Genomic DNA, 110,000 nt, shown 5'->3' with positions numbered 1-110,000 from the left:
AGTTCCCCCAGCCTGCCTATGGTCCCCCAGTGGCTAGAAATGGTGATAGGTGTAAACCGAGCCCTGGGTATCCTGCTCTGCCTTTGAGAAAATGAAAGCTCAGATGGACCAATCAGGAATCTTCTCCTTATGAGGTCATAAGGAGCAAGGTTACCTCCCCTTTCTCTGCTTTGCCCACCCAGAGAATTTGGCCCACCCATGAGAGAGAGAGAGAGAGAGAGAGAGAGAGAGAGAGAGAGAGAGAGAGAGAGAGAGAGAGAGAGAGAGAGAGAGAGAGAGAGAGAGAGAGAGAGAGAGAGAGAGAGAGAGAGAGGGGAGGGGCAGAGCCTGACATCTGGCGCGTGATGTCAGGCTTTATCGTGTAGATGTAGTTCTTTTGATCGAGACTAGCTGGGTCAAATGACTAAGTAGTAGAGAGAGAGAGAGAGAGACATCATGGCTTTCAAATGAGCAAAGTGGCAGTTGGTCAAGACCACACCCCCACCCTCTACCTTGCCCCCCCCCCCCTCTCCTCCTCAATAGCTACAGACACAGAAATGGCACATCCTAAGGAAAGCTCATTGTGGGACTGGCTCTAGTGGCTGTAATTCTGCACCAAGGCTGAATTTCGGGAAAAGAGACTTCAGATACAGTATTAGGGGACCACTAAGGTCTATATAAAAGAGACTTCAGATACAGTATTAGGGGACCACTAAGGTCTATATAAAAGAGACTTCAGATACAGTATTAGGGGACCACTAAGGTCTATATAAAAGAGACTTCAGATACAGTATTAGGGGACCACTAAGGCCTATATAAAAGAGACTTCAGATACAGTATTAGGGGACCACTAAGGTCTATATAAAAGAGACTTCAGATACAGTATTAGGGGACCACTAAGGCCTATATAAAAGAGACTTCAGATACAGTATTAGGGGACCACTAAGGTCTATATAAAAGAGACTTCAGATACAGTATTAGGGGACCACTAAGGTCTATATAAAAGAGACTTCAGATACAGTATTAGGGGACCACTAAGGTCTATATAAAAGAGACTTCAGATACAGTATTAGGGGACCACTAAGGCCTATATAAAAGAGACTTCAGATACAGTATTAGGGGACCACTAAGGCCTATGTAAAAGAGACTTCAGATACAGTATTAGGGGACCACTAAGGCCTATATAAAACAGACTTCAGATACAGTATTAGGGGACCACTAAGGCCTATGTAAAAGAGACTTCAGATACAGTATTAGGGGACCACTAAGGCCTATATAAAACAGACTTCAGATACAGTATTAGGGGACCACTAAGGTCTATATAAAAGAGACTTCAGATACAGTATTAGGGGACCACTAAGGCCTATATAAAAGAGACTTCAGATACAGTATTAGGGGACCACTAAGGTCTATATAAAAGAGACTTCAGATACAGTATCAGGGGACCACTAAGGGCTATATAAAAGAGACTTCAGATACAGTATTAGGGGACCACTAAGGTCTATATAAAAGAGACTTCAGATACAGTATTAGGGGACCACTAAGGTCTATATAAAAGAGACTTCAGATACAGTATCAGGGGACCACTAAGGCCTATATGAAAGCATCCAAAGACCATCATGTCATGGGACCTTTTAAAGCGTTAAAAATGCTTTAAACCTTTAGGCTTAAGTTTTGCCCAAAACGAGCCCACTCCATTTTTTTTTTTCAGTTTCGGGGGGGGGGGGGTCCTTCTGCTTCTTCTTCTCCCTCGGGGAAAACACGACTGCGTTGCATTGTGGGATACGGGAATAAAATGTAGGGTACATGGTATGTACACTCAAATTAGCTGTGCATTGTGGGTATTTCATAGAGGACTATATAGTGAATGAAATTAACAGCGGAGAACTCAAACACCACTACAAAATGAGTAGAAAACACACAATATATATGGAACTATTCCCGTGATAGGGAGCGGTTTCAAACACAGTTACTGCTCCTGCTTTGTGGTTTGATTTAAAGCCCGTCTCAGAGCGCTTTACTGGCTCTGCAGCTCGTAAACTGCTCGTAATTTTGCCCTCAGATTTGTTCATTTAGCCGGGTGTGACCGCTCCAACTCCAATTACACAACAAGACACAAACGCACATTTAATCTATTTTAAAATGTACTTTTGTTGTTGCGAGTGTGAGTGAAAATACACCTCCCTTCTTTACTGTCGAACAGAAACACGAAAGACGGAGAGATGATCATGTTTATGATATTTTTCCTTTGGCTTTACGTCCTCCCCCCGTCCAGAGCCGGCCCTAACCATTTAGGAGCCCTTGCTGTTTCTTCATGCGTTTGTCACTTTTTCCGACGTTTTTGTCGTCTTTTTTTAACCTTATCTTTAACTTTTCTTTACTCATTTGTCATTTTTATCAACATTTTGTCTTTCTTTTTTACGTTTTGTCTTTTTTTGCCACTTTTTTGGCATCTTTTCTTAATTTTTATGCCGCTTTTTTCTACCTTTTTGTTCCTTTTTTCTTCATTTGTTGTCTCTCTTCTTTTTTTTTTTACATTTACTTTTTTTGACATTTTGTCATTTTTTTTAACCTTATCTTTAACTTTTCTTTACTCATTTGTTGTTTTTAATCAACATTTTGTCTTTCTTTTTTTACATTTGTCTTTTTTTTGCCACTTTTTTGCCATCTTTTCTTAATTTTTATGCTGCTGTTTTCTACCTTTTTATTCCTTTTTTTCTTCATTTGTTGTCTTTTGTTTTTTTAACATCTTTTCCCCCTTATCTCTCTTTACTCATTTGGACTGCCGGCGCCCCCAGCATTCACCTTTTACTGCCTCTGCCACGGGCCGGCCCTGCCCCCATCCTCTCTCTCTCCCTCCTTGAACGGGAAATTAAACATCATAAAGGTTTCCTGTTCGGGGATCTTCTTTATCTTGAGTTAATTGCCCCCAATCCTCGGCGTCTCTCTTTGGACCCAAACATTAGGACGGTCGGAGGATGCCCCCAAAATTGCCGTTGAGCTGCACGTGAAATACACACAAAGCTGAAAGCTCGTTCACACTGATTGACTGCAACACAATCAGTGACATGAAGGAATGCGGGACAGCAAAGTGTGTGTTTCGCTGAGACCACACGCACGCACACAAACATACGTCTCGTCACGAATCTTTGGTCTGAACCATTAAATTAACCATTAATATGATATAAACATTAAACACAGATAAACTAATATATACATACAGTTTTTTCCCTAGCTTTGTGGATGACACGTATTTGGTGGGTAGTTTAGATGTCCTCAAAAAAATGTCTTATTTCAATAATACACACACACACACACACACATGCGCACACACGCACACACACACAGACATACATGCATGCACACAAACACATACACATGAATTAACAACCTTTTCCCCCCCACAAAAACATAAAAGAGAAACTGAATAAAAAGTCATCTCTGAAAACTAAACGTATGATGTATGAAGTTCTTCGTCAGTAAACAGAAATAAAACAATAAGGAGAAACACGGACAAATGGACGAATAAACTAGTTCTTATTTTGATTAAAAGTCTTAAAAAGTTAAAATCCTTTTGTCCACCACTCAAACTTAATTGTTCTTCAGAAGTTGGTTTAACTGTTTAAAACGGTTGCGATAATACGCAGCATCTTGCACGTCAGTAATGTGTCTCTGATAACAATCTTTGAAAGAAGAATAAAACAGATTATTGACTAAATTAATGGGATATTAAACAAGAAATGGCCCCAAAAACTAGATTTGCAAGACAGTTACTAAACTAGCTGATTTTGGCTTTGCTGGTTTGAAGGCAGTTTCATAAACATAACTTTAAAACTGTATTATTACCTTGGCCTAGGAGGGGTTATGTCGGTCTGTCTGTCGGCCTGATTTTCATGAAACTTGGTGGAATTGTGTAGAACCAACACATTTTGGAGCGTATCTAAACCACCGTGCAGATGCATGAATTATTTCCCACTTTCGGTAACATTGCGAGATATGGCGTTTTGTTTTGCATTCATGTGGTGTCGGAATAAGCAGAAAAAATAGTTCATGACTGGGAAAATTCACACTGCATTAACAGTGTTGGGGGCTTAAAACACCTGACTGAGGTCTGCGCTCTCCAAGCGCCCTTGTAGCATGTATTATATATTTCTATTAACAATATAATTAAGAATAATTAGGGATAGACAGACAGATTATCGGCCTTTATAATTTGCAGATTATCTGTAACGTGTTTTATTAGCCTGATAACCGATAAAAGTGAATGAATTAGAAAGTGTTCTACTTTTGCTTCGGTTTCGCTCACCACTGAGTCTGACTTAATGTCCCGCCCAAAACACTATCTGGCTCTCTCTTACTGGGGATTATGTTGAAAGTTTCTCATTTATTAAATAATTGCTTAAAGAATATAAACAAAGCTTTGTGTTGAAGTTTGTAACAAATCCAAAATCTTTTTATTATTATATTTTCATTTTCACTGTAAATGCAGATAGATAGATAGATAGATAGATAGATAGATAGATAGATAGATAGATAGATAGATAGATACTTTATTTATCCCGAGGGAAATTTTAGGCATCCAGTAGCTTAGACAACCATAACACAAAATTAACAGAAATTTAAAGACTCAACAATTTGTGAAGTGATTACAAAGGTGTCTGTTCCAAACATCGATTTTTGGTTTCATTAACTACTAATAATTGGTATCGGTCTTGAAAAACCAGTATCGGTCGATCCCTAGTAATAATGTTTTACTATTTAAATTATGGAAAAACATATAATCACGATTATTTCGGGCAATATTGAAATCACCATCATTTAACATGATTTGTTGACTTCTGGAAAGATGTTGCAATTATTTAACTTAAAAAATAGTGGAAAAAGTTACATAAATCACCAGAAAAAAAACAACAACATACAACTGTGAAATTTGCCGTAATACTTTTCCTATTTAAACTTTATTTTTTTTATTCAGAACACAAGAGAAAATAATAGTTTACTTGCAAAACGTAATGAGCTAAATTATTGTTTTTCTCGATTATTCTGTTTTTGTGATCATTGGGAGCCGAAATCATAATCACGATTCAATTTCGATTAATTGCACAGCCCTATTTTAAATTTTATATTTCTGTTTGTCTGTGATTTAACTGTCAAATTGAGAGCTGCTAAACTGTGTTTTTGTTGTTGAAAACAACGACAATAAAGATCTATTCTATTCTAATGTCATGGAAAACTGGACTGACGTTAAGATCTGAAGCTGGCAGTTTAAAAAAAAAGACGCCAAGTATGTGAACATGTAAAATGGAGAAGACCAGCAGTGTGACTTTGTTCCAGTGTCCGAGCTGGTTTGTCCGTAGAAAACTCCCAGCTGTTCACCTTTAGGGCGTTATCACATTTACAACATTCCTCCTGAGAGGGGAAAATCAAATTCAGCTCTCGGGAGTATTTATTGGTGCTAAAAGAGCAGCGTTGTCCTGCAGGTTTATGATTTCTGCTGCTGGTCTTCTCTAACGGTTTTATCTCTTTAAGCACACAAACACATGCGGCCTTGGCTTTAGGCGGAGCAGCTGGGGGCGAGCACGCTGGTGGAGCTTTTCCACTCGGGACTTTATGTGGAGACAAAGCCCCCGCTAATGAGTGTGTGGAAAACATCAGGAGGCTGCATCATGTTGTCATATGTCCATGTCATCATCTTTGCATTTGTATCAACCATAGGCCTATTACTCAGAAGAATGTTAAAGATTTGGTTCATCAAAATTCTCCCCAGTGTTATACCAATTTTCAAGGTTCTTTATCTGTTTTCATGACCCATTCGTACATATGGCTACCCTGGAAATCCAGAGTTCTCGTGAGAGCACAATTTGAATTTGCTCCGCGAGTCACTCTGGCATTCAGTAATGATGCTCATTAACTATGCCCTGGTAGCCGAGCTGCACCAATCACATCGGGGTATCTGATATAGGCGGGCCAGAGGCAAACTAAACAGATGACGACAGCGCTGCGACGTCGAAGTTAGTTTAGTATTTTGTATTGGTAAACATTGCAAGATGGCTACGGATGAACATCAGTTGTTTGAAACGGCTTTGACTGCTACAGTGAACGAGTTAGACTTGGCTTTTTATCTAAAAGAGGAACAGAAGACGGCGCTCCAATCGTTCCTTTGCAAGAAGGATGTTTTTGCTGTTTTGCCAGATATGGCAAGAGTTTAATCTACCAGTTAGCTCCTCTGGTAGCTAAGAGTTTAATCTACCAGTTAGCTCCTCTTGTAGCTAAGAGTTTAATCTACCAGTTAGCTCCGCTGGTAGTTAAGAGTTTAATCTACCAGTTAGCTCCTCTGGTAGCTAAGAGTTTAATCTACCAGTTAGCTCCTCTGGTAGCTAAGAGTTTAATCTACCAGTGAGCTCCGCTGGTAGCTAAGAGTTTAATCTACCAGTTAGTTCATCTGGTAGCTAAGAGTTTAATCTACCAGTTAAATCCGCTGGTAGCTGAGAGTTTAATCTACCAGTTAACTCCTCTGGTAGCTGAGAGTTTAATCTACCAGTTAACTCTGCTGGTAGCTAAGAGTTTAATCTACCAGTTAGCTCCTCTGGTAGCTAAGAGTTTAATCTACCAGTTAAATCCGCTGGTAGCTAAGAGTTTAATCTACCAGTTGAATCTGCTGGTAGCTAAGAGTTTAATCTACCAGTTAGCTCCTCTGGTAGCTAAGAGTTTAATCTACCAGTTAAATCCGCTGGTAGCTAAGAGTTTAATCTACCAGTTAACTCCTCTGGTAGCTAAGAGTTTAATCTACCAGTTAACTCCTCTGGTAGCTAAGAGTTTAATCTACCAGTTGAATCCGCTGGTAGCTAAGCGTATGGGGCTCTGGATACGTCACCCTGTATATTGTTGTGATTGGCCGTAGTGTTATCCAATTGCGTGCAGTGAGATTTTCAAATGCATGCTTGGTGCCGCCCCCTCGAGTTGGGCCATATTCAATTGTCATTGCCAGACCCTTAATCTTTCGGATTTGGGTCTGGATTTCCAGGCTAACGTATAGCTACGAAAAGTAAAGAAAACTCCTCTGGAGTGTTTTAACCCAGTCCACACTCTTTTTATTTATTTTTATTTTTTTTATTAACTTGTCGTTTTGGTGTCTAAACTTAACTGTCGTCGCCGCATGATGCTCAATTTTTGTTGGCTAAACTCGACTGTAATGTAATTTCGTTGTACCTTCACAGTGCAATGACAATAAAGGCTATTCTCTATTCTAGGCTGAAAGGGCCGTCATTTGACGGTCCCTGTAGCCGGCTCGCAGTCACCTATTGGCACCTAATCCCATCTACCAACTGCTGCTGATACGACGGAGCTCTGTGGCCACTCGGATTCAAACGTTCTATCGCACTATAGACTGTTCACGTTACAGCGCTTTACTTAGTTTAAAATACTTATATTTTAGGAATATAATGGTGAAGTATCTTTGATAATTTTTTATTTTAATATTATAAATAGAGTGATCCAAAAACAGAGCATTTACTAGCCTGCAGCTTCAACCTTGCACACAATTTACGTACTTGTATATGATTTTAAGAGATGTTAACTTTCAAATCCATAAGCTTTTCTGAGCACACATTGCTGGTCGTCTGTGTGACATCTCTTTTACTCGTTGTCTGTCAGCTGCTCAACATTTTCTCCTTGTCCTTAAATATTAGAAACGCTAATGCAACAAACAGAAAACGACAAGATGTTTAAAAATGTGGCGTTGCTCCGTTATTTCTGAGACCAGAAGTGTCGGCGAGTTTCACTCCGATATTCTGTCCAACAGACCAGCGACTGTTTCCACCGTGTGACATTTGTTTACAATGTTTGGTCTTTGACAAAGTGCAGTGCCAACGCAAGGCAAACCAAAATGAAAAATGCTGCAACTTCACCCCAAATCGCAGTTAACAGTCTACCGAACTATAGGTGTGAAAGCGCCCTTAGATTGCCTTGTAGGAAAATAATGTCCCCATTCTTAATCCTGCCTAAAGCTCCGCCTAAATAAAATTAAAGGTGTTGCTGGTGTATCCAGGCTGAAGACATCTCCCAGATAGATATCTTAAAAACCTAGATACCAGCAGAGTAAAGTGAGAAAATGAACCAACCCTTTGATTATCTTGGATATTGGTGAAAGCCATTATTCTCAGGTCTGAACACGATGCAGCAGGGGGGTTTCTATGGGAGGTCTGAGGACACGAACTGGACAGCCAAGTCAGTCAACTTGTCTCAAAGAAACAACGCTCTTCTTTTCTCTCTCTGTTGGGTCTTTAGTCTCTGTATCTACTCTTAAAGTCAGACCGTCACTCGGCTCTGAAGCGCTGTTGCTGCACACCCAAAAGAAACTCACAATGCCGGCGCTTTTACTCCACTATCTCCCATTTGCCAGTTTTCTTTTTGGATGTGGCCAGTTAGAAAACATTCCAAAGACTTGTCTCAATCTGACGTTGTTTGTAATAGAGGGCGGATAAACCGTGTCCAAGCTCCTCCGAGAGCCAGCGACTGTAAACTGTGCCACATGCAGATGGCCGTAAGTGGTGCCATCCATCCCCAGCTGCTGGCAGGAGTCGGTATTGGTGCCCATTACCTCTTAGCTCTGACTGCTCCAACAAGAAGCAGCAGTGAGCTGTTGAGCAGCTGTGGTTGGCTGCAGAAGCTGCCTCCCTCTGAGCTGGCAGCCAGCGGGCGCAGAAGAGAGGCCTTTGTCTGCAGAGGTAGCTGTTAACGTGGGGGGGGGGGGGGGTTCAGGGCTGCTGGCAGTCCGACACCCACCCTGTTGTTTTTTTTATTCCATTTCCATCACTACTCAACTGCTCTCCAAGTCCAAGTCTTTCTGCCAGGCTGAACCATTCGTACATAAAGCTATGAAAAGTAAAGCACTGTAATCTGTATGTATTCCACATATTTATTACTGTCAGCAGCACGTTGACTGCTGCTGTAAAAGAGCGTGAATATCCTCTAGGGAGGAGATCTTGTGTCCGTTAAAGAAAAGTGAGTTAAAGGAATAATTCCAGTTAACTCCCCCTAAAACCACGAACTGTAGTTTTTACATTTCTTTGTGTACAGATTAAACAAACAAGTGTTAATCAGTAATCTTTAGAGTTGCTGGTAGGGGTCTACTAAGCTTTGGACAGAATCAGGCTAGCTGTATCCTTCTGCTTTCATTCTATATGCTAAGCTATGCTAACCACGTCTTGACTCCAGCTCCCTACTTAACGCACAGACACGACTAAAATCCCTCTTCTCATCTCACTCTTGGAAAGAAATGTAATAGGTTAAACTGTTCCTTTAACAAAACCAGTCTCTTTAAGTTCCTCTTGGACACTTTGTTAGAAAATGAGTTTTGATTTCTTAAATATCCGGTTGTTGATGCTCAAAAGTCTAATGTTTGACTCATTGTAGTTCCAGTTAACATGTCCTTGAGATGTAATGGTTTGTGTACTCAAAGAACAGTTTTCCCATGAAAAGAAACTTGCATTGAAACTCTCTCTCTCTCTCTCTCTCTCTCTCTCTCTCTCTCTCTCTCTCTCTCTCTCTCTCTCTCTCTCTCTCTCTCTCTCTCTCTCTCTCTCTCTCTCTCTCTCTCTCTCTCCACACACACACACACACACACACACACACACACACACACACACACACACACACACACACACACACACACACACACACACACACACACACACACACACACACACACACACACACACACACACACACACACAGACCAGTTCTGTAAACTATCATACATCGCTCCTAGCCATCACAGATAATCACAACAAGACCTGAGACTGCTCGAGCCTCTAATGTGTTTAAAACGGAGAGCTGTGTCCCTCCCAACATGATCCAACTCGGCTGTAAAATCTGTAACATTTGTAGAACATGTGACTGGAGTTTGTGTATGTTTCTGCTTATGGGTTGCTGTCAGAGGAAAGAACCCATTAAAGCTGCTGTTCCCAACGCTACAGGGTTACAAGATACATCTAAAGCCCAGTTCAGACCAAAGATTGGTGACATGACAAAACCGTTTTAGAACATTGCAGGAAGAGTTGCAGCGGTCTGAACCGGCCCGTCTCAGCTCGACTCAAACCAGCTGATTGTGTCGCTATTTCTATGTTACAAACTGTCAGCTGGCGGAAGTGGCAGAGTTTAAGACGGAGGCTCAACGAGCGCCCGCGAACATGGTGTGTGGTGGAGCAAGCTAGAGACTAGTGACTAGTGAAGAGGAGCGTTTGAACAAAGCCGTGAATCGGAGAAATGAAAAATTTTCTCTGATTTATAACTTGCAATGCAGCTGTAGCAAGTTTCTTACTATCACTGACATTATCCACATTTATATTTAAATGCAACAAAAAACCGGGGTTATCACTTCATTGAAATTCGTCTGGAAATATCTCATTCATTTAGGCCGGATATCAGTTACCTTGGGCTTCCTTTGTGTTGGCAGTGGATTTGTGAGGACTGTGGTTAACTGCTCCTCAGATCTCTGCAGGGTAAATCCAGACAGCTAGCTAGACTATCTGTCCAATCTGAGTTTTCTGTTGCACGACTAAAACTACTTTTGAACGTACACATGTTCCACCAAAACAAGTTCCTTCCCGAGACTATTTAGCAGAGGCTCCGTCCGGCGCTTAGCAACACCCAAGACGACTGTGATTGGTTTAAAGAAATGCCAATAAACCAGAGCACGTTTTTCTCCCATCCAGGAATGCTGTGTGGAATAGCCAGACCTGCCTCCGCAGCGCTGTGGAGGAAGGTCTGGCAAAGCGAGACTATGTATTTTATATTTCTCGATATACTAATGAAACAATCAGAAGACGTAAGAGTCGCTGTTGATATTCAATTAAACTAAATTCTATTAATCTCCATTGTTCTGTGGAAGAGTAGAAATCTCAGAGACAGATATCTACAAACTAATGCCAACACAGTATGCATGGACATACCACTAAAAGGAAAACAGGTTTTTGTAATCTGGTGCTCCATCCATTTTAAGTGACAACTTTGGGGTTTATTTGGATAAAACAAACCCTTCTGCTGCAGCTTGTTCCAAGCCAAACCTCTGTTTAGTTTCTTAAAAAATGGCACATCATTTGTTGTACATGCTGCAGCGTTGGTATTTCATCAGACCAGCTCTGTGTGGGGGCTCCTGAGTGCCCAACGCATGAGCTTAACCTCACCTCTCGGGGTCGAAACCGCTCTCGTCACCCCCTCCCCCTCCCCCTCTGCGCCATGTGTTCAAGGCTCCGGTGGTCCTCCGTGGCAGCGCAGAACAGTTCCTCCTCTCCACTGAACATGTCTCTTGTTTCCTCTTAACTGGTTCCAGCAGCAGAGCAGTGTTTGTCGTACAGTTGGTAATGATTTAAACAAGCTCAGGGCCTCTCTCCCCTCTCTTCTGCTTTCTCACACCGGCCTTTTCTTCTCGTTCCAGTTCAACTAATCATCATTACGGAGCGAGTCGGCAATCTTGTGTTCTCGTTTCCTGAACGTTCTTCCTAAAGCAACTTGTGACGTAAAGCTCGAGATGCTTCTCTGGGGTGTTGATTGTCCTTAGGTCACCTGGGATTTAGCTTCGTCAGTCAGTGAGAGGTGCTCCATGTCGGATGGTTTAAAACAGGGCAGAGGCACTTAGCTGTCTCCAGACACGTTATGTTTTATTGACCTTATGCAATCTTAATTTTTTTGGTCATTCCATATCCGCTTCTTTCTCTGCACTTCCTGACCCAAGTGTCTACAACGTCGGCGCACCTCCCCTCATGGAGGCCGGCTGGTTTAAGCAAGCTGATTGGTTTATTGAGACTGTCCTTTCCCAAAAAACGCTCCCAATGGTTTTTCAAGCAGCAATTAGGACCTTCACCCGGGTTCATGTCCCGTTTTTAAATAAAAGGAAACTGTTTTTTTAGGGAACTTTAGGGAACAAACGGAGCTACGTCACATTCTGCGTCACGTAGTAACCTTCAGGAAGTGAAGTAACGTCTGATTTGAACCCAAACTTCCATCTTTTATCAACTTAACTCAGTAGTTTTGGTGCCTAAATCTAACCAAACTGGGACCGTTTCACAACATTTAACAACGTGTTTAAAACTGTGACTGTTACCTTCTCTGGTTTAGATATGAGGACTGAAAACTCTCCTGTGTGTCGTATTAGAGGGGGGGAACAAATCACCGATATGGTTTGGAGGGCTTGTCAGGTTTTTCATACTCCTGTTTGGAGAGGGAAGTTTTATAATAAGTGATGATTTTAGTACTTATAACTGAACGGGCACTCGGAGAGCACAGACCTCCGCCAAGGCCAAATGCCATATTGCGCTATGTTAACAAAATTTAAAAATAATCCGCCCCGTTATTCGGATCTGCTCCAAAATTTGAAGCTTTCTTCCGCGGCCTATGATACACCCTTCCACCAAGTTTCATGAAAATCGGGCCAGTTGTTTTACCGTAAACCTGCTGACAGGCAAAACAACAACCGAAAAAAACCTACCAACCCGGAAAAAAACACACACACATCATTCCTCGTGCATGTTCACATACATGCATCCTGCAGTTTGACCTTTGATATTGTGAATTGCTAAGAATCAATCATCTCGTCAAACTCTGGACAAGAAAGCGAATAAGCGTAATTGCCAAAATGTCAAACTATTTCTTTTCAATTCTCTTTCAATTCAAAGCCTTCAAAGCAGCAGCAGCAGCAGCAGCCCCCTGTTGACCCATCCTTGATCCTTCCTTTAATGTACGTCTGACATTTTGTTTCCTGACTTCTAAACATCAAGTGAAGGCAGAAAGAATATATGAGCTTCTATCGAGCTGAAGACTGGAGGAGAGCATAAGCCCCTACGTGGTAAAACACGCACAGGTAGTCGTCAAGTCCAGCATTTGATGTAGACCACTTAAGGTGGGGGAGCTGCTGGGCACACACACACACACACACACACACACACACACACACACGGGTATAAAAATTGCCCATGTGTTTCTTGTCTTGTTATGGGCCACATGATACACTTCCCGTCTCAACAGGAAAACTTTTCAAACTCTCCTGTAAACCAGCCTCATTAGCCCACTGACCCTGTGTGTGTGTGTGTGTGTGTGTGTGTGTGTGTGTGTGTGTGTGTGTGTGTGTGTGTGTGTGTGTGTGTGTGTGTGTGTGTGTGTGTGTGTGTGTGTGTGTGTGTGTGTGTGTGTGTGTGTCAGTCACAGGACCAACCCCCAAGGAGGATCCAGTAAGCAGCAGATTCCCCCGCAGCGCTCTACAGATGCTGTGGCACAAAATGCCAACGTTGAGGATCTGTTTGACGACTTTTGACTGGACTGTACAGAGAGAGAGAGAGAGTGTGTTTATTGGTTGGTAAATGTTTCATATTTTTATACAGATTATATATAATGGTCATGGATTGCAGTGGAATTGTTAATTTAATTGTTACTGTAACAACGTACAGATGGGTGACAAATGGAGGGGAAAAAAACACAGTGTCTCAATGGGATGTTGCTCCAGCCTCCACAACAGTTTCACTTTCTTTTTGTAGAAAGTGAAACTTTACTGAAGGAAAATCATTCTTCCAAAAATATTCCCTCATTTTGTGTTTTGATGGGTGTTCAACCACTTCAAGAATACCTAAACTCGAGAACAACCTAAGGATCCTAAAGTATCTAAATAACTTTAAAACACACTAGAGGATAGCTAGAACCAACTAAATTAACTTTAAAACACCCTCAACTATTGGTAGCTCCACCTAAATGAAGTTTAAAACACCCTGAACGATAGGTAGAACCACCTAAATGAACTTTAAAACACCCTGAACGATAGGTAGAACCACCTAAATGAACTTTAAAACACACTAAAGGATGACTAGGTCCACCTAAATTAACTTTTAAACATCCTACAGGATAGCTAGAACCACCTAAATGAATTTTAATACACCCTAGAGGATCGCTAAAACCACCTAAATGAACTTTAAAACACCCTAAAGGATAGCAGGATCCACCCAAATGAACTTTAAAACAATTAATGATAGCTAGAACCACCTAGAGATCCATTGACACCATTCAAAATGATCTCTGGAACCATTTAAAGATCCTAAAAGATCACTAGAATGAACCAAATAAACCTTTTTAACATTTTAATGGTTGCTCAAAACTACATAAATGAGCCCTTGTACCTCCTAAGGGACTATTGAACAATCTAATGCAGGGGTCTTCAACGTTTTAGGCCAAGGACCCCTCAGCTGAAAAAGAGACGGAGCAGGGACCCTTTACTAAATATAATGTATAACATTGAGTTGCATATTAAACTGGACCTACAATAACGTGTAGGGTGGCCTAGAGTTTATATGCCTTTTTATGGTGCATACAATACTAAGCAATTAACATAATTGCCGAAATAGTCATATATTCATACATCATGTTTTAATGTTAAAAGGTTGAACAGTGAATCATTGAGCTTAACTATCTGAGGATGGCTACCTTTATCTACAGGCCAGTAAGCCTATCATGAATGTTGTGTAAATTAATAAAAAGATTTAGCTTTGCAAATATGTTGGATTCATGTTAATGTATATTTTCATATAACAATGATTTGGTGGCCCCCCTGCAGCAACTCTGAGGACCCCCTGTTGAAGATCTCTGATCTAATGGATTGCTAGAACCAACCTAAGAGCCTAAAGGAATACTAGGACCATCTAAAGAACCCCTACAAGAACATACAGTATTTTATTGCTATAACCATCTAAATTAATCCTAGAATCTCGTAAAGGATTGCAGCAACCACCTAAAGATCCTAAAGCCCAGTTCAGACTGAAGATTTGCAATGAGACAAAACCTTTGTAGAACAGGTGAATGAAGTTCATGAGCGGTTCTGCTTATGGGTTGCTGTCAGAGGAAAGCAGTTCCCAACTCTACAGGGTAACAAGATAAATCTAAAGCCCAGTTCGGACCTGAGATACGAGATACGAGACAATACCGCTTTAGAGCGTCCCAGGGAAAAGTTTCAGCTGCGACTCATCTGTTCGACTCTCCAGAGGCTGGTTTTACAACGTAAGAGACGTCACCTGTATCAACAGCCGATAGACAAGTCAGCAGGTAAAGTCAGCTGCAAACTAAATGAAATGGCTGCCGAAATAGCAGAATTTTCAACATGACATCATGACTTCCATCATGACTTCCTAAAGCCAAGTGCCGTGTTATCTGTACGCATTTTGAGCGCCCTATACAGCGGCCGGGTTGGGTTTAGGAAAAGAAGAAAGGGACACTTGGTGTGTTTCTCCACACATTTAATCAGGTTTTCTTTTTCTTAAACTTGTCACCTGTCTGTAGTTCTGCAGCATCATGTTGTATTTTAAAAACTGGGAAGGACTTTTACCTTTTTTTTTTTTTTAAATGTGCTTCATGAACTGGTAATTAATTGTGATTACTATGATTTTACAAACTTGTCATTTTAACATTTGTACCAATAAACAGTGTGAACGTGTTATTTTTTTTGTCATGAAATTCAAAGGTTGTTTGTGGGTTTTTTAGAATCATCTCTGAAGGGGAACACCAATAATTGTACATATCAAAATCTATTTACTAGTTAAGGCGAGTTTAGTCTGGATCAGCGGAAGTACATTTCCAGGATAACGCCTGACATGCGGTGCGTGAGGCTTTGTCCCTCACTTTTGGGTCAGAGGGCATCACAATTCCACTGTTTGGCCGCTACGTTCAACTGAAGGGATACCACTATGGCCAGGAGTTACGCAAAGTCTCGCAAATTATAATATGTTAATGGTGCGTTCTTTTTGTCTTGTAATCGTGACTAGTAGCTCGAGCGTGACGTCACATCCGTGTCGAAAAACGAATAACCTGCGGGGTTGTTGCATTCTTTTTGTCACACGAATACTACGAGTCGGGAGAAAAGATGGATTTTTGTAAAATTTTTAGGAACATTTAGGATTCTATTCACCCAGTTATTGACATATTACACACATATATTTCACAGTTTGATACATGAAAATTACGTTTTGATTAACGTTAACGTTAGGCTACTGCTCTGCTTTCTGCTCAAGACTCGGCTTAAAGCCATTACTGTCATATAGCAACCGAGCGTCTCTAGCCAATTTCAGCTGCACAAGCTACAAAATAACTAATCAGGCGGTATTTAACTCCTAATAAGACTGTAGAGACATGCCTATAGGTAGCAGTATACAGCGCTATGTTTAACTCCTAATAAGACTGTAGAGACATGCCTATAGGTAGCAGTATACAGCGCTATGTTTAACTCCTAATAAGACTGTAGAGACATGCCTATAGGTAGCAGTATACAGCTCTGTTTAACTCCTAATAAGACTGTAGAGACATGCCTATAGGTAGCAGTATACAGCGCTATGTTTAACTCCTAATAAGACTGTAGAGACATGCCTATAGGTAGCAGTATACAGCGCTATGTTTAACTCCTAATAAGACTGTAGTGACATGCCTATAGGTAGCAGTAAAGCCAGCTATGTTTAACTCCTAATAAGACTGTAGTGACATGCCTATAGGTAGCAGTATACAGCGCTATGTTTAACTCCTAATAAGACTGTAGTGACATGCCTATAGGTAGCAGTATACAGCGCTATGTTTAACTCCTAATAAGACTGTAGAGACATGCCTATAGGTAGCAGTATACAGCACTATGTTTAACTCCTAATAAGACTGTAGAGACATGCCTATAGGTAGTAGGGGTGGGGGAAAAAATCGATACAGCATAGTATCGCGATATTTCCCGTGGCAATACTGTATCGATACACAGACGCCAAGTATCGATCTTTTATTATTTAAATTGCACATGAGAATTTAACTTTTTGGTAGTAGAATAATAAAATCAATTGCTTATTCAGTCCACCAGATGGCGCTGTTTGTTTTCTGGTGAGGTCAGCGGGGTGACTGTCAGCGTGCAGGAGGATGTAGATAAAATAAACATGGCAGCGTCAGAGAAAGAAATTAGAAATGCACCATCGGCGTTTAAATCAAGTGTTTGGACTTTTTTCGGGTTTTTTAACAAGGAGGGGACAACTGAGATGGATATGAGACATGGGATTTGCAAGGATTGTCGTATGCAAATAAAATACTCAGGGAATACCACGAACATGAGGGCTCATCTCACCCGCCGCACCATCCAGAGTTAGCGTTAGCCGAGGGCCGGTAAAGCTAATGCTAAACCAACTCCCGCCGAAAAACCAACCAACACTGGACACACTAGCTTGACAAAGCTACCTCCCAATTCAGAGCGAGCTAAGAAAATAACTCAAGCCATCGCCTACTTCGGTGCAAAGACCTGCGTCCATACAACGTTGTGGAAAATGAGGGATTTTGTCACTTGCTAAAAACACTGGAACCAAGGTGCGTGGACTGCCGCGGCGCCGTTTTTCACGGATACAGCCGTACCCAAGCTCTACAGAGAAGTTAAGCTTAAAGTTCAGGAAAGTTTGAAACCAGCAGAACGCGTGTTGCATTAACTTGTGATGGACGCTACGGGCAGTGGATTCCTATGTGACTATTACAGCTCATTATCTCACAGAAGACTGGCAACTGCTGTCTCACGTTCTCCAAACTAGAGCAGTACACGAAAGTCACACCGGGGCAAACACTTAGTTAGTTAGCTTGACAGTCACATTTTACAGCAATAAATTTCATGTGAGATGAACAAACAGATGTTGACAAAGTTTTCCTTTGGGGACATAATAATGAAGTTGGAAAAAAGGTAATAAATTGCAATATATTGCAGAATATCGCAATATGTTTAAAATCGCAATAATATCGTATCGTGGTACCTCTGGTGATTCCCACCCCTAATAGGTAGCAGTATACAGCGCTATGTGTACGACTTCATTTGGTTACAACAAAGACAAAAGTGCTTAAAATTGTAGAAAACCACAATGTTTACTACGTGTGATGCACGACGTAGCCATCTTTGAAAGTGAGCTCGGGGTCCTCTGAGTTCAGACGACTTGACGAGTCGTAAATATACGACCTCTGGGGGAGTTCTTTTTGCAACTTCCGGGTCGTAACTCCGGAAAACAACTCGTAAAACGACTTCGGTGGACAAAAAGAACGCACCATAACACTTTCACCCAGGGAGCAAGTGTTCCTTCCTCTAGGGGGGGGGGGTTTAAATCCAAACCACCATCTTTTTCCTAAACTTAACTGTCGTCGCCGTAGCGTTATCCCTTCTTGCCCCAACCCAAATTTGCTGTAAAGCTTCGGGGGTTGAACAGCCCTGAGGTCCTAGCAAGGGGCTAAGCGAGCGTCCACAACGCGTAGCTCCTATGGCGCCATTTTGTTGCTACCGAGCCATCACCTCCCGTTAGCATCCCATTGACTCCCATTCATTTTGACGTCACTTTGAGAGCAAATAACTTTACATCTGAAGCGTTTAAAGACTCTATTTGTCCGTTGTTTATTTCTAAAGAAACACGACAATGTATAAAAGGCTCCATTACCTTGTACCTCACGTTAAGGCTCCGTAGCAGACGCTTTTATAAAAATAGGCTAACGATTGGGTCATAACCACGAGACTTACTGTCGCACAGTAGAGGAATTACCGTATAGTACAGGAGAAGCTCTCAGGCAGTTTGGACTTCCATTAGCTGTTTAGGTTTAATGACTAATGTTAACTAGCATGTTAGTGATCAGTAATTAGCCTGTGCCTATGTTATCTCCTTACATATACCTACGCTCTCCGTCTCTGTAAGATTGGGAATGATTGAGATTTCTCTCGGCACAGCTACCAGAAGACTTCACACTTTCAGACAGGTTGCTCACGTCACATCTACGTCTTCAAGCTCAGTTGGAGGCTGCTCAGTAACGCTCAGCCAGCACCGGGAAAGAGACTTCTGATAGACTGCACTGGTGTCCCTGGAAAGCAACAGCGTCACTTTGTCCACTTCGTTAACTGTCTATGTGTCCTAGCTGGACCTGCCTAGTTGCATTGTGGGTAATGTAGGAGGCTGTGTTTTTTGGAGCTTGAAAAATCAGGATATCTCTGCTTCTGCTGCACAGATGTTGTTCTTCGTTGTTTTTAAATCGGTCTCTCGCAAGTCGTCCCAACTTAATGAACGGGCAATAGCCTTCTAAATAGTGAAGTGCCCCTTTAATCTCTCCTTTTCTTCATCCCCATCTCTCTCTCTCTCTCGCTCTCATTATTTTACTTTTCCTATAATAATCTCTCTCTTCCTCCTCTCCTCCTTTTTACAATCTCTCCTATTCTTCCACCTCTCCTCTCATAATCTCTCTCTCACTCTCAGGCTTTCCCCATTCTCACTTCCTCCATCTACACCTCCCATTTCTCTTTTTGCCTCACCCCCCTCTCCCTCTCTCTCCCTCCCTCTCTCTCTCTGTCTCTCCCTCTCTCTCTCATTCATTCTTTTACCTTTGAACATGCAGTAGCCTATTAAATAGTGAAGTGCCCCTTTAATCTCTCCTTTTCTTCCTCCCCATCTCTCTCTCTCTCTCTTTCTTTTACTTTTCCTATAATAATCTCTCTCTTCCTCTCCTCTTACAATCTCTCTCCCATTCTTCCACTCTTCCTCCCTCTTATAATTGCTCTCTTCTTCTTCCTCTTACAATCTTTCTCTCCTTTTCTGCCTCTCTCTCATTCTTCCACTCTTCCTCTCGTAATCTCTCTCTCTCTCCCTCTCAGGCTTTCCCTATTCTCACTTCCTCCATCTACACCTCCCATTTCTCTCTTTGTGTCACCGCCCCCCACCCCCCCTCTCTCTCTCTCCGGCACTGGGCGTCGTATTATCAGGGGAGGTATACGGCCATGTGTGCCCCTCCCTCCTTGTCTGGATAATAGCGGGTGTGAAGTGGATTTGAACTTGCAGCCGCTGCTGAGAGGTGGAAGAGGTCCGAGCTGCACACATCTGTTAGAGAGGAGCTGCTGGAACAAGCCTGTCGCACTCGGTTGGCTTTGGGAAATTTCTTTTGGAAGAGTTTGAAGTGATAAAACTAACCACAGCAACTGGATCTTTGGGGTCTGTTTTTTCTTCTTAGGATTAAAGGTAAGATGTTTCATGTTTTCTTAGGATTAAAAGTAACAAGTTTCATGTTTTTACCCATTTTTTGCTGATGTTCCTGCACAGAAAGTTCCTAAAATATGTCTTAAATCTTTTTTAAGATCATTTTCAGAGATGTAAACCACCTATTTGGTTACTTGCATTTTAGAGCTTTAAATCCGCAGGTGATGCTGTGATGTGCAGGTTTTTTTGTATTTTTTTTACCACCGGAGGAGAAGATCTTTTGGGTGGGCAGGAATGTTCCCACACTGATAAAACTCAAAGATAAGAAACCCATTGATAAAAGTAGCACTTGGGACCAATTAGGTCCATTTACATCCACAGTGACAGACAGTTTAACTACTTGGTCTTTTGATAAGCTTTATCACCACAGCTGTGCTCACACATCTCTCTCTAAATCCTTTTGGTTTTTAACTTTTTGCCTCATTGGCATCTTAAAACGTTGGAAATAAGCTATCATTCTTAATGCATGAAGCTGTCACTGTTGGGACAACCCAAAGTAGAAAGTAGACTCCAGTTTCCAGCAGGACAATGTCCAGGAAGATGAAGATACACACACAGAGACTACGGTGTTAACTGTAGTAACACTAATAATAATAATAATAATAATAATAATAATGAGTAGGTCATTTCAAAAGAATAATCTAAAATACAAGCCACAAAGGTAGTTCACTGTATGGAAGTCCTACCCATTTTGAAATGCCAATACCTTTACATCTTTACTTACAAAAAACCCTGACAGTGTTTTCAATCTATCCTTTCTTTAATGTGCAACCATACAATCCTATAACAGAAAACATCGTCAAAATCCAAAAACATTTGCAGATCAAGTTATTATTCCATATTTCCTTATTTAAATAGTTTTTTTTATGTAAGATGTTTTCAGGGGTAAAAAAAACAACCTGAGTGCAGACAAACTTAACTGAATATGATGGGGAAGGGGCAAGGGTGTAACTTTGGTATTGGGGGGACACAAAAGAGGGTTTGGGGGTCCTCTGCCAGAAAAATCTTGTTGATTTGAATCCCATTTCCTGCATTTCTACATACATTTAGGGACTAGGGGGATACAAAATCCAGGAAATAATGAAGTTATATACTATTATAATTTCCTTTTATATAAGTAAGGACATTTGCACCATAAATTGATGCAGAAAAGACACAAATTGTTCCAGAAAAATTCACCAGAATGCAGAAAATTAAGTTTTTCATGTGAAAACAACAATGTTGAACCCAAAGTTATGTACTTGCCGGAAACATTAGTACTAAACTATGTGTCTTATTGTCTTTATTGTTTAATATAGGGGGCCGATCACAGAGACTTATAAATGAAATAATATCAAACTAATTTAGAAGTGGAGGATTTTTGAAAAGTCCCCATTGGAAATGACGCCCTAAACCAGTGAAGTGCCTCCTTTAATCTCTCTCTTCTACCTTTCTGTCTCCCATTCTTCTACTCTTCCTCTTTTAATCTCTCTCTCCTCTTCTTCCTCTCCTCCTCTTACAATCTCTCTCCTATTCACCCACTCTTCCTCTTTTATTCACTCTCTTCTTCCTCTCTCCCCATTCTTTCAGTCTTCGTCTCATAATCTCTCGCTCAACAAAAACAGGATTTTTGTCCCTGTCCCCATTGGAAATAACACCCTAGGTAATGGGTAAAAAGTTATAAAAATTTGAAGATTTGACGATCAATCGATCAAGTCACTATTCCATCATTTCCTTAATTTAATGTTTTTTAAAAAAAATTGTTTTTATAAACTGTTTTCAGAGGGTACAAACACTGTCAGAGTGCAGATAAACTTACCCAAATATGATGGGGAAGGGGTAATAACTTATAAGATGTACATACAGAGGGTAAATATTTCTGCATGCAGTGGTGGGAGAAGTACTCTGATCCAAAACTGTAACAATCAGTCAATTTAATTTTTTGTAAGATTATTTTTGGGGCTTTTTCCCTTTTTATTAAGTAATGACAGTGGATAGACATGAAAGGGGGAGAGAGATGGGGGATGACACGCAGCAAAGGGCAGCAGGTCGGATTCCAACCTGATGCAGAAAAGACACAAATTGTTCCAGAAAAATTCACCAGAATGCAGAAAATTAAGTGTTTCATGTGAAAACAACAATGTTTTATCCTGCCGGTCCCAAACTCTGTTCCTTAACCCCTAGGCCACCACTGCCCCCATTGTTTTTATTTATTTTATAAATCATTCTTCAATCCAGCTTTTCAAAAATTTTATTTAACCTTTTTTTATAAAGGTACTATCATTGAGACACAGGGTCTCATTCTCAAGAGAGACTTGTTTGGGACAATACAACAACAATCAGTTACAAACAGACAGATTTATTAAGATTTGCTGATTTTCTTGCTTATTTTTTGGGCCAATTGAATATTTTGGGGTTTTGGATAGTTGGTCGCACAAAATAAGATGTTTTTAGACATTAATGTCACTTTGAACTTCATTAAGGAGTCATTTCATGTCACATATTGCCATATTTTTTGTAAACAATCAATGGTAATGAAAAGAATCTTTAAGTAGAAACACAAAAGTCTAAAACTGAATTGTGTACAAGTAAAAGTCCTGCATCCACGACCAACAGTCCAGAAGTCGAATATATTCACTTCATCATCATATACGACAAAGAAAAACATCAAATCATATCTCAGAATCTGGAAATATTTGGCTTGAAAACAAACAATTAGTTGCAGATTCATTTCAATCAATCGACTAATTGTTGCAGCTTTATGTCAGATAAATGTAGTGAAGTTCAAAAGTACAATATTTCCCTCTGAAATGTTAGTATAAAGTAGCAGAACATAGAAATACTCAGGTAAAGTATCCTTGAAACTGTATTTCAAGTAACTAGCAGACTTGGGTAAAAGTACTTCTCCACCGCTGATATTTGTATATTTGTATTATTGACTCTGCCATATTTTTTTGCCTCCAGATTGTGTTGAGATGATTCCACACGTCCTCACACACCTGCTCTGCTTCGTGTGTCTGAGCGCTGCTCGTCCTCAACCAGGTGAGTCCAGTCAACACTATCTATCTATCTATCTATCTATCTATCTATCTATCTATCTCTGTCTCTCTCTGACGTAGGCGTTATATGAGACCGATTGCACAAAGTGGAAAGTGATTGTTACTCCAACACAAGAGAAGTCAGCTCTGAACACATTTCTGTAATCCCTGGTCACACAGGACTCTCCTCCCCCCGAAAAACGCCCACATAGGTCGTTTCTCCCAGCATCGTTCTGACCTATATTTAGGTTTCTAGTGGCGGCGCCCTCTAGTGGCCGCAGTAGTTCTGACGGGAGCAAAACAGGAAGTAAGGTGAGTAAGTATAAGAGCGCCAAATATCCTGGTAGTGATATTTTTTTTCCCACTATGGCCACGCCAAGACCCGCCCTTCAATTGAATTCACACACTACTATTGGCCAGGCGTCCATGCGTACAAATCCCCTAACCCTAACCTTAACCACTCGAGGTCAATCCCTAACCCCAACCAATCGAGCTGCTTCGTAGGGCGGGTCTTGGCGTGGCCGCAGTGGGATTTGTAATTTTGCGTCCTGGTTAGGAGGCAGGCTGGGGGGGTGTGGATGGGTCAAACAAACAGGACTTTCACCCAGGAGACCCGGGGGTTCTTGTCCCGTTTGAAAAGAAAAAGAAACAGAGTTTTTTAACTTTACGGAACAAACGGAGCTACGTCACGTTCTGCGTCACGTGGTCACCTTCAGGAAGTGAAGTCACGTCTGATTTGAACCCAAACCTCCATCTTTTTTTATCAACTTAACTCAGTAGTTTTGGTGTCTAAACCTAACCAAACTGGGACCGTTTCACAACATTTAACAACGTGTTTAAAACTGCGACTGTTACCTTCTCTGGTTTAGATATGAGGACTAACTTATGAAACGCTACTGTGGATCATATTAGAGGGGGGGGAACAAACAACTCATATCGTTGTATGGTTTGGAGGACTTGTTAGAGAGTTATACACACACACACACACACACACACACACACACACACACACACACACACACACAGGGAGAACCTCCTGCCACTCTGTTGGAGGAATCGGTGTGTTGGAGCCAGAGTTTGATTGCTGCTGACTTTGCTGCCAGCTGTAAAAAAGCTGCAGCTCCACCACTCCTCCAAGGCCCGAAAAAAATCTTTTTTTTGTTTCTGCGTCATGCATTACTTCATGTGTTCATGTGAGTCACACCACTTGGGGAAACTGCACATTTCCTCCAGATAGAAGACACGCTGGGTTTAAAAGATTCTGTGATGCATGGGTTTGTCTGATATTGTACGAAATCTTATGCACAGCAACTCGTATGATATTTCTACAATATTACGGCAACCGCTGGCCAGTCACAGTTTTAAGCAGTTATTTTTAGCGGTCTTTACAGTAGAGTTTAGCAGACAAAAGGTGAGCATCATGTGACGACACAAAACGACTAGTTAAGAGTAGAAAAAGGATTGTGGTCTGGGTGAAAGCCTTGTGTTTTCTCCTTAACTTCTTCCAGGACATGAACACCTGTTTCCTGGGTGAAAGTCTTGTGTTTTCTCCTTAACTTCTTCAGGACATGAACACCTGTTTCCTGGGTGAAAGTCTTGTGTTTTCTCCTTAACTTCTTCCAGGACATGAACACCTGTTTCCTGGGTGAAAGTCTTGTGTTTTCTCCTTAACTTCTTCCAGGACATGAACACCTGTTTCCTGGGTGAAAGTCTTGTGTTTTCTCCTTAACTTCTTCAGGACATGAACACCTGTTTCCTGGGTGAAAGTCTTGTGTTTTCTCCTTAACTTCTTCAGGACATGAACACCTGTTTCCTGGGTGAAAGTTTTGTGTTTTCTCCTCAACTTCTTCCAGGACATGAACACCTGTTTCCTGGGTGAAAGTCTTGTGTTTTTTCCTTAACTTCTTCCAGGACATGAACACCTGTTTCCTGGTTGAAAGTCTTGTGTTTTCTCCTTAACTTCTTCAGGACATGAACACCTGTTTCCTGGGTGAAAGTCTTGTGTTTTCTTCTTAACTTCTTCAGGACATGAACACCTGTTTCAATCACTAATTGATTAATCGAGACAATAATCCACGGATTAATCAACAGTGGATATAATCGCAGCCCTAAACCACAATTCAGTAACTCCTGATATGCAGCTTTTAATTTTGCCTGTCTTAGTTTTGTTTCTGTATGTGTGCATTGTGGGAAAAATTAGAGAAAAAACAATCGCCTGAAACTGCTGCTTCATGTGTGACACACACTCATGCAGGATCCTGTTTTCCAGCGCCGCCACCCTCGATGACCATGCAGAAGAACCCGCCTGCTTCGACCGGCTCTCTGGCCGGCCGGGTGGTGCTGCCGTGCCACTTCTCCATCGCGCTGCCGCTTCCCCCCAGCAGTTCGCCACACGCTCCGTCATACCCCGCACGACCCCCAGCTCCTCACACCACCCCGAGTCCCGCAGAGGAGCTGAGGATCAAGTGGTCGAAGCTGGAGGAAGCGGAGGAGAAGGTGGTACTGGTGGCGCAGGGGGGCGTGGTAAAGGTGGGGCAGGACTACATGCACAGGGTGACGGTGCCCGGCCAGCCGCTGTTGCTAGGCGACGCCTCCCTGGTGATGGAGCGGCTCCGGGCGAGCGACGCGGGGCTTTACCGCTGTGAGGTGATGCACGGGATGGAGGACACCCAGGACACCGTCACACTCAACGTCACCGGTGAGTAAAACAAACACATGCTGCCAACTCTACGCTTTTATTGGTCGAATTAACAGTCAATATGAAGAGTCAAACGTGTTCAGTGACTAAATCCAGATGTGTGACGCTGGCGGTGACTTGGCTGCTGTTTTCTGAGCAGGAGGGAAGTGTTCTTAAAGGAATACCGTTTGTTGAAATAGTTCTTATCACGGTCTCCCCTGGCTGTAGATAGGTGGGCCAGCACATTTTTTGTCTCAGTGCAAGTAATTAGGTTGTTTTTTTGTCTTTTGTTGGCTCACTTTTACTCACAACATGCTAACCTGCAACATAGGATTGCATTCACTACGCTAAGCTAACTAGCTTACCGGACTAAAACGATGCATGCACAAAAAATGCGTTGGCCCACCTATCTACAGCTAGAGGAGACCGTCATAAGCCCTATTTCAACAAATGGTGGCGTATCCCTTTAAAAGCTGCAGAGATCAGTATCTTAATATTAAAGGGTAGCTTCGGGGTTTTTTTCAACCTGGACCTAATTTTCCCATTCCCATTTCCCATTGTTGTTGTGTCTAAGTGACTGATGGGAACAACCATCTTTGAAATGAGTCGGCTGTAAAGCGAGACTGTCACGTCGAAAAGCAACGTATGAAAGAAACATTGAAAGAAGTGTCAAAAACTTTGAAAGAAAGCTACCAAAAAACGTTGAAAAAAAGCAACAAAAACCTAAAAAATAGCGACAGAAACTTGTTTTTTTTTAAACAAAACAAGTTGCAATGTAACGTAATGGGCAATTGTGCACCATCATTTTACTTTGAGTCGTTAAATGTAATTGGCTCTTACCAGTGTATCTCCGTGTGTACTTCGTCTACAGCAATCCCACCAATCAGTCCCAAAACGTCCCAGTTAGAGAGGAAATGCCCTAAACATATTCTTTATAAATCTTGACAATCATTCCCTGAAATAACCGAGCAGACCTGCCTTGTTGCACTGTCCAAATGTTCTTTAAAACTTGACATTTTCAGCGTGTAGCTCGCTAGCTCAGAGTTTGTTGTTGTTTCCCGAAGAGAACGGAGTTTGAGAAGTGATCCAGACGACTGGTTGTGTTTTATAAAAAGAAATTATAGTACAAAGTAGGGCAGTAGTATACAGTTAAGTTGCATATTAAGTGCTTTGGAGTCCACAATGGGGTTACAATGGTTCTGGAGAAAGCTGCAAGCAGAATGAAAGGAGGCCAAGCAATGGCCCGTTCCAAACTGCACTTGTATATTAAATTGTATTAAATATAGTTCGTTCATCCAGTGTGTAAACCCCACAGCGCCGTGAGGAAGCCACCCTCGCTCCCACACATTTCCACAGATTCCCCATTAATACTGAACAGGACTCTTTGTTGAGCAGCTCCGCACAAAGACGCTCCCTCTGAGCGACACACAACGGCTCAGTTCATCTATTCACATCGTCCTGCAGCTCTGCCAGGATAATAATAATCCTCCCATCCAGCTGGAAATAAAGGAGCTAATGACACAAGACAACAGCTACGTATAGTCTGAGGATGACAGCTGAAATAGCTGTTTCTCTATACTGTCACATAACGATCGCTGGAGTTCTCCGGTTTCGGTCCGGAGTGGATCGTTAGTGTCATAATGTCAGCAGACGGTCTCTGTCTCATCAGGTAGAACAGGTTGAAGAAATGGACACTTACCTCCTGTCTCCATCCGGTCACAGCAGCCAAAATGGAGCTAGCTTCCACTTTGATACAACTTTAACACCATAGGTCCTCTGTTGTCACCATGAACTGTAAACGAACAACTTTTCCTGGTTCTAAAGGCTGCATTAAAGTAAAGTGATGTAATTTTCTGAATTTCAATTTATTTATAGTATCAAATCATAACAAGAGTTATCTCAAGACACTTTACAGATAGAGTAGGTCTAGACCACACTCTATAATTTACAAAGACCCAACAACAACAACAACAGGAACAACAGGAACAATTCCAGTAATTCCCCCAAGAGCAAGCATTTAGTGCAACAGTGGTGAGGAAAAACTCCCTTTTAGGAAGAAACCTCAGACAGACCCAGGCTCTTGGTGGGCGGTGTCTGACGGTGCTGGTTGGGGGTGTGATGAACAGTGGCAAAAATAGTCACAATAAAGATAGTGGAACTATGACTAGAAATAGTAGTTGTAGTAGTTCATGACAAAGGACATAGTAGGGCACTGCAGGATGTAGCAGGGCGTAGCAGAACATAGCAGGGCAGGCAGAACATAGCAGGGCACTGAAGGACATAGCAGGACGTAGCAGGGCACTGCAGGACGTAGCAGGACATAGTAGGGCACTGCAGGATGTAGCAGGGCGTAGCAGAACATAGCAGGGCATAGCAGAACATAGCAGGGCACTGAAGGACATAGCAGGACGTAGCAGGGCACTGCAGGACGTAGTAGGGCACTGCAGGACGTAGCAGGGCTTAGTAGAGCATAGCAGGGCGTAAGTAAGTAATATTACTTGGTCTGGCATGACCAGAAAATGTTAGCAAACTTGAGTCAGTTTTCTAACTTTACAGAAATGCTACAACTGTAGGAATCCCATCTTAGCATACATGATCATGAACTAGACAAAATAAAACTATGTAACAAAGGGAACATTATCTCTCTTTAAATCAATTCCCTTCAAATGTCTGGGTACCTTTTGGATGAATTTAGTCGCACTGCAACAACGAAGCCTTTTAGATCGGTTGTTGTCAACTATTAAATTAAATTAATCACCAACTACCGGCTTGAGTCATTTTTTATGAAAAAAAGTAAAACTTCTCTGATGTCAGCGTGTTAAATGTGAATATGTTCTAGTTTCTTCTCTCCTCTGGGACAGGAAACTGAATATCTTTGAGTTGTGGACAAAACAAGACATTTGAGGACATCATCTTGGGCTTTTTGGGGAAACACTGATCCACATTTTTCACCGTTTTCTGACATTTTAGAGACCAAACAACTAATCCATTCATCCAGAAAATAATCGACACATTAACCAACAGTGGAAATAATCGTTAGTGGCAGCCTTACTCTGATTCACGCCTCTGAACAGCTGCCGAGGCTCATGGGTGTTGTAGTATTTACAGCTCTGCCAGGACTTAGAAACAAAGATGAAAATCATCAAAACTTGACATTAAGAATATCGTAAAAAAAGAAAAGAAAATTTGAAACCAGATAAACACTCACAACTCTTCACAACTTTTCACAGCTCTTCACAACTCTTCACAACTCTTCACAGCACTTCACAACTTTTCACAACTCTTCATAGCTCTTCACAGCTCTTCACAACTCTTTACAACTTTTCACAGCACTTCACAACTTTTCACAACTCTTCACAGCTCTTCACAGCTCTTCACAGCTCTTCACAACTCTTCACAGCTCTTCACAGCTCTTCACAGCTCTTCACAGCTCTTCACAGCTCTTCACAACTCTTCACAGCTTTCACAGCTCTTCACAGCTCTTCACAGCTCTTCACAACTCTTCACAGCTCTTCACAGCTCTTCACAGCTCTTCACAACTCTTCACAACTCTTCACAGCTCTTCACAGCTCTTCACAGCTCTTGACAACTCTTCACAGCTCTTCATTAGGGCTGGGTATCATTAAAAAATCTTCGATAGCGGTACGGATACCAATAACGTGACTTCGATCCTGGTTCCTAAACGATAGTTTTTACGATAACAATTTTATAAAACAGAAAGAAATTACAACATTACACATTACGGCACAAATCTTGTATTTTTAATTTAATTTTTCAACTCCTACTTCGTGAGCCCCGTCTCTGCGTAACGTAGAGTTTTTCTTGCGTGTCTTTACGACGTGTAACGTTAGATAGCCAATCGAAGACATTATTAGATCTTGGTAGAAATATGCTGCATGCTGATTGGCTCACTGATGAGATCCGTACCCAGCCCTACCTTTCGCAACTTTTCACATCTGTATCTGATAGTTTCTGCTCTCTCTCCAGGTGTGGTGTTTCACTACAGAGCCAACAGCAGCCGCTACACTCTGGATTTTCCTGTCGCTGTGGAGGCGTGCAGAAACGCAGGAGCATCCATCGCTACGCCCGAACAACTCACTGCTGCTTTTGAGGACGGCTTGGACCGCTGTGATGCAGGCTGGCTCGCCGACCAGTCAGTAAGGTGTGTGAAAAAATGTAGACTTTAGACTTAGGCTTTATTGTCCCCAAGGGGAAATTCTTTGTCACAAACCGTACGTTATGGACACAGCACGCTTACAGAAAAACTAAAAGATCAAACCTAACAGAATGACATGCAGGGGAATAATACAGACAAGTACAGACACATGTACATTTAAAGAATGTGTTTGCTTTGTCTTTATCTGCATTTGAGTTCTTACAGTCTTATTTTCTTATTATTGCCACTGTTCATCACATCCCCAACCGGCACCGTCAGACACCGCCTACCAAGAACCTGGGTCTGTCCCAGGTTTCTTCCTAATAGGGAGTATTTCCTCAACACTGTCACACTGCTTGCTCTTGGGGGAATTATTAGAATTGTTGGGGCTTTGTAAATTATAGAGTGTGGTCTAGACCTACTCTATCTGTAAAGTGTCTCGAGATAACTCTTGTTATGATTTGATACTATAAATAAAATTGAATTGAATTAAAACCTGTGGAAAAAAATGTTAAAAAGAATATCTCAACCTTGTTTCAAGTGTTTTGCAAGAAGAAGGTTAAAATATTCTAAATGCACTGGCAGAAGATCAGGTTTTTAGGACTCAAATATTGACTTAAAGATTGTTTTGCAGTTAAATCCACAATCAGAGTAAAAAAACGGAGTCATATCTTCCAAATGTAATGCCAGATAAAGTTTTAATTACCTTCCAGAATGAATCATGTTGCCATTTTCTGATCTGACACTTCCATCGGCAAACAACATAATTTGTTGTTGTCTCCCTAGACTTGCATTGCTAGACCTTCCTCCACAGCGCTGCGGAGGAGGGTCTGGCTAGTCCACACAGCTTTCCGGGATGGGAGACAAACGTGCAATGGTTTATTGGCATTTTTTTAAACCAATCACAATCGTCTTGGGCGGTGCTAAGCCCCGGACGTAGCAACGGTACCTCTGCAAAATAGCCTCGGGAAGGAACTTATTTTGGTGGAACAGTTTTAGTCGTGCAACAGAAAACTCAGATTGGACAGATAGTCTAGCTAGCTGTCTGGATTTACCCTGCAGAGATCTGAGGAGCAGCTAACCATAGTCCTCACTAATCCACTGGAGGTTAGAACGCCAACACACACACAGAGGAAGGGGACGCACATCTGGCAAAAATGAGTGAAATCTGGCGGAATTTCCATCGGCAACGGAGCAATCCTGGAAGTGGAACGTCGTGGATGTATACTAGTGTCTCCCCAAACAATTTTCTGATTTGACGCATCAAATGAAAGCGACTTGGTTACCGCTATAGAACAATCATGTTCATAGCGATAGAAACCAACGTTGATTGTCGGTAGAAAACGGAAATATCCTCCTCTGAATCATATTTCGTAGACCAATTCATCCACCCCGACCTCCGTCTTCTGCAGTCTTTGTACATTAACATCATGTGTTTGCTTTGTCTGTATCTGCATTTTATTTCTTAAAGTTGGATTTTCTCAAAAAAAAGTGAATGAAAAAAAATATACAAAAGAAGAATATCGCAACCTTGTTTCAAGTATTTAGCAAGAAGAAGGTTGAATTATTCACATTCTATTGGCATAAAAATCTGGTTTTTAAGACTCAAATGTTGACTTAGGGATATTTTGACAGTTAAATTCTGTGTGCTACCTTTATTTGTTTCCTCAGATACCCAATCACATTGCCCCGTCCCGGCTGTGAAGGTAATCTGATGAGCAGACCCGGGGTGAGAACGTACGGCGTCCGCGACCCTGCGGAGAAATACGACGTGTACTGCTACGTCGATAAAATACAAGGTAAACGCACAAGTAGAAGCGAAAACAATTCAGCAATAGACCTTTTTAACGGCAGACATGTAACCAAAAAAAAAAAAAAAAAAAAAAAAAAAAAAAAAAAAAAAAAAAAAAAAAAGAAAATGACATGTAATACTAGAAAAAGAAAAGGGGGTTTAAAAAAAAAAAAAAGGGGGGGTTTCCATACAGGGGGGGCCCCTGGTATTAAATCATTAATGATGGCTGCATTCCACTTAGGAGAGGCCCTGGTATTAAATCATTACTGATGGCTGCATTCCACTTAGGAGAGGTCCTGGTATTAAACCATTAATGATGGCTGCATTCCACTTAGGAGAGGTCCTGGTATTAAACCATTACTGATGGCTGCATTCCACTTAGGAGAGGTCCTGGTATTAAACCATTAATGATGGCTGCATTCCACTTAGGAGAGGTCCTGGTATTAAACCATTACTGATGGCTGCATTCCACTTAGGAGAGACCCTGGTATTAAACCATTAATGATGGCTGCATTCCACGTAGGAGAGGTCCTGGTATTAAACCATTACTGATGGCTGCATTCCACGTAGGAGAGGTCCTGGTATTAAACCATTAATGATGGCTGCATTCCACTTAGGAGAGGCCCTGGTATTAAACCATTAATGATGGCTGCATTCCACGTAGGAGAGGTCCTGGTATTAAACCATTACTGATGGCTGCATTCCACTTAGGAGAGACCCTGGTATTAAACCATTACTGATGGCTACATTCCACTTAGGAGAGACCCTGGTATTAAACCATTACTGATGGCTGCATTCCACTTAGGAGAGGTCCTGGTATTAAACCATTAATGATGGCTGCATTCCACTTAGGAGAGGTCCTGGTATTAAACCATTACTGATGGCTGCATTCCACTTAGGAGAGGTCCTGGTATTAAACCATTACTGATGGCTGCATTCCACTTAGGAGAGGTCCTGGTATTAAACCATTACTGATGGCTGCATTCCACTTAGGAGAGGTCCTGGTATTAAACCATTACTGATGGCTGCATTCCACGTAGGAGAGGTCCTGGTATTAAACCATTACTGATGGCTGCATTCCACTTAGGAGAGACCCTGGTATTAAACCATTACTGATGGCTGCATTCCACTTAGGAGAGGCCCTGGTATTAAACCATTAATGATGGCTGCATTCCACGTAGGAGAGGTCCTGGTATTAAACCATTACTGATGGCTGCATTCCACTTAGGAGAGGCCCTGGTATTAAACCATTAATGATGGCTGCATTCCACTTAGGAGAGGTCCTGGTATTAAACCATTACTGATGGCTGCATTCCACTTAGGAGAGGTCCTGGTATTAAACCATTACTGATGGCTGCATTCCACTTAGGAGAGGCCCTGGTATTAAACCATTACTGATGGCTGCATTCCACTTAGGAGAGGTCCTGGTATTAAACCATTACTGATGGCTGCATTCCACTTAGGAGAGGTCCTGGTATTAAACCATTACTGATGGCTACATTCCACGTAGGAGAGGTCCTGGTATTAAACCATTACTGATGGCTGCATTCCACTTAGGAGAGGTCCTGGTATTAAACCATTACTGATGGCTACATTCCACTTAGGAGAGGTCCTGGTATTGTGCATGCTGACTCACTGAAATATCTTACTGGGACACTTGATGGAACTGAGCCATTGTTAAGGTTATCAATCTCAGCTGTGCTTTTCCTACTATGACAAGTCAACATGTCTGCTGTGAAAAAGTAGTTCGACATCAACATACTTAGTTTACTTACTTACTTGTATTTACTTTTATTGTCTTTGTGTCTGTCTGAAGGCGACGTCTTCTACCCCCCCTCCGTCAGAGATAAGCTCACCCTGCAGCAGGCCCGAGACGAGTGCGTGAAGCACGACGCCGTGTTGGCGTCTCCCGGTCACCTGTACGCAGCCTGGAGGTCCGGGCTGAACCGCTGCGACTACGGCTGGCTGTCGGACGGCAGCGTGCGCTACCCGGTCACCGTCCCCAGGCCTCAGTGCGGAGGAAACCAGCTCGGGGTTCGCACGCTCTACAAGTATGAAAACCAAACCGGCTACCCAAACCCCAACGACAGGCACGGACTTTTCTGCTTCAAGGGTAAGACCCAAACTCACACCGATACATACACATAACTCCAGTGGCGGAATTTAACTAAGTACATTTACTCCAGTACTTTACTTAAGTCCACATGTTGAGGTACTTGTACTTAACTTGAGTCTTTTCTTTTCATGCCACTTTCTACTTCTACTCCGCTACATTTCAGAGAGAAATATTGGACTTCTTACTAGGGCTGTGCTCGATTGAAGAAATTCTTAGTCGACTAACATTCATTCAATTGTACCAACTAATCGATTAGTTGATTTAATTGATCTGAGTTTCTCCGCAAAGAGTCACGCTAAAAGCACCACTTTAATTCTTGTGTTTACCAGAGATGTGCTCGTACGTTTCTTGGAAATAAGTCATTCAGCATGAAAAAAGCATCAAACATGACTAATGGACTAAAGTTAAGTTGACTAAGACCAAAACGACCGATTAGTCGATTAGTCGACTAATCGACTAAGAGGGAGCAGCCCTACTTTTTACTCCACTACACTCATCTGACAGCTTTAGTTACTAGTTACTTTACACACTAAGATTGTTAAGAAACGCAGAGCACGCTGTGGTCAGTCATTGATTGCATCAGAGAGTAATGATAGTAGTCGTCATTACTCGCTGAACGGAAGAAAATACGATGGCTAGTAATAAGAAGATACTGGCGTTGTCAGCTCCGGTTTTCTCGTCCACTCGCTAGTCAAGGGCTAGCACTCTACCAATCCGATTGGTCACTGAGTCTGACTGCCCACTGGGCGATTCAACAAGTCAAATCGGCCAAAATGAACGCCGACGGCTCCTCCAACTGACGACAGCACCGAACAGACTCGAGTCACCAACCTCGCCAGACTGTCAAACGGACTATAATCGGGTTGGTGTGTCGGCGCCTTTACACTTTCTACAATGGGAGGATTATTCTTTACTTTTAATACTTTAACTACATTTTCCTGATGATACTTACAGACTTTTACTGAAGTAACATTTTCAATGCAGGACTTTTAAATTGTAACAGAGTATTTTACAGTGTGGTATTAGTACTTTTACTGCAGTAAAGGATCTCAATACTTCTTCCACCGCTGCATATCTCCCATCATCATCATCATCATCATCATCAGGCGTATTTGTAATGTAGAAGGGGACACATGGCTGCAAGATTTCATGCTCCTTCCCTCCATATACGAGAAAGATACATAAGCCCATTTAACATAATCACACAAAAAGACTCAAATTTGATTTGACAATATCCTTAATTAGCTCTTCCCGACCTTAAAATAAAAAACAAACTACTCTATTTAACGCAAAAGAATCCATATAGAGTGTGGATTTCGTATACCTGCGTATCACGTAGACTACACCACTGAATCAAACCAATCCCCAAGTGGGCGTGATTGTTGGATTGTCTTTATTTTTTGGAGAGTTGTTGGAAAATCCAATCCAACTGTAACAAATGTGGTAAGTCATAACAGACTCCTCTCGGCACATTTTTTACTCTGTTCATTAGTGAAAAAATGGAAAAATGTCGAGATAATTCGCCACTGAAAGCTGCTTAATGCACAGATTACAGTATGTATTACACACTGGGACTTTCCCCTGGCCCTCAGATTGTATTTGAATCATTGCGAGAAGCCTGAAATGAAATGTAACTGGTATGTACAGACTGATGAAGCAAGGGCATCATTTACAGCGGGACAGGAACGTTTAAATAAATGAATAAAAACAGCTGTGTGTGTGTGTGTGTGTGTGTGTGTGTGTGTGTGTGTGTGTGTGTGTGTGTGTGTGTGTGTGTGTGTGTGTGTGTGTGTGTGTGTGTGTGTGTGTGTGTGTGTCTGTGTGTCTGTGTGCGTGTGTGCGTGCGTGCGTGTGTGTCTGTGTGCATGTATGTGTCTGTGTGCGAGTGTGTGTGTGCTTGTTTGTGCCTGTGTCTGTCTGTGTGCGTGCGTGTGTGTCTGTGGGTCTGTGTGCATGTGTTTGTCTGTGTGCGTGCGTGTGTGTCTGTGGGTCTGTGTGCATGTGTGTGTCTGTGTCTGTGTGCTTGTCTGTGCCTGTGTCTGTCTGTGCGTGCGTGTGTGTCTGTAGGTCTGTGTGTGCGTGTGTGTGTCTGTGTGCGTGCGTGTGTGTCTGTGGGTCTGTGTGCATGTGTGTGTCTGTGTCTGTGTGCTTGTCTGTGCCTGTGTCTGTCTGTGTGCGTGCGTGTGTGTCTGTGGGTCTGTGTGTGCGTGTGTGTGTCTGTGTGCGAGTGTGTGTGTGTGCTTGTCTGTGCCTGTGTCTGTGTGCGTGCGTGTGTGTCTGTGTGCATGTGTGTGTGTCTGTGTGTGTGCTTGTGCGTGTCTGTGTCTCTGTCGTGCGTGTGTGTGGGTCTGTGTGTGTGTGTGTGTGTGTGTGTGTGTGTGTGTGTGTGTGTGTGTGTGTGTGTGTGTGTGTGTAATTCTGAAGGTATGGAAGTCAGAATGGTGTTTGTATCTTTAAAAGTTGTTGCAGATGACTGATTCTCCAGAATAAATGGACAGTATGGCAACGAGAATTCCTTAAAGCTAAAACCAATATAAGTGGTAGATATCATGCACTATTAGTCCAAATTGAAACTAAATCCAACCTATGGCTGCACGATATGAGGAAAGTATGCATAAAGGATATTGCTTGCGTTAATTAAACAGAGTATTACTGTAAAGTGGTCTCAGTGCTGCTGCTTTCAGTATTCTGCTGATATAACAAACTGCGTGTTGGATTTAAAACTAATGAAAGGAAATCATTTCCAACTCTCTTTTTATTGAACAAATTCAACATTGTATTGAATATAAAAGGCAGCACTTAAAAAAGAACAACAGTTACATTATAAAGTGCAGTTTTCAACATATATTCTCTTTCAACGGACACAAAAAAATGAGTGTCTTTTGAGATGTGTCGCAGCCTTTCCGATGTGTTTATTGCGCCATTTGATATCACGATGACAATAAAAAACATTTTTTAAAAAACGATACGTTGTGCAGCCCTAATCCAAGCAAGATGTGACAAATTAAGAGTTAAGAGTGGATTTATTCGGCATGTTTTTGTCTGTGGTGTTTGCAAATATATTGATAATTTACGCACTTTTTGCTGTATAAAATATTAAGTTATCATCCATTTGATGGAGGGGACATCTGGGGACAATTATGAAAAAACATTGTTTTGTCTGTTTTAAAAACTAAAGCCCTTTTTTGAAGATATGAGCCTTTACTACACCCTCTCTCCAAAATCTAAATGCTGCCCCTGAGAAAAGAAGAAAAGTGCACTTCGCCATGTAAACGCTGAGGTGAGTTGCTGCACAAAGAAGCCCCAACGTGCTGCAGAGAGCAGCAAGAAACCCAAACAAGAGAAGGATCAACTGCCACTGGCCTGTTTATGGGAGGGCACGGTCTTTATGAGGGGAAAACCCAACTCCTGCACTCTAACACAGATCCAGCAGAGAGGGGACAGGTCCCTAATGGTTCACAGCTGGACCCTGCCCAAACACACACACACAAAAAAAAAAAAAAAAAAAAAAAAAAAAAAAAAAAAAAAAAAAAAAAAAAAAAAAAAAAACACACAAAAAAACACACACACACACACACAAAAAAAAAAAAAAAAAAAAAAAAAAAAAAAAAAAAAAAAAAAAAAAAAAAAAAAAAAAAAAAAAAAAAAAAAAAAAAAAAAAAAAAAAAAAAAAAAAAAAAAAAAAAAAAAAAAAAAAAAAAAAAAAAAAAAAAAAAAAAAAACAGACACACACAAACAGATACACACACACACACACACACACACACACACACACACACACACAGACACCACACACACACACACATGGACACACAGACAGACAGACCCACACACGCAGACACACACACACACACACACATGGACACGGACAGAGACACACAGGCACACACACACAAACAGATACACACACACACAGACACGCACACAGACACGCACACACACATACGGACACACACAGACACACAGACACACACACACAAACAGATACACACACACACAGACACGCACACAGACACGCACACACACATACGGACACACACAGACACACAGACAGACACAGACACAAACCCAGACACACACACACACAAACGCACACACATGGACACAGACACAGACACACACACACACATGGACACAGACACGGACACACACACACACACACACATGGACACAGACACACACACGGACACGCACACACACATACGGACACACACAGACACAGACACAGAAACATACACAGACAGACATGCAATCACACACACAGATACACACACACACACACACAGACACATAAACACACAGACACACACACACACACATACACACACACACACACACAGAGACACAGAGGTAGGAGAGAGGGGGAGTGCAGAGCTCCCATTAGTAACATCATCATTAAACCACTCAAAACACAAACCTGTAAAAACCAGCAGTGGAAGAAGTATTCAGATCCTTTACTTCAGCTAAAGTACTAATACCACACTGTAAACAAATACTGTTTAAAGTAAAAGTCCTGCATTGATAATGTAACCTCAGTAAAAGTGTGTCAGCATCATCAGGAACATGGAGTTATTAAGTATTAAAAGTGAAGAAGAATCCTCCCGTTGTAGAAGGAGTAAAGGATCCAACCAGCTGTGTGTTTAATGGTCTCATCATCTCAGCTGTAGACTTGTAGTCCGTTATATTGTCGGCTAGTTTACTTTAGAATCAGACATCAGATGTTATAAACTACATGTGTTTGGTGTGCAGACATCTTAATTAAAACTAAATATATAAAAACTAAACCTTTCTGAAGAACTGAAACTAAATGAAAACATAGCAAACACTGAAAACTAACTCAAACTAAACTCAAATGAAATTAGAAAGCCAAATTAAAAAAATTCAAAGCTATTGTAACCTTGGCAGGTGTGCAGGAAAAGGAACCAATTACACACTTCAGCTACAGATGATATAATTGCAACCAGCCGCATGTTTGGCACGGCGTAGCGGTACTTTCTGAACGCGCGGTGTCCTGCCAGGCGTTGAGTGAGGTGGCAGCGAGGCCTAACGCACGGTGAAGTGACAGGATGAGGACAGACCCCAGCCCCCGCCAGATGACGCCAGCTCGCCAAACACATGACATCATATCTGGGCAGGGCCCGAGCATGCACTCGGGGTCTCCTTAACGCTCAAAAAAAGCAGAACAGACTGCAGCTACAACCCCCGAGACTGCAGGCCAGTTAACACCTTCAGTATGTGCACACACAATATTACATGAAGTTAACTGTTGACACGACACAGTACCGTGAGCTATTTAAATCAGCTGATAATGGTTAAACCTCATTGGCTCTTACCAGTGTATCTCTGTGTGTACTTCCTCCACAGCAATCTCCACCAATCGGTCCCAAAACCTCCCAGTTAGAGAGGAAATGACCTAAACACATTCTTTGTAAATCTTTACAATCATTCCCCCAAAGAACCGAGCAGGCCTGCCTTGTTACACCGTCCAAATATTCTTCAAAACTCAACATTTTCAGCAAGAGAGAGGAATGGGAGGGAGTCAGGTTTGATCCTTGAAATGTACTTCGGTTGATCCGTTGTCTGTCTTTCTGTCTGTCTGTCTGTGTCTGTCTGTCTGTGTCTGTCTGTGTGTGTGTTTTTAATACTGAAGCATGAATGTTAGAGCAGCATGTTGGAGCTGCTCCAGGCGGACCTAGCCTTAACTACTTTATATACAGTTACAGTTTTGTCCAGTGGTTCCCAACCTAGGGGTCGGGCCCCTCCAAAGGGTCACCCCGGGTGTAGTGCTGCCGGAACGCAGCTCCGCCACTTTATCTCTCGAAGTAGGAAAAATTGAATATTCTCAGTTAGAAGAATCAGTTGAAATCCACATTTTTTTAAGCGCTTGAGGGTTTAGTAATCACTAAAGCGTGCGTTATATAAAAGAAAGACAATAGGGGTGACCTCTAGCTCAGCTGGTAGAGCGTGCGCCCCATGTTGGCTCAGTCCTTGCCAGCAGCCCGGGGGTTCGAATCCGACCTGCAACCCTTTGCCCCCTCTCTCTCCTGCATTTCCTGTCTCTTTTCAGCTTTGGTTCTAAAGGAATAAGCCCTACAAATAATATATATATATATATCTTACAGGGAGGTGTGTTCAGGTGCATTCTGGGCGTATTGCTATCTTGAGGCAGTGGGAAGTGATGGCACCATTGACCAAGAAAAACCTGGTCTAAAGTCAATAACGCAGCATTTCATTGTTATTTTAACAGAGCATTAGTAAAATGCTCCTAGGCTCGTTTACAGCGCGCACACACTATGCTTGTTACACACACAGGGACGCACAGCAGCACACACACACACACATACACACACACACACACACACACACACACACACACACACACACACACACACACACACACGCACACACACACACACAGCAGCACACACACACACACAGCAGCACACACACACATGCAGAAGATTACAAATAAAAATATTACGATGCATATCCTCCATCATAACAGCAATGCTCCAAGGTCCAAACGCGCCTGGCTTTTAAAGGGAATGGGAGATGATCTCTGATTGGTTGATTGCATGTTGCGCCCAAAACACACCTCTGATTAATGAAGACACTAAGGACAACCCTTTAGAACCAGACGCCCGGCACACAGACCCTTTTTTCCTCCGTCAAACTAGCAAAAGTGGATTTGGACACGCCCTAAACACACCTGCGCCAGGCGCTTCACACCGTGCTCTTAGATCGTTAAAATAGAGCCCCATAAGTTAAGGTTTGTTTTCAAAAGAGATTTGAGGAATTTTAAATAGCCGATATCAACGTTTCAGCTTTAGCGCCAAATTATCTCTTCACACATCGCTCTAGAAAGCTGAGTTTGGTCTGAACATTTCAATATGAAACACACAGGGATCAGTTATATGCAAATACCTTAAATAAAGGGTGAATTTAAGAAGATGTGTGAAAATGCCCTTATAGACCTCAGAGGGTTAAAATGGGAGACAGGGAACCCCACCCGACCCTACGTGCCCCCCGACAGCCGGCACGGTGCGATGGAGGGGAGTCATTATGTAACTTTTATTAAAGCATTATGTCAGTGACGTTTCAAGCCGGCTGCTTACTCCCAAGACACCAACTATGTGAACTGAGCACTCAGACCTACACAAAGGAGAGCATTGTGTGTGTGTGTGTTTAGGACTCCTGTTTCCTGTCTCTTCTCATATGGTATGTGTTCCATTATAATGAGATATAAATCTTTTGTGAGCATCTCAGAAGAGGTCTTTCACAACAAAAGCCTCCTGGTCTGTTCAGAATTGTAAATAATGTGTGTTTGGAAAGGAAAAATGGATCCAGTCTTTGAGAAGAGAAAGTCGTTTATTGTGACTGTCCTCCCCCGCGAAAAACGCCCCCCACAAGCAGCAATTACGTCCTATATTTAGGTCTCTAGCGGCGGCGCCCTCTAGTGGCCGTAGTAGTTGTGCCGGGAGGAAAGCAGGGAGTAAGGTGAGGAAGTATAATGGCGTGTTCACACCAAGGCGTTTTACACAAATTCGGCGAAGCGATTCCATAAAAAGTCAGTGCAGAGACGTAAGTAGATGCAAAGTTGTGGTACGAAGACACTAAATACTGGACCAATTTCAAAGCAGGAAGTGAGGTCCACAATGGAAATAAGTTTGTAACTTTCTTGTTTTATCCTCGACAGTTCTGATAAATGTACAATGTCACTGTGTTGGCATTGTATTGTTCAGACATAAAAATGAGACTTTTCATGCCACATCCAGGCCTTCATTAGTGACTGTTTTTGTTCTGAGACCACTGGTACAGCAGTCTCCTGCTTATGTCTGACAGGTGACTTCATGTTTGAAGAATCAAAGCTGCTGCATTTCCTTTTAAAGCCATCCGTAAGCGAACGGCAGTCTGACATCTGCAGGGTCAGCATTTTCCAGATAGTACAGTTTTCTTTTTCTAATGAGTCACGACGATGTTGAATCATTCTGTAAACATTTTGTCTCAGATAGAACTGATGTTGGCTCGACTGGATCCAGACTCAGACTGATGAGAAATTAAGTACACTTTATATCACTGTGGAGCATTTTCCAAAGCATGCCACACGTTTTGAAGCTGATTTTCTACCTCTTTAGGCAGCCGTTATTATTTTTAACATTATTTATAAACATCACGTAATGTAGTTTTTGGCAAAAAAAAACTTGAGCTCTTTGGTGTGGCATTCACCGATATTTAAGACGGATGATGAAAAAAACTGAAATAAACTGACCACATGGAAAGAAACCTCAGCGACATATGTGTTGGATGAAGTGATGTTCAACAGGTGTAAAGGACGAAAATAACATGATTTGCTTCAACAGGGAGGAGGTGACGTCCATTAAAGTCACTAGAATTGAGTAATGTAGTCTTTTATTTTGATTATATCCTAAATTGATATAAATATAAGAATATCCTTGATACTTTAATGACACTATAAAGCTAATGTTAGGATCAGTGCAAATCTTAACATACAGTATATTCTGAGAAGTCCTGAGTTGTCTGAGGGTTGGTCTAAATACTACAATTCCCATGAACCAATGAGCACATTTCTGAATTAAGAGGTAGGTTTGGGGGATTGGATGGGTCTAACCAACACAGGACTTTCACCCAGGAAAATAAAAGTAAACGGTGAGGAAATTCAACTTTACGGAACAAACAGAGCTACTTCACGTTCTGTGCCACATTCAGCGTCACCGAAAGTGAATTAATGTCTGATTTTAACCCAAACCACCATCTTTTTCTCAACTTAACAAAGTATACTGAACAAAATTATAAATGCAACACTTTGTTTTTGCCCCCATTTTTCATGAGCTGAACTCAAAGATCTAAGACTAAAAGGCCTATTTCTCTCACATATTGTTCACAAATGTGAAAAAGCACTTCTCCTTTGCCGAGATAATCCATCCACGTCACAGGTGTGGCACATCAAGATGCTGATTGGACAGCAGGATTATTGCACAGGTGTGACTTAGGCTGGCCACAATGAAAGGCCGCTCTAAAATGTGCAGTTTTACTGTATTGGGGAGGGAAGGGGGTCAGTATCTGATGTTAGGGTTAGGGTTCATCCGTGAAGCGAACACCTCTCCAAAGTGCCAGACGCCAAGAGACCAAGGAACACAGGGGTGTAGAAATACACAGACCAATGAACAGAAAGACGGGACTGCACAAGACAGTAACGAGCAACAGGTGAGAGCAGAACTGGAGGGAAACTAACAAGACAGGAAGTGCAGACCATATAAGGGGATGACACGTGACAGACAGGTAACCACAGAACACATGGAACACAGCAACAAGCACAAATCACAACACAATACACAAAATGGCCACAAGAGTGGCACAAAGGCAGTCAGTCACAGCTGGATCCTGACAGTTACGTTCTCTGCTTTAGATATGAGTCCTATGAGCTACGAACCCCTCCTGTAGTTCGTATTGAGGGTAGGAATAAAGGACCGATGTTATCGTATGATTTGGAAGACATGTTGTTTTAACCCCCCCTCTCTTCTTTTCTGTTTCCCTCTCTTGCAGCTAAACTTCCAGAGCCAACTACCACAAGTCCACCGACGACCCGGGTTGAAATTCAAACGAGAACCCCAGATCCTGTCCCATATTCACCAACAGAGGGCCCGCACTTAGACCCCCACACTTCCCCTTACACCACAGCCTCCGGGACCCCCACCTCCACCCCCACCTCCACATCAGACGACTACGATGTTCGGGATTTTGACTCAGCCAATGTAGAGTCGGTGCCAGGTAGAGGAGACAATTTGCTCCCCATGGAGCTCCCTCCCTTGCCCACCGCCCACTCTCAGCCACCGCGCCTCGACATCTCCCAGGGGGGAGACGAGGGAGGCCAGGGGGGGGCGGGCCGCAGCAGCAGCGATGACGTCTCGAGTGGGACCCCGACACAGACACAGGTAGAGGAGTGAATCTTCACTGATCTCCCAATTCGATTACGATTATCACGTCAGCGATTCGATATCTCGATGCATCACAATACGTCAAATACATTTTTCTATTAAAGCCATGTAGGAGATCAAAAACTAAACATTCTGCAGTGCTCTAATACTAAATAAATTGGATACATAAAACTATACAGCACTGAGCACATGGCACTTCCTGAAAATGCAAAACATACCAGAATATGTAAACAGAAATGTTGTTAGACCGACATTAAATTATAAACAGAAATAATCGATTATGAGCCGGCCGATTATCGATGCAGCATCGTCCATGTCCACGATTCGATGCACCGATTATTTGATTAATTTCAACACCTCTAGACACAGGTGTGCAGGCCCTGGACCGAGGCACAGGCATTTTAGGCATAATGCGCCTAGGGCAGAGCTATTGAACCCTAGGGAGTCGTCAGAGTTAGTGCAGGGGGGGCCACCAAATTATATTTACAAAATTCGAAACTTTTATGTATATATGTCTGAAAATATACATTACCATGAACATAACGTTTTGGAAGCAAATAAATTGGCCTATTTGTGACAAATGTTTTTATTTACACATTGAAAATAAGCTTACTATGCCTATTATGGTAGCCATACAGTTGAGCTTAAGGGTTCACTGCCATTCATTTTCATCCATGCAGCTCAGTTTAATGCAACTTCATTTTATACAGTATATGTAGCAGGGGGTGCCTACTTCGTCTCTCTTTTAGCTAAGGGGTCCTTGGCCTAAAAACGCTGAAGACCCCTGACCTAGGGGCATATTTGTAACTAGGGGGCCCAGGAAAAGAGAAAAGAAAAAGTGTATTTGTTTATAGTTTTACAAATAATTTAAAAATGGAAATTTACCAATCTAACACTTCATCTAAACTTGTATATATATATATATATATATATATATATATATATATTATGATATTGTTTTAATAAGAACAGTTAAGTTCAAAAAGAAACTCACTCCATTTGCAGGAAAATGTGTTAAAATGGCTTTACACAAGTTTCTCTCAGGCCCTTCAAATAAGCCTAAATTAGACGCATTAACATACCTCATTAATACATTACCATAATAATCATGTGGCAATTAAAAGTAATCTTGTTTATTCACCAAAATAACAAAGTATCCATTTGGAAGGGGGGCCCTGAAAAATGGAGTATGCCCAGTCTATGAGTATGCCCGGTGTAATCTCTCCATTTAATCCGGCTCTGCAGGTTTGGGCGGAAACCACATCAAGACCAAGTTGGTTTCTTGGAGCTACCGCTGAGTCGGAGCTGGGGGTGGAAACTTCGAAGCCGTCACAGGTGCTAGAGATCACCACAGAACGGGCCACCCCTGCACCGGGTTGGGAAACCACATCGGGACCGTCGCAGCTTCAAGGGATCACTCCGGAGGTCAACAGCCCAGAGCCAGGCCTGCCGGCCGGGAGCAGAGACATGGGCGAACAAACAGCGGTTGTTTTCAAAGAGGATGTCACCCCTGGAACCACATCTGCGTTTGACCTCGACCAATCACCGGCCGTTCTTGTAGATGGGCAGTCTTCAGCCAAACTCCATCTCATCATCGTTAATGTGCACGAAAAAAACCAATCAGGTGAGTTTTGGGCGTGACGACTGATGGAACCGAGTCGGACCGGGTCTTTTTGTTGTGAACTTTGACAAAAGTCAGCAAAAAAAGTTCCATAGCCATCATAGAAATTAAGCAAATTAAGCAAAACAATGATTCACTTTTTTTTTAACTACCTGTTTCACAGGCCTGAATATGAAAATTCTGCTTTTGTGGGAATTTCAGAGTCTCCGAGTCGGCAAATCTGCCAAAATTCAGCTCTGCGTGTCGCTTAATTGCAGTTTGGAGAAACATTTTCTCGTCTTCTTTGGTTTGGCGCACAACTAGGATTACCAAAATGTATTGTGAACCTAAGTCGATATGCCTTCTTCTTAAATATTACAAACATGGAAGCAGAACCAGAAAACGTGTGTTGACAGGGTTTGGTGCATTTGACAAAGTGCAGTTTGAAAGCAAACCGAACGAAATGAAAAATATTGCAACTTAAACCCCCGAATCCCACAGAGTCCACCCAACTATAGCTGTGAAAGCGCATTAGAAGTACATTAGATATTTCAATTTTCATCACACTGATCATAACGGCAGGAGAGAAACCCTTCTGGCAGGTTGAACATCATTATGGCTGCTCGATGGTGTTTTAAGCCCCCAACATCGACTTCAAGGCAGCGCTGCGACGGTCGTCTTCAAGACACCTAAAGGCGCGGACACACTAACCCGATAATCGGCCGTTGGACAGTCTGGCGAGTTCGGTGACTCAGGTCTGTTCGGTGTGTCTCGTGCCGTCGTAAGTCCGTGGGTCTGTTGGCGTTCATTTTGGCTGACCTGACATGTTCAGTCGGAGGCAGGGCAGTCGGGACTCACCCGGAAATGGCGAGCGGGATGAGGTGACTAGAGTCTCTCAAAATCTGACGAAAATCTTCTAAACTGACCTTTGTTGATCTGAAATGAAGACAGATTCAGCAACTGCACGGCCTATTTCTCGCTTAAAATGTTCTCAGAAACATGTTTCGGTGAACTATTTTAGTATCGTATTCTGAACGGCCGCCATGACAGTCTGGCTTTGAATTTCCGGAGAAACCAGACCCCACGTGACACGTTCGTCCAATCAGCTGCCGGTTTTCATTTTTGGGCGACAATACAGATTAGCTGCTATGGAGACGTACTACGTCTCGTCTCTTCGGTGTGTTCTGAGGGACTTTTTGGACCAGCTCGGGGAGACTGATCAGACCGACTGGCTTTTCTGCCGAGGGTCGGCCGTCTTGTTGGTGCGTAACCGCTTTAACCCTAACCGTTGCCTAATCCTAGGGCCTTCCAGGCAGCGCTGCCTGGGAGACGACGTTGGGGGCTTAAAACGCCAAACACCATTTACAGACTGAAATCTCCAGAGCGCAATAACTGTAGAAAGACTGCAGACAGTGTTCCACACCGGACTCCTGTTTGACGTCTTTTACCTCCACTGGACTATAACTCCTATTCATAGTTCCGCCTCTGCACCTTTCGCAAGCCTTTTGTGATTTGGGACCCGACTTCCTCACAGTTCATGTGAAACTGTTCGATCTTTCAGCGGGAAGATTGATCTTTCAGAGTAACCTCTCGTGTTTGTCACGTTGTGTTGTCAGGGACTTTACAGTAATCTGCCGCGGCTGATTTAGTGCTGTTTGTTGTCTACGTAGGAAACAAGGGTTTGTTAACTTCTTGTATTTGTATGCAGACAAATTGTCTCTCACACACACACACACACACACACACACACACACACACACAGTTTGCAGAGAGATTGCCAGATTGTTTGCCAGATGTGGAAAGTTATGAAGTCAGCCATTTCTGCCCGGCCAATTTTTGTAGCTTAGCATATTGTAAACACATCACAGCGTCTCCAGTGGGAAAAGCTGCCTCATGAATAGTCAAATATATTAGAACATTACTTATTTCACTTGACCTTTCTCTCTTTTTCTCACAGACACACTGATGGAGTGATTAGCCTCCTCTAAAGAGCTTTGTGTTCAACTCTCAGATATAGATAAATATCTGCAGAAAGAGCCGACAACAGCCACAAATGTTTGACTTTAATTGTCTTTTCTCTCGGGAACTGCCCAAATAGTTGAACAAACAACTTCTTCAAGAATCTCGTCTCTGTCTTTCTTCCCCCACATTCGTCTGTTTTAGCTCCTAATCTTTTGATAGAAATCTGCTGCTAGCACGGAGTCTGATCTATTATTTGTTTTTAAATTATATTTTTGTTAATATTCCCCGACATCCTCAGCGCTGTCACTGGTATTTCTGGAATTGTTTTTGTGATTTAAGAAAACGTTGGCTCAGCAGTTAGTCTCCCATTGCCGGCTCCATCTCCACAGCGCTGTGGAGGAAGGTCTGGCTACACCACAGATGCATTCTGGGATAGGAGAAACAAATGCTCTGGGTTGTTTGCATTTCTTTAAACCAATCACGGTGGGGTCAGCCCTATGGTCCCACATTTCTAGGACATTTTCAAAATTAGGTCTTCTATCTTGTGTAAATTTCCCTTCAATTTAAGCCCTATCCTCCCACAACATTTTTTAGGGTTATGGGGATAAAATCTGATACAAATTTATGAAAAAGGAAATGTGAGAACACAGGCACGCTCCAATCCCAGTCATTTTGGGCGCCGCTAAGCTTCGGACGCAGCGACGGTGGCTCTGCTAAGTAGTAGAACTTTATTTTGGTGGAACATTTGCACCCAGCTGAAAAAAAGTTAACTGTTGACACAATCCAGTACCGTTAGCTATTTAAATCAGCTGATACATGGTTAAACCTCATTGGCTCTTACCAGCAATCTCCACCAATCGGTCCCAAAACCTCCCAGTTAGAGAGGAAACGCCCTAAACATATTCTTTGTAAATCTTTACAATCATTCCCTTAAAGAACCGAGCAGACCTGCCTTGATGAACCGTCCAAATATTCTTCAAAACTTGACATTTTCAGCGTATAGCTCGCTAGCTCGAAGTTTGTTGTTGTTCCTAAAACTAACAGAGCTTTGCAAGGCGAGAGACATCCAGTTGATAGTAGTTATAGAGTAAATGCCGTAAACATATTTGTGTATTCGTGTGTAACACAGAGAGAGCGGAAGTGGAGTGGCAAACATGCGCCTGATGACTTTATCCTGGAAATGTACTTCCATTGCACCAGACTACTCTAGTTTGAAACATTTTGTTCTGATAAAAAATGTGAAAAAAAACGAGTTAACATATTCTTTAAAGGAATACGCCACCGTTTGTTGAAATAGTTCTTATCACGGTCTACCCTGGCTGTAGATAGGTGGGCCAACGCATTTTTTGTCTCAGTGCGAGTAATTAGGTTGTTTTTTTGTCTTTTTTTTGGCTCACTTTTACTCACAACATGCTAACCGGCCACATAGGATTCCATTCACTACGCTAAGCTAACTAGCGGCGGCGCTGCCGGACCAAAACGATGCATGCTCAAAAAATGCGTTGGCCCACCTATCTACAGCTAGAGGAGACCCCACCTATCTACAGCTAGACCCCACCTATCTACAGCTAGACCCCACCTATCTACAGCTAGACCCCACCTATCTACAGCTAGACCCCACCTATCTACAGCTAGAGGAGACCCCACCTATCTACAGCTAGAGGAGACCCCACCTATCTACAGCTAGAGGAGACCTCACCTATCTACAGCTAGAGGAGACCCCACCTATCTACAGCTAGGGGAGACCTCACCTATCTACAGCTAGAGGAGACCCCACTTATCTACAGCTAGAGGAGACCTCACCTATCTACAGCTACGGGAGACCCCACCTATCTACAGCTAGAGGAGACCTCACCTATCTACAGCTAGAGGAGACCCCACCTATCTACAGCTAGGGGAGACCCCACCTATCTACAGCTAGAGGAGACCTCACCTATCTACAGCTAGGGGAGACCCCACCTATCTACAGCTAGGGGAGACCTCACCTATCTACAGCTAGAGGAGACCTCACCTATCTACAGCTAGAGGAGACCTCACCTATCTACAGCTAGGGGAGACCCCACCTATCTACAGCTAGGGGAGACCTCACCTATCTACAGCTAGAGGAGACCCCACCTATCTACAGCTAGGGGAGACCTCACCTATCTACAGCTAGGGGAGACCTCACCTATCTACAGCTAGAGGAGACCCCACCTATCTACAGCTAGAGGAGACCTCACCTATCTACAGCTAGGGGAGACCCCACCTATCTACAGCTAGGGGAGACCCCACCTATCTACAGCTAGAGGAGACCCCACCTATCTACAGCTAGAGGAGACCCCACCTATCTACAGCTAGAGGAGACCTCACCTATCTACAGCTAGGGGAGACCTCACCTATCTACAGCTAGAGGAGACCCCACCTATCTACAGCTAGAGGAGACCTCCACCTATCTACAGCTAGAGGAGAGACCCTATCTACAGCTAGGAGAGACCCCACCTATCTACAGCTAGAGGGAGACCTCACCTATCTACAGCTAGGGGAGACCCCACCTATCTACAGCTAGGAGAGACCCCACCTATCTACAGCTAGAGGAGACCTCACCTATCTACAGCTAGGGAGACCCCACCTATCTACAGCTAGAGAAGACCCCACCTATCTACAGCTAGGGGAGACCTCACCTATCTACAGCTAGGGAGACCCCACCTATCTACAGCTAGAGGAGACCCCACCTATCTACAGCTAGAGGAGACCCCACCTATCTACAGCTAGGGGAGACCTAGCTGTAGATAGGTGGGGTTGTGAGTAAAAGTGAGCCAAAAAAAGACAAAAAAACAACCTAATTACTTGCACTAAGACAAGAAAATGTGTTGGCCCACCTATCTACAGCCAGGGGAGACCGTGATAAGAACTATTTCAACAAATGGTGGAGTATTCCTATAACATTTTCAGCGTGTAGCTCGCTAGCTCGAAGGTTGTTGTTTTTCCGAAACGAACGACAACACACAGATGGCGGGAGGAGAGGAATAAAGCCTGTTTTTTTTGTTTGTTTTTTTCTCCTGGAAATACTTCCGTTGATCCAGACTACATCCATGGTAATCACCAACCTACCAATAACATTCTCAATGAAGGAAAGAGTAATAATAAAGCATGAGGGAGGCCTCGTAACTGGGGTCGCCTAAATGTGAGCGGGGGGCCACTCAATCAAATTTCAGCGCTCATGTGTTTGTTACCCCCTCAGCCAAGCGGTGCCATCTTCCAGGAGCTGTGTTTATTATTGCAACGTTGAAGGCGTATTCTGTTGCAAAGGTAATCTATCATCACACAAAGCCGCCGCCGGTTTGTGTGAGGCCCAGCGACTCACTGTTTCCACTGTGTCTCGGGGAAATTCGGACAATTGAAGCACTGAGTGTAGTAATGAAATCTCTTTTCATGCTGTATCGGGTTCCGAGTCACAGCGAGGCTTTTTTTGGACTTGTTGCGGCATACGCAGGTTAACTAGTTAGATTTGTTTAGGTCGCAAAGGGGCACACGATCCGCTCACAGCGTGCGCTTCTGTTTCCTCCTCACACACGAGAGCTGGACTCAGGTCTGTGTTTTGCACATTTTGACTCACTCCCACTTCCCACGATATATAGCTTCCATGTGTACCACAAAGTCTCAATAAAGAGACACAAGCATGCATTGTTTGACAGAAGCCTCTAGCACCGACCGACTTTCATTATAAGTCTGTTTGATGTAACTAAGTACATTTACTCCAGTACTGTACTTCAGTCCAAATGTTGAGGTACTTGTACTTTACTTGAGTCTTTTTCTTTTCATGCCACTTTCTACTTCTACTCCGCTACATTTCAGAGAGAAATACTGGACTCTTTACTCCACTACATTCATCTGTTACAGCTTTAGTTACTAGTTACTTTAGTTACTCCGCTACATTCATCTGTTCCAGCTTTAGTTACTAGTTACTTTAGTTACTCCACTACATTCATCTGTTCCAGCTTTAGTTACTAGTTACTTTAGTTACTCCGCTACATTCATCTGTTCCAGCTTTAGTTACTAGTTACTTTAGTTACTCCGCTACATTCATCTGTTCCAGCTTTAGTTACTAGTTACTTTAGTTACTCCGCTACATTCATCTGTTCCAGCTTTAGTTACTAGTTACTTTAGTTACTCCGCTACATTCATCTGTTCCAGCTTTAGTTACTAGTTACTTTAGTTACTCCGCTACATTCATCTGTTACAGCTTTGGTTCTAGTTACTTTAGTTACTCCGCTACATTCATCTGTTCCAGCTTTAGTTACTAGTTACTTTAGTTACTCCACTACATTCATCTGTTACAGCTTTAGTTACTAGTTACTTTAGTTACTAGTTACATGTAGTTTCTAAAATCTGATGTCTGATTCTAAAGTAAACTAGCCGACAATGTAACGGCTACAAGTCCAGCTGAGATGATGAGACCATTAAACACACAGCTGTTTGGATCCTTTACACTTTGTGAAATAGGAGGATTCTTCTTCAATAACTACATTTTCCTGACTATACTTACAGACTTTTACTTAAAGGTGCCGTAGGTAGGATTGTGAAGATCCAGGACTTACAACACCTTTTAATGGAGAAATAAACTAAAGAAATGAATCTCTTTTGCTTTATTGTCTGCATCTGTTTTTACTTTAACTTGGCATCTCTTTGATCTGTGTCCTGTTCGTCTCTAGTTGAAAACATCCTGGACATCTTGAACCGGCCGCAGATGGTCGGCTTCCCTCAGATCACTGACCTGTCACAGCTGAGAAGCGAGGCGGTCCAGGGCAGCGAGGCGGTCCAGGGCAGCGAGGCGGTCCAGGGCAGCGAGGCGGTCCAGGGCAGCGAGGCGGTCCAGGGCAGCGAGGCGGTCCAGGGCAGCGGAGATGTGGATTCTCTCGAGGTTTCTCCCATCAACCTGCCTCCAACTGTCAGCTTCGTCAATGGGAAACACGAGGTACCGTCCAAACAATCAAGTATTTAAATAACAGATAACCACGGTTTAAAATAGTCTTCTTATTTTGGTCCGTCGTGGTTTTTGCAAATACTTTTTAATTTAGTTTTAGGTTAGATTGAAAAGTTGTCATATCATATTTTTTGTCTTAGTTTTCTTGTTTAAATTATAAGTTATAAATAAGTGCCCGTATTATGAAAAAAATCACTTTTTCTGGTGATTTGGGGTGTTATTTTGTGTCTCTGGTGCTTCCACATGCATACAAACTTAGAAAAAAATCCATCCATGGTGTTCTGAGTGAGATCCGGTTTCTGAATGTGTCCTGCCTTCAGTCTCCTGGTGAGCTGGTCAAAATCGGCACGGCTTTCTACGTCACTAGCCGGGACGAGCTGGCGCTAGCATGCTAGCTTGTTCGTTCTCAATAGCAAAGCACCGCTACAAACACGAGTTCACCATAATCTCCAAAAGAACTACTTCCATGTGCGCCTCATTTAGAAGAAGTCTCCCAGCTGATCCTGCCTTGTTACTGACCCAAGTTGGAGAAACAGCCTTTCTTTTAATGTCTATGGAGCTAGCTGACATGATCTACGATCTGAGCTACTGAGCATGTGCGAGTGCAATCAAAGATAGTACAGAAGAAAAGATGTCTCACTCTGTAGATAAAACAGAGACTTGAACACAGGGTGAAAAGAGGAGCTGCAGCAATGTGCAGTACAACAAAAATGCTGTTTTTTGAGAACACCATATTCTGGTGCAACCCTAAAATACAATTATGAACCTGAAAATGAGCATAATATGGGAGCTTTAACAGATAAGAATGATGTCCAAGCCTACAAAAGTAGGACCCAAGGTATACAGTAATAAACCTACTTTTCTGATCCATTCAGGTGACGTTAGAGTCGGGGCTGCCGGAGGAAGCCCGAGGAGATCAGTTTGAGACGGCCACACCTGTTCGGGTAGATGAGTTGGAAGAAAAGGAAGAAGACACGGAGAAGGAGAGCGCGACTCCCTTTGACTACAGTGTCATAGAAACCCACACAGAGGAGACACCAGAAAAAGAGACACCCACAGAAGAGACAAGTGACAAAGTCCCTCATCCTACAGACATGAACCCGGACGTAGTAACAGACCTGGGCGTCGATGTCTTTACTACCTCAGAGGCAGTCAAATCTCAAGACCCAGGTGATCAGACGGCAACAACGACCCCTTATGTAGCCCCCGTCTCGTCCCCATTGGACTCGGCTACCCCCGGCGTCTCCACCTACGAGGACACGGAAGGCTCTGCGAGCCGCGGCGCTGACGACAAGGTCGCCGGCGTGCAGCAGGAGGGCTCTGCGGACGACGCTTCGCCCACGCCGGCTGCAGGCGCCGTAGTCATGACCGACGAGACCGAAATCGGCGGGACGGAGCTTCCAACTGTCATCCCCGACATGCAGTCCCAGGAAACCACCGCGCAAACGCAAACGGAAGACTTTGAGGCGTCTGGCTCTGGGGAAGACGAAGCTTCGGGATCAGGACAAGGCCCGGCAGAGACGCCCCGGTTAACCACTACGCCACCGCCGGTTTATTCCACCCGTCACACCCAGCGGCCTCAAACTTCGGCGAGTTCAACAGACACAGAAGTGCCTCTAGTTTTACCGGTGGTCGACACGGTCACCGATGCAGACTCAGGTGCGGAGCAGCTGTCCGGACAGGGGGAGGTTTCTGGGGATCAGGGCGCTCCGGTTGGCCATCCCAGAGAGGTCACTGTTACTGTTTCACCAGATGTGGCAGCTGTGGCTTTTGGACACCAAACCACGCTCACCACAGACACAACCTCACAACCAAGCTCACCAAAATATCCCTTTGCTGCCACAGATACGAAAGATCCCGCTTTTATCGCAGAGCTTCACGGAGAACAGACTGAGCAGTCCACCTCAAGCTCCCCGCGGTACGTAAGCCAGCCGACGCTCTCCACTACTTTGCCCTTGTACACTTTCGACCACGACACCCACTCCGTCCCGCAGTGGGCTCTGATCCCTGACCCCGCTGCCACGCCCCTACCCGAGGAAGAGTTTGTGGACTACGACAAAGAGTTGGCGCCTATTCTGCCGGAGTCGCCACCTCAGAAGCCAGACGAAACCCTCTCCACAGAGCAACCGGAGAACGACACGTTCTCGGCTTATTCTGTGGAGGCGAGCACTGTGAACGTCGGAGGTACGTGAACGTCATCGTTGTTGGTTTGTTCTTGAGCTTTAGCGCTGTAAACATGACAGTTACTAGTTTACTTCCCGCCTGCCTGGCTGAAATATCTGTCCCGTAGTGAACGGGTAGAGACAGCTAGTAGGACTAACTAAAGGATTTCCACTTGCTTTGGTCTATTTGTGTAGATTTCCTGCCATGCTCGAGCAGTGTGTGTCAGAACGGAGGTTCCTGCTTCAAAAGAAAAGCCCAAAATATCTGCTTCTGTGCACCTGGATACACCGGGCAGCACTGTGAAACTGGTACACACACACACACACACACACACACACACACACACACACACACACACTCACACACTCACATAGCTATGTTGTCTTCATCAAACAAAACCACATTGACCCCGTACTGACAGGTGTGTGTGTGTGTGTGTGTGTGTGTGTGTGTGTGTGTGTGTGTGTGTGTGTGTGTGTGTGTGTGTGTGTGTGTGTGTGTGTGTCCAGATGTGGATGAGTGCCACTCTAACCCCTGTCTGAACGGAGCCACCTGTCTGGACGGAGTCGGCTCCTTCACCTGTCTCTGCCTGCCCAGCTACTCCGGAGAGCTCTGTGAACAAGGTCAGCTGCACCGAGTAATCACACACAGTTGCCTACTGCTATATTCATGATAGGGATGCACCGAATCCAGATTTTTGGGGTTGGGCTGAATCCTGAACCCCATGGTTGAGATTGTGCTGACTCCTCCTCCCATCCTCAGTCCATGAACACAGTAAACACATGAATGAAGTAAACAGGGACTGTCCTTCCTTTGCCGTACCTCAAGTTGCTGCATTCTGGCTGCTGTCTGGAGATTCCTTCGTGCACAACTCGTATTCTTTCAGATGTTTTCATACCAGATGTTGTAACAGCGGCCATGTTGTGTATAGTTTAGGGGTCCTCGCCACCACCAGACAAATCGGCGTTGAACAGATTGAACATGTAGCTGGACTTGAATGGCCTTCTTTTGACTGAAAGTACTGCCAAACAACAACTTTTTATGCTCACCAGTTCCATGTCCACTTCCTCACAGCCTGCTGCATTGAACGCTCCACCTACGTAAACACCTTCCGGTAATCAACGGCGCCGTCGTAACCAATATTTGGCCAAATCCTGGATTCAGTGCATCCCTGATTCCTGATTACCATATTTAACTTAACTAGCATATTTTTCTCTTTCAAATGCATAAGCTTGTGGCCTTTTTGATGTAGTAGTTGTCTTTGAAGGTGGGTACTCTGTTGAAGTTTAAAACTTATGGATCTGCCCAGTCACTCTGGATCTGCCATAACCAATCGCTAACGTTTGGTCGTGACTTCGGCTTAGCATCGCTAGCCGCACTCAGAGAAGTGAGAAGAGAATTTGGCCCACCCATGAGAGAGAGAGAGACATCATGGCTTTCAAACGAGCAAAGTGGCAGTTGGTCAAGGCCACACCCCCACCCTCCACCTTGCCCCCACACACACACACACAGAAGTGGCACATCCTAAGGAAAGCTCATTGTGGGACTGGCTCTGGTAGCTGTAATTCTGCACCAAGGCTGAATTTTGGGAAAGAGACTTCAGATACAGTATTAGGGGACCACTAAGGCCTATATAAAAGAGACTTCAGATACAGTATTAAGGGGACCACTAAGGCCTATATAAAAGAGACTTCAGATACAGTATTAAGGGGACCACTAAGGTCTATATAAAAGAGACTTCAGATACAGTATTAGGGGACCACTAAGGTCTATATAAAAGATACTTCAGATACAGTATTAGGGGACCACTAAGGTCTATATAAAAGAGACTTCAGATACAGTATTAGGGACCACTAAGGTCTATATAAAAGAGACTTCAGATACAGTATTAGGGGACCACTAAGGTCTATATAAAAGAGACTTCAGATACAGTATTAGGGGGACCACTAAGGTCTATATAAAAGAGACTTCAGATACAGTATTAGGGGACCACTAAGGCCTGCATAAAAGAGACTTCAGATACAGTATTAGGGGGACCACTAAGGTCTATATAAAAGAGACTTCAGATACAGTATTATTAGGGGACCACTAAGGTCTATATAAAAGAGACTTCAGATACAGTATTAAGGGACCACTAAGGCCTATATATAAAAGAGACTTCAGATACAGTATTAGGGGACCAGTAAGGCCTATATAAAAGAGACTTCAGATACAGTATTAGGGGACCACTAAGGGCTATATAAAAGAGACTTCAGATACAGTATTAGGGGACCACTTAGGTCTATAAAAGAGACTTCAGATACAGTATTAGGGGACCACTAAGGTCTATATAAAAGAGACTTCAGATACAGTATTAGGGGACCACTAAGGTCTATAAAAGAGACTTCAGATACAGTATTAGGGGGCCACTAAGGTCTATATAAAAGAGAACTTCACATACAGTATTAGGGGACCACTAAGGTCTATATAAAAGAGACTTCAGATACAGTATTAGGGGACCACTAAGGTCTATATAAAAGAGACTTCAGATACAGTATTAGGGTACCACTAAGGTCTATATAAAAGAGACTTCAGATACAGTATTAGGGGACCACTAAGGTCTATATAAAAGAATCCAAAGAGTACCATGTCATGGGACCTTTAATAAATGTATAAAATAAATGTGTGAACACGTGCAGGGGAATCCAGCGTGTAGCCGTGAGTCATGACCATCTTTTAGTGCTCAGCAGCCTTCCAGCGCTGGGCGTCGGCTCCTCTGCAGATCAACTCCAGCTTCTCCTCCAATATTCCTGCCATTACTCAGCAACTAATCGAGGTTCAGCCGTACAAGCTGCAGACTGCCAAGGATTAGCGTTTCCAATGAAGTTTTTAGGGAGTTAAAGATGTCTCCCCGAATATTCTTTGAGCAGCAGTAAGATGTTATAAGAAGTGAAATGATAAGGTCACGTTATTTATTTTTTTACGGTGAGGTTTGGTCGTTATTTTTAACAAGTCGTAACACTGAACTAATGGCTGATTTAGCGTCCGTTCTGTTGCTTTTACTAACAGATTTAATAGTCAGGCTATTATTTCTAAAGTAGTAAAAAATTAATTGTTAAAGCTTTGTTGGAAGTGTTTTCTCAGTGAACTTTTATTTAGCTATTTCTTAAACTTTTGGGGGAGACCGTAAAGGGGTAAACACTAGTGCTGTCAAACGATTAAAATATTTAATCGCGATTAATCGCATTAATGTCATAGTTAACTCGCAATTAATCTCACATTTTTATCTATTATCTAAACGTGTATTGTTTTTACAGGTAAACATATTTTATTTCTCCGGTGGAAGAAGTACTCGCATCTACGATGTAAAAATACTCCGGTTTGCCAAACATTTTTTTCCTACATCAAACCGTCATATTTGCTGACTAATCTTTTTGAAAGATGACTCGACGTACACGTCAACAAATGGGAAAAGCTTTAGGGTAAAATCTGAATGACAAACGTCTCAAAATGTCTTTGTTGTGCTGTGTTTTACTTATGGTTCGTTGTCAACTCTTCAGGGTTCATACGTTTTGAAAAAAACTGGAAAAGTTCCAGGCCTGGAAATTTTTGGAAACATAAAAAGACCCAGAAAGTTTTGGAAAAATCATGGAGTTTTTTTTACCACAGCATAATAATATGTGATTAATAAATGTATTTTCACGATCGTGTCTTAACCTCAGCGTTGTATTCGGGAGGCGATATTACGACTCCCACTATGAACCACAGACATTATCATTCATGTTATAGTTAAACCTCTGAGGGTAAACTTTAACACAGATTTGTATTCTTATTGTATAATGTCGACTGACATTTTCAGGAACACATAGTCATGGAAATTTGCCGAAAAAGTCATGAAAAAGTACTGGTTAAAATGCATATGAACCCTGACTCTTGGCTGAAGGTGGAGTGAAAAGAAAGAGGAAATCCCCCAGACTCCCCGAGTGGAGGGTGTTTCCATGTGCATCATAGTCTGCAGGATGTATTACTGTCTTCAACATAATGAAGATGTCAGTTTTTAACTAAAGGTCTGTGTGTTTTGTCCTTCCTGATCAGGGCTGTCAATCGGTTCAAACATTTAGTTGTATTCAGGCTGCGTTCACATCTGCAAACAGCAGACCAGTGATTCTCCGCAGCGTTGTGCGGGGGAGGGTGTAGCCTCGTGAGAGCGTCCTGATCTGGCGAGCTCAAGTTTTCCACTCGCAGATCAGTCTGGCATCTTGAGATAGAGAAAATTTGGAGCCGTTCGCCAAACGACCGACCAATCAGGTCGGTTTGGTTTTGAGGCGGTTTTAGGTGTGACGCAATGAGAAGCGTCTATCACCAACATAGGTGGTGACAGACAGATGGTTTATCCAATCAGCTAACCAGTATTTTCAGACAGCGGTAGCCCTAATTCTGTTAGCCGCTCGCTAAAGTTTTTTTCTCTTGGATCCTTCTTTTGGAAGATGGAGCGGGAACCTGAAATGGGGCCTTTTATTCCTAAATTCTCGTTACACAAACGGCAAATCTCCTTTACCGACATGTTGCTAGCTTGCTGAGCTAACGAGCTATGCTTTGCCTGCAGCAGCAGCAGGGGTAGCCTGGCTTGTGGTTGTATTTTCTATCACCAACTATAGGTGGTGATAGACAGATGGTTTATCCAATCAGCTAACTAGGATTTTCTGGAAAAAGGAGAGAAAGAAAAGAGGCGGGAGGGACTGAGGAAACATTCGGCTATTACACAAACGCCCGCTGCTTGTGTTTGGTGTTTTAACCCTTGTGTTGTCTTGCCGTCGAAATTGCAGGAAAATTACCACCTTTTGATGCCTTTTTTCTATGTTTTTGACACTTTTTCTGACATTTATTTCTTTGACACTTTTGACACTTTTTTCTACGTTTTCGATGCTTTTGTTACCCAACCACCATACCCCACTAACACCAACTCATTACCACTAGCACTTATTTTTGGAATTTATGGACAATAATCTTCATTTGTAGGAAATTATACCTAATTTTTTATTTTAAAAAAGCAGAAATTATGAAATAATTAGACTAACAGAGGAAATGTGTGTTGATGGATAATCAGAGACTTCAAAGAGCCAAAGTTTAGTCAGAATACAGTTTTAAAACCATTTCAATTCTTTTGAAAAGCTAATACTTGAATAAAACATACAAAAAATTCAATAAAATTGTACGTGCGAAGATCATTGCATGGAATCCATCAAATATTTGAAAAAAAAACATGTTTCTGATTTTGAAATTTTGAAAAACGGGTCAAATTGGACCCGAGAATAACATGAGGGTTAAAACGTTCTTGTGGCAGCAGTAGAGGCAGTTATGTTTCCTGTTTCCTCTACGGGCAGTGTTGGGAAAGTTCACTTTCTTTACATGAACTAGTTCAAAGTTCAGTTCACAAATTTTAAAGTTCAGTTCATAGTTCATACTTCAACATTTTGAACTAAGTTCATACAGTTCCAAAAATGAACTTAGTTCATAGTTCTTTTTTTCCATATGTTGCTTCAGTCCAACGTGCCGTTCCAGGTCTGCTGTGGATGGGACTGAGGTGCGGATTTTCTTTCTGAAAGCCGGCGGGCAAAGTTTGCCGAGAAATGTCAGATTTCTCCATCCTCACCGACCTCGTCATAAAACTGGTTTAAATGATCATACGAAGCCTCCACGCTGCTTTCTGTTTTGATGACCCATGCAGCGGTGAGATGCTGGTGGCTGGTGTTGCCAGATTGGGTGTTTTTTCCGCTACATATGAAGGCCTGTTTACGGTGTGTTTTAGCCCTGGTTTTGACCTGGAAGGCTCTATAGAAATCTGGCGCCCTATTGGACGAAAGTTAAACGGAGAGAGAGCGTGGCATTCACAGACACCAGAATGAAGGAGTTCACAGTAATGTTCATCAGGCAGTAATACGGTACATTCAGTTCACGTTCGCCCAAAATATGAATTTCGTTCAATGAACGCGTTCAGGCACAGCACTGTCTACGGGACTCTCAAACCGCCTCAAAACACACCCCCAAGTCTGATGTTTCTGCTAGCTATATACGACGTCACTGCTGCATCGCTTCCTGGTTTCCCCAAAACTACGGAGCAACCCGAGGCATAAATCACAGAACGTATGACGTATTAATGAGTGGCGTTAAACAGAATTTGCGTTAACTCGTTATTAGCGCGTTTATTTTGCCAGTCCTACATGCAGCCCGGGGACGGACACAGCTGTCCTCTCGTAGCTTTCTGCCAGTGGAAAGATGGAGAGAGAGAAAAAAACTGATAATTGCTCTATTATTTTTGCCAGAAAGCTTTTGCAGCTGTGTGGCATTGAATCAGGAATAAATACTGCCTCGGACTTAGTCAACTTCTCCTTCATGTTCTGTGATTAGGCCAGTGGGGAAGGAAGTATTCATAGTGAAAGTCCTGCATTGATAATGTTACTTAAGTTAAAGTCTGTAAGTATCATCAGGAACATGTAGTGAAAGGTAAAAGTGAAGACGAATCCTCCCATTGTAGAAAGTGTAAAGGATCCAACCAGTTGTGTGTTTAATGGTCTCATCATCTCAGCTGGACTTGTAGTCCGTTATATTGTCGGCTAGTTTAAAGAGTAAAAAGTCCAATATTTCTCTCTGAAATGTAGCAGAGTAGAAGTAGAAAGTGGCATGAAAAGAAAAGACTCAAGTAAAGTACAAGTACTTTTAACATTTTGACTTACAAGTACAGTTCTTGAGTACATGTACTTAGTTACATTGCAACCGCTGGTTTAGGCTGGCTCTCCGTCCTCGGCTGACTCTGAGTCAGTACCGAGTTCTGCCAGAAGCAGAGTCGTGAACGAAAGCTCTGGAGGCCTCACCTGACCCTCCAGGTGGCTGCACAGCCCAGTTATTAAAGATGAGGCGCGTCGACGATGGTTAATAGCCCGAAGCCTCGACAGCAGCTTTCCATCACGTCTTCATTGGCACGCTTCATATTCTGAAGCCACTGACACAAACCAGCCATTGTTTACTGAGGCTAACAAAGCACAGAGCTGATTATGTCATGGCTTCAAGTCATAACGAAATCAGTGAGAGGCCTTTATCCCACAGCTGGACCTCAACTCTCTGTCTCTGTCTCTCTCTCTCTGTCTCTCTCTCTCTCTGTCTCTCTCTCTCTCTCTCTCTCTCTGTCTGTCTCTCTCTCTCTGTCTGTCTCTCTCTCTCTCTCTCTCTCTCTCTCTCGGTCTGTCTCTTTATAATCAACAATATTTGTATAAGTTCTTTGACGCTGAACGTTTTCTGCCTCCTTGCAGACACTGAGGTCTGTGGATTCGGTTGGCAGAAGTTCCAGTCCCACTGCTACAAGTACTTCTCCCACCGCCGGACGTGGGACGCTGCCGAGAGGGAGTGCCGGATGCACGGCGCCCACCTGGCCAGCATCCTGTCGCAGGAGGAGCAACTCTTCGTCAATCGTAAGTCCATGATGTGGCATTTTAACCACGCGTGTTACCGTCATGGCGGTTTACATGCACACAAATATTCAGAATACGACAATATTCTGAATTTGATACGGGTCATGTAAACAGCTTTTTCCATTTGGATATTTCTAATAAGACATGTCGGTATTGTTCAGGTTTTAGAAGCATTCTTTGGTTATGTTTAGCGCGTTCAGACCCTGCGTCTCAATCGGGGGTTTTACTGCAGTTTGTGGCAGTTTACGGCCTCTTGCCTTTTTACGGATTACAGTCAAGCTCTGTGCGTTGTTATTTTTTGCAGGGTTTCGGTAGAGATGCACGGCCATGCATCTCTACCGAAACCCTGCAAACTGTTGGAGAAAAGATTATCAAAGACTTGGATATCAACAGGCCTTTGGATATGAGCCGACCTTTTCAAAAAGCTGGTTGAAGGAATGAAAGAGGGAGGCTGTGTTCGCCACCGCTGGAAAACTTCCTGAAAAAATCCTATTTTGCACGGCTGCACGTAAACAGGAAGATTAGTGGAATATTCACTTTCATTAGCCATGTAAACAACTTAGTCGGAATATCGTCTTTTTCGGAATAAGGGCCAAAAACAGAATATTATGTGCATGTAAACTTAGCCACTGGTGTCAGCGGCTCTGCTAGGAATTGTGGGTCCTCTGACATCAGCGTTAACTTAACTGTTTAACTCGTCCAATGCATCAGCAGATGATGCAAAAGAACAGCCGCATTTGAAACGACAATTCCTGTTTGTAGCTGTGCTTGCAACGTGGCTCAATGCCGGTCTGTTAGCCGGTCCACCACTTTGTTGACCTTTCATTGATAAGCTAAACTCTTTGAAGCGTTGGCCTGTAAAAACATTGCTGCTGTTTTATAGGCCGGTCGTGCACTTTTTAAGAAAACTCCCTGTTTGGAAAGAAGCCACGCATATCTGTGCTGTAATCCAATAATGAGTGTTAGTAAGATAAAATAAAGTCCTTTAATAATCAGAAAGTTTCCATAAACAAGCAAAGCTGAGTTGAGCAAAATGTAAACTGTCTCTCAGTTTATTGGGGAGATGAAATAGACTCGTGCCATTCAGCCGGAACGTTTTCCTCTGATTTCTGCTCTCTCGTTTGTTCACACTCGATTATGTTGACTTGGTTATTCACCTCTCCTACTCTCTCTCTCTTTCTATCACTCTCTGTCTCTCCACAGTCCTCTCCAGACCTTAGCATAGGGATAATCCAAGTGTTAGCTCTGTTTGCTGGCTGCATTCTGAGTTAACCTAACAGACTCAAAGTGAGAGCGTGATGTGTTTCCCTCTGCAGGTCTGGGCAGCGACTACCAGTGGCTCGGCCTCAACGACAAGATGTTCGAGAGAGACTTCAGGTGGACGGATGGCAAGCCGATGGTGAGACAATTTACCAAACATCAGGCTTCATCAGGTTACAACGATTAGGTCTGAACATGGATGGATGGATAGTTAGATAGATATATGGATGGATGGTTAGATGGTTAGGGGTGGCTGTGGCTCAGTGGTAGAGTGGTCGCCTGCCAATCAGAAGGTTGGTGGTGGTTCAATGTGTAGTCCCATGTCGAAGTGTCCTTGGGCAAGACACTGAACCCCGAGTTGCCTCCGATGCTGCGCATTGGAGTGTAAATGTGTGTGAGTGTTTATCTGATGAGCAGGTGGCACCTTGTACGGCCACAGTGTACGAATGTGTACGAATGTGTGTGAATGGTTCCTGTACTATGTTAAAGCGCTTTGAGTAGTCGATAAGACTAGAAAAGTGCTATATAAAAACAGTCCGATTACATTTAGATGGATGGATGGATAGTTAGATGGATATATCGACATCGATATATGAGGCTAGATATTGTCTTACATTTTGGATATCGTGACATAAGTGTTGTCTTTTCCTGGTTTTAAAGGCTGCATTACAGTAAAGTGATGTCATTTTCTAAACTTACCAGACTGTTCTAGCTGTTCTATTATTTTAACCCACTCAGTCATTGTATCCACATTATTGCTGATTATTTATCAAAACTTTCATTGTGTTCATATTTTGTGAAAGCACCAATAGTCAACCCAACAATATCGACATCCATGTACTGTACATATTTGGTCAAAATATATTGTGCTATTTGATTTTCTCCATATCGCCCAGCTCTACTATATATATATATATATATATATATATATATATATATATATATATATATATATATATTACTTTGACAATTGAGGAGTTTGACATCTTTTAAAATAAATGAAAAGAGGGAGTTTATTCCATTTAATGGGACCTTCACTCTTGTTATGCTGTTTAGTTGAAATAAAGCAGAAACTGGTCGTGATGCAGCACCTTATCTCCTGACCCAGCGCTGCACTCATCTGAGTTATTAAGTCCTGACGACATATTCTCACACACATTGTTTGTGCGTCTGCGGGGAACGCTCAGCTGGAGCAGCATGTGAGCTGCATTATTGCAAAGCCCAGGCCTGAAACGCGATCCTGGAGAGACTCTGCTGCTGTAATGTGTTATCATTCAGAAGAGAGGCACACCCTAAGTTTTAGACGTTCAGTAGAGCGCAGGTTTTGTGCAGCCTCATATGTTAATCTTCTTCTGGACTTGTTTTACAACAACGTGAAGCGGCTCATGTGTGGATTTCCTGCAGCGTGTAAACTGCAGGAAGGTTTGTTCAGGTCTGTGGAGCTGGGTTGTCCCAGCAGCACCACTGTCTGCTCTTTCTGGGAATTACATCCAGCCAACTTGTTGGGTGAGCACCGTTCCATCAGGAGGAGATGTGGGGGTTTCATCGTGGCAGGATATTTGTAGAATTCATCATGAAGTTCTCAATATGACAGCCCTGTTTTCAGCTTTGTGGCGGTGATGCAAGAGGCTTTTTAAAGACTTTATTTAGCTTAAGAAGAAGGAAAATTTCTCAACACATAAAGGAGCACTTCCTTCAGTTTATCACAAACATTCAACATCAACACATCTGGAGATACGTGGTTTTCACTGGACATGAAGGTGGAGGAAACACTGTCATCTGCAAAGAAAAGTAGCTTGAGATTCAGCTGATAGCTTCATCATTACCAGAGACACCTTTCACATTGTCCTTTGATACACTAAATCATGATTTAGGACAGCAAGAGTCATCTGAAAAGTAACTAAAGCTGTCAGATAAATGCAGTGCCGTAAAAACTACAATATTTACCTCTGAGATGTAGTGGACTAGACCTATAAAGTAGCAGAACATGGAAATACTCAAGTACAATACCTGAAATATCTACTTACAGGTGTCAAGATACATGTAGAAATCATCTTACATTTCTCAATATGATGTATAGCTGCCTAGTCTGGAGTTACAGTACAATCGCGACTGTCCTTGTAGTGATTAGGCACTGCCTAAACTCTGTGTTTATAGCAGTTTATTGGGTGTTTGACGATGACGTACAACAGTGAAAGTGTGTGTTCTGACAGCAATACGACCACTGGAGGCCGAACCAGCCCGACAGCTTCTTCCAGTCGGGAGAGGACTGCGTGGTGATGATCTGGCACGAGGGCGGCCAGTGGAACGACGTGCCCTGCAACTACCACCTGACTTTCACCTGCAAGAAGGGGACAGGTATGCTACGCACACATGGACAAAAACATGGATATACACACACACATGGACACACACATGGATACACACACATAGACACACACAAGGACACACACACACATGGCTACACACATGGATACACACACAAGGATACACACATGAAAACACACATGAAAACACGCATGGACACACACATGGACACAGATGGAAACACACACATGGAAACACAAGGATACACACATGTATGAAGGTAAATATGGTGCAAAACGTGAGAGCTTGTAGAATACAATGTGAGAACTTGCAGAACAAAAAAATTTAACTTGTATGTTAAAATTTGCACTTGTAAAATAAAAATGTGCACTTGTAAAATAAAAATGTGCACTTGTAAAATAAAAATTTGCACTTGTAAAATAAAAATTTGCACTTTGTAAAATAAAAATGTGCACTTGTAAAATAAATTTGAACTTAAAAAAAAATGTGTAAATTTGTACTAAAATTATTCACATTTGAAGTTCGCAAAAAAAAAAACATGAGAGCTTGTAAAAATCTGAACTTGTAAATTGAAAAATTTGCACTTGTAGAAAAAATATTCACAAATGTGTAGATTGATATTTGCATGAACACAATGACAGCTGCAAACTTGTAATGCAACATTTACTTATGTACTTTTTTTTTACTCAGGTTGATTTTCCATCACAACCACAACTCAGTGATTACAACCTCTCGACCTATCACCGTATGCGCTCTCGCATCACAAAGAGGCGCATCTGCCGCCCCTGCAACACTTGTTGCGATACATTTGGTGCAAAACTAATTTGTACCTGTGGACTTAGGCGGGGAGCTTTGACCAACAGAACGGGGAAAGCAGGGTTTCCTATCGCCAGATGAGGGACAACTCTGTCCCGGCTTATTTAGCTATGCACGCTGGAAGCCTGGTTGAATAGCCGCTAGCGTTAGCTAACTAACCAACCAGCCTGAATTCTAAAATAAATAACTTTTAATTATCTTAACACTTTTAACAGTCAAACTGAAACACTGGCGGTGAGCTCCAGGTCCTGCAGACGGACCGTCACCAGCGCGGTATCGCAGCGGAGCAACATCGCTATTATTGCAGAGCAGAACGCGACGCCGCACTCGACCTGCAGTCGGAGCTCCAGCGGGACACAGAGAGCCCGCGCACCGGTAGCATCGGCACATCCCCGGCCATGACCACAGCTTGCTTTGCTGATGTTGTGCCTCACTGCCAATCATTGCACCCGCGGGCAGCAACAATAGCTTCTGCAGAATTACATCCACCTCGCGGGCAGCAGCAATTATTTTTGCGAATAATGCGTCATCTCTTAACCCTCGTTGCTGCCGGAATTGCACCCAGGTAGCAAGGAAATGATAGTCTGATAAAACATTGATGTCTCTAAACGTTGTAAAATTATAATCATCATTGATGAACATGACAAAGGAATGTATATAGCCTACATTTTAATTAAACAGTAGCTACTTTGCCTTATAAAATCATTATTTCCCCTTATGGATGGAAGTCTTGGCAGGGATGCAGAACTTGGCACGCGGTTACCCGCTGATGACGGTCCGTTGCGCGCTGCAGGACCTGGAGCTCACCGCCAGTGTTTCAGTTTGACTGTTAAAGTGTTTAGATAACTAAAAGGTATTTATTTAGAAGCTGGTTAGTTAGCTAACGCTAGCTTGCTATTCCACCAACACTAGCGTTGAGCGTACTGGGGGCGGGGCTCTCTGTGTCCCGCTGGAGCTCCGACTGCAGGTCGAGGTCGGGCGTTGCCTGGCAATAATAGCGCTGTTGCTCCGCTGGCCGATACCCGCTGGTGACGGTCCGTCTGCAGGACCTGGAGCTCACCGCCAGTGTTTCAGTTTGACTGTTAAAAAGGTGAAGATAATTAAAAGGTATTTATTTAGAATCAGGCTGGTTGGTTAGTTAGCTAACGCTATTTTGCTATTCAACCAGGCTTCCATGCGACATAGCTAAATAAGCCGGACAGAGTTGTCCCTCATCTGGCGATAGAAACCCTGCTTTCCCGTTCTGTTGGATCAGAGCTCCACAGCCTAAGTCCACAGGTACAAATTAGTTTTGCACATAAATGTATCGCAACAAGTGTTGCAAAAGTCGAGGCGTAGATTCGCCTCTTGGTGATGCGAGAGCGCATACAGTGACAGATTCGGAGGTTGTAATCACTGAGTTGTGGTTGTGATGGAAAATCAACCTGAGTAAAAAAAAAAAAGTACATGAGTAAATGTTGCATTACAAGTTTGCAGCTGTCATTGTGTTCATGCAAATATCAATCTACACATTTGTGAATATTTTTTCTACAAGTGCAAATTTCAATTTACAAGTTCAGATTTTTTTTACAAGCTCTCATGTTTTTTTTCTTTTTGTGACTTCAAATGTGAATAATTTTTACAAGTGCAAATTTTTATTTTACAAGTGCAAATTTTTATTTTACAAGTGCACATTTTTATTTTACAAGTGCAAATTTTTATTTTACAAGTGCAAATTTTTATTTTACAAGTGCACATTTTTATTTTACAAGTGCAAATTTTAACATACAAGTTAAATGTTTTTGTTCTGCAAGTTCTCACATTGTATTCTACAAGCTCTCACGTTTTGCACCATATTTACCTTCATACACATGGGCACACACATGGACACATTGACACACACACACACACACACATAGAGACACACACATGGACACACATGAACATACATTAACACACACATGGACACACACGGACACACACATGGACACAAACATAGACACATACGAACAAACACATAGACACACACGGACACACACATGGACAAACATAGACACACATGGAAACACACACATGGACACACACATAGACACACACTTGGAAACACATTGACACACACATGGAAACACTCATGAACACACACACATGGACACACACATGGACACAGATGGAAACACACACATGGAAACACAAGGATACACACATGGGCACACACATGGACACATTGACACACACACACACACACACACACTCAGAGACACACACATGGACACACATGAACACACATTGACACACACATGGACACACACACTTGGAAACACCCATTAACACACACATGGACACACACGGACACACACATGGACACAAACATAGACACATACGAACAAACACATAGACACACACGGACACACACATGGACAAACATAGACACACATGGAAACACGCATGAACACACACACACATGGACATCCACACATGGAAACACACATGGACACACGCATGGACACACGCATAGACACACACTTGGAAACACATTGACACACACACACACACACACACACACACACATGGACACCCACACATGGAAACACACATGGACACACGCATGGACACACACATAGACACACACTTGGAAACACATTGACACACACACACACACACACACACACACAAACAAACACACACATGGACAAACACATGGAAACACACATTGGCACACACATGAACAAACACACGGACACACACATGGAAACACACTTGGAAACATTGACACACACATGGATACACACACATGGACACACACACATGGCTACACACATGGATACACTCACATGAAAACAAGCATGGACACACACATGGAAACACACTTGGAAACACACATGGCCACACACATGATACACACACATAGACACACACACATGGCTACCCACATGGACACACACTTAGCGCCGCCCAACACGATTGTGATTGGCTTAAAGAAATGCCAATAAACCAGAGCACGTTCTTCTCCCATCCAGGAATGCTGTGTGGACTCGCCAGACCTTTCTCCGCAGCGCTGTGGAGGAAGGTCTGGCTATGTGAGACTAATGTTGTGTTTACAGCTTGTTTCGCTGCCTCCAGGTGGCCTTAAATCAATGAATATACATGTAAGCATCACCCAGTGAACCCTTTCTGTTCTCTACCATCAGTCTCATGTGGGCAGCCCCCTGTGGTGAAGGATGCTCGCATGTTTGGGACCGTGAAGCCTCGCTACGAGATCAATACCCTGCTCCGCTATCACTGCAAACAGGGCTTCATCCAGAGACACGCCCCCACGATACGCTGCCGGGCCAACAGCCAATGGGACACGCCCAAAGTCACCTGCACAAGCCGTGAGTGTTTGAGGAACTTTGATTCACAATCACAACGCTGTACAACAGTTAAGCTCCTTGCACACCGAGTCTGTACAAATGTACACATTAGGGGGCTTCTCCATTCTGGGAAACATCGTAATCACAATTATTTTTGGTCAATATTGAAATCACCACTATTAAACACGATTATCATTGACTTAGAATATTAATCTGAGTCTGTCGGCAGCAAAACGAGCCCTTTTGTGAAGGTAAATACAAGCTGGACAGTTGTCCCATTAACTTAGATTGTAGCTTGTTTCTCCGCTGCTAACTGCAGCGATCTCTCTTAATACTGGACCGATGTCAAAGATTGTTGTTCTCATCAGTCACGTAGACACAAAATCATAGGAACATAGGGTCCAAGTTGGAAAAAACGGTAGTTACCCTTTAATTTACTTCAGAGAGGTCAGAACAGATCCTTTGCGTCGCTCTTTGACGCGATGGGAGTGAGACTGTTTTGCAACCGATAATACCGCAGCTCCTTGATAAGGAGATGGAAATCTCCTTGTTCTCTGAACAATCTCAGGAGTGGATGGACCCAATATTTCCTGTTTCCTTTTCTCTTTTTTAAGAAGAGAGAGGAGAACAAAATCATCTTCACTGCCTCCGTTTTGTATTCTTTTGCGAAATATTTTAAAAGGTCCCATGACATGGTGCTCTTTGGATGCTTTTATATAGACCTTAGTGGTCCCCTAATACTGTATCTGAAGTCTCTTTTATATAGGCCTTAGTGGTCCCCTAATACTGTATCTGAAGTCTCTTTTATATAGACCTTAGTGGTCCCCTAATACTGTATCTGAAGTCTCTTTTATATAGACCTTAGTGGTCCCCTAATACTGTATCTGAAGTCTCTTTTATATAGACCTTAGTGGGCCCCTAATACTGTATCTGAAGTCTCTCATAAAGTGAAATGTTCATGCCATGGGACCTTTTAAAAAAGACTCCGTGTGCAAGGACCTTTTTAGAAATGTTTTCAATTTTAACGCTATTTTTTTCCCATCTGTATTCTCAGCCGCGACCTACCACAAGTCGCTCACTCTCCGGCGCCGCAACAAGCAGAACAACGAGCAACCAAACCGGCACCATAGCAATCACATCCATCACGCCGCGACTCACCAGAAACCCAATCAAAACCAAGAGCAGCAGCAGAGTTACAACTTCTTTCAACGCTTCTGGAACCCTTTCCAGAGGGAGAAGAGGCAACAGCCGCAAACACACAGCGGGGATCAGAAGAGACACTGATTTAGAGGGTTCAAGGGGGGGCGGGGGGGTCTGTGGGATTAGCTTAGCAGTGGCAGACATACACAGCGGGCTGGCGACGCCGGTCCAGAGGCATCGGTAGACAGGGAGAAGGACCAAACTGTCTATCAATGGCTCTCTAAAGGACGAGGGGCGTGTTTCACCAGTACATTGTCCCCCCCCCACCCAAAAAAAAAAAACACTCCAGGATCCGAACGGTAACACTAGTGAGAAGTTTGATTCATTTGTAAAGTTCGCAGCCTGGTTTATATCAAGTTTACGAAAGACTGTCCCCAAAAACACTACACTCTAAGAAATATCCGTGTATTAACAGATGTATGTCTGTGCATTTTAACAGAAGTTGTGAGTAGAACTTGATAACGTAGCTATACGCAACACAACGCCATTATCGTAAATTATTAACCAGTACTTGGATGAGCGAGAGTCGAAAGCGCCCCAAAAAGTGTTCAAAGTGTTTAAAAAAGCTTTAAATTAATTAAAGAACAGATTGAAAGTGCCCATATTATGAAACAAATCCCTTTTTCTGGGATTTGGGGTGTTATTTTGTGTCTCTGGTGCTTCCACACGCATACAAATTCACCCTAATCTACAAAATAAATTGTATAGAACTACTTCCATGTCCCTGTTCTGCAGGTATTCCACGCAAAGTTGGAAGTGCGCCCTCGTTTAGAAGAAGTCTCCCGGCTAATCCTGCCTTGTACAGGCTGCAGTTGGAGAAACAGCTAGCTAGCGCATGTAGTCCTTACCTAGCTACTGAACATGTAGTCCTTACCTAGCTACTGAACATGTAGTCCTTACCTAGCTACTGAGCATGTAGTCCTTACCTAGCTACTGAGCATGTGCGACTGACAACAAAGATGTTACAGAAGTGAGATGTCTCACTCTGTAGCTAAAACAGAGAGCTCAACACACAGGGTGAAAAGAGGAGCTGCAGCAATGTGCAGTACAAAAGTATGGTGTTTTTTGAAAATTAAACCATGTAAGCCTATTCTGGTACAACCTTAAAATACAATTATGAACCTGAAAATGAGCATAATATGGGCACTTTAATTTCAGAAGCTTACTAACTGAGCAGCTTTGTATGAGAGAATTTGGTTACACTTTACTTGAAGGTATCCACATAAGAGTGACATGACACTGTCATGAACGTGTCATAAACTGTATAAAGAAGTCACAAAAGTTCATGACATAACGTTTCTTTTAGTAAGTGCTATTCGGTTTTTGTCATGACAAGTCATGGTTAGGGTTAGAGTTCATGTGTCATGACAGTGTCATGACAATCTTATGTAGATACCTCCAAGTAAAGTGTTACCGAGAATTTTAAATAACAGAAAACGTTCTATATTTTTAACGCAGCTACACACAACATTCCTGTTTTTAATGACGGGACAACGTCCGGGAAATTAGCTGCCACAACTTGTTCTGTTATTTCACGTATTTATTTCTTAGAGTGTATCATCAGGTGGTTTGAGTCCAGCTGAGACGGGCCGGTTCAGACCGGGCTTAAAGTTAGCAGCCTGATTTATATATTAAGTCACGACGCTCCAAACAGAACGACTGGCGCCCTAACGGCTTCACTGTTTGGTACTCATTCTCTACACCGAATCACTGCGTTCACTGAAATATTTGTGGTTTATTTTTATAAGAGCTAGCCCAGTAGTTTTCAGGATTTAGATTGTGATATTGTTAGACTTTAAAGAGCATGAAATCATCACTTTAAATTATTATTATTGAACATTTTCCAGTTTTTCCTGTTTCGGTTTGTTGCTGCTTATTATTAAGCATTTTTAACTGGCTCATTTCCCGTGTAGATTTTGTACAAACTATATTTTAGCTGGGAAATGATTTCTTTATTTTTTTTTTATAAAAGTGAGAAGGGAGATTTAAAGAGTGGCACGCGGAGATGAAGAGGAGATTCGTACTTAAAGAAGTATATAACTGGGCTGTTTCTACAGTAGGATGGCGCAAACATTTATAAAATTGGTGCTACAAGTTCAGAGAAAACAGAGAAAATAAGCTGTGATGTTCTCTCTTGCTCAAACAGTAGAAAACGTACAAACTACCAGAATGCACTGCGCCGCACCGGACCAATAAACGCTCCCGCACATCAAAGAATCAATATGGTGGCCAGCTGGTTACAAACAATTTTTTTGATTTCATGTTTATTTGGATTGGGACAGATGCTACGACATAGGCATCCATCCATCCATTCATCCACCCATCTTCCAGCTCCAGCAGGGGACCCCAAAATTCCCTTTCCCTAGGTCTGTCTCCAATGGACAGCATCACAGCATTTATAGCTATTGCTAATTTCCAATGCATGCTATGTTCACACTTGGCGTCGTTTTTGACAAAGAAAAGTTGACAAGGGCGCTTTCGTAGTAAAAGCGTTTTAATTCCAAAAAGCAGCCCGAGAGCGTCTTTTGTTGCTATAACAGCTACTGCTACAGTATCCTAGAGCGCTGTGTGCCTCCGTTTTGACATGTTTCTCGAAACATTTCAGCGAAACTGCTGTAAAATATGTTCTATGTTTCTACTTGATCAACATTGTCTAGTTTAACCTTTCATCTGAGTTTTTTCAGCCTACGTTTTTGCCATGTTTCTCAAAGAATTTCAGCAAAATTCAACAGATTTCAGTGGATTTCAGCGAACCAGTGCAGTAAAATATGTTTCTGAAAACATTTTAGGCGTTAAGTTGCCAATAAATTAACATGTTCAACACGGTCTAGTTTTACAGTCTAAAGGGGAACTATGCAGTTTTTTAAAGCTTAATTTACCTTAACTGAACAGCTTCGGAGTCATTGGAACGGTTATATGACTTGTTTAGAGTTGAATGGTGGTTGTTTCGCTTCCCAAGCGCCTGTGAGCGGAAAAACCACCCTTGCGCTGGAAGTATGGCGTGATATCAGGTCTCGCGATGTAATGAATTGCTTCACGCCACTGCACAGATACAGGAACCGGCTAGCTATAAGAACAAGGTAGCGGTGGAGTTTTAGGGTTAGGGTTAGAGCTCTATAGAGAAACCTGTAGGGGGGAGCTCTATAGAGAAACCTGTAGGGGGGAGCTCTATAGAGAAACCTGTAGGAGGAGCTCTATAGAGAAACCTGTAGGGGAGGATCTATAGAGAAACCTGTAGGGGGGGCTCTATAGAGAAACCTGTAGGGGGAGCTCTATAGAGAAACCTGTAGGGGGGAGCTCTATAGAGAAACCTGTAGGGGGAGCTCTATAGAGAAACCTGTAGGGGAGGCTCTATAGAGAAACCTGTAGGGGGGCTCTATAGAGAAACCTGTAGGGGGAGCTCTATAGAGAAACCTGTAGGGGGAGCTCTATAGAGAAACCTGTGGGGGGGCTCTATAGAGAAACCTGTAGGGGGGCCTTCTATAAGAAACCTGTAGGGGGGAGCTCTATAGAGAAACCTGTAGGGGGAGGCTCTATAGAAAACCTGTAGGAGGGGCTCTATAGAGAAACCTGTAGGAGGAGCTCTATAGAGAAACCGGGAGGGGCTCTATGGAGAAACCTGTGGGGGAGCTCTATAGAGAAACCTGTGGGGGGAGCTCTATAGAGAAACCTGTAGGGGGCTCTATAGAGAAACCTGTAGGGGGGGCTCTATAGAGAAACCTGTAGGGGGGGCTCTATAGAGAAACCTGTAGGGGGGGCTCTATAGAGAAACCTGTAGGGGAGGATCTATAGAGAAACCGGTAGGGGAGGATCTATAGAGAAACCTGCGAGCAAAAAGCGCAGACAGTGAAGAAATGGCCAAAACTGCATAGCGCCTCTTTAATCTAGGTTCGGTCTGAGTATCTCTCTCGATCCGCTTTTAAACTCTTTGTGTCCATATGCGGAAGTACAATCTGTAGTTTGAGCAACAGTCCTAGGAGCCAACATTTCACCAACATTTTTAAAGTCGGAAATGCATCCGTTTAGCGTAACTTACGAACGTGAGGTCAATTAAGTAACAAACTTTGTTGTTTTAACCCAAACCATCATCTTTTTCTAAACCTAACCAAGTAGTTTGGTGTCATTTCGCCATGTTAACCCGTGTTTAAAACAGTGACCGTTTCCGTGCGCCAGGTGCTGGAAAATATGTTTCCTTCAAAACGTAATTGAGAACGCAGTTTCGTTGTATGGGAGCGTCATTTTGTAGGAGACAGGGTTGGGTTATTATGAATGTGTGTGTGCTATTAATCATAGGATATATAATATAGATACTACATGAAGCCATATGAATTTAACTTATTGTATACTTTAAAACTATGAATGGACTGTGATGTTTAATAAAGGTCATTGGAACTGAAGCGATGATGCTGTTTACAGATCTGATCACGTAGTACACGCTGCACGTACAGAAGCATTTGTCAGGCTGTTCTCATGCAACCATTCGTATATATAGGCATGAAAAGCACTGTAATTGGTATGTATTCCACACAATTATTACTGTCAGACACAAGACTTTCACCCAGCAAACGGTTGTTCGTTCCTCGGAAGTGTTTTAATCCAAACCACGATCTTTTTTACTAATCTTAACTAGTCGTTTTGGTGCCTAAACTTAACTGTCGTCGCCGATTGACGCTCACTTTTTGTTGGCTAAACTTAACCGTAATGTCCGCTGAAACGACCGTCACTTCACGGTGCTCTATACCCGGCTTACAGTCGCCTTTTTTCGGCTAAATTTAGCTGTAAAGACCGCTAAACTTTACTGTCTCGTGACTGGCCGGCAGTCGCCTAATTTCGTAGGATATCGTACGAATTGCTGTGCATAAGTTTTCGTACGAAATCATACGAACCGTTCATGAGAATGCGTTGAACAATCATCACTTGTCGCCGCATCACGCTCACATTTTGTCGGGTAAACTTTGCTGTAACTTAACTGACGCAACCAGCAGCTCGCAGTGCTCTGTAGTTGGCTCAAAGTCACCTTTTTCCCCCTAAACTCAACTAGCAACTGTTGCTTTAGCTGGCCCAACGTGATCAGCCGGCGGTCACCTAATTTCGTAGGATATAATACGAATTTGTGTGCTTACGTTTTCGTGCAATATGATACGAACCTGTTCATGAGAGTATGATGCATTTGTAGAGATGCTGTTTGTTGTGCTGTGACTCAAATTCCACCCAACGAATTAATCACCAAAACACTCTGGATTGTTTTAAACATTTTCTGCAACATTGAGTCAGGTAATGAGCTAAAGGTACTATAGATGTTGCTTTTTGCTACAGATCTGGAATCTGTGTTTTTAATCCAACGAATAAAGGAATGTGAAAAATGTGCATACAAAACAAGATTTTTTTTACGAGATACTTGTGCATTTTACTTTCTCCTTTTCATGTTCTTCATACATTTTCCTTTTTTACATATTGTTTGTCAGTGTGTTTATGCATTTTTTAAATGGTCGTCTACTCCATGGGGTTCACTGTATCTGTGGCACAAGTTCTTGTTTTTATGTAATCATCGTTTCTTTCTCTGTTTAAGTTCCTGTAAAAAGAAAAATGTCCATCATCCTGGTTTCAATGTCATTTGTCAGCTCTGTGTGCAATAATAGGAACTATCATAACGCAACCTGTTTGTGTAGTTTTATTTTATACCACTGAAATAAGTCCATATTTTTGAAAAGACCCAACCAACAACATCTTATGCCGACTTTACACCAAATTACTTTTCAAAGGATTCCACTGTCGCAGACTATTTTCTAATATCAGAATTAAGTCCTAAGAGTCTCGCTAGAGTCGGGGCGCTCCCGTCATCTCCATCGTTTGTTGTAAGGTCATAAAACTCAGTCCCAGTCTTGACGTTCTGACAAAATCAAACGTGTTTGATATTATCCTAAGTTTTAAAGCTTCAGTGCGTAACTTTTTGATATTAAGGAACATCTGTTACATTAAAGCCGTTGCTACAAAGCTAATTAAGACTTTCATCTCCACACAACTCTCTCTGGATTTCCCTTTCTCTTATATGTTCAGAAGATTGTGGTGACTTTCGCAGAAACTCGAATGAAAATAATGACCGCGCCGACAGCGTTGTTGTCATTACTTAAAATTCCTCATGGGGGCGACAGAAACTACGCACTATAGCTTTAAGTCTTGGTAGTGAAGCTAAATCATGTGAACATTGTCAACAACCAATGGGTGCTCTCCCTCAAGCAGCAAATGGCTAGAACTAGTGTTGTTTTACCAGCAGATAAACACAAACCTCTGGATACTGGAGACCTTTATCTGCATGTAATCTGCAAACTTTGCCTTAAATTACCAGCTAACACAAGCGGTAGCTAGCTAGCATGGTTACATTTTTTAAAACAAATCCAGTTGTGGTCTTGCAATGTGTGACCCTGCAAAATCCCCAGCCTTTACATATTATGACAGTCTTTAACGTTTAGATGTGAGAGGATTGTCTTTAGATGTGAGACGGTGTCAGACTTTAGTCTTTTCAAAGTCTGTTTAAAGTCTTCTAGTGTACAGGAGGCATTAGGGGGATTTCACACCTGCCTCTTAGTTCGGTTGAATCGCACTGAAGTTGTTTTTCCACCTTGGTGCGTTTCGTTTAGGCAATGCAATTGCTCTCGGATGCGCACCAAAAGCGGACCAAGCAAGCGTACCGAGACCACCAAACGAACTCTTGAGCGGTTTGATGCAGGATCACGTTCTCACCACAAACAAACCGCTCCAGAGTGTGTTTGAAAGCGTACAGAGGACACCTCTTCAAGGAGGTCTCGGTACAATTGTTTGGTCGGCTTTTGGTGCGCATCCGGTGCCCCAACTACCAGGTAAACGGCTCCTGCGGTCAAGCCTGTGGTGTTTCCATATCCCATTTAGCTGAAATGGCTGATCAGCTGTTTACTGTCAGTGTCTTCCCGGATATTCCCATAATGTGTCTTTGTCTTTGGACAGCATGAAACATGATGGACACTAGCTGACATGAAAGAACTATTAAAACTAATTCCTGAAGACGTCTCTCCATGTTTCTCTCGTTGATGGTTAGATGGCCCAAGCCAGCTTGTTTTGTTTTGGGACATTTCAAAAGTTCGCTTAAAATTTGCCAGACAATTGAATGGAAGCACAGCTCTTGTCTCGAGATTTATCGCCAACTCTGCAGTTCCCCTCAGCTAAGTTTCGCATTGCCAGACCTTACTCCAAAGCACTGTGGAGGAAGTTAGAGAGGAAATGCCCTAAACATATTCTTTGTAAATCTTTACAATCATTCCCTGAAAGAACCAAACAGGCCTGCCTTGTTGCACCATCCAAGAAACCACACCCAGAAGCACTGCTGTCACAGAGTCCTGGAGTACATCTGTAAATCACTGCAGCAAAGTGACTTTAACAACTGGAGGTCAGTAAAAACAATATTTTAAAGGACAATGCGGGCGCAAAATGAACCTAGGGGTTAATAACATATGTGTACCGAGTCGACCGTTCTCTGGGATCTGTTTTCATGCTAATCGAATGTGACCAGTTTTAGCACAAACCGCTAATTAGCTTATAAAGCTAGTTGTTGGGGCAGAGGGTAAAGTAAAAATAAATCTCTATTTGTACACCACTAGCAAGGCTCAAAATAGCACCACACTTCCACAGTAGCATAATGATGGTCCCTACATGTAAACCGAAGCATTGACAACTTTTAAGTCTACAGACAGTTTATTAAAAAGATAGTTTATAAAGACATATACAGGCGGGCGCCATCTTGGGCAAACAGTCATGACCAGTGGCACAACGAGCGCCGTGCTTGAGCTATGTTACTGGTTACTGGTTACACAGCGTTCCTTGTTCGACGAGTGCGGTGCGAAGAAATCGTGTCAGTTGGTCATCCGGATGCGTTCAAAAAACTTGAACTCTTGCGACAGGCTACAGACGGTTCCTATCCGACGATTCCAGCGGAAGTTAGCCTTGCTATGGTACTGATAAACAAACCTGCTAATGCTAATTGGTTAGCATTTTCACTGAGGGCCACACTGGAAAAAGAGAATCACACCAAGTGCCAGACATGTAAAGTTTATTTGTTTTTGTTCAGACTTTTTTGTGGCCTTCTCAGACATTTCTCCCCTTTTTGTAAATCTGTTGCTTTTTCCAACATTTTTGTTGACACAAAGCCCTACAAAAATCATCATAAGAGTTCCTTCGCCATCATAGAAGTTAGCAAATTAAGCGTTCAGAGTCGGCAAATCTGCCAAATTCTGCTTTGAATGTCAGGTAACTGCAGTTTAAAAAACACTTTCCTGTGTTTTTGGTTTGGCGCACAACTAGGAGGGCCAACATTTATTGTGAACCCAAATTGATATACGGGGCAGATCTAAATCTGCAAGGGGCCGGCTTTGGCCCGCGGGCCTTGAGTTTGACACGTGTCATAGGGAATCGTACATTCAGACACTTATCACTCGTTCTAGTCTCTCCGCCATTTTTGTGAGTCGCTTCCAACGCTTTTCAACGGTGTAGTACGACGTCCGCTGGGGGCCTATTGCGTACTACGCAGCTGATTTCAAGAGCCAGCGGGAAGGCGCCGTTAGGAACCAGCCTGTGAATATGAATAAACATAAAAACCACATGCCGTCACTCTGGTCCTAAAACAGTCCTGTGCTTTTTGCAAAACACGCTGTATTTCCATTAGGAACCCAACTTAAAGCAGCACCATGAATGGCCTCGGTGTTTCTGTGAGGGAAACATGTTGTGAGTGCAAGCAGCGCCCCTCCCTTTGGAAACATTACTGCATTACCCAGGAACTACACCTGGCACTCTCCAAAGTCAATTACACCCCGGCTCCAGCCGACGTGGACCCTGCTGACTTTTTATTTTCACTAAACTGCAGTGTGATTGCTCATACGTTGTCATGATGTATTTGGGATAATAGGCAAACTCAACGAGCCCTGTGGAAAGAGAAGGGAGGCAGGAGGAGTCATGGTTTATGTACTGTTTTATTGTCATTTTGTCTTTGGGTCCCTAAGGTTTCCTAGTAATGCTGCAGCTCCTAAAAGTTGGTCAGATTATACACAAAAGAAAAGGCAACAACATTTGGGGCTTCCTTTAAATCCTTTTAAGGAATAGTTTGACATTTTAGTAAAATACGCTCTCATATCCGTGTGCTAAAAGTGAACTTGAGCCAGCAGGAGCTTAGCTTAGCTTAAAGATTGGAAGCAGGGGGAATGCTGATTGGTTCGGTCCGCAGCTGTTCAGACACAAGCGCATTTAATTGAAGATGGATTTTCAAGATCATTCATATCGCGAGAATTGAGCTGCCGTGCAAGGTAAAAAACAGCTAGCCCAAAGTTTAAAAAATACACCTATCAGCACCTCTAAAGCTCACTTTTTAACATGTATATCTTGTGTGTTTAATCTGTACAACAGTCACGTCAATTAGTGAGCTTTAAAACTTTTTGGGATTTTGTTAGCGTTGAAAAGAGCTAAGCTAGCTGTTTCCCACTGTTTCCAGTTTGTAAGCTAAGCTAAACTAGCTGGTTGCTCGCTGCAGCGATTCTTTACTAATTAAGACTTTGTTGGATCTCGTTTCTTTAATCTGTACACAAACAGAAACGTTAAAACAACACGTTCCCCAGCTCAATATCCTCTTAATATGTTTAAGAAGACCTTTGAAAGGGACGGCTTTCTTGACTTAAACATTGATATCTCCCCAACGGCTAAACAGATTTTTACCATTCAAACTGCATTTGAAACTTTTATTTCTCTTAGATTTTTGCAATCTGACCTGTGAAGATAGCCCTTAGCAATCTCTTACAAAGTTAGTTTATATCAAGGGAACACTAAGACTGGGAACGTAAGGGATGACCTCGTGGTTTTAGCTGCGACTTGGTTGCACTCCCCAAAATGTCAAACTATCCCTTTAAAACAACAAACAGACACTTAACATGGTTTGAAAACTGTTTACAATAACTGACAAAAACACAAGTTAAAAGGAACACATTTTTTAGTTTTGCAATCCTACAGAAGACTCTTCGGTAAGTGTTTCTACTTCACAGTTGTTGTTCTGTAAAATCACCTTTTTATTTCCCACAGTGTCTAATCATTACAGAGAGCCAGTTTAATGAGTCTGTGCAGAAGTTCTTGAGTGATAAGTGTCGCTGATTGTTCAGTGGCTTGTCAAGGACAGAGCCAAGTAAAGCAAACATTGCACCAAGCCCAAGTAGATGACCTAAACCAGCATACGGGCCAGCTGGGACTGCTTACAGTGAGCTTACTCTTGATCAATGTGTACCGTTTACTCTCCGATGCCCTTACATGGAAGAAGCTCTTAGTGCCTTTCCTGCAGGAATTATTGGTATTTTGGATGTATTGTATTTCTGTCTCATTCAGCAGGCTGGTGCAGGTTGGCTGCCGGCCCGCTGGGTCGGCCGGTTCATAGTCTCTGCAGAGCTTAGATAGCAATCAGGGAGCCAGAGGCTGCCAAGGGGACCACGCTCACTCAGGGCCGGGCTCAGCACTCCGTACTAGGGCTGCACGATATGAGGAAAATCAACACATTCTCACTCCCATCGCGTCAAATACGGACGCTTGATTATGTGCTTTTGGCAATTGTTATTGACGCTAAAAGTCTCCTTTTAGACTCATATCTAAACGAGCTTGGTCGGGACGCTTGGCGCCACTTTTGGCCCTCTGGGTCAGGACGCACGTTGAACTGACATGCGGCACAAGGTTTAGGAAAAGATGGTGGGTGGGGTTATAAAATTTACCTTTCGGTGACACGCGGTACAAGAACGGGACACAAACCGCGGTCTCCTGGGAGAGAGTCCTGTGTTTGACCCATCCACCCCCTTGACCCATCCAACCTGCCTCCTTAAGCCACATTTCGGTCTTTCATGCTATTCACTACCGTCGTCTCTCTTAACACTACGTCATCTTACAGCGCCGCGGTCGAGCTGCAGCTCTTCCTCGGTGCACTCCATGCAGACGCTGAAGGGTGATTTTTGCGTCGGTATCTGGCGCTAAGCGACACTGACCAAGCGTCCGTATTTGCGGGTTAGGAGTGAGAACGGGCTGGGAAAATATCTAATTGCGTATTATTTTGACTGATATTGTGATTGCGATATGATTAACGATATTGGAGGGAATGATCATTTTTGTATGATTATTCTCATTTTCATTGAGAAATATTAAAATGTAAATGATTAAAGTGTGATTTTTGTATATTGCGATTAATTGTGCAGCCCTACTCCGTACGTTACTCCGTGATTCGGTTATAAAGTGTTTCCCGCGGCGGCCCGGTCGGTCCCTCCGCTCCGCTCTCCACTTCTTTGCCGAGAGAACCAGCGGTAGAATGTAACTAAGTACATGTACTCCAGTACTGTACTTCAGTCCAAATGTTGAAGTACTTGTACTTTACTTGAGTCTTTTCTTTTCATGCCACTTTCTACTTCTACTCCGCTACATTTCAGAGAGAAATATTGTACTTTTTACTCCACTACATTCATCTGTTACAGCTTTAGTTACTAGTTACTTTAGTTACTCCGCTACATTCATCTGTTCCAGCTTTAGTTACTAGTTACTTTAGTTACTAGTTACTTTACACATTAAGATTCCTGCACACAGAACACATGTAGTTTATAAAATCTGATGTCTGATTCTAAAGTAAACTAGCCGACAATATAACGGCTACAAGTCCAGCTGAGATGATGAGACCATTAAACACACAGCTGTTTCTAAAATGGGAGGATTTTTCTTTACTTTTAATGCTTTAACTACATTTTCCTGACTACACTTACATACTTTTATTTAAGTAGCATTTTCAATGCAGGACTTTTATTTGTAACAGAGTATTTTTACAGTGTGGTATTAGTACTTTTACTGAAGTAAAGGATCTGAATACTTCTTCCACCAGCTGGAGCGAACGGATGACAGCCCCGGGAGATGGACAGTCTGGTTAGCCATCTCCCGGTGTCCGCTGTCTCCCGGTGGAGAGTGAAGCCGAGGGGGCCGTAGGCTCTTTGCTGCTAGAACGCTGTTTAGTTTTTTCGTATTATAGCAGCCGTTTGTATATCCGGTTTCCCTTTTTGATTGACGAATAGATTACCGCCACCTGCTGGCAGGGAGAGCTGTTTCCTTTCATGCAGGCGCACGTGCTAGTTGGCTGTCCGCTGTAGTCAGTGCAGCTTTTTGGCCGAGATGCCGGCAAAGTGAGGCGACGCCAGAGTCTGGCTTTTGTTGACACTAGTTCTTTGCCGTCTGCTTGGTGTGTCCAACCAAGTCTCACGGCAGTTTGTGAAGTGGGCACGTTATTTAATCTATTGATTCGTGTACACCAGGGGTGTCAAACTCATTTTCACTAAGGGCCACACTGGAAAAAAGAGAATCACACCAAAGGCCAGACACGTAGAGTTTATTTGTTTTTGTTCAAACTTTTTTGTGGCTTTCTCAGACATTTCTCCCGTTTTTGTAATTTTTTTGCTTTTTGCCGCATTTTTGTCGATATGAAGCCTTACAAAAGTCATCAAAAGAGTTCCTTAGCCATCGTAGAATTTAGCAAATTAAGCAAAACAATGATTTTTTTTTTTTTAGCAACAACCTGTTTCTTAGCCTGAATATGAAAACTCTCTCTCTGCTTCTTCTGGGGGAATCTCTGAGTCTCAGAGTCTGCAAATCTGCCAAATTCTGCTTTGAATGTCACGTAATTGCAGTTTAAAAAAACACCTTCCTGTGTTTTTGGTTTGGCGCACAACTAGGCGAGCCAAAATCTATTGTGAACCCAAATTGATATACGGGCCGGATCTAAAGCTACAACGGGCCGTATTTGGCCCGCGGGCCTCGAGTTTGACACATGTGGTGTACACGGACACGTTAATGTCGTTTTTTTTCGAGGCGTTGAGCACGAATTTTAATCTAATGTATGTCAATGGGGAAGCATATTTCGCGATCACAGCACGACTACGGTAGCGAGTAGTATGAAAATCTGCGCAGGGAGGTTGGTCGGGTGGTGCGAAAGCTTAACATTTGAGTTAAAAACTTTGTTGTAGCAATACGTTTACATATTTGAAATGTACAATTTGGTGGAAATAAAATAAAAGGATTATTAACTTTAGAGTTACAACACAGGACTTTCACCCTAAACCCAACCTCCGTATAGATGCTTCCCATTACGTGCTGAGCACCACGGAAAAAACCCCGAGATGAACGTGTCCGTGTACAGGAATCAGTAGAGTAAAAATAACGTGACCATTTCACGAACTGCCGTGAGACCATGTTGGTGCGTCACGGCCTTTACGTACGGAGGGCTGAGGTCACGAGCCTAGGCTAGCCTTGGCCTTTGCTCGTTCACTATAAGAAACTACAGTATTTGTATCAAAAATATCAGTTCATCAAGGCGCTAGATAGATAGATAATATGCGCAGATCTACAATGACTGCTGCTTTGTGCTTGTAGAAGCTGAGTCATGCTCTGAAGTCTAAGATGAAGCCGAACAGACAGATACAGCCACAAAGAGTGACTATGCAGGACAGTGCTGTTTCTATTCATGCCAGGCATTTTCTATTGCTGCACAGGGCCGACTACCGTTTGCCTCGTCTCTTCTCTTTTAAGCAAATTCATCTACATGTTCAGTGCAAAATTCATTTATTAATTATTTTTTGTGTCGTGGAGTTTTGCATTTTCTTTCCACTGTTATGTTACGTTCATAAACTGTAAAAATAATGGACGAAACTTCCGTGTCTGAAAAGTGAAGCCAATGCTAATGATATTGAGCCTACTTCTCATTTGAGTTGTTACCTCGGTAAACACAAGTTTATGGTCTCAATCGCTAGTTTCAAGTCTTCTTCAATACAGCAGGATGTTCATTTAGTAAACGATGGTCCCGTTTATTTTAAAACAGACGATAAAGCAGGGGTTGCTTTAGGACCTGTCCGTCAGGACAGAGGCTTAGCGATGCTAACCATGCTAACACTGGGGACGTTAAAGCAACCTTCAACTTGTTTTCGGCCTCAACTTTGACCCTCTCACTGCGTGTTTTCAATTCAGCAAAGTTCATTTGGACATTTTGGTCACCTAAAAATGTCTTGTTGAGCGTTCTGCCAACCAAGCTGTTTAGTTTGCTCGAGCGTTAGCTGGTAACTTGAGGGAAAGTTTGCCGATTTCCTGTTATGCCGTACATGCAGATTAATGACGCCAGTACCCAAAGGTCTGCGTTTCCCCGCCGGTAAATCTCCGCTGGATGACTCGCTTCGGAAGGGTTGATAATCGTCAACTTTCCCTCTTTAGCATTTAGCTTAGCGCCGCGCCATAGCAACCAAAAACAACACTGGCTCTAGCCGTGTCATCCACCCTCTTTTTAAAAATGTTTACGTACGGTGTCACTTCCCAATGTGAGTCTAGTGCAGATGTGAGTTGCGCGTGCGTCACTTTGCGACTTCACGCAGATCTGTTTTGCTGTTAGCCACAGAATAACGAGATAGGAACATTACATAGTGGTCATTTATTATTTATCGTAAGGCATCACATTTTCACGGCATGATCCCTGATGTCAGTTCTAGATTAGATGCTGAAGTACCGGAAAAAACCCCCTACCCAAAATTTTCTTTTTTCTTTTCCATTTTTTTTTACATTTTTTTTTTTTTAAAAAAACCCCCTACCTAAGAGACTTCTGTAATGTCTGAAGTAGTCTACAAGAACCTGCTAACCAGAGACTTCTGTAATGTCTGAAGTAGTCTACAAGAAACTGCTAAACGCGAGACTTCTGTAATGTCGAAGTAGTGCTACAAGAACCTGCTAACGAGAGACTTCTGTAATGTCTGAGTAGTCTACAAGAACCTGCTAAAGAGACTTCTGTAATGTCTGAATGCTTGATGTTAGTCTACAAGAACCTGCTAACGGAGACTTCTGTAATGTCTGATGTAGTCTACAAGAACCTGCTAACGAGAGACTTCTGTAATGTCTGAAGTAGTCTACAAGAACCTGCTAACGAGAGACTTCTGTAATGTCTGAAGTAGCCGACCAAGAGCCTGCTAACAGAGACTTCTGTAATGTCTAAAGTAATCTACAAGAACCTGGTAACGAGAGACTTCTGTAATGTCTGAAGTAGTCTACAAGAACCTGCTAACGAGAGACTTCTGTAATGTCTGATGTAGTCTACAAGAACCTGCTAACGAGAGACTTCTGTAATGTCTGAAGTAGCCGACAAGAACTTGCTAACGAGAGACTTCTGTAATGTCTGAAGTAGTCGACAAGAACTTGCTAACAAGAGACTTCTGTAATGTCTGAAGTAGTCTACAAGAACCTGCTAACCAGAGACTTCTGTAATGTCTGAAGTAGCCGACAAGAACTTGCTAACGAGAGACTTCTTTAATGTCTGAAGTAGCCGACAAGAACTTGCTAACGAGAGACTTCTTTAATGTCTGAAGTAGCCGACAAGAACCTGCTAATGAGAGACTTCTTTAATTTCTGAAGTAGTCTACAAGAACCTGCTAACCAGAGACTTCTGTAATGTCTGAAGTAGCCTACAAGAACCTGCTAACGAGAGACTTCTGTAATGTCTGAAGTAGTCTACAAGAACCTGCTAACGAGAGACTTCTGTAATGTCTGAAGTAGTCTACAAGAACCTGCTAACGAGAGACTTCTGTAATGTCTGAAGTAGTCTACAAGAACCTGCTAACGAGATACTTCTGTAATGTCAATACAATAAAAATGGACCTACATAACGAAGTTTGTTCACTGCTAGCTACAAGTTAGCAATCAGACATGACAAAGGCTGTCACTTGAATGGTGTTTTGAGCGAACGTTAGCAATGAAACAATCATAGATAGTTAAAACGTTTGCCGGATCCCTTGGCGTTATGCTGTAAACCGTTTAAATCTGAGCATGCGCAACTCACATCTGCACTCCACTCAAATCGGGCAGTGGCAACGCCAAACTCGAGGCTTCAAAGCGGCAGTCCACAAACGTCCATTATTTTTACAGTCTCTGGTTAAAGCTTTATGTAAACCGAAGAGACTTGGATAGTTTGGCCAATAAGACAAAAAAATTATAATGTAAATATTTCTACAGTATATCAAAAAATACTCATAAACAGAAGTACATTTCTAGATAATAACATTCTACATACTTAGAAAAAACATAAACAATGTTGGATTTCTTTCCTTTTCCTTATTTCTTTTTGGTGATGATGTTTGGTCCAACACATTTGTATAAAAACGTAAAATACTGAACGGTATGATGGCGTACAAAGTACCGGTAGTAGCACCTTGTTTTAAGTATGGACAGCAAAGATCGGTTTAGTTGTGCGAGGCTTGTCGTCCTGCCTGACGACAAGCATCACAGGATCTGAGCTTTTTTCTTCCCGCTGTGTTTCTTTCGTGGCTGTTCTTCCGGGTCTTGAACAAAACAAGATAAGTGCCCAAAGTATCCGTCCGTTTTGCTGTGAAACTGTTCTCAGTTCAGACGTGTCGTTTTCTTCTTATATTATGACATGCCTGTAATATCTTCCAACCCTCAACCCCACCCACCACCCCCCTCCCCCCATTTCAAAGGCATTGATTAAATAATATGAACCTTAAATATGTGTAAACTATCCCTCAGAGAGTTTCAGGTCGCAGATTACATAGCAACATGTCGACAGTAATGTCTTAAGGTTTCCATGAAATAAAGCATCACAGTTTGAGTGTGTTTTTTTGTGTGTGTGTGTGTGTGTGTGTGCTTGTTTAACTATATTTGTGGGGTCCAAAAACCGGGAGTCCACTATACTTGTGGGGTCCCGACAGCTTTGTGGGGCCAAAATGCTGGACCCCACAAGTATAAAGGGCTGTTTGAGGGTTAAGACTTGGTTTTAGGATTAGGGATAGAATTAGGTTATGGTTAAGGTTAGGGTAAGGATTAAAGTTAGACATTTAGTTGTGATGGTTAAGGTGAGGGTAAGGGTTAAGGTTAGGCATTTAGTTGTGATGGTTAAGGTAAGGGTAAGGATTAAAGTTAGAAATTTAGTTGTGATGGTTAAGGTGAGGCTAAGGGTTAAGGTTAGACATTTAGTTGTGATGGTTAAGGTTAGGGTAAGGATTAAAGTTAGAAATTTAGTTGTGATGGTTAAGGTTAGGGTAAGGGTTAAGGTTAGACATTTAGTTGTGATGGTTAAGGTTAGGGTAAGGGGCTAGGGAATGCATTATGTCAATGACGCCAAATGACCCACAAAGATAGAGTCACAAACCTGTGTGTGCGTGTGTGTGTGTGCTTGTGTGTGTGTGTGTGTGTGTGTGTGTGTGTGTGTCTCAGTTGTGGCCCTTGAAGCAGTACACTCCGTACAGCTTGTGCTTTTTGTCGGGGAAGCCGCTGAACCTCACGGCAGCCTCCGTGGGGCTACAGCGCCTGCGGGGGTGGGAGATGGGATAACGCACGCTGCCGTCGGCCAACCATCCGGCGTCGCAGCGGTCGTAGCCAAGCAGCTTCCAAGCGGCGTACATCTGGCCAACCTTGGCGATCTGAGCGCCGTCTTTCTGACACGCGCCGACCGCCTCGTCGTAGGTTAACTTAGACGGGTGGATCAAGTAGTAGAAGCGACCTGCGCGGACGAAAACATAAACAAAAGCAGATAAGCACAAAGACAGCGAGATAAAAACAGTAACAATGAAATTTCACAAACAACTTATGCAGTGTCTATTCAACGCCTTCTCGTGAACGGGTTCGTATATCGTACGAAAACGTAAGCACAACAATTCATATGATATCCTACTTAATTACAGCGACCGCCGGCCAAAACTTAAAGTATTTGTACTGTACTTGAATATTTCCAAGCCATGCTGAAGAGAACTTTGCAACTTGTCCCACAACAAAACTAACTTGTTGCAAAACAGTCCCTCCAGAAAAATACGATTATGCGCATCGCGATAATTAAATGCATAATCAGCCAAAGTCCGCATATTTATGCGGGGGCATTTTTTCAAATACTGCGCACTTTCGCCGCATAAATTGCCGATTTCCGCCCAAAATATGTGGGACTTGCATGATTTCATAATCCCCGCATTTTCATTGCAAAAAAGTCACATAATATATCTTCGCAGAAAGTTCAAAAATGTTGCGTTTACTTCACACAAGAGCAGCCATTTTCCCCTGTTGCCATGGGAACGATATGAAGTGATGTAATTACGCGATGTGAACTTCATCAAAAAGCAGGGTGTTGGGGGTTGAATTTAACATGTTGTACTCTGAGTCTCTTAAGTTGGTATCCAATCAGAAAGTCTGATGTCTAAGTGCTACTGCTGTCTATATTATTAATGATTTTTGAAAGTCTCTCTTTTGTATCTTTTATTTCCCTCTGTTTAGACTATTACTTTTATTTTTACTTTCATATTATATTATTTGTATATATTTTTGTATCTTATTTGTTTACGTATTGCGATGACTGAATATCTGTAAACTATTTTTTGAAATAAAGTTTTTTTCATCAAACCGCAATTTTTGCAAGTTCCCGCAATTTCATCGTATAAAATTGCATAAATATTATATACCATATTCCATCGCATTTTTTAAGAAAACCTGCCGCATAATGCAGGATTTTTGCCCGCAACAATCACAAAACAAATCTTTTTTTTATTTTTCTGGAAGGACTGGCTAAAAGACTAAAGACATTTCATCTTCCAGGGAGTCCCTTAAACCGTTTCTGGTTCCAGCGAGAACTTGCTAACGTGCTACGGTAAGCATTTTGTCTCATTTCCGGTGCTTCTGTGTTTAACACTTATAGAACGCTATTTGCTGCTGGAGCTGAACTCGGGCCACTTGTGTTTTATTCTTCATTAAAGCGGCTAATTACCTGCTTTACTTTCAAATCTACACTAGTTCTCATAGTTCTCTTCTCTCACAGCGACTCTCGCTGTCTACACGCTAATGGCTCTGTTGCTGCATTAGCTTAGCCGTTTCCCTCTTCTGCTGTCTCTTGCTCGGTGTGTCAAACAATAATAATAATAATAATAATAATAATAATAAAATAGTGCTTTTGCAACACTTAAAGAGACTTAACAGAACACTTGTTCACAATGTTTCAAAAGAAATCCACATACTAAAACGCTCGATGGTGTTTTTTGCCCCCAACTACTCCTTCCAGGCAGCGCTGCGACTGCTGCCTTCAAGGCACCTAACCCTAACCTTATTATTAACTCTGAATGGTATGTGTATGGATATTTTTAACCTCAAGAGCAAGTAACGCAGACAGTATTTAATTTTTTAATTTAAATAACATGGTTTTAAGATTGTAATAGAGTTTATTTTATATTGGGACACCAGGCTTTTTATAATTTTATTTATTACACGACTGTATATATGTATGTAGGCATGTGGGTGTTTTTTATTTTATTTTTTTATTATTTTTTTACCTTGATATTTCTCTGGGAGAGACACCGGAGTAGTTGTGGAGTTGACCTTTTATTTAAAGTTTTAAATTCCCGCTGTCCTTCCTTTCCAGTGGTTCTTTTAACCTCCTTTTAATATCTGGCCATTTTATTTAAACAGCCCCGTCTTTTTTATTTAACCGAACCTGTTTTTTTAAGGAGTTCTTTAAAGTGTTTTATTCACACCAGTGGTCCCCTTGTGTCCGTGCCCCTCGCAGCACCCATTCTGGGTGCTGCGTTTTAACCCAAACCTAACCCTAACCATAACCAGTGCCTCCCAACAGTGCCTTCCAGGCAGCGCTGCCTGGAAGGCACCGTTGGGGGCAAAAAACACCGATAAACTACTAAAACACATCCACACACATTAATGGTTTAAACATTAAAAGGTGAGTTTTGACATGTGATTTGTTAAGCAAATGTTTAGCTAGTCCTCTGCCTCCTTAAGTGCTAATGATACATGTAATAAATGTTTATTTGTTGCTTTGGAGGTGAGGCGTTTGTCCCGCTGAGAACGTGCTGACGTGCTACGGTAAGCCTATTGTCTCATTTCCGCTCTAGCTTAACACAGTCATTTTGTTTTATTTCTTTATTATAGAGGCTAATTACCTGCTTTACATTTAAACCTACACCAGCAAGCACTCATAGTTATATCGTCTTATAAAACTGTCTTGCTAATCTCACAGTTGTTTACACGCTATTAGCTCTGTTAGCTAGGCTACTTAGCTTAACCGTTTCTCTCCCTCTTCTGCTGTCTCTTTCTCGCTGTGTCAAATGTTTAGCTATTCCTCTGCGTCCTTTAGTGACATGTAATAAATGTTTATTAGTTGCTTTGGAGGCGAGGCTTAGTGAATTTGAAGCCCAGCTTCTGTAGCTAGCCAGCCCCCCCGTTATACTTTTGCTCTTTTCCTTAAAGTAGAATTCTGAATGAAGGACTTTAACTTTTTAGAGATGTTTTTTTTTTAAATTGTGGTATTGTTAATTTAACTAAAGATAAAAAAGATTTGAAAACTGTCTTTTCTTTGTTCAGCCAACAGTAAAAGAGATCTGACGCACCTGCCTGCTGTGTTTTATTGGACTATTGTCTTTAGAAGCCCCCTGGTTAAATGGTTAAATAGAGGTAAGCACGCACAAACACATAAACTTTACCTTTGTAGTGTGAGGTGAAGCAGAACACGTCGTATTGGTTCTTCTCTTTGTCTCTCAGTCCGTAGTTACGGACGCCCGGCACCGTGTTCTTGCCCCCGCAGGGTTCTCTGGGGGTGGTGATGGGATACTGGACCGAGCCGTCACTCAGCCAGCCGGCGTTGCACCAGTCCAGCTTTCCTCGCCACGCATTGTACAGCTGGTCAAAGGACGCCACGATGGCGTCCTGGTCCCGACATGCCCGCTCAGCGTCGTAGAAGTTGAGGTTGTAGCGACCCAGGCGGGGGAAGTAGGGGAAGACGACACCTGCAGATATGATAGATGACGTGCAGTCAGCAGATACAACTAAGATGTATTCTTTGGGATTTCTATCATACAGTGTAGAAATAATGGATGTAGCTTCCAGGTCAGAAACGTGAAGGCAACACTGAAGTAGGGCTGGGCGATATGGAGAATCAAATACCTCGATATTTTTGACCAAATACCTCGATATCGCAGCGATATTGTAGTGTTGACTATCGGTGCTTTCACAAAATATTTACACAATGAGATTTTTGATAAATAATCATCAGTAATGTGGATATAATGACTAAGAGGGTAAAGGCAAATAATAGAACAGTTACAACAGTCTGGTAAGTTCAGACAATGACATCACTTTACTGTAATGCAGCCTTTAAAACCAGGAAAAGACAACACTTAAGCCATTTACGATATTACGATATCCAAAATCTAAGACGATATCTAGTCTCATATCACGATACCGATATAATATCGATATATTGCCCAGCTCTACACTGAAGCATCTTAAACCTGCACTATATCTAATTTCCAGCAGGGGGGCGACTCTACTGGCTCCAAAAAGAAGTCTGTTTCTATAGAAGTCTATGATAAAATGAGCCTACTTCTCACTTGATTTATTACCTCGGTAAAGTGTTCAGGGTTCTGCTAGTCTCGCTTTGCCAGACCTTCCTCCACAGCGCTGCGAAGGAGGGTCTGGCTAGTCGACACAGCATTCCGGGATGGGAGAAAAACGTGCTCTGGTTTATTGGCATTTCTTTAAACCAATCACAATCGTCTTGGGGCGGGGCTAAGCGCCGGACGGTGCCACAGTGCCTCTGCTAAATATTCTCAGGAAGGAACTTGTTTTGGTGGAACATGTGTACGTTCAAAAGTAGTTTTAGTCGTGCAACAGAAAACTCAGATTGGACAGATAGTCTAGCTAGCTGTCTGGATTTACCCTGCAGAGATCTGAGGAGCAGTTAACCATAGTCCTCACAGATCTTGAATTTCCCGCGGCACCGGAGCAATCCCAGAAGAGGATATAGACTAGCGTTCTGCCAACCAAGCTAGCTATCAAGCATTGGATGGTAACTTAAGGGAAATGTTGCCGTTTTTCTGTACTGCCGTACATGCAGATTAATGTAAATTCCGCTGAACGACTCACTTCAGAAGGGTTGAACTTCCCCCTTTAGCGTTTAGCTTGGTGCAGTTGCAGCCATAAACGCCACTAGTTCGGCTGCATCATCCTCCCCAGCTCCGCCCTCTCTCTCCGCCCAAAATGCGAACTCGCGGCTTCAAAACGTCAGTCCACAAACCAATGGGTGACGTCACTGCTGCTACGTCTATTCTTTTTACAGTCTGTGGTTTGTATTCAATGTTATTGAACCTAATGACTGAAAGCAGGTCTCGCTGTGTAAGCACAGCTGTTCCTCTGTCAGCCTGGTGCCAGCACTTTTGGCCTCAGGCAGAAAAGGGCTGATACCTCAAACATAATGAAGCTGCTCTGACATTGATGTACACTCTGCTTACAGAACACACTCCTGACTTTTCCCCGAGCAGTCGCCGCTCATGCGGCTAAACTGACTCTGACTGCAGCCAGTTACAGTACAATGACGTTTTATTTTTAGACTCCCATTTTAACCCTCTGAGGTCTATAAGGGCATTTTCACACATCTTCTTAAATTCACCTTTTTTTAAGGTATTTGCATATAACTGATCCCCGTGTGTTTCACATCAAAATGTTCAGAACACACTCAGCTTTCTGTGTAGTGTCACCCAAATATTTTCTAGAGCAAAGTGTAAAGAGATAATTTGGCGCTAAAGCTGAAACATTGATGTTGGCTTTTTGAAATTCCTCAAATCTCTTTTGAAAACAAACCTTAAAGATGCAGTAGGTAAGACTTATAAAACTAACTTTGTGTCATATCTGCTGAAACTGACCCTATGTTCCAGTAGAACTACATGAAGCAGGTCATTTAAAAAATTAAATCCAGCTCCTCTGGCTCCACCTACAGCCTGTAGTGGGATTTGCAAAAATCCACAGCTCTCTGTTCAGATGCACCAATCAGGGCCAGGGGGGGTTTCTAACTGTTCAGATGCACCAATCAGGGCCAGGGGGGGTTTCTAACTGTTCAGATGCACCAATCAGGGCCGGGGGGGGGGGTGTCTAACTGTGTGTCAATCACTGCTCATGCATACACATTCATTCTCCCTTGTTGGGGGAGGGGCTTAGGAGACCGTTTTGGGCTTTAGCGGAAACGGGGGAGGGACTGAGAAGTTGTTGATGTAAACATTTCACAATCCTACCTACAGCACCTTTAACCTATGATGTGAGTGTGTGTGTGTGTCTGTGTGTGTGTGTGTTGTACGAATTGTTTAAAATGAGTTTACCAAAGCCTTTCGGTTATATATGATTAAAATAGTAAATAAATGTCTGAAATGAAATTTTGTAATATTGCTTTTTGAGTAGGAGTTTTGTCGAACATCGTATGGATGCGCCAGTGCGTCTTTCGTTCACCTTCCAGGTCGAGCGACACCACCACTGTTCCGTCTTCCAGCCCGTCAATAACTTCACACTTGTATCTCCCATAATCCTCCAGGGTGATGTCTGTGATGACCAGAGAGGCGTCCATCGGAGAGGAGCCTCGCAGGTGGACTCGTCCATGGAAAGTGCCGTAACTCCGTTTGTGATAATCCATCGACACAAAAACATCCACCTAGAGCAAGACGGGAGAAATCAGTATGTTCATTCTTATCACATTTAATTTAAAGCGCCCATACTATGCTCATTTTCAGGTTCATAATTGTATTTTAAGGTTGTACCAGAATATGTTTACATGGTTTAATTTTCAAAAAACACCATATTGTTGTTGTACTGCACAGCTCTCTCTCACTGCTGCAGCTCCTCTTTTCACCTGGTCTCTGTTTTAGCTACAGAGTGAGACCTCTTTTCTTCTTCTTCTTCTGTACTATCTTTGATTGCACTCGCACATGCTCAGTAGCTCAGATGTAGAGCATGTCAGCTAGCTAACTCTAGAGACAGTAAAAGAAAGGCTGTTTCTCCAACTTTGGTCAGTTACAAGGCAGGATCAGCTGGGAGACTTCTTCTAAACCAGGGCGCACATGGAAGTAGTTCTTTTGTAGATTAGGGTGAACTTGTGTGTGTTGTAACAGTGCTTTGCCATTGAGGATGAGGTAGCATGCTAGCGTTAGCATTAGAGTTAGCACGCTACGAGCTAATGGTTGCGGTTAGCCAGCTCGTTTCGGCTTGTGACGGGTCACAGATTTTGACCAGCTCACCCGGAGACTGAAGGCAGGACACATTCAGAAACCGTATCTCACTCAAAACAGCATGGATGGATTTTTTCAACGTTTGTATGCGTGTGGAAGCACCAGAGACACAAAATAACACCCTATAATATGGGCACTTTAAGATTGTAGAATTGACTTCCTCATCTTACTTCCTGCTTTACTCCTGTCACAACTACTACGGCCTCTAGAGGGCGCCGAACCATGAATGAAAGATGTGTCGTAGTTGCTGCTTGAACAAACGACTTACGGGAGCGTTTTTCAGGGGAGGACATCCTCTAAAATGTGGCTATTTAACACGTTTCTCTCATTTGTTTAATCCGTACAAAAACCTAAAGTGTGAAAGGTCTGTTTTCATTATTTTGAAACCTGCATTTTTTTTACACCCATGTTTACATTTCTTAGAACTTTTCTTTTGTTCTTTGTACCGGTGTATTGCTACGTTTCTTGCTGTAGAAACTGTCGAACTGTGCAAACTCGAAAAACTGCAACACTTGCATGCTCTAACATTTGCATTATGTACTTCTGCAGTTTGCAAGAATTTAAAATATTCAAATGTGTTTATTAGGATAAACCCCTTGAGATGTACCATCTTGTTTTCGAGAGGATCCCAAATTTGCACTTACGTGACCTCCTCATTTGCACGCTAAAACAGCATAAGCATAACTGTCAAACTAAAATATGTTTGATCCACAAGAAAACCAGCAGAGCATTCTTCTAATCCAATAAAATATTAAATTAAAATACATGTTTAGAAATATTGCATGGTCACAAAACCTCTAAAAACTTAAATTAAATGGTGACCTCCTTCAGGTAGTCTGACGTCAGCTTGGTCCATTTGATCCTCATCTTCCGGCTGGGTATCAGGGATTGGTCCATTTGGATCTTGCACGGTAACGTAGCGTTTCCTCCTCGCCTCGACACCACCTTCGATTGGTCAGCTGCCACTGAGAGTCGAGGGTCGTTTTCTGGAACACAACTCAACGTTATTACACCCAAGAAAAATAACGAGATGAACAAGCAATTCATAATTATTCATCCATTAGCTGTTGGGATATTTCAGTCTAACTGTTAGTTAGAGCTTTAGTAGTCTCGCATTGTCAGACCTTCCTCCACAGCGCTGCGGAGGAAGGTCTGACTAGTCCACACAGCAATCCACGTTGGGAGAAAAACATGGTTTATTGGCATTTCTTTAAACCAATCCCAATCGTCTTGGGCGGTGCTAAGCGCCACATGGAGCCACGGCGCCTCTGCAAAATAGCCTCTGGAAGGAACTTGTTTTGGTGGAACATGTGTACGTTCAAAAGTAGTTTTAGTCGAGCAACAGAAAACTCAGATTGGACAGATAGTCTAGCTAGCTGTCTGGATTTACCCTGCAGAGATCTGAGGAGCAGTTAACCATAGTCCTCACAAATCCACCGGAGGTTAGAACGCCAACACAGAGAAAGAGGAAGGGGACGCACATTTGAAAACGGGCATCCAAAAAGAGTGACATCCGGCCGAGATTTTCCAGCAGAACGTCGTGGATATAGACTAGAGCTTTAGAGGTGTATGTTTGATAGAGCCATGCTTGCTGTTTCCCCCTGCTTTTAGGCTTTATGCTAAGCTAGGCTAACCATGTCGTGTCTCCAGCTCCTCACTTAACACACAGACATGAGATTGAAATCCATTTTCTCATCTCGCTCTCTGAAAGAAAGCAAATAAGCTTATTATTATTATTATTAAGATGTACAACTACTCCTTGAACACGCAGTAGTTCTTAGCCAAGATGTCCTCCAAAACATGCGACGATATCGGCTGTTTGTGTCTCCCTTTTAATACGATGCACAGGAGCGTTTATTAAATTAGCGCCCCTAGCATTGGCAGGAAATACAACCTCATATCTAAACCAGAGAAGGTAACGGTTGCGGCTTTTAACACGTCGTTTACGTTGTGAAACGGTCGCAATTTGGTTAGGTTTAGGCAGAGGTGTCAAGTAACGAAGTACAAATACTTCGTTACCTTAGTTAAGTAGAAATTTTGGGTATCTATACTTTACTGGAGTAATTATTTTACAGCAGACTTTTTACTTCTACTCCTTACATTTTCACGCAATTATCTGTACTTTCTACTCCTTACATTTTAAAATTAGCCTCGTTACTCCTATTTCAGTTCGGCTTGTTTTCATTCTGGCTCGTCATCGTTCAACAAACGCACACACACAAAAAACCTATCCAGATAAATCGCGCCATCCAGATAGAGTGAATTGGATTTCGGTGCCTTATTTAGGTGCCACTTAAATGACTGTGCTTCTCTCTGAACTGAAACATCGCCGCACGGAACGCTAGTTAATGTTACACTCGGCAGCAGGTAACGTTAGCCTACCGTTAGCTAGCAGCTGGAGTAAACACGGTTAAAATGCTGACAGCTAAACGGTGTAAAAGTGTGTCTGTATTTCACTGGAGAGGATTGTCTCAGTCTGAAATAAGTTATTGTTATAAGTTATTGTTATTACATTTTTAATACATCATTTAATTTTGACCCTGTGGCCATAGCATTACACAAGCTGTTCTTTAATGTCACCTTGTGCTCCTTTGTTTTTTATTTAGATCAACTTTTAATTGTTTTATATTTTTGAACATACAGAACAGACAAATGCAATTGAACAAGGTGCTCCTTTTTTAAATATATGTGTATATATGATAGAGAGAAGAGATGTGTCACCTTTTTCAGCCCTTCTGAGTTTGCACATATGATTTTAATATAACATTATAGTCATTATGGCCTTTAGAAAAATGTGTTTTTGTGGAGGTGGGGTGGTGCACTATAGGCCCCTGTGGGGGCTAAACTTTTATCCTTAATGGCATTTTTTCCCCCCTTACATTACTTTTACTTTTATACTGTAAGTAGTTTTGAAACCAGTACTTTTACACTTTTACTTGAGTAAAAACCTTGAGTTGATACTTCAACTTCTACAGAAGTCTTTTCAAACCCTAGTATCTATACTTCTCCTTGAGTGATGAATGTGAATACTTTTGACACCTCAGGATTTAGGCACCACAACTACTGAGATGATAAAAAGATGGTGGTTTGGGTTGAAATCAGACGTGACTTCACTTCCTGAAGGTTACCACGTGACGCAGAACGTGACGTAGCTCCGTTTGTTCCGTAAAGTTAAAAAACTTTCCTTTTCTTTTCAAACGGGACATAACCCCCGGTCTCCTGGGTGAAAGTCCTGTGTTTGTTTGACCCATCCACCCCCCAAACCAACCTCCTTATTTGCCGCTCTTATACTTCTTCACCTTCATTTCATTTTCATTTTTATTTATTCAAACAGGAAAGGATTAGACACAATCGGGCCTGGCTCAGTATAAAACTGATTTTCAGCAGGTTCCTGCTCTGCAGAACATAAATGGCACATATACAACAAAGCTCACACACTAGACAGCTAGAGACGACAACATACACACAAACCAAGATATTTGGCAACAAGAGGGGCCATAGAGCCGTCTCACCTTACTTCCTGCTTTGCTCCCATCATAACTACTATGGCCAGGCGCCCGGATAGCTCAGTTGGTAGAGCGGGCGCCCATATATAGAGGTTTATTCTGCGACGCAGCGGGCCTGGGTTTGACTCCAACCTGCGGCCCTTTGCTGCATGTCATTCCCCCGCTCTCTCCCCTTTCATTTCTTCAGCTGTCCTGCCATTAAAGGCTTAAAAATGCCCCAAAAATAATCTTAAAAAACAAAAACAAAAAAACTACTACGGCCACTAGAGAGCGCCTCCACTAGAAACCTAAATATAGGTGGTAATTGCTGCTTGAACAAACATGCTATGGGAGTGTTTTTCAGGAGGGGACCGTCTCTTCTCAGCAGTATTAACTATGAGCTGTGCAGCATTCCCAAGGTGAAATAAAATCAATGACTGGAAACATTAACTAACACCCTATTGCCTGTCAGCCTGCCAAGTTATGTGTTTAAGTGTAAAGATGAATACACACACTGTAACTGCACACAGCATTTTGAAATCAGCATGGGATTTCTCTGCTTCTGTGACCTTCAGCCTCCATTACTAACAGGCTTCTGATTGGCTGTTTAACCACCGCAGCGTTTCACTTTGGCTGCTGTGTAAGCGCGCGTATGTCAAATCAACTGATCGAACAGCTGACGGCTCATTGATCGGGTGCTCTGAGAGAGAGAGAGCTGACATTTTCTTATATCGTCATCTAATCTTAACTTTCGTCCCGGCAAAACGGCTCGTAGTTTGTGCACTAAATTTAACGGTAATGTCCGCGGAAACGACCGGCAGATGGCGGTGCTCTGTACCCGACTCAAAGTCACCTATTTTTGGGTAACTGAATCACCAACTACCGCTGACACAACGGAGGTCAGTAGCCGGTGTCACAAAGCGCTGTAGCGGCTTAAACAACTAGCAACGGAGCTCGTAGCCAGCCGGCGTCAAGTGACCAGCCGGCGGCCTCCTAATTTTGTAGGATATCATACGGACACCTTCATGAGAATGCGTTGATTAGGTGGGGGTGTCTTGGTTTAGCTTTAAAACGCCCATATTATGCTCATTTTCAGGTTCATAACTGTATTTTAAGGTTGTACCAGAATAGGTTTACATGGTTTAATTTTCTAAAAACACCATATTGTTGTTGTACTGCACAGCTCTCTCTCACTGCTGCAGATCCTCTTTTCACCTGGTTTCTGTTTTAGCTACAGAGTGAGACCTCTTTTCTTCTTCTTCTTCTGTACTATCTTTGATTGCACTCGCACATGCTCAGTAGCTCAGATGTAGAGCATGTCAGCTAGCTAACTCTAGAGACAGTAAAGAAAGCCTGTTTCTCCAACTTTGGTCAGTTACAAGGCAGGATTAGCTGGGAGACTTCTAAATGAGGGGCACATGGAAGTAGTTCTTTTGTAGATTATGGTGAACTTGTGTGTGTCACATAGGATTCAAATTATAAATATTTATTCACATAATTTTAAGTAAATTAAATAACTTCCACAAGCCTAACGGTCCGGCTACATTGCACACGCAACATATGCGGAGCATACTTTCCAAAACTACGCTTCCTCTATAATCAACGAAACTGGCGACACCGGGCATTCGGCCCTTTTACACAGAAATGGATCCTAAAGTGACTTTATTTCTTTTAAATTAAAACTACCGACAGGAAATGACTTAATGGCTGCGAATGAGCGTATTGGCAGTTTAATTTTTTTAATTCTCGTTTCCCTAACCTGCGTCCTCTGGCAACAGCAGACAGTGGATTGGTCGTTTTCACAGCGCTGTGCCGGCTCCAAAAACACCTGAAGACACAACAACAATCCCAAAGCAAAAGCTCTCCGTCTCGCCTGTGACTCACCCAATCCTAGGCCGTGTGGCGCTGCAGGTGGAGGCTGTCGGTACACGATCCGTGCTGCGCATGCGCAAGATGATAATCCTGTTTTACAAATTCTCTTAATACCTCCGGGGGATTTACGAGACTGCACAATCTGTCATAGATGTAGCGGTCTGCCGTTAGCCTTGTGGGTGTATTAAGAGAACGGTTAGCCTCCACCGGGAAGCTAACGCTAGTTTAGCTAGCAGCTAATTCGGCTAAGCGCTAGCTGACGACTTGATTCAGTCTAAAATAACGTTAACTCAACCTAAACACTGGAGAAAAGCAGGCTACAGCTACAAGACTTTACAGTAATAACAATAAAGACAAGTATTGAGTGATTGTATTTTAAATGAGCACAAGTAGAACTGACGTAACAGCTGTTATATATTTTAACGGTTATTTTCAGGTTTGAGGGTCTTTTACATGCTGTCTCAGCTAGCAGTTAGCCGAATTAGCTGTTAAGTAAACTAACGTTAGCTTTCCGGTGAGGCTAACGGCAAACCGCTATAACTACAACCGGAAGCGTGGAACAGATGGTTCAGTGTCGTAAATCAGGATTATCATATGCGCATGCGCGATCATCTTGTGCATGCTCATCTTGCGCACGCATCACATATACTCCGCTAACGGTCCACATTCGTTACGCGTTCAATGTAGCCAAAGCATAAAAAATAATGGTGTAAAGTGCTTTCTTTTCTCGTCTCCAAGACTGCACTGACTTCTTGAAAAGTTTCATATGTGAACTCAGTCTTTGTGCATCGTCTATATCACGTGTGTCAAACTCGAGGCCCGCGGGCCAAATGCGGCCCCTCGCAGGTTTTGATCCGGCCCACATATCAATTTAGGTTCACAATAAATTTTGGCCCGCCTAGTTTTTGTAGCTTTTTCAATGTTTTGTCGCTTTTTCTGACGTTTTTGGGGCCTTTTCTGGCGTTTTTTGTCCAACGTTTTTGTTGCTTTTTTCTTTGATGGCTAAGTTACATTTTTGGGGGCTTTATGTCAACCAAACTGTAAGTGAGAAGGCTATACGAGACACGCAATAATCCAGTAAAAGATCCTTGACTTTTTCGATGAAATAAAAGCCTGGCCCTTGATGTGATTCTTAGTTTCCAGTGTGGCCCTCTGGGAAATTGAGTTTGACCCCTCTAGTGTATATTTACAAAATACTCAAATTAAAGAACAAAAAACCACTAAATGATCTAATTTTCTTTATTATAGAAATGTCTCTTTGAAACAAATCTTTCCTTTTTCCCAACTGACTCCTCTAAACTCTCTACATTTTTCAACATTAACTTGTAAAATACCAGATGTCACTTGGGGCTCTTAAAGATCTTAGCCTCTTAGATAAATTATATACATCATTATCTGTACCTCAGCAGTTTTTTTCTTACAATGTTGGAAAACTTGGGCAGACTTTTCATCTGTAGGAGATGAGATAACCCTAATCTCAGCGGGCTAGTAATCCCCCCACATAGCAGCGTTATCTCCGAGCCGCAGCAGCAGGACGAGCTGATAAACGGAGGAAACTAATGACACTGCAGAGTGAGTGTCGTGAACGAAACTCAGGAAAGGACGCTGCAAGATCTCTCTCAAAACTCTGCATGACATTGTCACACGCTTATAGCATCAGGCTGTTCTCTTTAACCTTTTGTACATACAGTATAGCTACGGAAAGCGCTGTAATTGCTCTGTATCCCACGTGTTTATTACTGTCAGCAACACGTTGACTGCTGTTCATTAACCTGACTCCACCAGACGGATATGCTTCGTATTTTGCTCGGCATATCCATCTGGGAATTTTCCGTTGGAGAACTTTTGGGAAGAGGTGAAAATCCTGGTTAGCTGATTGGATAAACCATCTGTCTATCACCACCTATAGTTGGTGATAGACGGGCCAAATCAACCAATCAGATCAACGAAGCGTATGAAAATACAACAACAAGCCAGGCTACCCCTGCTGCTGCTGCAGGCAAAGCATAGCTCGTTAGCTCAGCAAGCAAGCAGCAGGTCGGTGAAGGATATTTGCCGTTTGTGTAACGAGAATTTAGGAATAAAAGGCCCCATTTCAGGTTCCCGGTCCATATTCCAAAAGAAGGATCCAAGAGAAAAAAGCATTAGCGAGCGGCTAACAGAATTAGGGCTACCGCTGTCTGAAAATCCTGGTTAGCTGATTGGATAAACCATCTGTCTATCACCACCTATGTTGGTGATAGACGCTTCTCTTTGCATCACACCTAAACCCGCCTCAAAACCAACGCTGATTGGTCGGTCGTTTGGCGAACGGCTCCAAATTTTCTCTGTCTCAAGATGCCAGACTGATCTGGGATTGGAAAACTGGAGCTCGCCAAGATCAGGACGCTCTCATGAGGCTAAGAGTTAATGTAAAACAAGAGACTTTCACCCAGAAAACGCGTGTTTGTTCCTCGGAAGTGTTTTAATCCGTTCGAGCGGAGTTCATGTCCCAGAAGAATTTAAAGATGCAGTAGGTAAGACTTCTAAAACTAACTTTCTGTCATATCTGCTGAAACTGACCCTATGTTCCAGTAGAACTACATGAAGCAGGTCATTAAAAATAAATCCAGCTTCACAGCTCCCTGTTCAGATGCACCAATCAGGGCCGGGGGGGGTGTCTAACTGTTCAGATGCACCAATCAGGGCCAGGGGGGAGGGTGTCTAACTGCGGTTCAATCACTGCTCATGCACACGCATTCATTCTCCCTTGTGGGGGGAGGGGCTTAGGAGACCGTTTTGGGCTTTAGCAGAGAGGGGGGAGGGACTGAGAAGTTGTTGGTGTTCAAATTCTTTTGGCTAAGTCCTGGATCTTCACAATCCTACCTACAGCACCTTTAAGTTGTCGTTTTGGTGCCTAAACTTAACTGTCATGTGACCGGACGATTTCGTAAGATATCATACGAGTTGTTGTGCATAACTTTTTGTACGATATCACATGAACCCCTTGATGATAATATGTTGACATTAGTCTGACTCCCCAGACGTAGACTGTGGTATCAGTCTGCCATTGGCCCTCCCCTTCCGCTATCTGCGTGTTACTGTTTTCAAAATGTAGATACATGAAACAACAACCTGCGAGCAACCTCCACACTGAAACACAGAGGGCCCTATTTTAACGAGCTAAGTGCACGGTGTGAAGCGCCTGGTGTAGGTGCGTTTAGGGCGTGTCCAAATCCACTTTTGCTAGTTTAACAGCGGGAAAAAAGGGTCCGTGTGCCGGACGCCTGCTTCTAAAGGGTTGTACTTAGTGTCTTCATTAATCAGAGGTGTGTTTTGGGCGTAACATGCAATCAACCAATCAGAGATCATCTCCCATTCCCTTTAAAAGCCAGGCGCTGCCTCAAGATAGCAATACGCCCAGAATGCACCTGAACACATCTTCCTGTAAGACCAGCACGCCCTGAATGCACCTGAACACACCTCCCTGTAAGACCAGCACGCCCAGAATGCACCTGAACACACCTCACTGTAAGACCAGCATGCCCAGAATGCACCTGAACACACCCTCCTGTAAGACCAGCACGCCCAGAATGCACCTGAACACACCTCCCTGTAAGACCAGCACGCCCAGAATGCACCTGAACACACCTCCCTGTAAGACCAGCACGCCCTGAATGCACCTGAACACACCTCCCTATAAGACCAGCACGTCCAGAATGCACCTGAACACACCTCCCTGTAAGACCAGCACGCCCATGGGTGCACAAATGGGCGCAGGTGCAGTTGCTATGTAAACGGCGTGGGTGCTGGTCGGTCTTAAACTAGCAAAGAAACTTGCATCAGGTTTTGCGCTACGCCGGGTGCAGGATGGGGTCCTGAAACTGGCCAGTTTTGACAAAGATCTGGGTCGTGCAATAAAGTGCCCTGTTCGGTTCTTCCGGTGAATCATCTTTTTAATCTTAACTAGTTGTTTTGGGGTCTAAACCTAACTGTCGTCGCCACGTGAGAGTCACTAGCAACTGTAACGGCGGCCGCTGAAACAACCGTCACCTCAAACTGTTCCGTTCTGCGGCGCAAATCGGCAATCGCTGTAATTTAGTAGGATATCATACAAATATTTGTGCTTAAGTTTTCGTACGATATCAAACAAACCCGTTTATGAGAATGCGTTAGACACACACACACACACACACACACTCACCTGTGACATAGATGGTTCTCGAGTGCTCCAGTTCAGGGTACAGAGTGTCTAAGTCGTTGGCAGCTACACTCAGAGAGATCAGCGCACAGATCAGCACAGGAATCATCTTCAATCACCAAACTGGGGGTCTGATCACTGCAGAAAGAGAGAGAGAGAGAGAGAAGGGTTACAGTAATGTACAGTAAAAAGCTTTATTTTAGTTATATCGCATTGGTGCAACACAGAGAAATAGGGCATCGCCACTGATTTCCTCAATCGATTCAATTCCGATTTGATTTTAATCTATCGATTGAGTCAGGGATATTTTTGCATGGATATGAAAGGGATTCTCAGAGAGCTAATGCTGTAAATTGTACAAGGAACACTCAAACCTGCTGCATTATTCAAAATAATAATGTTGATGACGTTAAGAATCGACCCCAAAGCAGTTCTATTAAAGTACTTTTTTAATTTAAGATGAACACAACCACAGCAGCAAACACAATCAAGTGTAAGCCTATCCCTCCTTTTGCCAAAATGTCGCTTTGGAGCGATATTTAGCTTGACATGGATTCCTTAGAATATCTAGTTTCATTTGATAAAAAAAATATCTTCACTTCTACCGCAAACCCAGACGGAGTACTGAAGGAAAATTATAAATTGAGCGGAAGTACTCCGTAGGAGGGCGGAGCCAGCCAGGCTACTGATTGGTAGAGTTGCCCACAACATATGTTAATAAGAGCGGTACGCTTCATTTTCAGGCAAAAAGATTGGGAACCACTGGTGAATCATTATTTAACAGTCCTTCCAGAAAAATGCTGAGTTTTTTTGTGATTGTTTTGGGCAAAAATCCTGGATTATGCGGCACGTTTTCTTAAAAAATGCTGATGGAATATGCTATATGATATTTATGCAATTTTATGCGATGAAATTGGGGGAACTTGCAAAAACTGCAGTTTGATGAAAAAGAGAAAAAAAAGTGATCCCCCCCAACATCCTGCTTTTCGATGATGTTCACGTCGTGTAATTACATCACTTCATAACGTTCCCATGGCAACAGGGGGAAACAGCTGCTCTTGTGTGAAGTAAACCCAACATTTTTCAACTTTCTGCTAAGATATACAGTACAGGCCAAAAGTTTGGACACACCTTCTCATTCAATGCGTTTCCTTTTTATTTTCATGACTATTTACATTGTAGATTCTCACTGAAGGCATCAAAACTATGAATGAACACATATGGAATTATGTACTTAACAAAAAAGTGTGAAATAACTGAAAACATGTCTTATATTTTAGATTCTTCAAAGTAGTCACCCTTTGCTTTTTATTAATAAGGGGAAATAATTCCACTAATTAACCCTGACAAAGCACACCTGTGAAGGTAAAACCATTTCAGGTGACTACCTCATGAAGCTCATTGAGAGAACACCAAGGGTTTGCAGAGTTATCAAAAAAAGCAAAGGGTGGCTACTTTGAAGAATCTAAAATATAAGACATGTTTTCAGTTATTTCACACTTTTTTGTTAAGTACATAATTCCATATGTGTTCATTCATAGTTTTGATGCCTTCAGTGAGAATCTACAATGTAAATAGTCATGAAAATACAGCAACACATTGAATGAGAAGGTGTGTCCAAACTTTTGGCCTGTACTGTATATTATGTGACTTTTTTGCAACAAAAATGCGGGGATTATGAAATCATGCAAGCCCCGCATATTTTGTGCGGAAATCGGCAATTTATGCGGCGAAAGTGCAGCGTATCTGAAAAAATTTGCGATCGCATAATCGCTTTTTTCTGGAGGGACTGATTTAAAGAAAATAATAATATTGATTCTAGGGAAAAGAATTGATTTTAAAAATCAGCAAACCCCTGCAATACATGCGGGAATCCATTTCTTTCCCCACTCCTAGTTCACAATGTTCTAAACGTTGAGACACAAGGATGTACCTATACATTTTTGAACAATCGCTCCATTCACTCAGATGATGTGTAAGATAATAAAACAGGGTCAGGATGGGCGGAAGGGTTGTCTCAACAGAAAATATTTTAGGGAGGAAAACTCTGTTACAATTTATGATACAAATAAAACACATGAAAGAGGCTTTCTTCCCAGTTCAAACAAAATAAAGCAGTTCAGTAGACGAACCGATATCAGATCATTTAAATGAAGATCGATTTGAATCGGAAAATTGTTGCCCTCTAGAGAACGTTAGAGAAGTTATTCATATTAAAGCACTATCTGCATGCAGCCCAGTTCAGTTCAGGACACTGTGCAGTGTTTCTGTATATCTGCAGTGCTGTTTCTCCTTCGGGAAAGCGCTGTAATTATCGTGAGAGTGCAGAACAGTCTGCAGCACATCTACAGACAGACACACACAGCTACAATCTCAAATTCTCACTCACAAAGTTCAAGAAAACGGTCTCAAAATAACAAAAAAAATCATCACTTTGAATCGTCCTCGATGCACAAGCTGGACGTCCCGCGAGAAGCTTCACACTACAGAGGACTACACACACACACACGCACAACAACACAACAACACAACACGCTAAACCATACACGTATGTGTGTTTGTAAAGGCAGTACGTACTGTGCGGTAGAGATTCCCTGTCATCCAAACATGTCCCGGTGACACTGACGGTCCACAACTTCAGAGGGAGACTGTGGCACAGTGCAGCGTCACGCTCACACCTCAGGCTTCATTCACACACACACACACACACACACACACACACACACACACACACACACACACACACACACACACACACACACACACACTGCAGCCCAGCCTCTACACACTCACTCCAAACAGAGAGGGCTTTACCATTTCACTTCTAACTTTGGGGATGTGTTTTATGGAAGTCCAGAGTTGCCGATATTAAATTGAAGTCACTGGATCAAGTTGAAATTTGAAGACGAAAAAAAATGTTGTCGCCTCAAAGGTCCAGCGTGTAGGAATTTCTCCCATGTAGCGTTGAGATCATATATCGCAATCAGCTCTCTCGCGCCACGCAGTTCAAAGTAGGTATCACAGCTACGGTAGCCTCCACGCTTCAAAAAGCCGGTCTCTTGCTCTTTTCAATCTCCTTTTTGTTTTTCTGGGCCAAGAAGAAGAAGAAGAAGAAGACTCCTGTTCCTGAAATTTGGATTTTGAATACATGTGGTCCTCCATGTTTCCTTCTTCAAACTCGCCACCGGGGGCTGGGAAGCTACGATACCCGTTAGCAGCGTTAGCAGCAGCTGGGAGTTTATCATGTGACAGAGAAAACACACACACACACACACACACACACATACAGGTGGAGCAGTATGTCCTGTATGTCCCTTACACACACACACACACACACACACACAAAGGTGGAGCAGTATGTCCTGTATGTCCCTTACCGGCTAACGTATTTCAAGATGGAGCATGAATATGGAGCGTCTACTCTAGTTCATGCAAATGCAAATGTAACATTTCAAGCCAATAGGAATACTTGGAATTGATGGAGGAGGTAAATATTCATGAAAAAGGACAAGTTGGTGAACGGGGCAACACAGATTTAGATAATGAACAACTAAACACGTTACACACTGGGGGCTTTAAACCAAGGGCAACAAACCATACGGTGATATGGGTCGTTTAATACAATCCAATCCAATCCACTTTATTTCTATAGCACATTTTACAAACACAAAGTTTCCAAAGTGCTGCACAGAGAACTCAAAACATACTAAACAATTTATATAGAATTATTAAACAAGATAAAGACATAACAATAAACACCACAGTGGACCACATAACTCACACAGAATTAAAAGCCAGAGAATAAAAATGTGTCTTTAGACGTGCCTTAAAACACTCAACTGTAGGGGCAGTTCGGACATGGAGGGGCAGGGCATTCCAGAGTTTTGGTCCAACCACAGAAAAGGCCCTGTCCCCCCTAGTCTTAGGTCTTGCCTTGGGGACCACAAGCTGGAGCTGGCCCTCTGACCTAAGTGTCCGCGCTGGCGTATAAATTTGGATGAGGTCCGAAATATATGTTGGGGCCAGTCCATTCACAGCTTTAAAAACAAACAATAAAATCTTAAAATCAATCCTAAAACTAACAGGGAGCCAATGCAATGAGGCAAGAATTGGAGTTATATGCGCGCGCTTTTTGGTTCCTGTTAAAAGTCGGGCTGCAGAGTTTTGGACTAACTTTAAGCGTGCAGTGGTTCTCAAACCTTTTGACATCAAGGACCCCTAAACTGACACAAATTAGACCACAGACCCCCATCTGATAAGACGTTGTCCCAGGGACCCCCTACTTGATAGAATTTTTGCTTTTAGATGTTTTATCCAGTCCTTCCAGAAAAATGCAGAGTTTTTTTGTGATTGTTGCCGGGCAAAAATCCTTGATTATGCGGCACGTTTTCTTAAACAATGCGATGGAGTATGCTATATATGATATTTATGCAATTTTATGCGATGAAATTGGGGGAACTTGCAAAAACTGCGGTTTGATGAAAAAGAGAAAAGAAAGTGATCCCCCCCCCTCCCCAACACCCTGCTTTTAGAGGATGTTCACGTCGTGTAATTACGTCACTTCATAACGTTCCCATGGCAACAGGGGCTAAATGGCTGCTCTTGTGTGAAGTAAACAACATTTTTCAACTTTCTGCTAAGATATATTACGGGACTTTTTTGCAACGAAAATGTGGGGGATTATTAAATCATGCAAGCACCGCATATTTTGCGCGGAAATCGGAAATTTATGTGCCGAAGCGGCGGCCGGATTTGAACCCCCCACATAAATATTCGGACTTTGGCTGATTATGCGTTGAATTATGCGATCGCATAATCACGTTTTTCTGGAGGGACTGATTATTACAGGAAGTGAATGCAACCCATGATCACTTTTTTCTCTTTTTCATCAAACTACAGTTTTTGCAAGTTCCCGCAATTTCATCGCATAAAATTGCATAAATATCATATATAGCATATTCCATTTTTCTGGAAGGACTGTATTATTTGCAGCCTTAGACTTCCGTAGATTTTCTTTCAAAGCTTGAGAGTGTGTGTCTGTGTGTGTGTGGCTGCGTGCGTGCATGAGGGGGGGGATAGTCATTCGGATTGATCCCTCTTCCACCCCCCCCTCCCCCACCTATCTTCATTCACTCCATCCCAAACTGCTGATGCACTGCCAGGTGGAGCCCCTGCAGTCAGCAGAATATCTCTGCAGCACACACACACATCACTCAGTACCCCCAACCGTGCATGGAAACAGTCATTAGGTTCACTGGGACAGGACCAGGATAAGGGGACAGGACCAGGATAAGGGGACAGGACCAGGATAAGGGGACAGGACCAGGATAAGGGGACAGGACCAGGATAAGGGGACAGGACCAGGATAAGTGGGACGGAGGACGGAGAGAGGAAGCTGGAGCAGAGGGAGGGGACTGAGAGGACTCTGCAGCAGTAGAAATGATGCGGGGGGAGGAGCTCCAGAGGTACAACGTAACATCTACTGGAGTACAAGTGTGTAGTCTGAGTACTTTATCTGAGTACTTTATCTGAGTACTTTATCTGAGTCTGTCCATTTCATGAGACTT

The 110,000-nt window shown here is 42.7% G+C and overlaps 3 protein-coding genes across 8 annotated transcripts in view; 2 read left to right on the top strand and 1 right to left on the bottom strand.

Moving 5' to 3' along the window:
- The window catches only part of xrcc4 (X-ray repair complementing defective repair in Chinese hamster cells 4), a 53,340-nt gene extending 37,889 nt beyond the window's left edge, over positions 1–15,451 (top strand). The window contains exons 8-9 of one of the 4 annotated variants that reach the window (XM_039779234.1): positions 13,165–13,326; positions 14,576–15,451. In XM_039779234.1, the coding sequence (XP_039635168.1) occupies positions 13,165–13,288 (124 nt within the window). In that variant the 3' untranslated portion in view covers positions 13,289–13,326; positions 14,576–15,451. Of the gene's footprint in view, positions 1–13,164 lie in introns of all 4 variants that reach the window. The other 3 variants (XM_039779236.1, XM_039779235.1, XM_039779233.1) reach the window with 3 other exon arrangements.
- Positions 15,452–19,591: 4,140 nt separating this feature from the next.
- Positions 19,592–70,894, top strand: LOC120545145 (neurocan core protein-like). Of its 2 annotated transcripts, none has more exons than XM_039779211.1 (17): positions 19,592–19,997; positions 22,959–23,036; positions 25,302–25,730; positions 29,697–29,871; positions 31,537–31,664; positions 33,474–33,770; positions 43,338–43,726; positions 44,975–45,353; positions 51,983–52,245; positions 53,130–54,438; positions 54,612–54,725; positions 54,927–55,040; positions 61,704–61,862; positions 63,179–63,261; positions 65,336–65,480; positions 69,434–69,616; positions 70,650–70,894. In XM_039779211.1, exons 2-17 carry the CDS (start codon positions 22,970–22,972, stop codon positions 70,877–70,879), a joined length of 4,464 nt encoding a protein of 1,487 aa, XP_039635145.1. In that variant the 5' UTR covers positions 19,592–19,997; positions 22,959–22,969; the 3' UTR covers positions 70,880–70,894. The 2 variants fall into 2 exon arrangements, with proteins under 2 accessions (XP_039635145.1, XP_039635144.1); XM_039779210.1 differs by having other exon boundaries at positions 25,287–25,730.
- Positions 70,895–87,705: 16,811 nt separating this feature from the next.
- Positions 87,706–110,000, bottom strand: part of LOC120545154 (hyaluronan and proteoglycan link protein 1-like) — a 43,836-nt gene continuing 21,541 nt past the window's right edge. Inside the window, exons 1-6 of one of the 2 annotated variants that reach the window (XM_039779232.1) lie at positions 107,011–107,124; positions 104,437–104,571; positions 95,719–95,882; positions 94,124–94,322; positions 91,330–91,632; positions 87,706–88,361 (exon numbers count right to left, since the gene is read on the bottom strand). In XM_039779232.1, the coding sequence (XP_039635166.1) occupies positions 88,072–88,361; positions 91,330–91,632; positions 94,124–94,322; positions 95,719–95,882; positions 104,437–104,542 (1,062 nt within the window). In that variant the 5' untranslated portion in view covers positions 104,543–104,571; positions 107,011–107,124 and the 3' untranslated portion in view covers positions 87,706–88,071. Of the gene's footprint in view, positions 88,362–91,329; positions 91,633–94,123; positions 94,323–95,718; positions 95,883–104,436; positions 104,572–107,010; positions 107,125–110,000 lie in introns of those variants that run through there. The other variant, XM_039779231.1, reaches the window with a different exon arrangement.

The sequence above is a fragment of the Perca fluviatilis genome, chromosome 17, assembly GCF_010015445.1.
Source record: "Perca fluviatilis chromosome 17, GENO_Pfluv_1.0, whole genome shotgun sequence".
Lineage (NCBI taxonomy): Eukaryota > Metazoa > Chordata > Actinopteri > Perciformes > Percidae > Perca > Perca fluviatilis.
The sequence above is the reverse complement of the archived record's forward strand: the minus strand, read 5'-3'. Positions and strand labels throughout refer to the sequence as shown.

Excerpts from the sequence above, each read along its gene's own strand:
- LOC120545145 (XM_039779210.1), top strand. The coding sequence starts at position 22,970 with ATGATTCCACACGTCCTCACACACCTGCTCTGCTTCGTGTGTCTGAGC. Across the intron at positions 52,246-53,129 it reads TCGTCAATGGGAAACACGAG|GTGACGTTAGAGTCGGGGCT; the intron begins GTACCGTCCAAA and ends TGATCCATTCAG. Across the intron at positions 54,439-54,611 it reads GAGCACTGTGAACGTCGGAG|ATTTCCTGCCATGCTCGAGC; the intron begins GTACGTGAACGT and ends CTATTTGTGTAG.